Source organism: Nerophis lumbriciformis, linkage group LG23 (genome assembly GCF_033978685.3).
Source record: "Nerophis lumbriciformis linkage group LG23, RoL_Nlum_v2.1, whole genome shotgun sequence".
Taxonomy (NCBI): Eukaryota; Metazoa; Chordata; class Actinopteri; order Syngnathiformes; family Syngnathidae; genus Nerophis; species Nerophis lumbriciformis.
The window spans coordinates 8,915,809-9,059,987 of NC_084570.2; the positions used below are offsets into that span (position 1 = coordinate 8,915,809).

Sequence of the window (144,179 nt, forward strand, 5' to 3'; positions counted from 1 at the left end):
GCCGCATTGTGCTAAAAAAAAAGCATGTAAAGTAAAATATAAATAAATAATTAGAAATATATATATATATATATATATACATGTAATATTAATATAATGGATGTATAATTAATATAATGTGAGTGTGAATGTTGTCTGTCTATTTGTGTTGGCCCTGCGATGAGGTGGCGACTTGTTCAGGGTGTACCCCGCCTACCGCCCGAATGCAGCTGAGATAGGCTCCAGCGACCCCCCGCGACCCCAAAAGGGACAAGCGGTAGAAAATGGATGGATGGATAATTAAAATCCGCAAACAATGGGTCGTTGTAGACTAGAGTGTCTGTGCTGTCTGGGGATCAGCAGAGTAACCATGTAATACTCTTCCGTACCAGTAGGTGGCAGCAGGCAGCTCATTGCTTTGTAAGCCTACTTTGAGACAAGAGAATTAATGAAGTCATATCGAACAGTTGCGTCAAATATTTGATGAGAACGACTTTAAATTGTCAATATAGGCTATTCCTTCCGCCCGAATGCAGCTGAGATAGGCTCCAGCGACCCCGAAAGGGACGAGCGGTAGAAAAAATGGATGGATGTTTGGAGTTTCGTTTTTTACATTTTCTGCTCGGGGTGTCATGTATTGGTTACTCGGGTCACAGCACAACACCGGAACCATTGTAAGGGGAACTTAAGGGCGGGGGACACCGGATATGATGACATGTGTTGTGTGTTGGACACCTGGAAGTGAAAAAGTAAGAGCGGGAATAAAAGGCAGAAAAAGACAATAAAAGCTTATGGTGTATTATTAAGCTTAGATTGCTAATAAGGGACAAGTTTGGCACACAACAATGGCGACGAGGATGGGATAGTGTCCCCCTGGATTTTTTTCAATGAAAGAAATGTGCCTTGGCTTGAAAAAGGTTGAAAAACACCGCTCTACAGCAAACTCATTTTCATTGAGGGCCACATTGTAGTTATGGCTGCTCTCAGAGGGCCGCTTGTAACAACGAATGATATATGAATTTGCCTATGCATTTGATTATTATGACGGTATATATAATTTACGTACACTGTAATAAAAAATCTATTTTTTACAGTAAAAAAAACTAGCAACTCAATCACCAGAATTTTACAATAAAACGTACAGTGTTTTTTGCAACACACGGTAAATGGAAAAACGTTATTTTATTCTGGCAACTGCCAATTTTTTTACCGTTAAAAAAACGGTGATACTGTTTTACCATTGACATTAAAAAAAATAATGTAACCTATTTTTATGGGCTTTCCTTTTTGTGATGTTAAGTCCCTGTTATACGCTGTTATACAGTATATGCCTTGAGCTCTTATTTTGAAGGCGCTAACAGCGGAAGTGATGACACGTTGTAGTGGAACGGAGGTTTTGAAAGAAGCTAAATAAAGTGGTCCTCGTCTTTCTTTTGCGGGACCTCGATCCCACCGCTGCCACCAATGTAACCGAGGGTTTATAAATGTCGCCTATACTGTATAAACTACAAAATAACAAACACGGAGGCTCCAGTTTACACGAGGACCACTTTATTTACCTTCTTTCAAAAACCTCCGCTCCACTGCAACGTGTCATCACTTCCGCTCTTAGCGCCTTCAAAATAAGAGCTCAAGGCATATACTGTATAACAGCGTATAACAGGAACTTAACACCACAAAGAGGAAAGCCCATAAAAATAGGTTACAATAACAACCATAGATTTTACAGTAATAACACTGGCAGCCCAGTCGACAGAATTTCCCGTAAAAAAAAACTGGTAAAGTTTTTTCCATTTTACAGTAATATGCTGTAAAAAACATTGAACATTTTACAGTAAAATGTATTGTCATTTTTACAGTGTGCAATTTGATGGATAACTTATAAACCATAAGTCAAGCAGAAACAAAATTAAATGTTTGGAGAGTATGATAATATATATATTTTTGCTATATCGGATAATATTAAAGTTTAAAAGGTATGCAATGTCATGCGGTGCCTGCATTTTTTCCTGTTAAAAAGGAGGGAACAAATACATTTAGTGAGAAAAGATAAAGTACTTTATTGACGCGATATTATTTCCAGGCCTTTTGTGGGCCACATAAAATGACGTGGTGGGCCTTGAGTTTGACATCTCTTCTCTAAGGATCAATACAAAAAAATATTGTCCAGTTTGACCTTTAAATGCATGGATATCGGCAAACGTGAATAGTTCATAGGCTGCCGTGCCTCTGTATAGCCAGGTGGGGGCACTGTTCGGCAAGGAGCTGCATTTTTTTTTAAAATAATGCTGTCAACTAAACTAAATGAACTATAATACAGCTTAACCTTTCAATAATCAATGATTAAAAAGGTAAAACTGCATAATAATCTATACTACACACAGCCTGTGGTAAGCTTCTAGTACAATAATAATTCACCTGGCAACGCTGTTTTGTGGCACAACCTAATGCAAAGATGTCCAAAGTAGGGCCTGGAGGCCATTTTTTGTAAAAACTAATTTTATTTAATTAATCATATATATCCTTCAATATTACATTATATTGTATTGAACCTATTGGTGTCAAATTGTTATTCTTTAATCAGATTAATTACATTTTGGAATTTGGATTAATCATAGGTGACTACTCGCTTGCATAATACACATGGTCTTAAGAAAAGACCCCGATATTTGTACTCAAATACAATTTTATTGTCAGAGCATCATCCTGGGACACATTTAAACGGTTTATTTGAAGGCATGTCATTTATTTGCACAAAAACTTGGTAAGAGAGCTTTATTTGAAGTTCTTTCATGCTGTATTTTGGAGCGAAATTTGCAGGGAGAACACAAGTCGCAGTCGCCTCACTCCTTTTTGTACTGTTTTTAACAGTGACTGTATAGCGACTCGGGTAAAAGAACATATAAGGTCAAATTAAATTGCATGATTAACTTAAAAAGCGTGTTCATATTTAATGAAAAACATTTTTTTGTGATTATACACAGCTCATTTTGACAGCTCTAATGTAATCATGTTGAAGACATGTATTAATATGTTGATTATTGTGGTGTTTAAGTGGTTTTAGAATACTAAAATTCATGTTTTGCTATTGTGGGGGTACAAAGCATATTTTGGGGATGGTCCTGCAATCTGTACATTAACTGAATGAAGTAGTCCGAATGGATTGTACAAACCCCGTTTCCATATGAGTTGGGAAATTGTGTTAGATGTAAATATAAACGGAATACAATGATTTGCAAATCCCTTTCAACCCATATTCAGTTGAATGCACTACAAAGACAAGATATTTGATATTCAAACTCATAAACTTTTATTTATTTTTTTTGCAAATAATAATTAACTTAGAATTTTATGGCTGCAACACGTGCCAAAGTAGTTGGGAAAGGGCATGTTCACCACTGTGTTACATGGCCTTTCCTTTTAACAACACTCAGTAAACGTTTGGGAACTGAGGAGACACATTTTTTAATCTTCTCAGATGGAATTCTTTCCCATTCTTGCTTGATGTACAGCTTAAGTTGTTCAACAGTCCGGGGGTCTCTGTTGTGGTATTTTAGGCTTCATAATGCGCCACACATTTTCAATGGGAGACAGGTCTGGACTACAGGCAGGCCAGTCTAGTACCCGCACTCTTTTACTATGAAGCCACGTTGATGTAACACGTGGCTTGGCATTGTCTTGCTGAAATAAGCAGGGGCGTCCATGGTAACGTTGCTTGGATGGCAACATATGTTGCTCCAAAACCTGTATGTACCTTTCAGCATTAATGGCGCCTTCACAGATGTGTAAGTTACCCATGTCTTGGGCACTAATACACCCCCATACCATCACAGATGCTGGCTTTTCAACTTTGCGCCTATAACAATCCGGATGGTTCTTTTCTTCTTTGGTCCGGAGGACACGCCGTCCACAGTTTCCAAAAACAATTTGAAATGTGGACTCGTCAGACCACAGAACACTTTTCCACTTTGTATCAGTCCATCTTAGATGAGCTCAGGCCCAGCGAAGCCGACGGCGTTTCTGGGTGTTGTTGATAAACGGTTTTTCGCCTTGCATAGGAGAGTTTTAACTTGCACTTAGCGACCAACTGTAGTTACTGACAGTGGGTTTCTGAAGTGTTCCTGAGCCCATGTGGTGATATCCTTTACACACTGATGTCGCTTGTTGATGCAGCACAGCCTGAGGGATCGAAGGTCACGGGCTTAGCTGTTTACGTGCAGTGATTTCTCCAGATTTTCTGAACCCTTTGATGATCTAACGGACCGTAGATGGTGAAATCCCAAAATTCCTTGCAATAGCTGGTTGAGAAAGGCTTTTCTTAAACTGTTCAACAATTTGCTCACGCATTTGTTGACAAAGTGGTTACCCTCGCCCCATCCTCGTTTGTGAATGACTGAGCATTTCATGGAATCTACTTTTATACCCAATCATGGCACCCACCTGTTCCCAATTTGCCTGTTTACCTGTGGGATGTTCCAAATAAGTGTTTGATGAGCATTCCTCAACTTTATCAGTCTTTATTGCCACCTTTCCCAACTTATAAAGTTAATGGTTATTTGCAAAACAATTTTTTTTTATCAGTTTGAATATCAAATATGTTGTCTTTGTAGTATATTCAACTGAATATGGGTTGGAAATGATTTGCAAATCATTGTATTCCATTTATATTTACATCTAACATAATTTCCCAACTCATATGGAAACAGGGTTTGTATATTACCTTAAAATAATTGCATTTCAAGTCCACAGGTTGCACATCATAAATCCTTAGCGACACGAGTAACACAACTGTGTTACATAAACCTAACAAAGTTCAACAGAAAAACAAACGCGATCTATGTTCAAGCATCAGGTCGTAAACAAGGCGCTGAAATATTTATGTCATGCATCCGCGAATAAATAACGTCATTCACTCGGAAGCTTTGAGGTTATTCGCCTTCATCTGCCGATGAAGACGGGGAGATATACTGTCAAAATATTACAGTTCATATACTGTACCACCGGCTAGCAAATTCACATTTTAGTAGGCTACAACTGAAAAATGACTTTTAAACAGTCATTCATCCCGCATGTACATCAATATGATGTTCAGTCCATCATCTCGCACTGTAAACCCGGTAAATAATAAATTCCACTACCTCCCAATGACTGCCAGTTTAGTAACATTATTCTATGCATTTTTTTGTATGTACTGTAAATATAAAAACAAATAGCTAATCTTCTTCTTTTGAGATGATGCCTGAGTCCTTACATTTCTTTTTTCTATGAATTATTTGTGACCCCTCTCTTGTCTTGATTTCCTTCGGAGTCGCGAGAGGCAGGCGGATGCTCTTCAGCACCGTTTCAGACACCAGCAAAATGTCTTGTCCGCGTATGCCTAAGATAAGAAGCACCCGTGCTCAGTAGCGCCCCCTCTGACCGGTCCTGGACATAGTGAGGGGCAGCGACACGGAGGAGAGCGAGGAGACTTCCCAGTAGAGGGAACGAGACAGAAAGAGCTGGTAGAGGATCACCATGGCGATGGACTGACACAGAACTACTCCGATGGTGACCACCTGCATAAAAACACAAGAGAAGAACGTTGGGAGGACCGTAGCTTCTTGACACGAGTCACGCTGGAATGCTGCCCGACCTTGTCCCTCTGGTGCTCGTTGACGATGGCGGACGTGAGGACGAGGAGGGGATGACAGAGGAACCACAGGAAGCATCCCTGTGCAGAAAACATGTGTAAGAGGTAGAGCGGAGTCAATCTCTCCAATATGAGACGATTCGATACCTATCTGGATATATGGAGAACAATACGATTCAGAAGTGATGCATTTGAAGATGTGGTATAAATATATATTTTTAATATACAAACCCTGTTTCCATATGAGTTGCGAAATTGTGTTAGATGTAAATATAAACGGAATACAATGATTTGCAAATCATTTTCTACCCATATTCAGTTGAATATGCTACAAAGACAACATATTTGATGTTCAAACTGATAAACATTTTTTTTTTTGCAAATAATCATTAACTTTAGAATTTGATGCCAGCAACACGTGACAAAGAAGTTGGGAAAGGTGGCAATAAATACTGATAAAGTTGAGGAATGCTCATCAAACACTTATTTGGAACATCCCACAGGTGAACAGGCAAATTGGGAACAGGTGGGTGCCATGATTGGGTATAAAAGTAGATTCCATGAAATGCTCAGTCATTCACAAACGAGGATGGGGCGAGGGTCACCACTTTGTCAACAAATGCGTGAGCAAATTGTTGAACAGTTTAAGAAAAACCTTTCTCAACCAGCTATTGCAAGGAATTTAGGGATTTCACCATCTACGGTCCATAATATCATCAAAGGGGTCCTAGAATCTGGAGAAATCACTGCACGTAAGCAGCTAAGCCCGTGACCTTCGATCCTTCAGGCTGTACTGCATCAACAAGCGACATCAGTGTGTAAAGGACATCACCACATGGGCTCAGGAAGACTTCAGAAACCCGCTGTCAGTAACTACAGTTGGTCGCTACATCTGTAAGTGCAAGTTAAAACTCTCCTATGCAAGGCAAAAACCGTTTATCAACAGCACCCAGAAACGCTGTCGGCTTCGCTGGGCCTGAGCTCATCTAAGATGGACTGATACAAAGTGGAAACGTGGTCTGACGAGTCCACATTTCAAATTGTTTTTGGAAACTGTGGACGTCGTGTCTTCCGGACCAAAGAGAAAAAGAACCATCCGGATTGTTATAGGCGCAAAGTTGAAAAGCCAGCATGTGTGATGGTATGGGGGTGTATTAGTGCCCAAGACATGGGTAACTTACACATCTGTGAAGGCGCCATTAATGCTGAAAGGTACATACAGGTTTTGGAGCAACATATGTTGCCATCCAAGTAACGTTACCATGGACGCCCCTGCTTATTTCAACAAGACAATGCCAAGCCACGTGTTACATCAACGTGGCTTCATAGTAAAAAAGTGCGGGTATTAGACTAGCCTGCCTGTAGTCCAGACCAGTCCCCCATTGAAAATGTGTGGCGCATTATGAAGCCTAAAATACCACAACGGAGACCCCCGGACTGTTGAACAACTTAAGCTGTACATCAAGCAAGAATGGGAAAGAATTCCACCTGAGAAGCTTAAAAAAATGTGTCTCCTCAGTTCCCAAACGTTTACTGAGTGTTGTTAAAAGGAAAGGCCATGTAACACAGTGGTGAACATGCCCTTTCCCAACTACTTTGGCACGTGTTGCAGCCATGAAATTCCAAGTTGATTATTATTTGCAAAAAAAAAATATAAAGTTTTTGAATTTGAACATCAAATATGTTGTCTTTGTAGTGCATTCAATTGAATATGGGTTGAAAAGGATTTGCAAATCATTGTATTCCGTTTATATTTACATCTAACACAATTTCCTAACTCATATGGAAACGGGGTTTGTACATTTAAAAAAATAGAGCTGGTTATTAGGGATGTCCGATATTATCGGCCGATAAATGCTTTAAAATGTGACATCGGAAATTATCGGCATCGGTTTCATAATTATCGGTATCGGTTTCGAAAAGTAAAATGTATGACGTTTTGAAACGCCGCTGTGTACACGGACGTAGGGAGAGGTACACAGTGCCAAACAACTTTAAAGGCATTTCCTTTGCGTGCGTGCCGTCTGAGTCACATAATATCTACCGGCCGTTCTCATCACGAATTAATGCAAAGCATACTTGGTCAACAGCCATACAGGTCACACTGAGGGTGGCCATATAAACAACTTTAACACTGTTACAAATATGCGCCACGCTGTGAACCCACACCAAACAAGAATGACAAACACATTTCGGGAGAACATCCGCACCGTAACACAACATAAACACAACAGAACAAATACCCAGAATCCCTTGCAGTACTAACTCTTCCGGGACGCTACAATATACCCCCAAAAAAGAAAAAGTCACCAAAATAGAAGCGCAAGACAAGAACTAAAAGACAAGAGCTATAGTGATGCATGTTTGGTTATGGTTTGAAGTCATATCCAACAATTGCAACAACAACTTTTTACTGTCAACTGAGTTTAGTTTTTGAGTGATTTCTGCTGGTGGTGTGCCTCCGCATTTTTTCAACGCAAAAAAATGTGCCTTGGCTCAAAAAAAAGTTGAAGAACACTGGTCTAGATCACACTTCTATATCGCCTAAAAATGGTGGTACCTATCGTATGTGTGTGCTGCATGTCAACAACATGACGAAATTCCACAGGTTAGACCATATACCGTATTTTTCGGACTATAAGTCGCAGTTTTTTTCATAGTTTGCGAAAATAGGTGCGACTTATACTCAGGAGCGACTTATGTGTGAAATTATTAACACATTACCGTAAAATATCAAATAATATTATTTAGCTCATTCACGTAAGAGACTAGACGTATAAGATTTCATTGGATTTCGCGATTAGGAGTGACAGATTGTTTGGTAAACGTATAGCATGTTCTATATGTTATAGTTATTTGAATGACTCTTACCATAATATGTTACGTTAAAATACCAGGCACATTCTCAGTTGGTTATTTATGCCTCATATAACGTACACTTATTCAGCCTATTGTTCACTATTCTTTCTTTATTTTAAATTGCCTTTCAAATGTCTATTCTTGGTGTTGGGTTTTATCAAATAAATTTCCCCAAAAAATACTTAAACTCCAGTGCGACTTATATATGTTTTTTTCCTTCTTTATCATGCATTTTCGGCCGGAGCGACTTATAGGCCGAAAAATACGGTAGTGCCATAAATGTGGAGGAAAATTAGTGTATTCTTGGTGACAGCCGAAATGGACGCAAAAACCTCATTTAAATAGTGTAACAAACGCACCCAAGTTCTCCGGGTGTCTCTGCCACTACGCAAATTAAGGAGTCACGGGTGGGACCCGATATTCAGCTGGGAACAATTAAACGATAAATAAACACAAGACATGTATAACTATTAGCCACAAGACGATCAGGCTTATATTTAATATGCCACAAATGAATCCCGCATAACAAACACCTCCCCCCTCCCGTCCATATAACCTGCCAATATAAATCAAAAACCCGCACAACACACTCAATCCCACAGCCCAAAGTACCGTTCACCTCCCCAAAGTTCATACAGCACATATATTTCCCCAAAGTCCCCAAAGATACGTACGTGACATGCACATAGCGGCATGCTCGTACGGGCAAGCGATAAAATGTTTGGAAGCCGCAGCAGCGTACTCACGGTACCGCGTCTGCGCATCAAACTCAAAGTCCTCCTGGAAAAAGTTTCTGATGTCCTGGTTCTCCACAGGCCAATGGAAAGTCCACAAAAAAGGGCAAAAATTAGGATTCTTCCATGAAGTGGCTTCGTAGCAAAAACGCTGGGTCTGACAGGTGCTCCTAGGTGGTTTGTGACGTCAATTTCCGCTTCCGCCCGGTCTGATAGCACCGGATGCCTTTTATATCCCCACATATTATTAACATTTTTAATATTAGCATGATTTATAAAATGCGCCTGTAACAGTTCATAATAAGTAAATGGATGACATAATAAGTATATATACACTATATATATTTATTTTCCCCGCTGAGCACAAGTTAATTGTGACTGGCAATATTTATTATATATATACGCCTTGATGGACCCCTATGGCCATTACACCCCCCCCCCCCCAGCCAGCGGCTTATGGGGACCATAATAGGGTTTCATGTTTACCATATTAATAGTATCCACCTTAGACTTATCAGTCAACCAACGAATACTGTAATTTACAGGACCTAACTTCTTCTCTACCCGCACAGGCCCTAACCATCTGGGTGCAAGTTTGGCAGAGAATATACTTGAAGCTTTGGAAAGTGGGTGCGCCCTTATCCAGACCAGATCCCCAACTACAAAGTGTACATCTTTGCATCGTGCATTATAATATCTGGCTTGTCGAGTTTTGGACGCGCCTACATGTCTCTCCACTTCCTCCTTTAGGTATGTGTGGGTAAGTATGGTGTGATATGCAGATGTGTGTGGCGGTGGAGTTTTGTGCACCAGTCGTTCCAGGGGTCCCATCAGATTCCGCCCGAGAGTCAACCTGGCAGGGGTTGAACCGGTCGTCTCATGGACAGCGGTGTTAAGGGCAAACCGGAATTCAGGCAGCCACTTATCCCAGTCCTGATGATGGTTCCCAACGAAGGCAGCAATCATGGTCTTGAGGGTGCGATTGACTCATTCTGTCATGTTTGTTATGCGGGATTAATTTGTGGCATATTAAATATAAGCCTAATCGTCTTGTGGCTAATAGTTATACATGTCTTGTGTTTATTTAATGTATTAATCATTCCCAGCTGAATATCAGGTCCCACCCATGACTCCTTAATTGCGTAGTGGCAGAGACACCCGGAGAACTTGGGTGTGTTTGTTACAATAGGGCGGTCGGCACCACTTTTGCAAGTTTAATCAATTGTGCACGCAGTCTTAGTAGATCACACACAACATTACTAATACACGCGAATTTGTCTTTGCCTCTTCTACTTGTTTTTGTTAGTACGTGCACACACGGAGAGAGAGACAGCAGGCATGTGATTTGACCACAATGAAAAAGACTGAAAAAATTTCCGGGGGTCTGGGGGACGAAGGCCAGGTGCAGGGCCTGGGTGGGGGGACAAGGGGGGGGCGATGCCCCCCGAAGCTCCTGGTTTTTCACCAATTTAACATGCTAAAATTAACAAAGACAGCACCATTTGAAGACAATATTTTAGTGTTTAAAGACATGAAATAGAACATACATAACCCAATTATCCTAATGAATCACTGTATATGGTTCAGTCCCAACAGTATTTAGTCACTAATATTTACATCTTGTGTTCATTTCACATCCATAGGTGTCACATTGATCAGTGTTATTATCTACAGTTTATTTACAGTATTACCACATTACTTCAGTTCACTTCACACATTAGCTTTCTCGGAGAGCCCTAACATGAGCTTTCATTGCAAATTTCTGAGCAGCCTGCATTTTCCTTTTGGTCTCTGCTTTTGTAGCTTCTTACACAATATGGGTCATTCTCAAAATTTGCCTAGGTTTTGGTAATAAGCAGATTGCTCTAAAATAAAATTTCCTTTCATATTTGAAATCATTCTATCATTACTATTAGTCAGATATTGTATATATGGGGTAAAAAAAATTATCAGTGGTGTAACAGGTTTGCCAAGATTTATTATTATACAAAATATATTTTAAAGTTAAGACTATTACATGATATATGCTATCAGAAAGTAGCATTAATTGTAAAATACATAACCACTAATAACAATTCACAGTTTTAATGTATATGCCTAATTGCCTACAAGTTTAGTTATAAATATAACAAAATACTAGTGGTTAGAGTGTCCGCCCTGAGATCGGTAGGTTGTGGGTTCAAACCCCGGCCGAGTCATACCAAAGACTATAAAAATGGGACCCATTACCTCCCTGCTTGGCACTCAGTATCAAGGGTTGGAATTGGGGGTTAAATCACCAAAAATGATTCCCGGGCGCGGCCACCGCTGCTGCCCACTGCTCCCCTCACCTCCCAGGGGGTGATCAAGGGTGATGGGTTAAATGCAGAGAATAATTTCGCCACACCTAGTGTGTGTGTGTGACAATCATTGGTACTTTAACTTTTTAACTTTAAAATACCAAATGTAAACATTTCATTCTTTTCGCCAAAATAGGATATAAATTTATGAAAATAATTAAACATGTTTAGTATTGTTTACTCATATTTGAAAATAGAAGATAATAATAATGTGAGGACACTGACATATTGCATGAAACAAGTGTGAAAATATTTACCTTCAAGATTGTTACACCACTGACAATATTGTTTCAAGAGACTACATAAGAACTTAATATTACAAAATAGTATTATATGCAAATTTATTTCAAATAAATTGTTAACTGGAATCAATAATGCGACTCTTTGAATTTCTGTAATTTCATAATATATTTTCACGTGGCTTTTTATTTTTAGAAAAACCCATTTATATTTCGCAAAGCAATAGTTGGTTAATATTTAAAACAAACATGCGTATTTCGCAAGCAAATATTTTTTAGCTTACCTCATTATTAACAACCCTGTCTGCAACTGAAGTGGGTTTTTTGGGTGGATCTTTCCTCTCGATGTCTACGGCAGTTGTCGATGTAAACAAAGGATGAAGTCCGTAAGGTTTGCTCACTTTCGGTTGACATCCAAAAGTACCAGCTAGTGAAAAGTTCGTTTTCCTTGCTTCGAGTTGTTTCATATGTTTTTGGCGTTTCGCATGTACTTCCAAAGCCTTGAAACCTTGTGATCCATGGTCAATATTATCATGACACCACATGCACAAAACCTTTCCGGGACGATCGATTTTCCGAATAAAATCACCGAACAAAGTCGTAACTTCCTTCTTCCCAACAGTATCAGTGATTTCCCTTTCCATCCACTCCCATCGAAACTTGTTTTTGACATGTTTATCAATTTCTATTACTCGTAAAGCGTCCTTTCTCTCGAGAACCGACATCGTTTACATATGGAAAATGGCGGTAATAACCATTATGAATGATGACGTTATTAACGTCATCATTCATAACAGATGTCCTGATTGGTCACAAGGAACATATCGACCAATCAACTACGGCGTAATATAAACGACGTCTCGAATCTTGATTTAGGGTCGGGAAAAACAACGGAAAAACGGGAGATAATTATTATTTTTTCCCCGAGATTAAAAAAGACGGAAAAATCACATGCCTGGACAGAGAGCGCTGTAGACACACGGGGCTTCCAGCAGTTTCGCAGAGAGATCAAACCGATTCGGTTATTTGTTAGACCTACAAGAAGGAGCTGTTGGGACAGATTTTTGGTGAATTTGGCCGGTGCTAACCTTGGCAAAGCAGATGTAGAAGTCTCTCTTCAGGGTGCTCCTCTCAGTGGAGATGATCTGGTATAGAACGGAGGCCAGCAGGAGGGCCAGTGTCACCCTGAGGGCAATGAGGAGTATCCCTGCCAGACTCTGATGGCTGTGGTAGCTGTGGTGTTGGCTCCCGGATGCGGAGTACTGCTCCCAAAGCAGCAGCACACCCTAAAAGTAACACGGTGAGCATCTCGGCATCGGGCAAACATGGGCAATCGCGCCAAAAAGTAGAGCGTACCTGCGTAACGACTCCACCTACGGCAACAGCTGTGGACGCCGGAGACTGTTCCCACTGCAGAGGTCGGGACTGAGGTTTCCGGCCTCGACTTAGAGTCCAGCTCACACACAGACTTAGTAACGTGTACAGCACGGACACCTGAGCCACCATATCCCAAACTGCATGGAGACAACAAGCCAGAGAAGTCACTTGGTGTGTTTTTACAAATGGATTTAAAGATCATTTGTGAAGTTACGTACACTTAGCTAGGCTGTCCATCAGCGGAATACCAACGCCGTCTCTGGAATACCTGCAGAGCACAACAGTAAAGGTGTCAGTTGTGCATTTCTTATTATGTCACTACTGTTGTGCTGACCTTTGATTGATTGATTGATTGAAACTTTTATTAGTAGATTGCACAGTACAGTACATATTCCGTACAACTGACCACTAAATGGTAACACCCCAATAAGTTTTTCAACTTGTTTAAGTCGGGGTCCATTACGGTTGTATCGCGGTATTAGTATAGTACCGCGATCCTAATTAATAGGGTTGTCCGATAATATCGGACTGCCGATATTATCGGCCGAATAAATGCTTCAAAATGTAATATCGGAAATTATTGGTATCGGTTTCAAAATTATCGGTATCGATCTCAAAAAGTAAAATGTATGACTTTTTAAAACGCCGCTGTGTACACGGACGTAGGGAGAAGTACAGAGCGCCAATAAACCTTGAAGGCACTGCCTTTGCGTGCGGGCCCAGTCACATAATATCTACGGCTTTACACAATGCAAGGCATACTTTGTCAACAGCCTTACAGGTCACACTGAGGGTGGCCGTATAAACAACTTTAACACTGTTACAAATATGCGCCACACTGTGAACCCACACCAAACAAGAATGACAAACACATTTCGGGAGAACATCCGCACCGTAACACAACATAAACACAACAGAACAAATACCCAGAACCCCTTGCAGCACTAACTCTTCCGGGACGCTACAATATACACCCTCCGCACCCCTTAAGCCCCCTGCCCCCCTCAACCCCGACCCCCCCCCAACCTCCTTATGCTCTCTCATGGAGAGCATGTCCCAAATTCCAAGCTGCTGTTTTGAGGCATGATAAAAAAAATAATGCACTTTGTGACTTCAATAATAAATATGGCAGTGCCATGTTGGCATTTTTTTCCATAACTTGAGTTGATTTATTTTGGAAAACCTTGTTACATTGTTTAATGCATCCAGCCAGGCATCACAACAAAATTAGGCATAATAATGTGTTAATTCCACGACTGTATATATCGGTATCGGTTGATATCGGAATCAGTAATTAAGAGTTGGACAATATCGGAATATTGGATATAGGCAAAAAAGCCATTATCGGACATCTCTAAAAATTAATCATATTCGGTACTATACCGCTTCTGAAAAGTACCGGTCCGCCACCCCCCCGCGTCCCCTTCGTCGTCACGTCGTGTCATTGCTGGTTTGCATTTTGGCTTAAAAACTAACGATAAAGGTGAAGTTATAACACTGAAACGCCTTCAGGGAGAGGTGCTTTGACACATGGCTAGCTGGGCTTGCGGCTAAAGTCCAGCCCCAGTCTGCAGTGTTTTAGCTACTTCTAAATCACTAATCCTCGTCTCCATGGCGACAAATAAAGTATGTTTCTCACAAGTATCATCCCTGCAGGACGAGGAATAGCTAAACATGCTTCACTACACACCGTAGCTCACCGGCGTCAAAATGTAAACAAACGCCATTGGTGGATCTACACCTGACATCCACTGTAATGATACCAAGTACAGTAGCGTATCTAGTCGATACTACTACGATTACGTCGATATTTTTTGGCATCACAACATCTTCTTTAAAAAAATTTTAATTGTAAATTATGTTTATAAACTCAGGAAATATGTCCCTGGACACATGAGGACTTTGAAAATGACCAATGTATGATCCTGTAACGACTTGGTATCGGATTGATGCCCAAATTTGTGGTATCATCCAAAACTAACGTAAAGTATCAAACAACAGAAGAATAAGTGATTATTACATTTTAACAGAAGTGTAGATAGAACATGTTAAAAGAGAAAGTAAGCAGATATTAACAGTAAATGAAGAAGTAGATTAATAATTCATTTTCTACCACTTGTCCTTAATAATTTTGACAAAATAATAGAATGGAAAATGACACAATATGTTACTGCATATGTCAGCAGCTAAATTAGAAGCCTTTGTTGCTTACTTACTAATAAAAGACAAGTTGTCTTGTATGTTCACTATTTTATTTAAGGACAAACTTGCAAAAAGAAACATATGTTTAAAGTACCCTAAGATTTTTGTTAAAATAAAGCCAATAATGCAATTTTTTGTGGTCTCCTTTATTTAGAAAAGTACCGAAAAGTACCAAAATAATTTTGGTACCGGCACCAAAATTATATTGGTATCGGGACAGCACTACCTCCAACCCACAAAAAGGATTGCTCGTAGCTCCTTTAGCCACAGGCTTTATTTGCTTCTTGGGACTGGAGTAGTTGAGCTTTTTATTATCTATCATCTATAGAAGATTGTCTTCTCTTACCTTGCCATGTGAATGAAGTTGCAGAAGGCGGAGAAGCCCTGCAAGGCCAGAGCGGCGGTCAGCACCTTGAGGACCGTGTGCATGGGCCCGCCTTTCCTCAGAGCCTGGTACAGAGGCCTTACGTAGATACAGGAAGACACAAAGTATGCCAGCAGCAGGAGGAAGTAAAACGTTTGAAGACCTAAATGAGAGAATGCAAAACCCAAAAGAAACGTTTCACATGTGGGCTATACCAACCGATCGCTTGTTGTAGCTCTCTCAAAATAAACTTAAAAGGAGCCATGGCGTCTATATTAGGGATCAACTGAATATTGGCCCGGGCCGGTTATCGGCACCGATATTTGGCATTTTGTCATATATTGATATTGGCCTTCTTGTATCAGTATCGGCCGAAATGCAACATATGTAGCATTACAACAACTGCAATAAGGAGTAATGATAATAACTAGAGATGTCCGATCATGGCTTTTTTGCCGATATCCGATATTCCGATATTGTCCAACTCTTAATCACCGATTCCGATATCAACCGATACCGATATATACAGTCGTGGAATTAACACATTAGTGTGCCTAATTTTGTTGTGATGCCCCGCTGGATGCATTAAACAATGTAACAAGGATTTCCAAAATTAATCAACTCAAGTTATGGAAAAAAATGCCAACATGGCACTGCCATATTTATTATTGAAGTCACAAACATTATTTTTTTTAACATGCCTCAAAACAGCAGCTTGGAATTTGGGACATGCTCTCCCTGAGAGAGCATGAGGAGTTTGAGGTGGGCGGGGTTGGGTGGCGGGGTTGAGGTTGGGGGGGGGGTAGCGGGGGGTGTATATTGTAGCATCCCGGAAGAGTTAGTGCTGCAAGGGGTTCTGGGTATTTGTTCTGTTGTGTTTATGTTGTGTTACGGTGCGGATGTTCTCCCGAAATGTGTTTGTCATTCTTGTTTGGTGTGGGTTCACAGTGTGGCGCATATTTGTAACAGTGTTAAAGTTGTGTATACGGCCACCCTCAGTGTGACCTGTATGGCTGTTGATCAAGTCTGCCTTGCATCCATTTGCGTGTGTGAAAAGCCATAGATATTATGTGACTGGGCCGGCACGCAAAGGCAGTGCCTTTAAGGTTTATTGGCGCGCTGTACTTCTCCCTACGTCCGTGTACACAGCGGCGCTTTAAAAAGTCATAAATGTTCCTTTTTGAAACCGATACCGATAATTTTGAAACTGATACCGATCATTTCCGATATTACATTTTAAAGCATTTATCGGCCGATAATATCGGCAGTCCGATATTATTGGACATCTCTAATTATCAATAGTGCTATTTCTATTGGTATTTGTAGTGTAATAATGCTCATTGTCATTTCTGTATTATTAATATTTATTTCACTAACTGCTTCTTTGCTATCACTTTTACCATCATATTTGTACATATTCTATTTGCTGATGTTGTCCTGTTGTTGTTGTCGTTGTTGTGTTTGCTGCTGTTGTTGTTGTCTCTCCGTCTTATCCCCTTCTTGTCCCCGCAATTTCCCTGTCTTCCTTTTTTCCCACTTTCTATCCCCTCCTGCTCCGGCCCGGCTGCACCAAATAATAATATATATCCATTTAATATAGTCAAATACAAATAAGGCAACAAGAGATTACTTTTTTTTACTTTTGTAAAGTAAATTTGTACAGCCGATACGGGCATCTACATCACGACCGTATATGATTTGCCTGCGTAGCTGGAGAGGACAAGAACAAATAAAATTAAATTTAAAAAAAAGTAAATATATGCAGGCTGACCACTTCTTTACTTATATTTCTACAACCTGCAGCAATGCATTTGGCAGCAATATTTGATCATTATTTCAACTTCTGCACAAAAATATTGCGATTTTGTATGGAGATGCTACCAAAACAAATATTGCGCAATATAAAATTGTCTGCAGTCTTCTGTGGGTGATGTCACATTTTGGAGCTAAAAGTGGGCGTTCCAAAATGTGCTTACAAAACAAGCCCAAAATCAACACTGTGTCTAATTTTACCTGTAGACATCATTTTTAGGCTCACAACTATGAAAAAAGGGCCAACGTTGTCAGCATTAGAGAGGCCCTTTACATTCCGTGCATACTTGCCAACCCTCCCGGATTTTCCGGGAGACTCCCGAAATTCAGCGTCTCTCCCGAAAACCTCCCGGGACAAATTTTCTCCCGAAATTCAGGCGGACTCAGGTCCATACTCAGGTCCATTCGGACCTGAGTCCGCTTTCCCACAATATAAACAGCGTACCTGCCCAATCACGTTATAACTCTAGAATGATGGAGGGCGAGTTCTTGGTTTCTTATGTGGGTTTATTGTTAGGCAGTTTCATTAACGTCCTCCCAGGGCGGTAACAACACACAACAACAGCAGTCACGTTTTCGTCTACCGTAAAGCAATTCGTCTGCCGTAAACAGCAATGTTGTGACACTCTTAAACAGGACAATACTGCCATCTAGTGCATTTGATGAAAGCACTTTTGTGCGTGCCACACAGCAATGCATCATCAGAGAGGGTGTTCAGCATGGTTAGAAAAATAGTGACAGAGAATAGAACAAGGATGGACAATTCAACCCTTAACTCAACAATGAGTAGATGAGTGTTATGTGTGTGTATATGTGTAAATAAATGAACACTGAAATTCAAGTATTTATTTTATATATATATATATATATATATATATATATATAATAAAATAAATATATATTTATAGCTAGAATTCATTGAAAGTCAAGTATTTCTTGTATATATATATATATATGAAATACTTGACTTGGTGAATTCTAGCTGTAAATATACTCCTCCCCTCTTAACCACGCCCCCCGAAATCGGAGGTCTCAAAGTTGGCAAGTATGATTCCGTGCCTTTATACATGCTATTTCCAAAGGACGCCAATGGCACTGGTTTGGTAGAACGGCCCATGCTCCTTATTCTTGTAATATTCAGAACAGCACTTATTCACAACTTGACTGAACATTCAGGATGTCTGACCTGCTTCCTCCGCACTAAAGTGCTCCAGAGGGTTTCCTGCAGAATCGGCATTGAGCAGCAGGACAGTAAACGTGAGGTCGCCGTGAGAAGGAATCACGGCAGCGTCCTGTGGTGGAAAATGACAAATAGAAAGTGAAGATGACTCAATTTTAACTGTATTCAATCGGTCTTATCTTAAAATGGAATTTTGCTCATAATTCACAGTCCTTATGAGAGACAGCGCTAACGTTATGGACCTTCATTTAGCGGCGCATTGATCAATACCTTATTCTGCTGTATTTACATCATCATCTGCCGAACTGCTCACATTTATTTACTAGTTACAGTGCAAAAAAATAAGAACGTGTGCAAAATTCCCAAAAAAGTGCAGTTCCCCTTGAAGTTACCTGGCAGGTGTATCTATCTGCATACAGAGCCTTCCACACCGTAGGAGACGACTGACGAGGGATCGTCTGGTTGTGTTCTTCTTGACTGAGAGATACTGAAGCAAGAAGGAGGAACATCACACATTACCAGCCTTATTATGCATTGGCGCAAACGTCCTCTTACTGGTGAACTCGGCTCTAGTGAGTCTTTCAGAGCAGCTGAGGTTGACCCAGTCCTCGTCCACATTTGGATATAGCAGCAGTCTGGACTCCATCTCTGCAGCTAATGAGGGGTTGTCCAGCTGACAGACCACCAAACCTGCATCACCTGCACACCACACAAACAAAAGAGGGGAATACTTACATTTAAAATAGAAAATGGATGGATGGATGGAGTTCAACTTAACTATTAACTACTAGCGGTAGAAAAGAGATGGATGGAAAGCATACTTGCCAACCCTCCCGATTTTTCCGGGAGACTCCCGAATTTCAGTGCCCCTCCCGAAAATCCCCCGGGGCAACCATTCTCCCGAATTTCACCCGGACAACAATATTAAGGGCGTGCCGTGATGGCACTGCCTTTAGCGTCCTCTGCAACCTGTCGTCACGTCCGCTTTTTCACCATACAAACAGCATGCCGGCCGAGTCACATGTTGTATGCAGCTTCTGCAGACACACGTAAGTGACTGCAAGACATAGTTGATCAACAGCCATACAGGTCACACTGATGGTGGCCGTATAAACAACTTTAACACTGTTACAAATATGCGCCACACTGTGAACACACACCAAACAAGAATGACAAACACGTTTCGGGAGAACATCCGCACCGTGACACCACATAAACACAACAGAACAAATACCCAGAATCCCTTGCAGCCCTAACTCTTCCGGGCTACAATATACACCCCCGCTACCACCAATCCCCGGCCCCCAAAACTCAAACACCCCCTCCCCCTAATCTCCCGAATTCGGAGGTCTCAAGGTTGGAAAGTATAATGGAAAATGTAGCAAGATGAAAGAGCGACACACTCATCATGCTCATGTCGGATGACGTCGGTCAGTGTTACTGCTACAAAAGCAGAAGGTGCGCGTGTCAAACTCCCCTTTTCGCAAAATAAAGCGCAATACATGCTAATGTTCTCCCGTTAAAATCAGCGGATTTCCAACTGAAGTGACACAGCTTAGGCAGCAGCCGCCGAAGCTTAAGTTTTGGAAATATCATCTCAAGAAGGAAGTGATATCCAAAGAGGCCAAGCTGATTTTGATAGATGCTAATGCTAAGTATAGTATCCATCCATCTTCTTCCGCTTATCCGAGGTCGAGTCGCGGGGGCAGCAGCCTAAGCAAGGAAGCCCATACTTCTCTCTCCCCAGCCACTTCGTCCAGCTACTCCCGGGGGATCCCAAAGCGTTCCAAGGCCAGCCGGGAGACAGTCTTCCCAACGTGTCCTGGGTCTTCCCTGTGGCCTCCTAGGTGCCCGAAACACCTCATCTGGCTCTTCTCGATGTGGAGGAGCAGCGGCTTTACTTTGAGCTCCCCCCGAATGACAGAGCGTCTCACCCTATCTCTAAAGGACAGCCCCGCCACCCGGCGGAGGAAACTCATTTCGGCCGCTTGTACCCCTGATCTTGTCCTTTTTCGGTCATAACCCAAAGCTCATGACCATAGGTGAGGATGGGACAAAGATCGACCGGTAAATTGAGAGCTTTGCCTTCCGGTTCAGCTCCTTCTTCACCACAACGGATCGATACAGCGTCCGCATTACTGAAGACGCCGCACCAATTCGCCTGTCGATCTCACGATCCACTCTTCCTTCACTTGTGAACAAGACTCTGAGGTGCTAAACTCCTCCACTTGGGGCAGGGTCTCCTCACCAACCCGGAGATGATACTCCACCCTTTTCCGGGCAAGAACCACGGACTCGGACTTGGAGGTGCTGATTCCCATCCCAGTCGCTTCACACTCTGCTGCGAACCGATCCAGTGAGAGCTGAAGATCCTGGCCAGATGAAGCCATCAGGACCACCTCATCTGGCTCCTCTCGATGTGGAGGAGCAGCGGCTTTACTTTGAGCTCCTCCCGAATGACAGAGCATCTCACCCTATCTCTAAAGGAGAGCCCCGCCACCCGGCGGAGGAAGCTAATTTCGGCCGCTTGAACCCATGATCTTGTCCTTTTTCGGTCATAACCCAAAGCTCATGACCATAGGTGAGGATGGGAACGTAGATCGACTGGTAAATTGAGAGCTTTGCCTTCCGGCTCAGCTCCTTCTTCACCACAATGGATCGATACAGCGTCCGCATTACTGAAGACGCCGCACCGATTCGCCTGTCGATCTCACGATCCACTCTTCCTTCACTTGTGAACAAGACTCTGAGGTACTAAACTCCTCCACTTGGGGCAGGGTCTCCTCACCAACCCGGAGATGATACTCCACCCTTTTCCGGGCAAGAACCACGGACTCGGACTTGGAGGTGCTGATTCCCATCCCAGTCGCTTCACACTCGGCTGCGAACCGATCCAGTGAGAGCTGAAGATCCTGGCCAGATGAAGCCATCAGAACCACCTCATCTGGCTCCTCTCGATGTGGAGGAGCAACGGCTTTACTTTGAGCTCCTCCCGAATGACAGAGCGTCTCACCCTATCTCTAAAGGAGAGCCCCGCCACCCGGCGGAGGAAGCTAATTTCGGCCGCTTGAACCCATGATCTTGTCCTTTTTCGGTCATAACCCAAAGCTCATGACCATAGGTGAGGACGGGAACGTAGATCGACCGGTAAATTGAGAGCTTTGCCTTCCGGCTCAGCTCCTTCTTCACCACAACGGATCGATACAGCGTCTGCATTACTGAAGACGCCACACCGATTCGCTTGTCGATCTCACGATCCACTCTTCCTTCACTTGTGAACAAGACTGAGGTACTAAACTCCTCCACTTGGGGCAGGGTCTCCACACCAACCCGGAGATGATACTCCACCCTTTTCCGGGCAAGAACCACGGACTCGGACTTGGAGGTGCTGATTCCCATCCAGTCGCTTCACACTCGGCTGCGAACCGATCCAGTGAGAGCTGAAGATCCTGGCCAGATGAAGCCATCAGGACCACATCATCTGCAAAAAGCAGAGACCTAATCCTGCAGTCACCAAACCAGATCCCCTCAACGCCCTGACTGCGTTATATACTATATATATATACTATATATACTAAGTATAGTTAAACACACTTAAGAGTATGTGCAGCAACTTTCCAAAGCATCTCATGATCAACATTCACTTCATCCTTTAAATCTGCCAATAATGACCTCTTCCTCAATGGACAACGATAAAGATGCTAAGGTCAACACAATAACATAAACGAGATGAACGATGTAACGTACCAATCAATAACCTGTCCAGCACCACAAACAACCTCATCAGGGAGAAGTGGGGACTCCACCACTTGGTAATACTGCAAGTCCGTCAAGAGACTCCTTCACACGGAATGATGCAACTCCAAAAATGTATTTATCCATAACAAAAACCATTACACGGAAAAACGAAACAGAGGGAGTTGGACACACACCAAATAAGTGATTGACAACAAAGGCTGACATCCGTCGCCAGCGCAAGAAATGTGGAAAAACATGTTGGAGGCGCCGCTTGCCGCCAGAGACAACAACACTATTGACTTCACTTGGCTGCCGAGCAACCATGAGCGTGATGAGACGAAGTCGGCAGAGCAATAGAGGGTCGCCAGAAGTGAACCACGATTTAAGAGTGTTAACAGGAACTCTACAAAGCAATGTCAATGATGTACAAAAAGATGCCAATAACCTCCAAGAACAGATTATCAATGGTATCAACAAAGATGTTAAAAATCTCCAAAAGCAGATGGTCAGCGAGAGAAAAGAATCCATCCATCCATTTTCTACCGCTTGTCCCTTTCGGATTCGCGGAGGGTGCTGGAGCCTATCAGCTGGCAAGGCAGGGTACACCCTGGACAAGTCGCCACCTCATCGCAGGAGAGAAAAGAATATCGTGATGATATGATAGGAGCACCTCACTAATTTTATATATATATATATATATATATATTAGGGCTGCAACAACTAATCGATTAAATCGATTAAAATCGATTATAAAAATAGTTGCCGATTAATTTAGTCATCGATTCGTTGGATCTATGGTATGCGCATGCGCAGAGAGTACTTTTTTAATTGTTTTTATTTTTTTATAAACCTTTATTTATAAACTGCAACATTTACAAACAGCTGAGAAACAATAATCAAAATAAGTATGGTGCCAGTATGCTGTTTTTTTCTCAATAAAATACTGGAAAGGATCGAAATGTAGTTTGTCTCTTTTATCCGATTATTAATCGAAGTAATAATCGACAGATTAATCGATTATCAAATTAGTTGTTAGTTGCAGCCCTAATATATATGTATATATATATATATTAGGGCTGCAACAACTAATCGATTAAATCGATTAAAATCGATTATAAAAATAGTTGGTGATTAATTTAGTTATCGATTTGTTGGATCTATGCTATGCGCATGCGCAGAGGCATTTTTTATTTTTATTTTTTTAAATTAAAATTTTAAATTTTTTTTTTTTATTATAAACCTTTGTTTATAAACTGCAACATGTACAAACAGCTGAGAAACAATAATCAAAATAAGTATGGTGCCAGTATGCGGTTTTTTCAATAAAATACTGGAAAGGATAGAAATGTAGTTTGTCTCTTTCATCCGATTATTAATCGATTAATCGAAATAATAATCGACAGATTAATCGATTATCAAATTAATCGTTAGTTGCAGCCCTAATATATATATATATATATATATATATTTATTTATTTTTGGGGATGCGCTTGGGGCCTCGGGGGTCGGCGCCTCAGGTTACTGCATCCGGGCTGCGTGTCTGGAGCTCCTGGGTCCCATCGTCCATCCGTTCCGGGTGCCCGTCTTGGTTGGGGCCTGCTGGGTCTAGTCCCCGCATCTATTGTGGCAGCTTGGTGCACGGCAAGGTATTCTGCGGTGCTGCAAGTCGGCCAGCTGCTGGGGTAGTGACTTTGTGTGTCAGTGTGTCTGTGATCTTATTTTAATTTTTTTTTTTTTATACATAAATTCTTTTTTAAATTATTATTATTATTTGTACTTTATTTTTTAATCATTATTATTTGTATTTATTTTTTATTTTTCCCCTCCCTCAGGTGGAGGATTCGACAGGGCAGTTGCTGGTTGTTCCATCGCCATCGTTGGGGTCCCTGCAGGTGGGGTGGGTGGGTCTTGCGGTGGCATACTTGGGTGGGGTGGCCTGGGGCAGGCCCCGCCGTGCTCTCCGAGAGATGGGGGTTGGGCTCGTGGGGGCCCGGTTGCTGGTGGGGCGGGGGCAGTCTTCCAGCTCGGTTGCGGGGAGTCTCTGGGCCCCTCGGGCAGGGCGTCCCACTTTCTGCCCGCGTGGGGTGTGGTCTCTCGCTGGCTTGGGGGCTGGCTGTCCCCTGCTTCTCCCGTGCCTTGTCCTCTCCCGGGCGCGTCTGTCTACGACCTGCTGCTGGCTCTTCCGGGCGGCACGGTGGGCCGGGCTCTGGGGTTCCTGACGCTGGCCGGCCTGGCTGCGTGGGGCCGATGGTCCCTTGTTCCCTGGGCGCCACATTTGCCGTTTTGGGTTGGGCTCTCTGGGGCCGTACTCTGGCTCCCGCACATACTCTGAGTCAAATATATTGTACATACACACACACACATATATATATATATATATATATATATATATATATATCCACATGCACATTCACTGTACAAACATACGTATACACATACTGTACAAATACAAGTACATATACATACATACACTCATGCATATAATCACGTTTCATCAAACATCCCATTCCTAACCCATAGGGTTCAATATGATGTCGGCCCACTTTTTGCAGCTATTCAAACTTCTGGGAAGGCTGTCCACAATGTTGCGGAGTGTGTTTATAGGAAGTTATCATTACATAAATGTATCGTTGCATTTGAAACAATTGTATTGTTGATAATAGAGGTAATTATTGTTATTATTCATTATCAATAGTGCTGTTTCTATTGGTATTTGCATTGCTCCATTTGTAGTGTAATAATGTTCATTTCCATTTCTGTATTATTAATATTTATTTCACTAACTGCTTCTTTGCTATCACTTTTACCATCATATTTGTACATATCCTATTTGCTGATATTGTTCTGTTGTTGTTGTTATTGTTGTTGTCTTATCACTCTCTTGTCCCCGCAATTTCCCCCCTGTCTTCCTCTTTCTATCCCCTCCTGCTCCGGCCCGGCTGCACCAAATAATAATATAAATGCATTTAATAAAGTCAAATACAAATAAGGCAACAAGAGAAGTATCCCACACTTCTCTTTTGTAAAGTAAATCTGTACAGCCGATACGGGCATCTACATCAACTATATGATTTGCCTGAGTAGCTGGACAGGGCAACAAAAATAAATAAGTAAATAAAAATACTTTGTGACTACTGACATGTTTGTTTTTGCTGTTTCACACGCCGTTTACGAGTAGCGTGTTTTTACCCGTCTTTATCAAAATATAACTATTGTTGTCTCGGCTTTCAAACAAATAAGCCTAAAGGACGCCTCGGTACGAAATCAATTCATGGTAAGTCGGGGTCCACGTAAATCAATTCATGGTAACTAATACAACTAATGAAACATGTGTTGCTAGTGTATGCTATTTAAAGTAAACAAACAAGCTCAAAGCCGATGCATGCCTCAAATTGTTGGCTCAAACCCAAATCAATAAACAAAACGAAACAGCGTCATAGCTCACAGCGAGAGTACAATGCTTTGTACTGCCTTTTCATTTCAAAACCAAAGGTTCAATACCGAGCGGTTGAAAACTATTTCTGCCGGCGTCTCTTGTGTGCAGCTCGCGCACCTGTGTCAGATGGATTATCAAGGCTCGGGCCTGCATCGATCGCATCACCGCTCGAAACCAACAAAAATGCGTCATTTGTTAGGGTGCAACAGTACACACACATTTTGGTTCGGTACGTACCTCGGTTTCGAGGTCACGGTTCGGTTCATTTTCGGTACAGTAAGAAAACAACAAAATATACATTTTCTGGTTATTTATTTACCAAAATGTGTAAACAATGGCTTTATCCTTTTAACATTGCTTTAAAATAGCTGTGTGTGTGATGGATGTGAGCCACTACTAGGCTGATCAGTGCAACAGCAGGCAGTCATGAATGCTAAGCATAACAATAACATACATACAGTATACACACAGGGTCCATTGCCAGGGTTAATGCAGTCAACATATATCAAATAAAAACTAAATAAGATAAGGCTCAGAATTGGTTTCTTAACAAAACCTTTCTACATATAAAGTGCAACATTTCCACATATAAAGTGCGACATTAAACTGCTTCAAGTTGTTGCTCAGATTAAATAAAATGACAAAACCTTTCTTCTACATACAAAAAGTGCAACATTAAACAGTTTCAAGTCAACTCAGCCTCAGATTAACCCCCTTAACTTTTTGTGCACTTTTGTTTTGTTTTGTCACCATAGCAACCATTAGTTTTCACCTGTCATGTCACGCACCTGTCATGTCACGCACCTGTTAAGTTAATTGTTTTCAGTTTGTCGTTCTGACCACACCCCCATAATTATGCTTCTGCACACTCTCCACACCCTTATGATCCTTGCTGCTCTTTTTTCATGCCGGTTCCATGCCAAGTAAGTTTTTGTTTATTAAGCCACAGTTAGTGTTTTTTGTTGTTCATAGTTTTTGCCTTTGTGCAAGTGTTTGGTTCCATAGTTTGTTCTCCGCCATTGTGCGCGCCTTTTGTTTACTCCTTTTTTTGTGGTTCTAGTGTTTCAATAAAAAATGTACTTACATTCCCGTCTCGCCCGAGCCAACTTTCCGTTGCATCCCAGAAAAACTAAACCCCAGTACCAAATCTTGACAGTATGTCACCAGCAAAACAGTTTTTCTGCACTAAAGTTGGACAGTTTGGATGAGGCTTCTTGGGCGGTCCTGTGCGCGATGGAGGAGGAAACGCGGCGCTACTCCTCCATGGAGTATAGAGACTTCATTTGGTCCCAGGACGACGCTGCGTCACCTCAGCCACGGAAGCGCCGCCAAAGGCGAGGGACGCCAGGAAGAACTTCCTCGAGCCTGCAGGACACGCCGCTCCCACATGCCTCTCCCCCTCCGGGCGGAAGCAAGCAGCAGCCAGGCCGGCTTCGCCCTGATGACGTCAAAAACCAGGATTTTTTTTTCTGAATTCTTTTTCTTTTGATTCCCCGCCCCCCAGGACTCAAGCCACACCCAAGTCACAACATTTTTTTCCCCCCCTACAAAAACACAGGTACACAAAAAACATTTTGGACAATTTAAAGGGGAAGTTTCAGCCCCCCTCCTGACCACCCTCCGCCCATCCCTAGAGAGAGTTCCAGACCGCAGGAAGCGCATCTGGTATCCGCCCCTTGAGGGAGGGGGTTGGGGTCGGGAGCTGTGTTGGTGGGGTGGCTCAGCATCACCATGTCAAGCCACAGCCTCCAGCACGGCCGCCACCACCAGTCTTCCGACCTGCCAAGCCACAGCCTCCAGCACGGCCACCACCACCGGTCTTTCGCCATGCCAAGCCACAACCCCCAGCTAGGCCACCTCCACCTGCACCAAGGCTAGCACCAGTAGCAGCACCACGGCTAGAACCACGGCTAGTTGCTCCAAGGCTAGCTCCACGGCTAGCACCTGTCGCAGCTCCACGGCTAGCACCTGTCGCAGCACCACGGCTAGCACCTGTCGCTGCACCACGGCTAGCACCTGTCGCTGCACCACGGCTAGCACCTGCCGCCGCACCACGGCCAGCACCAGCTCCATGCCAAGACCCACGCCAAGACCAAGACCCATGCCAAGACCAAGACCCACGCCAAGACCAAGACCAAGACCCGCCATGCCAAGACCAAGACCAAGACCCGCCACGCCAAGACCAAGACCCACGCCAAGACCAAGACCCGCCATGCCAAGACCAAGACCAAGACCCACGCCAAGACCAAGACCAAGACCAAGACCCACGCCGAGCTTCGCCGCCTGACGCGCCACGCCGAGCTTCGCCGCCTGACTCACCACGCCAAGCCACGCCTGCCACGATGACGACGCGCCTGCCTCCCCGTCGGCTACGGATATGGCCGCTACCTGGTCGCCCGCCACGCAAAGTGCGCCCACCTCCCAGTCGGCCACGAATGTGGCCAATCCCTGGGCGCCCGCCTCGCCTGCTGCAGCGGCGTTCCACTCGCCGCCGCCACTTGACTTTGCCTCGGGGGATTCGGGGACACTTGGCCTGGCGACCCACCGCCATGTCCCCGTCCCGCCCTCCCATGACTCTTGGGAGGGCGGGACTCTTGGTGACTTTCACTCAATTTTCATGTTTTTTGCCAGAAAAATCAGTTTATCCACATTGTCTGCAGAAAGAGCAGACCTGCTTGCAGTTAAAATGTCTCCAGCTGGGCACGCAGATAGCAGGTACGGCGAGGTAGTGCCTGGCTAACTCGGCAGTACGAGGATAATGGGCTCATTGTTCTTCCACCATAGAAGTGGGTCAAAATCTAGTTTTTAATGCAATATGGTCTTAAATCTGCTGCTATAAAAACATTTGTTATCGCTTTAGCCCTGCCTGACTCGCCGAGGAGAAGCTGCTTGAATGCGGTGGGAGCTGTGTTTGTTCGTCTTTCTCTTCGTTGAAGCGATGTTATCCATTGTTGTATCGCACCGTGAAGCCGAAATGTTCCCAAACGGGAGATCTTAACGAGGCAGGAGGGTCTTCCAGCTCTGGCTTTTGCATGTTGTAGTAGCCCGGTCGTTGCTAGCATGCCGTGTGTTGTGCCTCAGTGTGCATTGTTTACACAACGTGCGGTGCGCTACTTAATATGTCCGTGTGGAAACTCGTTCGGTACACCTCCGAACCGAACCGAAACGGTTCAATACAAATACACGTACCGTTACACCCTTAATCATTTGTAGTTTCTCTTTAGATGGCTCCAACAACTATAGATGTTTGTGTGTATGCTTCACCGATGAGAGTATTTGGTGAACATCGTTTTGTCCTACTAATTTTGGCGGTTCTTGAACTCACCATAGTGTGGACTGTGATGCAACAGTTTGTTCACATGTAAAATCTTCCAGTCCCTTGTCTTATTTTGTCCACCAAAAGTTTCATGCTGTGCATGAATGCACAAAGGTGCGCTTTGTTGATGTTATTGACATATTTGGTCAGTGCATGACTGCAATCTAATCAATGCCAACATGCTATTTAGGCTAGCTGTATGTACATATTGCACCATTATGTTTGTAGGTATATTTGAGCTCATTTAATATCCTTTACGTTCAGCCTCTTTGAATATAATTTAGCTCTGCAGGTCTCATGACACATTATCTGTATGTAATATTGGCTGCATTTCAGATAGTTGTTCATGTGCCATGTTGTTCCAGACCACAGCAAACATTATCTAGCTTCCCAAAGATTGTGATAAATATATTAAAAGAAGAACTTGGACACACACATCTATACCTTTGGCCATTAAAAGCCAGTAATTTCCAGGAATTATCTCACCTTCTGAGTAGCCTCTGATTTACTGTTTTCTAATAGTGTAAAAAAGTGTAGAATAAATATTACATTTCAACATTTCTGTCAACGAAGATTTGCTTCAATCTGCAAGACATAGTCATTTTGATAGTAGGCTATTATACCTAATATAAATTATAAGACTTATATATGGCTTTTCATTTTTTGTGGCTCAAGACAGATTTATATTTTGTAGTTTTGGTCCAATGTTTGCCGACCCCTGGCAACCCTTACCCTAACCCCTTTATTGACGGTTTATTTAAAAAACATATTATTTATTATCAATTTAGTTGGAATTAATTTTATCTTAGCACTGCGAAATAATATGTACATTTATTTTTCATCAGTTTTCATGAGTACCGTCTTTTGTAGGAAATTTGATTAGTATTTATTTTCGTAACCAGTCTGACCTAAGCCTTGATAATAATCTTTGCGATTAACACATGCTTTCATAACATTTGACAAGGTTTATCCTGTTAAACTGTATGTAGGTTAGATGTAATTCTTGAATATAAGTAAAATCAAGAGTAGGATTTCTAATGCAGTGTTAATATTTGGGTGGGACCTCTGTAGTAGAAAACAAAGACGAAACGAGCGCGTCACTGGTGTGTGTCATCACGAGTTATTGTCTTCAGTAGCAATAAACACCGTGGGCCACTGACAATTTAATAAATTACTTTTAAGTGTCTCTAAACATTGGGCGCAGTTGTAATTAAGAACCGTTTTTTTAATTTCATCTCTAATTTCATGACGTCAGAGTTGGTACGGATGAAAAGTTCCTACAAGTCTTGGAAAAGATAAATCTGTAAGAGTTTAAGATTTTTTTTAGGATGGAAAGTTGATTAATTTGACAGTATGATATGTTAATGGTTGTTTCAAGATGCACAATAAGGAGGCACTTGAAGAAAAATGGGCTGCAGGGTCGAGTCGCCAGAAGAAAGCCATTTCTGCGCAAATGTCACAAAGTATCCCGCTTACATTACGCCAAACAGCACAGAGACAAGCCTCAAAACTTCTGGAACAAAGTAATTTGGAGTGATGAGACCAAAATTAAATTTTTTGGCCACTCGACCATGCAGCCCATTTTTCTTCAAGTGCCTCCTTATTGTGCATCTTGAAACAGCCACACCACAATTTTTCAAAGAGTCCTGTATTTCAGCTGAACTTATTTGTGGATTTTTCTTTGCATCTCGAACAATTTTCCTGACAGTTGTGGCTGAAATCTTTGCTGGTCTGCCTGTATTCCTCATTTTCCACTTCTTAATCAGCGTTTGAACACTGCTGATTAGCATTCTCAATTCCTTGGATACCTTTTTATACCCCTTTCCCGTTTTATGCAGTTCAATTACCTTTTCTCGCGGATCCTTTGACAATTATTTTGCCTTCCCCATGACTCAGAATCTAGAAACATCTGTGCAGCACTGGATGAAAGATGCAATGGTCTGTCAGAAGCCCAGAAACTCACTGGCCTTTTATACACACACATTAATTACAAACAAACATGTCACAGGTGAGGATTGGAACCTTGGTTAGTCATTCAAACCTGTTTGTCAACTTTTGTGCATGTTATGAGATCAAAGTCACTGGGGTATGTAAACTTTTGATCAGGGTCATTTGGGTACTTTCTTTTGTCATTTTGATTTAAAAAGAGTAAACACAGTTGTTTGCCAATAAACAGCTTCACACAACCATTAAGCATGAGTGGAAGAAAGGTTTTTGTGTTATCATTCATATTCTCTGAGGAATGGCCAAGAAATCATAAATTCTCCCAGGGTATGTAAACTTATGAGCACAACTGTAGGCTAAAGCAATGGTTCTCAAATTGAATTCACCAAATACAACTTCAGAAAAAACCGTGCTCTCCAAGTACCACCATAATGACCAACATTAAAACACAGTAGCGTAGTACGCCTAAGTATTCATTAAAACAAGGCAGGGGTACGACTTATTTTTCTCACATTTTTTTGGACTTCTTTGTACCTTGAAACTAAAACAAAAACACATGACAAAAACAGAACTATCATCTCTTGACGTAATATCAAAGTCACTTAAAGCTTCACACAATGAGACTCAAATGTTAACGTTTAAAATAAACCTCCACATCCTCTTTGCCGAGGGTGCAAAGGGCCGCCAAACATTATCTGTATCTCAACTGTGGTCCGAAGCGGTAGTCAGTTGTAATACACTTTTCTACCACTTGTGGCAAAAATGACAATCTTTTAAACAAACAAGAAGTCTAGAGCTTAAGTCTTAGAAGTTTTTTAAGCACAAAAAATATGACTAAAGAAGTTAAAACTGTATTTTCATTTGCACTTTAATTTTACTAACTGTTTATTTTTGGTAAACATATATTATTATTATTTATTATCATTTTAGTTAGAATTCAGGCAGCACGGTGAAACAGGGGTTTGTATGTGTCCCTCACAATAAGAAGGTCCTGGGTTCGATCCCCGGGCTCAGGGACTTTCTGTGTGACATGCGCCTGGGGATAGGCTGATTGGCAACACAAAATTGGCCCTAGTGTGTGAATGTGAGTGAATGTGTGTACCCAGCCTTCCGCCTGAATGCAGCTGGGATAGGCTCCAGCAACCCCCGCGACCTCGAGAGGGACAAGTGGTAGAAAATGGTTGGATGGATATTTAGAAATCATTTTATCTTAGCACTGCAAAGTTATATGTACATTTATTTTTAATCACTTTTTTGCGTCCCTTCTTTTGTAGTATATTTGATTAGTATTTATTTTCGTAATCAGTCTGACCTAAGCCTTGATAATCTTTGCGATGAACACAAGTTTTCATATCCTGTTAAACTGTACGTAGGTTAGATATAATTCTTGAATATAAGTAAAATCAAGAGTAGGATTTCTAATGCAGTGTTATTATTTGGGTGGGACCTCTGTAGTAGAAAACGAAGACGAAACGAGTGCGTCACTGGCGTGTGTCAACACGAGCTATTTTCTTCAGTAACAATGAACTCTTAAGGCCACTGACAATTTAATTAATTACTTTTAAGTATCCCTAAACATTGGGCACAGTTGTAATTAAGAACCGTTTTTTTAATTTCATGACGTCAGAGTTGGTACGGATGAAAAGTTCCTACAAGTCTTGGAAAAGATAAATCTGTAAGAGTTTAAGATTTTTTTTAGGATGGAAAGTTGATTAATTTGACAGTATGATATGTTAATGGTTGTTTCAAGATGCACAATAAGGAGGCACTTGAAGAAAAATGGGCTGCAGGGTCGAGTCGCCAGAAAAAAGCCATTTCTGCGCAAATGTCACAAAGTATCCCGCTTACATTACGCCAAACAGCACAGAGACAAGCCTCAAAACTTCTGGAACAAAGTAATTTGGAGTGATGAGACCAAAATTTAACTTTTTGGCCACTCGACCATGCAGCCCATTTTTCTTCAAGTGCCTCCTTATTGTGCATCTTGAAACAGCCACACCACAATTTTTCAAAGAGTCCTGTATTTCAGCTGAACTTATTTGTGGATTTTTCTTTGCATCTCGAACAATTTTCCTGACAGTTGTGGCTGAAATCTTTGCTGGTCTACCTGAATCCCTCATTTTCCACTTCTTAATCAGCGTTTGAACACTGCTGATTAGCATTCTCAATTCCTTGGATACCTTTTTATACCCCTTTCCCGTTTTATGCAGTTCAATTACCTTTTCTCGCGGATCCTTTGACAATTATTTTGCCTTCCCCATGACTCAGAATCTAGAAACATCTGTGCAGCACTGGATGAAAGATGCAATGGTCTGTCAGAAGCCCAGAAACTCACTGACCTTTTATACACACATATTAATTACAAACAAACAAGTCACAGGTGAGGATTGGAACCTTGGTTAGTCATTCAAACCTGTTTGTCAACTTTTGTGCATGTTATGAGATCAAAGTCACTGGGGTATGTAAACTTTTGATCAGGGTCATTTGGGTACTTTCTTTTGTCATTTTGATTTAAAAAGAGTAAACACAGTTGTTTGCCAATAAACAGCTTCACACAACCATTAAGCATGAGTGGAAGAAAGGTTTTTGTGTTATCATTCATATTCTCTGAGGAATGGCCAAGAAATCATAAATTCTCCCAGGGTATGTAAACTTATGAGCACAACTGTAGGCTAAAGCAATGGTTCTCAAATTTAATTCACCAAATACAACTTCAGAAAAAAACGTGCTCTCCAAGTACCACCATAATGACCAACATTAAAACACAGTAGCATAGTACACCTAAGTATTCATTAAAACAAGGCAGAGGTACGACTTATTTTTCTCACATTTTTTTGGACATCTTTGTACCTTGAAACTAAAACAAAAACACATGACAAAAACAGAACTATCGTCTCTTGACGTAATATCACAGTCACTTAAACTTCACACAATGAGACTCAAATGTTAACGTTTAAAATAAACCTCCACAACCTCTCTTTGCCGAGGGTGCAAAGGGCCGCCAAACAATATCTGTATCTCAACTGTGGTCCGGAGCGGTAGTCAGTTGTAATACACTTTTCTACCACTTGTGGCAAAAATGACAATCTTAAACAAACAAGAAGTTTGTAAAAGTTTGGAAGTTTGGTAAAATTGCAAACAGCTAAAATGATGTACAAAGCAAACTATAACCTTCTACCAAAGAATGTACAACAATTCTTCTCAACTTAAGAGGAAAAAAAATATCCTTAGAGGAAAAAATTATTTAAAACATTTAAATGCACGTACAACACTTAGAACCTTTAGCATATCAGTATGTGGAATTAAATTATGTAATGGATTAAGTAAAGAAGTTAAAAATGGTACTGATATGATCCAGTTTAAGAGGTTGTTCAAAATAATAGTGCTTACAAAGTACAAAGAAGAAGAATTATGAGAAATACTTTCAACCTTATTGAAAATAAGATATTCTTCATCTCAGTATGTTAATAATGACTGAATTAATTAATTACATATTACAAACCTGTTGTGTATACTAATTCACAGATGTTATTTTATTATATAAAAAGGTCAGTAAATGATTCTATATAATTGTAAACGCTCTGAAGTGGAAAAGTGGTAGGATTAAATAAGCTTTGCTTCTTCCTACTCCTTTTCGGGCATGATGTAAAATGAAATGATATGAAATTGTGTGATGTATTATGCTGTAAGTGTGTTCATGTTCGAAATAAACTAAAGAAAGAAAAGAAAGAAACTGTACGTAGGTTAGATATAATTCTTGAATATAAGTAAAATCAAGAGTAGCATTTCTAATTGAGTGTTATTATTTGAAAACAAAGACAAAAGGAATGTCCCTGGCGTGTGTCATCACAAATTATTTTCTTCATCAACTCGAGCCCGCCCGGGGAACATGAATACAAAGTGACAATCAGCTCCGTCTGCCACTTAAAACATACGGTAAAAAAAAAAAGAAGTGTGTGCCAATGGCAATTTAATTAATTACCTTAAAGTGTCTCTTAATGAATTGATTCACAGGAGTCTAACCATTGGGCACGGCTCTAAATAAAAACTGTTTTTTGAATTTCATCTCTCTTTCATGAAGTCAGAGTTGGTACGGATGAAAAGCAGACAAGTTGCGTTTGTTCCTACAAGCCTTGGAAAAGATAAATCTGTAAGTGTTTAATCAACTTTCCATCCTAAAAAAAAAATCTTAATTTGACAATATGATATGTTAATGAAATGATGATTTGTATGCACTTTTTTACTTTTCTAGTTTTAATGAAGGTTTTGATGACTTATTGGCATTTATTTTCAACATCAAAATAATTTGAACACCCAGAAGTATTTAGAATTTCTGCTAATATTTGCATATTAGCAGAAAAGACAATGCCAAGGCAAGTGTTACATCATTCAAAGTATTTTGGATTACATTACAGCACAGATGTCAAACTCAAGGCCCGGAGGCCAAATCTGGCCCGCCACATTATTTTATGTGGAATAATACGGTTAATAAAATGCTCAATCTTTTCTCACTAAATATATTTGTTCTTTCCCTTTTGACATAAAAAAAAAATCATGTATTGCATGCAATTGCATATATTCTAAAATTCAATATTATCAAAATATTATAACCATGTATTCCAAAAAATGTGTTTTGTTAAAAAAAAAAAAGATAAATAATGCAATTAAATATCTGCTTGACGTATGATTTCAAAACAAATTATCAATCAAATTGTAGACTGTAAAATTGACAATAGATTTTACGGTTAAATTCCGCCGACTGAGTTTTTTTTTACCGTATAATCAACTTTGGTACTGTTTTTTTTCCATATACAGTAAGACACTAAAACATTAAAAAACAAAAAAAAATTAAAACAAGATTTTATGGTAGAAAAAAAAACAAAACCTGGCAGCTCTGTTGCTTGAATTTTACCATTAAAAACAGTGGTATTGTTTTTCCATTTATTCAAGTTTTTTATATGCAGTAAGAAAAACAAACACTACTTTTACATTACAATTCTGAAGACTGAGCTGCCAGTTTTTAGGTAAAATTTAAAGATTTTTTTTTGCAGCTTAGGTAAAAAAATATATTGTTAATGTATTTATATATATATATACATATATATATATATATATATATATATATATATATATATATATATATATATATATATATATATATATATATAGGGCAGCACGGTGGAAGAGGGGTTAGTGCATCTGCCTCACAATACGAAGGTCCTGAGTAGTCTTGGGTTCAATCCCGGGCTCGGGATCTTTCTGTGTGGAGTTTGCATGTCCTCCCCGTGACTGCGTGGGTTCCCTCCGGGTACTCCGGCTTCCTCCCACTTCCAAAGACATGCACCTGGGGATAGGTTGATTGGCAACACTAAATTGGCCCTAGTGTGTGAATGTGAGTGTGAATGTTGTCTGTCTATCTGTGTTGGCCCTGCGATGAGGTGGCGACTTGTCCAGGGTGTACCCCGCCTTCCGCCCGATTGTAGCTGAGATAGGCTCCAACGCCCCTGCGACCCCAAAAGGGAATAAGCGGTAGAAAATGGATGGATGGATGGATGGATGGATATATATATATATATATATATATATATATATATATATATAAACACACACACACACACACACATGTATATTCATGTATAGTTAAAAGCGGCCCTCTCAGGGCAACCATAACTGCGATGTGGCCCTCAATGAAAACGTATGTTTGAATAACATAGCTTTATGTTTTTATGTTGTGTGCATTTCAGTTTTACACGGACAAAAAACAACTAAAGAAAAAGCTAAGAAAATAATTTCTATAAATTGAAAATATCCAACGTGCTGCGTTGAAATTTTAATTATGTTGTTTTACACCCAGGTAGCCCAATTTACTGTATTTTTAAGGCTGTTTTGCGAGACCTGTGTCAAACTCGACACCTTATTTGGCTGGTTCTGAGACAGGATCGATTACTTCTATAAAGGGAAACGAGTCTTGCTTTTTGAAGCAGAATTTTTTTTCAGCACTGAATTTTTTTGCAATTAATTTTTTTTACACTGATTTTTTTACATTGCATTTTTAAAACCAAGTTTTTTTTTACAATGAATTTTAAAACACAGATTTTTTTTTCTCAATGAAATTGTCAGCATAATTTGAAAACAAATTCAGTTCGCGAAATTCTAATGAAAAAAAAATCAGTTACATAAATTCAGTGTCAAAAAAAAAGCTTTTGTAATACACAAATTAACCTCCCTAGTTAGCTGCCTGCCAGGTTGTATGACATCAACACATACATTGAGGGCAAAACAATGACGTAGGGATGACTTCAATGAATGGCAAACAAATAAAGATGGAACTACAGTACCTTGATACATGAAATTAGTGATGAATTGGCCTTTCTGCAGTCTCGCGACTTCGCTCTTAAAAAGTCCAGTTACAGTTTTCCCAAAGGCCTGCGAACAGAGGAGTGCTGTAGCCATTAGAGCGGACAGTAAATACGACATTTTAAAACACACTAATCTTGGCGTTTTAAGTTAATATATGTTAGCTCATCACTTCAACGAGCCACGAAACCAAGAGAAAGCCCTGCTGCATAAAGTTACACAAGCAAGAGGGAAATAAAGCGGAAGTTGACAGATTATAACACAAAACCCTCAAAATGGTTTGGTTGGGGATTTAGTGACACAACACAATTGGTTTGAATTAATATTAAAGTAAATTTATAAACATGAATATGGTATTAACCGACTGGTAGGTAACGTCAAACATTGTCAAATGGCATTCGGGCTTTTATGTTGGCAGATATTTCCGGAAGCCACATTGCTTCCTCGTTACACCAGGGAGCTTTGTTGAGTTACTTGGCCCAATAGGCGCCGTGGTTAACTTGATCGACATACAATCCACGCAATCAAAACGTATTGACGTCATTGCTACAATTTGTTAGCCAATCAGAGTGACGAGCGGCATATTTGCTCCAATATATGTCCCGCCTATTTTCTACGTGTCAACACTACCGTAAACAGTCAGCTACTGTCGCACCGGCCACAAAACCAAACATTGCGACAGGACCAAGAAGTTAAACATCCAACATAATTATAAGATTATATACATACATCGGTTAAAACATCTGAAAACCATCCATCCATTTTCTACCGCGTGTCCCTTTCGGTGTCGCGGGGGATCTGAAAACCATGGTTTTAATTAAAATGTGCCCCGGTAGACCGATGGAATTCGACAGAACTGTTTTGGTGACTGGAGGATCTGGATTCATGTGAGTTCCCCTCGTATACATTTTTAAAATAATGACAAAATGTCGTATCTTTTTTTAACGTGACACTGTTATGTTCTCCTGTCCCAACAGTGGCTCCCACCTTGTGTGTGCACTGGTCCAAAGGCACCCTGACTGGAGAATTATTAACTTTGACATTGTACGTTTGCATAATAAAATAAAGTACCTGTGAAATGTAACAACAGCTGTATCACATTTAGCTTAAAATTTGCTTCAAGAGTATTGAATAGTATTTATTTTTCCCCCCAGTTGGACTACTGCTGCAGCCCCAGGAGTCTGGAGAGCGTTGAAAACAGAGCCAACTACACTTTTATCAAGGTAATACCTCGGGTATCAGAGCAGTGGTGGCAAATGAGCTAAAAGCCTTAATTGCCAGTCATATAACTTGGTGTTTAAAACATGCCAACTGTATGCATGTTTACAAACCCCGTTTCCATATGAGTTGGGAAATTGTGTTAGATGTAAATATAAACGGAATACAATGATTTGCAAATCCTTTTCAACCCATATTCAATTAAATGCACAACAAAGACAAGATATTTAATGTTCAAACTCATAAACTATTTTTTTTTGCAAATAATAATTAACGTAGAATTTCATGGCTGCAACACGTGCCAAAGTAGTTGGGAAAGGGCATGTTCACCACTGTGTTGCATCACCTTTTCTTTTAACAACACTCAAACTATTGGGAACTGAGGAAACTAATTGTTGAAGCTTTGAAAGTGTAAATCTTTCCCATTCTTGTTTTATGTCAAGCTTCAGTCGTTCAACTCGTATTTTACGCTTCATAATGCGCCACACATTTTCGATGGGAGACAGGTCTGGACTGCAGGCGAGCCAGGAAAGTACCCGCACTCTTTTTTTTACGAAGCCACGCTGTTGTAATACGTGCTGAATGTGGCTTGGCATTGTCTTGCTGAAATAAGCAGGGGCTTCCATGAAAAAGACGGCGCTTAGATAGCAGCATATGTTGTTCCAAAACCTGTATGTACCTTTCAGCATTAATGGTGCCTTCACAGATGTGTAAGTTACCCACGCCTTGGGCACTAATGCACCCCCATACCATCACAGATGCTGGCTTTTGAACTTTGCGTCGATAACAGGCTGGATGGTTCGCTTCCCCTATGGTCCGGATGACACAATGTCGAATATTTCCAAAAACAATTTGAAATGTGGACTCGTCAGAGCACAGAACACTTTTCCACTTTGCATGAGTCCATCTTAGATGATCTCGGGCTCAGAGAAGCCGGCGGCGTTTCTGGGTGTTGTTGATAAATGGCTTTTGCTTTGCATAGTAGAGCTTTAACTTGCACTTACAGATGTAGCGACAAACTGTATTTAGTGACAGTGGTTTTCTGAAGTGTTCCTGAGCCCATGTGGTGATATCCTTTAGAGATTGATGTCGGTTTTTGATACGGTGCCGTCTGAGGGATCGAAGGTCACGGTCATTCAATGTTGGTTTCCGGCCATGCCGCTTACGTGGAGTGATTTCTCCAGATTCTCTGAACCTTTTGATGATATTATGGACCGTAGATGTTGAAATCCCTACATTTCTTGCAATTGCACTTTGAGAAACGTTGTTCTTAAACTGTTTGACTATTTGCTCACGCAGTTGTGGACAAAGGGGTGTACCTCGCCCCATCCTTTCTTGTGAAAGACTGAGCATTTTTTGGGAAGCTGTTTTTATACCCCATCATGGCACCCACCTGTTCCCAATTAGCCTGCACACCTGTGGGATGTTCCAAATAAGTGTTTGATGAGCATTCCTCAACTTTATCAGTATTTATTGCCACCTTTCCCAACTTCTTTGTCACGTGTTGCTGGCATCAAATTCTAAAGTTAATGATTATTTGAAAAAAAAAAAAAAGTTTATCAGTTTGAACATCAAATACATTTTGACGCCGGTGAGCTACGGTGTGTAGTGAAGCATGTTTAGCTATTCCTTGTCCTGCAGTGATAATTATACTTGCAAGAAACGTACTTTATTTGTCACCATGAAGACTAGGATTAGTGATTTAGAAGTAGCTAAAACACTGCCGACTGGACGTTAGCTAGCTAGCCATGTCTTAAAGCACCTCTTCCTGAGGGCGTTTCAGTGTTATAACTTCACCTTTATTGTTAGTTTTTAAGCCAAAATGCGTCCGTTCTCCCTTTTCTGTCTACACACTGTCTGCTTGTTAGTACTCTGTGATTGTGTGCCGCCGAACATGCTCGTCTGCTCGTAAACCAGCAACCTCACGTTGTGAATACTTTCGCGGTACTATACTAATATCGGTATACCATACAACCCTACTACAGTCATATAGCTTAGTATGTGACACTTGTTAACTGTCAGCGTGTTAAGGTTAGCATTTCAACATTAAAGTTCTCACTTTTTTTGCTAAATGTATTCATTTTTCTGTAATTCCCCAGCCATACACCTTAGAGTCCTATAACGTAGTATGTGACACGAGCTAACTATTATCATGCTCACGTTAGCTTGCTAGCATGCTAACTTTTTGAGCTAGTTTTGCAATGGTTTACCCCAGAGTCATATTACTTGGTATGTGACACTTGTTAACTTTTAGCATGCAAACGATAGCATACTCGCTAGCTAACTTAAGCATGCTGACTTTTTCATCCAATTTTACACTTTTCTTTCTCTATTTCCCAAGCCATACACCTTACAGCCTTGTTAATTGATACCATGAATTGATTTACAGGGACCCCGACTTAAACAAGTTGAAAAACTTATTGGGGTGTTACGATTTAGTGGTCAATTGTACGGAATATGTACTGTACTGTGCAATCTACTAATAAAAGTTTCAATCAATCAAAAAGTGAGACATGCTAACTGTTAGCATGCCATCGTTAGCACACATGCTAAGTGTAAGCATTATTATGTGCGCATGCTGACATTTTAGGCTAGCTCTGTTGCTCATTTTGTACAGGACACTCGGCACCATTTTATAAGCACGGCGGCTTCCGGTGACCCCCTGGCCAGAGGTTCAGGGCACAGATAGCAGGCCCACCATTTCCGCGGGAATTTTCTGGTTGCCAGTATACTCACACACAGCTAGCATGTGTTACACTCACCCCCCTGAAACTCTTGCTCTTTTTTTCTACATTTGTAAACCCTTCCTTGTAGTCCACATAACCTGTAATAATGGGTCTTCCGTCAAAATGTTGCATAGATGATGTTATACAGACCGTCTTCAAGCTCTCCTGGACTGTCTTATTTACAGTACATCTTTGTTGTAGTTTTTAGCGCTTCCATAGCAAGTTTACTGACAGATTAAGTTTAAACTATCCACTACTTTTTAATCGAAATAGCAACAGCGGAGGATGGATGTTGTTGCATGCGACCAGTCTTCCTCTCAGGGAATAAAACACACTGATCAATCCCAAGTTCTTTTGGATGACATATATGTCGAGTAAGAAGGACCACCAAGACAGAATAGTACCCGTATTTTTCGGACTATAAGTCGCAGTTTTTTTTCATAGTTTGTACCGGGGGTGCGACTTATACTCAGGAGCGACTTGTGTGAAATTATTAACACATTACCGTAAAATATCAAATACCGTATTTTCCGCACTATAAGCCGCCCCGGGTTATTAGCCGCACCTTCAATGAATGGCATATTTCAAAACTTTGTTCACCTATAAGCCGCCCCGGGTTATAAGCCGCGCCTACGCTGCGCTAAAGGGAATGTCAAAAAAACAGTCAGATAGGTCAGTCAAACTTTAATAATATATTACAAACCAGCGTTCTAACAACTCTGTTCACCCCCAAAATGTAATGTGCAAATGTGCAATCACAAAAATAGTAACACTCAAATTAGTGCAGAGCAATAGTAACATCAATAACTCAACGTTGCTCGAACGTTAATGTCACACAACACACAAAATAAAGATTTAAAGCTCACTTTCTGAAATTATTCCTCATCCATAAATCCCTTGAATTCTTCTTCAGTGTCTGAATTAAAAAGTTGGGCGAATACGGCATCCAAAATGGCCGGCTCCGTCTCGTCGAAGTCATCAGAGTCAATGTCGCTGTTGTTGTCCAGCAGTTCCGTGAATCCTGCCTTCTGGAAAGCTCGGACCACAGTTGAGACCGATATATCCGCCAGGCATTTACAATCCACTGGCAGATGTTGGCGTATGCCGTCCGGCGCTGTCTCCCTGTCTTAGTGGCGCAGGTCATCTTGTTGCTTCCTCTACCTACGCACCATTGATTCATTTATGTTCAATTCTCTCGCTGCTGCTCTATTTCCGTGTTCTACTGCGTGACTTATTGCCTTGAGTTTGAATTCTGCGTTGTACGCGTGTCTCTTAATAGGAGCCATTTTGTGGTCTTTACAGATGTAAACACACAAATGAAATGAAACGCAATATCCGGGGGCTTCTTCTTCTACGGGGGCGGGTGGTTGCTTACAGTAGAAGAAGAAGCGCTTCCTCTTCTATGGGGGCGGGTGCTTACCTTGGCGGTTGCTTACCATAGAAGAAGAAGCGCTTCCTCTTCTACGGGGAAAAAAGATGGCGGCTGTTTACCGTAGTTGCGAGACCTAAACTTTATGAAAATGAATATTAATCCATATATAAGGCGCACCGGGTTATAAGCCGCACTGTCAGCTTTTGAGAAAATTTGTGGTTTTTAGGCGCAGCTTATAGTGCGGAAAATACGGTAATATTATTTAGCTCATTCACGTAAGAGACTAGACGTATACGATTTCATGGGATTTAGCGATTAGGAGTGACAAATTGTTTGGTAAACGTATAGCATGTTCTATATGTTATAGTTATTTGAATGACACTTACCATAATAAGTTACATTAACATACCAGGCACGTTCTCACTTGGTTATTTATGCCTCATAACGTACACTTATTCAGCCTGTTGTTCACTATTCTTTATTTATTTTAAATTGCCTTTCAAATGTCTATTCTTGGTGTTGGGTTTTATCAAATAAATTTCCTCAAAAAATGCGACTTATACTCCAGTGTGACTTATATATGTTTTTTTCCTTCTTTATTATGCATTTTCGGCCGGTGCGACTTATACTCCGGAGCGACTTATACTCCGAAAAATACGGTACCTGGCCAAGTTTTACTAAAGCTTTAGGAGACCAGCCCTTACAATGCGATAATAGCAGCATCAAGAAGCGGTCCAAACTCAAACGAAAATAGTCAGCTTATTTAGTGCAAGAACAGCTACTCCCGCCCAGAAAGAAATACAGTTTTTGTTCTAAACAGATAAGGCTTTCTCCACAAAAAGGAGTACCGTATTTTTCGGACTATAAGTTGCAGTTTTTTTCATAGTTTGGCCGGGGGTGCGACTTATACTCGGGAGCGACTTATGTGTGAAATTATTAACACATTACCGTAAAATATCAAATAATATTATTTAGCTCATTAACAGGAGAGACTAGACGTATAAGATTTCATGGGATTTAGCGATTAGGAGTGACAGATTGTTTGGTAAACGTATAGCATGTTCTATATGTTATAGTTATTTGAATGACTCTTACCATAATATGTTACGTTAACATACCAGGCACGTTCTCAGTTGGTTATTTATGCCTCATATAACGTACACTTATTCAGCCTGTTGTTCACTATTCTTTATTTATTTTAAATTGCCTTTCAAATGTCTATTCTTGGTGTTGGGTTTTTATCAAATAAATTTCCCCCAAAAATGCGACTTATACTCCAGTGCGACTTATATATGTTTTCTTTTCTTCTTTATTATGCGTTTTCGGCAGGTGCGACTTATACTCCGAAAAATGCGGTACATTACACTCCCAGTAGACATTCCAGGCCTTCAAGGTAAAACACAGTTTACTAACGAACATAAGGAATAAACACAAAGTGTACACATGGGAAAATATTAGCTGATTTAAACATGACTATGGATAAAGAAAGAACACTTAAAGATATATGCATTCTCCACAATGTGCATGTACGAGCCAATCTGCAAATAACAATGTGCTAATTGACAATAGCACAGACTACAATGGCGGACTCGCGCAATGCACTTTGGGTACATTTATACCATATATGGAAAATCCGCTGACGTCACCGATTGGGGAAAAACGTTACCATGTGGGCAAATTCCAAATGGCTCGTTTGGAGGAAGTATGAAGGAAGGCAAGATTGTTTTATAAATGTCTCCGCAAATACACAACAGAGGGTACATATGGGTGAGAAAAGTAGTTTTTCATAATGATAATATTACTTAAATAATTCTTCACCCAAAAATAATGTCTACGGGTCTAGTGATTTTAGGCTTTCTTTCTAACGAGTTTCAGCCCACTTTTAGCTCCAAAAATGTGCCGTGAGATACAGTCTGGTGTGCCGTGGGAGATTATGTAATTTCTCCTATTAAAAATATTTTTTGCAAACCAGTAATTATGGTTTGCAAATGATGTGTTGTTGAGTGTCGGTGCTGTCTAGAGCTCGGCAGAGTAACTGTGTAATACTCTTCCATATCAGTAGGTGACAGCCGGTAGCTAATTGCTTTGTAGATGTCGGAAACAGCGGGAGGCAGCGTGGAGGTAAAAAGGTGTCTAATGCTTAAACCAAAAATAAACAAAAGGTGAGTGCCCCTAAGAAAAGGCATTGAAGCTTAGGGAAGGCTATGCAGAACAAAACTAAAACTGAACCGGCTACAAAGTCAACAAAAACAGAATGCTGGACGACAGCAAAGACTTACCGTGGAGCAAAGACGGCGTCCACAATGTACATCCGAACATGACATGACAATCAACAATGTCCACACAAAGAAGGATAAAAAAAACAACTGAAATATTCTTGATTGCTAAAACAAAGTAGATGCAGGAAATATCGCTCAAAGGAAGACATGAAACTGCTACAAGAAAAAAAAAAAGAGAAAAAGACACCAAAATAGGAGCGTAAGACAAGAACTAAAACACTACACACAGGAAAACAGCAAAAAACTCCAAATATGTAAGTCAGATGTGACAGGTCATGACAGTACACCTACTTTGAGACAAGAGCTATATTGATGCATGCTTGGTTATGGTTTAAAGTCATTTCCAACAATTGCGACAACGACTTTTTACTGTAAACTGAGTTGGGTTTTTTTTTATGATTTCTGCTGGTGGTGTGCCCCAGGATTTTTTTTCAACGCAAAAAATGTGCCTTGGCTCAAAAAATGTTGAAAAACACTGAGCTAAGACACTCCTTGCAACAAGAACATACACAAAGGAGAACTAGGAGTGCTGGCAACTTAAAAAATGTGTCTGTGAATCATTGGGCACAACACGATAGTAACTAATAACCAAATTAACTGGGAGGGACCAGTCACGGCAGTAAGTTTGTTAATATGCGATATTGGTGAAAAACAATGCGATTGACTGGTGGGGAAAAAAATTGGTGAACATTTTTGCGTCAATGGCACCATCGCGTTATATAGAACGTTGCATTATATTAGACCGCGTTATATTGAACTTTGAGTGTACTTTTAGTGGCGCATTGATCACAGAACGGTAACTAGCTTAGGCTGCTGTATTGACATATTGAACCGGTGAGCTGCAGCATTGCCTGTGAGCTTGTGAAAGTTGTGAGCATTTTTTTTTTAACACTTTGTTTTTTATTTAAACGGGTGATATGAACATCCCATCAGTCGCCATCCCAATGAGCGCAGACATTGTGCAGTAAGTGTTTTTTTGTGTTCGTTGTCTCTCATGTCTGTCATTAATTGTAGTAGTTGTAGAAAGGAAGAAGGAAAGGCTGTGATGCGTTTGTGAAATTAATGTGTCACCGTGCTAACATGTACAGTCGTGGTGAAAAGTTGACATACACTTGTAAAGAACATAATGTCATGGCGGTCTTGAGTTTCCAGTAATTTCTACAACTCTTATTTTTTTGTGATGGAGTGATTGGAGCACATACTTGTTGGTCACAAAAAACATTCATGAAGTTTGGTTTTTCTATGAATTTATTATGGGTCTACTGAAAATGTGACCAAATCTGCTGGGTCAAAAGTATACATACAGCAATGTTAATATTTGGTTACATGTCCCTTGGCAAGTTTCACTGTAATAAGGCGCTTTTGGTAGCCATCCACAAGCTTTTGGCAAGCTTCTGGTTGAATTTTTGACCACTCCTCTTGACAAAATTGGTGCAGTTCAGCTAAATTTGTTGGTTCTCTGACATAGACTTATTTCTTCAGCATTATCCACAAAGTCAGGACTTTGGGAAGGCCATTCTAAAAAAAAAAACTTAATTCTAGCCTGATTTAGCCATTCCTTTACCACTTTTGACGTGTGTTTGGGGTCAGTGTCCTGTCGGAACACCCAACTGCGCCCAAGACCCAACCTCCGGGCTGATGATTTTAGGTTGTCCTGAAGAATTTGGAGGTAATCCTCTTTTTTCATTGTCCCATTTACTCTCTGTAAAGCCCCAGTTCTATTGGCAGCAAAACAGGCACAGAGCATAATACTACCAACACCTCACATTCCTACACAGCGCCACCCAAGGTCAAAGCGTGTCCTCAAGGGCACCTGGATAAAGTGTTAATACGTCTTTATGATAATGACACGACAGGTTATGCAGTGACACATCAAAGGTTCAAATAGTATTTGCTTCAACTCTTAGTATTTCTGGCAGTATTCACTTCTGACATTATGCTTCTATCTCATGACAAGTTAACACAATATATAGAAAATAACCACGCTGTTTGAGTGGTGATCTTCATAAAAAACACACATTCGAAATGTTACCAGTCATATAAATAAAACACTTGTTAAAGTGTTTTTTATCATCGTGCTCTATTATAAAGCTGAGCACTGAATTTGGTCTGGTTTAGGTTGAGCAGGACATACTTCTGTTAAAAAACATTTTTCTTATTCTGTCAAGTCTAAATATTTCTAGGCAAAACCCTTTAAATCCTGAACCACTAAATAATTGACAGAAAATTCCATTGATTTGAAACGTTTTGCTTTTTTCAGCACTTCTGAAAAAATATATTTTGTTTGTACAAAAAAAAAAAAAAAATTCCATAAATAATTTTCGATTGGTATCATATTTTATACAGCCGGTCACAAAATATATTTTTTTGTAACAAAACAGAACTATCTATCATGTTAGTTCAAAAACATAAAAAGGACAATTGTCATCATCTTCCTCCAGCTGCTCCAGATCACATTTTTAATCACTTTCACAGCAACTTTAAGGTTGTAATTATTTGTCATCTAAATTTTTTTTTACAAAAAGTCAACATTATGTATGTATTTTTTTAATGTGATCTATTTTTCTCTCCTATAAAAATCAGAAAGCTCTAATTTATTATTGCAACACACACCAAGTGATCGCCACAAAATAATACAGCAAATGAAATATTTATAATGTACCCCTAAATAAACCTTATTGTGTACTGCAAAAATTATATTTGTTTATTTGAAAAATCTAAATACTGTTGCTTGATGGTGTTTATCCTTTGTCCACTTTCTACAGCTTGTCCCTCTTGGGGTAGCTAGCGTGATGCATAAAATGCCATTTGACTAATTTAGAATTACATTGCCTATATACCTGCTGTTTCAAATTTAAAACACACAAAGTTCACCTTATAAATCAGTCGGGATGTAATGGTATCAAAATTGTTTGGTACGATATAATGGTATTAAGCCCTCAATATATTATTTTGGTATATGATAAAAAAAAAAGAATGCTCAACTATTCGAATCATATTTATTACTACAGACTTATACATATATAAATTATATATATGTATGTAAAAAAACATTTTTTTTTACCCAAATATACTTTCAGTTAAGTGTCTTTAAAGTGACAATATAAACTTCCAGTGTAACAAAAAGTTAACTGAAAGTTTATCGTTTAATAATGTAAATATCTCACAAATGAATGCTTGGCCTCGCTGGCATCAAATATATTTTCCGGGTGATGATTTATCATACAGCTTTTCATGTTACTTGTGTTGCTCGCAGTGCAGTCACCAAAACTTTTATTTTTAATGTGTACTGCCGCCTGGTGCATTTCCTACTTTAAACATGGAGTTTATTCGATGTTGTTGGAAAAAAATGTGGGTTAATACATTCTTATTTTCTGATCGTCTTATGTGTTGTCCTGGAAACACTCCAGACGTAGGCGGCGGCGGCGGCTTTGCCTTGCAGTACAAAGAGGTTGCGTTTTCGCCAGGGTGTGTTTGTCTGTCCGTGAACAACATAGCTCAACAAGTTATGGAGAGATTTTAATGACAACTTAAGGAAATGTCAGAAAAAAACTATCCTTTCTCTCCTCTTTACGACCTCCCACACACAGATCTAGCACACTCGTATTTTGGAGGACTTAGTTTACTTTCAGACCGGCCATTTTAAAAGTGCCAGACAAAAACTATACTGACAGAGTTTTAATTTTATTCCGTCACATCACGGCATTGTTGTGATGAGTCTGATACTGAAATATCGCGGTATTTATAATACCGTTACATCCCTATAAATCAGGCGTTTCTCAATTCTTCTTTTTGGCAATCTTGCAGGATCACTGGACAGCCATCTAATAAATAAATTACTGCCCTCATGTAGATTATATGTTTTAACGCATGCATCTGATCTGATATGTCTGGCTTTTTAGGAACGAAAGTTACACGAATGATGTAGAGGGCTCAAAAACATATGTATCACTTATGATACATATGGCGTTAAAGAAGTATTTTAATGGGTTAATCATTGAGCAATTAGTTTCCCGTGTATTCGTATTAATCTGAAACCTGTGCATTTATTTGAATTGTGCTTGCAGTCAAATATTATAATGATGTGTGTGTAGATTGTCAGTCATCAGGTCATTTAAATCACAAAGGTTGGAAGCAATTCTAAACCTCTTCAACAAAGTCCAGTTGCCTGCATTCAGCCTTTGTGGATAGTATAAAAACTCCTTTCACACAAAATAAAAAAAAGGCCCAAGGAAATTAGGTCGACAGAGCCCTGCAAGGTGTCCCGTTTTTTTTCTTCTTCAGTGAGTTGGCAACCCTAACACAGCCACACAAGCTGGCATCCATGAAATGAGATCGGTTTTCTTTCCTTGTGTTTAAAACATACAGTAGTGCTATCTACTCATAACTACAATGTCCGCAGTCTGGAAGTATTTCCAGATTTGGCCTTTGGTATAGGTCGGGGGTTGGCAACCCAGGCTCGAGAGCCACATGTGGCTCTTTAGCACCACCCTATTGGTTCCCAGGAGCTTTTTCAAAAATGTATAAAAATGAAAAAAACAATTTTTTTGTTTTAATACGGTTTCTGTAGGAAGACAAACGTGACACAAACCTTCCTAATTGTTAGACATCCCACTGTTTATATTAAACATGCTTCACTGATGAGTATTTGGGAGCACCGTTTTGTCCTACTGTGTTGATAAATTATCCATGTGTACCCAAATGTATCAGACGGGATGGGTACTTTTTACATGCAAATTGATACTGGTAGTCAACGGTACACATTTTTCGTACTTTAGTGTAGTGTTTTTCAGCCTTTTTTGAGCCAAGGCACATTTTTTTCATACAAAAAAAACAGTCTCACAACCAGCTGAAAACGTTAAAAAATTAAACCCCAGCAGGTTGCCGTGCTTTATTTTGAGTTTGTTGTTTTCCTGTGTGTATTGTTTTAGTTCCTGTCTTGTGCTGTTATTTTGGTGGCCCTTCCTGTTTTGTTGGCATTTTCCCGTAGCAGCTTTCTATTGGCAAACCTGCTTTCTATTGGCAAACAAGACTATTTCAGTTGTGCGGACGCTTTCCTTCTTTGTGGGGACATTGTTGATTGTCATGTCATGTACGGACACACACTGTAAGTCTTTGCTGTCGTCCAGCATTCTGTTTTTGTTTACTTTGTAGCCAGTTCAGTTTTACTTTCGTTTTGCATAGCCATCCCTATGCTTCAGTGCCTTTTCCTTTCCGTTTTGTTCATTTTTGGTTTAAGCGTTTAGATGCCTTTTTACCTGCACGCCGTCTCCCGCTGTGCTCTGCATATTGGGATCACGACAAACCATCCTTGACGCGTTCCGACTTCTACAAAGCAATGCTGCCACCTACTGACATGGAGTTTTACATGGTTACCCTGCCGAGCTCTATACAGCACAGACAATCGACAACGGCACATTATTTGCAGATTATAATTGTTGATTTGCAAATAATATTTTTGGGACCAATTAGGTGAAGTTGCATAATTTCCCACAGCACACTAGTGGTTGAAAAACACTGCTTTAGTGTGTGTTCATGTGTAAATAAATGTTATTTTGTTCAATATTAAAATCTCAATGGTTACATTTACCACTTAAAAGTGTAATGCATAACAAAATGATTCATGTGTTTGTGTGACAGGGGGATCTGTGTAACTCCCAGCAGATGAAGCACATCTTCAACACGGAAAACATCGATGTCGTCTTTAACTTGGCCGCCAAAACGCACGTCGGTGAGCGTCAGGGAGCTTTGACTCTACATGCTTTAGTAGCCGCAACAATTCTGTGCAACTGTCTCGCGTTTCCCCCCCCCCCCTCCCCAGACACATCCTTCCAAAGCCCGTCCTCCTTCCACCAAGTGAACACCGTCGGAACCAGGGTCTTGCTGGCCGCCGCCCATGAGGCCCGCCATACGCTTCAGCGCTTCATCCACGCCAGCACCGATGAAGTATACGGATCAAGTCAGGATGAGGTTGGTTACGTTTAAGGCTTTTTTTTTCTTTCTTTTTTTTTGTCCAAGTTGGGTTATGAAGTGAGTGTGGACTGTTTGTGTCCTGCAGGTGTTTGATGAGAGCAGCCCATTGAGTCCTTCCAACCCTTATTCTGCCACAAAGGCAGCTGCAGATTACCTGGTCAGATCCTACTGGGACAAATATAAGGTACTTACAGGAGGTAGAAGCCTTCAGGTCAAAGTATAAAAGCCTCTTCTTAATGCAGTTTCTTTGCTTTCTTCAGTTTCCTGTCATCATCACCAGGAGCAACAACATCTATGGACCACGGCAATACATTGAGAAGGTAAACATTTGACATTTTCCTAAAAAACAAAAAACAGGCATTACATCAGGGATTTGTAACCTTTTGGACCTCTGGGCCCAACTTTTCCACTCAATTATTAACACTGAATTAGTAATCTTACTTTTGATTTTAATCATATTCAGTAGTTATGTCCAACTTACACAGTTTTACAGGATATACCTTGTCAAATTTCATGAAAGCATGTGTTAATCGCAAAGATTATTATCTAGGCTTGTGTCCGGCTGATTACAAAAATAAATAATCAAACATACTGCAAAAGAAGGGACTCATTAAAACTTGTGAAAAATATGTTTACATACAATTAAAGTGCTAAAATAAACTCAAACTAATGATAGTACATATATTATGATAAATGTATTTATAATTAATGTGTTAAGTGCAAATGAAAATACAACTTCACCACTTTAGTCATATTTTTTGCACTTAATAAACTTCTCAATGGCCTTGTTAACACGGTAGGTCAGTTCTACATTTTTTGCCTGTATGCGATTTGTATCAGTTTTTCATGTCAATGTGAACAGCGCAATTCCAAATTTTTAATACCCAACCCAGGAGAGAGATATATATATATATATATATGTATTTACTTGCACACTTTCTTCTTAATGTTCTTGACGCAATAATTCAATTCAGAAAATGTCGCTTGAAATTGCCACAAATGTGCCAAGACTGAGATCAAACTGGAGTTGAAGCCATGTTTACTTCCGTAAACACTGCGGCACGTGTGACGTCATGTCTGCATCCGTGTCAGATTGCGTTCACAGTAGACATTGCATTTTTTTTTGCAATGTAAACGACTACGTAAAAAGATCGGTTTTGACAGGGAAAAAAATCTAATCTGTTTGACGTCCTTGCCTGCAGTGTGAACGTAGCCTATGACTTTAACCCCAGACTTCTTCTGTTTGAGATGGTCATTACTGCCACAAGTGGTGGAAAAGTGCATTACAACTAAGTACTGCCAAACAGATATTTTTGGGCGGCCCTCTAGTGGGAGTTCGCGGCCCAACAATTGGATTAACACTGATTTACAGTGCATCGGGAAAGTATTCACAGTGCTTCACTTTTTCCTCATTTTGCTGTTACAGCTTTGTTCCAAAATGGAATACATTCATTTTTGTCCTCACAATTCTATACACAATACCCCATAATGACAATGTGAAAATGTTTACTTTTAATTTTGCAAATGTATTAAAAATAAAATCCCATGTACTGTACGCTATTTTTCACAACATGTTTTCTATACTTTGTGATGCACCTTTGGCAGCAATTACAGCCTCAAGTTGTTTCTAAATACAATGCCACAAGCTTGGCACACCGATTCTTTGGACATTTTCGCCCTTTCCTCTTTGCAGCACCTCTCAAACTCTCATCAGGTTGGATGAGAAGCGTTGGTTTTCATCCAGGATGTCTCCGCATAATTTTGATAACAAAAACGAATGTATTCCACTTTGTAATAAGGCTGTAAAATAAAATGTGGAAAACGTGAAGTGCTGTTAACACTTTCTGGATGCACTGTACATGACAGTCTTGCATTTTCTCCTGTTTTACAGGTCATTCCCAGGTTTGTCACCCTTTTGGTGAACGACAAGAAATGGTAGGTATTTTATTTTGAAAGGTTATGCTGAACAGTGCCTTTGTCTTATAGCTTGATGTTTCTTTTGTGCCGCAGCACCATTGAGGGAACCATCCCGAAGTCCCGCCATTTCCTGTACGTCGACGATGTGGTTAACGCCTTCCTGCTGCTTATGGAGAAAGGCGTGGAGGGAGAAGTCTACAACGTAGGGGGAAGTACGGAGATTGGCATAGTGCAACTGGCCAAGGAGCTTATTAAGATGGTGAGTTAATGGCATTAACGCCACATGGCAGATGAATAAAACAGCAGTGTGTGTGTTTTTAAAGGTGAGGAACGTGCCAGATGTGGAGGTGAACGACTGGCTTGAGTATGTGCCGGACAGGTGAGGGTGGATTTACTCATCCATTTATTCGCATTTACACGTCTTTCGGAACACCTAAAAAAAAAAAGAAAAAAAAAAGAAAAAAAAAGTACTGCTGTCGATTGATTGCATTTTAATTTGGATTAATTAATTACAGGTTACAACTCACTTTAATCATTTAAATTAACTTAAACAAAAAAGACCTCATTACCAGGAAACAAATGCAATTTTATCATCAGATTGTCATGCTGGGAAAAAAAATGTCATGTTAGTCCTATTCCAAAAGGGAATACATTCATTTTTGTTCTCAAAATTTTCTACACAATATCTTCACAGCAAAAATGAAATCTAAGTAAGATTAAATATCTCAAATAAGGGTAATATTTGCTTATTTTCTGTCTGATAAGATAATTCTTCTCACTAGGTATGTCCGATAATGGCTTTTTGCCGATATCCGATATTTTCCAACTCTTTAATTACCGATACCGATATCAACCGATATATACAGTCGTGGAATTAACACATTATTACCGGTATGCCTAATTTGGACAACCAGGTATGGTGAAGATAAGGTACTTTCAAAAAATAATTAATCAAATAAAATAAGATAAATAAATTAAAAACATTTTCTTGAATAAAAAAAAAAAAGTAAAACAATATATAACAGTTACATTGAAACTAGTAATTAATGAAAATTAGTACAATTAACTGTTAAAGGTTAGTACTATTAGTGGACCAGCAGCACGCACAATCATGTGTGCTTACGGACTGTATCCCTTGCAGACTGTATTGATATATAATGTAGGAACCAGAATTTTAATAACCCTTTTGTGTGAATGAGTGTAAATGGGGAAGGAAGGTTTTTTGGGTTGGTGCACTAATTGTAAGTGTATCTTGTATTTTTTATGTTGATTTAATATAAAAAAAAAATATTTTTTTTAAAAACAATACCGATAATAAAAAAAACAACGATACCGATAATTTTAGATATTACATTTTAACGCATTTATCGGCCGATATTATCGGACATCTCTACTTCTCACTAAGCAAATTTTATATTAGAGTGATTTACTTGTTTTAAATGTTTTGGTCCTAAATGATCTCAGTAAGATATTACAGCTTGTTGGTGAGATTTGATGACCTATATTGAGTATAACATGTTCGAAACTAGAATATCAACTGTTGCAAAGCTGTGTCATCAACACTCACAAGTATAAAACTACTTTTTTAAATTAATAATTTCTTATTCAAGCATGAAAAAAAAATCATGACTTCGACACAATTTTGTCTCATAATTAAAACAGATGGCAGCCAAATGGACTTTGCTGTCTTATTTTCAATGAAACAATAGAAAATACGTACTCATATAGTAGTACAGTTGGCACAGTACAGTAAACTGACAGTTCATATTTAAACATTTAACATTTCTAACAATTTTGAACAGAAATAGTTCATGCACATTCAGATGAATTCTTCAAAATTACAATTAAACAACTTTTGGCCGGGGGCCGGGCTGTATGTATGCGCACTAATTGACTGAAAGAGCACGCACTTGGCGCGATGATGTCTATGGAAAAATGTTTTTTTAAGACAATATGATTTGCCTGAGCCGCTAGGAGACCCCGAGAGTAACAAGCCCTTGTTGCCTTTTCCATTAAGAACAATAAATTAGTTTTTAGTATAAGTTTGCTGGTTCCAAGAAATGTAATGCCGAGCGCATATCATTATGTCAAGATAATGGCACTAGCATTTACTTCATTTAAGAATATTTTTCAACATATTGAGCAAAAAGGTCTCTTTTCTTTCTACCAAGAAAAGTGCACTTGTTATTAGTGAGAATATACTTATTTTAAGGTATTTTTGGGTTCATTGAAGTTAGCTGATTTTACTTGTTTTGGAAAGTCTTGACAAGCCAAATTTTCTTGTTCTATTGGCAGATAATGTTGCTTAGTTCAAATAAAATACCCCTCATTTTTGTATTTTTTTCACTTGTTTTTGAACACTGACTTTTTGCAGTGTTGTAATGACAATGTAAAAAAGGGTTCTCTTTTTATATTGCAAATGTAATAATTAAAAATCACATGTAAAGAAGTATTTCCAGCTCCTTTGCTCAATACTTTGTTGATGCACCTTTGGCAGCAATTACAGCCTCAAGTCTTTTTGAATAAGATTCCACAAGCTTGGCATACCTATCTTTGGGCAGTTTCACTCATTCCACTTTGCAGCACCTCTCAAGTTCCATCAAATTGGATGGGAAGTGTTGGTTTTCATCCAGGATGACTCTGCACATTGTGGCATTCATCTTAAGTCTAGTCAGGGAGGTGACCAAGAACCCGATGGTCACTCTGTCAAAGCTACAGCATTCCTCTGCGGAGAGAAGAGAACCTTCCAGAAGGACAACCATGTCTGCAGCAATCCACCAATCAGGCCTGTATGGTATAGATGGAAGCCATTTTTTAGTAAGAAGTTTGCCAAAATGCACCTAAAAGACTGTCAAACCATGAGAAACAAAATTCACTGGTCTGATGAGACAAAGATTGAACTCTTTGTTGTGAATGCCAGGCATCATGTTTGGAGGATACCAGGCACCGCTCATCACCAGGCCAATACCATCCCTACAGTGAAGCATGGTGGCGGCAGCATCATGCTGTGGGGATGTTCTTCAGCGGCAGGAACTGGGAGACTAGTCAGGATAGAGGGAAAGATGAATGCAGCAATGTACAGAAACATCCTAGATGATAAACACTACTTCCAATCCAACCTGATGGAGCTTGAGAGATACTGCAAACAGGAATGGGCGGAACTGCCCAAAAATAGGTGTGCAAAACTTGTGGCATCCTATTTAGAAAGACTTGAGGCTGTAATTGCGGCCAAAGGTGCATCAACAACGTATTGAGCAAAAGCTGTTAAAACTTATGTATATGGGATTTTTTTAGTTTCTTATCTTTAATGAACTATTCACATGTTCATTATGAGGTATTGTCTATAGAATTTTGAGGACAAGAATGAACATATTCAATTTTGGAAAAAGGCTGTAACATAAAATGTAGAACAAGTAAAGTGACGTGAATACTTCCCGGATGCACTGTATGTGTGCACATGCCTGCTGTAATTAATACTTAATACTGCCTCATTCTAAAATGACTGTCGGAGAAGTGCAACAGCGTTAAAGCACATGAAGTCACATTTTGGCCTTTTGTTATTGTTCTCAATAAAACCGAAATTGGTAACTGTCATATTTGTAAGTTTCGCCGGTTTGGCCTTTGCATCCCTTGATTATGGACGGACTTCAATATTTCAGACTTGTCCATTGATCGATTTAGATCAGCAGCAGTTCGGCAAAGTCAGCAATTTATTTGGTGCGTCATACAATTGTCAGAATTCCATATTCACTAAGTAGGTGAACATTATTGGCTTGTTCGTAGTTTTGCAGTTCTTTAAAAATAATTGTACCTTTTAATTAACAGCAAAAAAATAGGATTTTCGGCACTAAAGCATCATATTACTATCCAATGCTCTGCAGACCCAGTGTGGACATCCGCTACCCCATCAGTTGTGAGAAGCTGCAGCGGTTAGGTTGGCGAGAAAACGTGTCGTGGTCTGATGGCATCAGACAAACTGGTACAACACACACACACACATATATGTTGAGCACACAAAGACCTACACAACCAGGTCACTAATATTTGCCTGTCTGGTGTGTGTTATTTTAGTCATATGGTACCAGGGCCACCAGGACTTCTGGCCAAACGCAGCAGAGGACAAGCCTTACAATTAGAGGACTCATCTTTCCCTTCCAGCAGTCTTTCTCAAAGGGCGGGAGCGTGTGTAACCTCGGGGAACATTTTTTTTTTTACGTACTTTGCTTCACTGTGACTATGGGAAAAGACTGGTGTGTTTTCTTTAATGTTAAAAAGGATACACTGTTATACAGAGGTGTACTTATAGTCATTTTATAGACTACTATTTTTATATATTGAGGTGAAGAATGAGGGGAGACGTGCCAGCTGGGAAAGCACTTAATGTACAGTAGGCACAGTTTACACAGTACTGTACAATCACCTGACCAAAGCGATGTAAACATGACTGCACTTTAACTCCAGCTCAGGTTCCAAACTTAACAGATTTTAATGTATTTCACTGCAAATGAAGTAAAGCCCTTCAATGTCTGAGTGTTTCTGTTGAAATTAAAAAGGATGCGGGATAGTTTTGCAAATCCAAACCTTTAATTGTGGTAAAATCACAACGGATGCACAATATTGTTTTTGTTTTTTTCTCCTCAGTGTAGTGCTCCTCTTCGTGCACAACTGCTAAACTAATACATAAAGCAAATACTAACTAGCAGGCTGGTGGCGCTGTGTGTCCACGCTGAACTGTCTGGCCAGTCACTGAAGGCGACAACAGGCTTCATGCGACATAGTTTCGCAAACGCCACAAATTTAAAAAAAAGAAAAGAAAAAAAGGGCGAGATAACACCAAAAAGTATTTGTTGTCGCCACTTCACCTCTGTCTGCTTGTTGTAGCTATTTGTGTTTCTCTCCAAATTGCCTCTTACAAACAACTTAAAGAGCCAGCATGTTTGCAAACATTTGGAGTACAAAAGGCTGCAAAGGGAGACTTCTCCCCGACATATCACTGATGTGTTGCGCTGTGGCCGCATTGCATTCTGGGCCGCAGCGACAGAAGAGCTACAACGGTAAAAAAAACCGGCAAACGAGACAATTTGACTGTCGTTTGCCAATTTTTAATTTTTTTTTCTTCTGACTGGCCGGACGCTCAGCTGTGAGCGCTGTGCCTGAAAATATGCAGATCACAACAACATAGCAATAGAACCACAGGTAACTCTGTGTTATAGACTTTGAACATCCCCACTTGCTAATAGACAATCACACAAAGGGTAGTAATAGGAAGGAAAAGTGTCAAAACAAATGAACAACAACAAAAAAACTGACTTGGAGCGAATCTGGACACTTTTTTTTTTTCTTTTCTTACTGCATGTTTGTTTGTTTTTTTACAAAATGGTTTTTGATTCTTACAATTTAATCCAAACCTTGGCATATTTGGTGGAATTATCTCAAATTATTATTGTTTTGGCCAATTGCAAATGGCTGCTAACAGTGTATTATTATATTATTATATCATATGATTGGTATCTGAACCTGTTTACAAACAGGTCTGTGGATCTGATAAGAGTCCAATGAGACTTTCAAGGTAATCGGCCTCTCTCCATATGTCACATCAGCTGATGCCGAGTCTGTAACAGTTTGTGATATGACATAGTCAGAGAAACCCTCTTACACGGTTATTAAAAAGCTCACACTACCCCAGAAAAATAGAAATTTCCACTCACACCGATGACATTCAACATTCATGTGCCAGTGTTTTTGTTCACTGTCTTTTGGTCAAGTCACTTGTAATTTTTTTTTCTTTTTTTTCTTTAAACATTTGAACTAGGCTTATAAAAATAAATATTTCTCAAAAATGTCTGATAAATTACACAAACTAGCAGCGCGATAGTAGACTCGAGAACTCTGGGTGCAAACAGCTGGATCTTGCCATTGTTAATTAACTACAACTCAAACCGGTGGGCGACTCGCATCCTTTCACACACACACTTCACTATGAAAGAGTCGTCCTTTCACGACTAAAACATTCACTCATACGCACCTCTTCAGAGGCGTTGAAGGAACTGTGCTACAGGATTTGTTGGAAGTTTTTTCTTTTTCTTCTTTCCGGTAAAACTAAGTAGGATTCTCAGTCTCTACAAACAGAAGGCCTGCGGGCCGCAGCAAAGGGAGCTTAGCACCATTAAATCGTTCCTCGTTACCACAGAAGCGTTGGGTTCTCTGCCTCGGTGGTGCCAGACACAACCAACGTCATGGTTCCACTGTATAAAGTGCAACCACTACCACTTGTATTAGATCCCTCTTGAATTTAAGGCATCAAAAGGTTGAGAACAAACTGAGGCATATCATGAATTGCAATGGACCACACTCTTACCACCAAATGGCGATTACAGACACGGGGGGGGATAAAACAACAACAGAGCCAGCGACTGTGCAATTGGCACGTCCGTAAGTGCTCGGAGCGAAATGCTAACAATAGCAGGCTGACCTGCAAGGAAGGAACAGTGTGGAAGTTGCAGGTTCTGAGACATCAAACCAGCAGCTGAAGCAATCCAAAAAGGAACAACTGTGTGAAATGAAAAACGCAGCCTTTACAACACACACACACACACACACACACACACACACACTTCAGTCTCTACGGAGTCATCGCAAGGCACCGAGGAGTTTGTGATGGCAAAGTGCAAGCAAGCCACAAAAAGGGTCTCTGTTGGAACGAGCTCTGTATGAGGGAAGGCGGGGTTTCGGGGTACGGAAACTGACGGGTGCGTCGGCCTTAAAATGTGAAGGTGTACCCAAAAATGTGGGAAAAGTGCAATCGATCAAACAAAGATTGAAGTCCTCGACAAACAGATTGTCATTTGCATCATCTACTTCGTGTCGAGCGTTCAGCATTATCCAAACCCAACACAGTTCCGGTCACCATTGTTCGTTTCATCTGCATCAAACCGCGAGGACAAAAAGAAAGAGTTTCCTGTGAAAAAAAAACTAACACCACACAGATGGAGAGTGTCCATCATTTTGTTTGCAGTTACATGACCAGCTCATACAGCTCCTACCTTTAAACAACCGCCGCTTTGTACTCGTTTTTAAATGTTCACAAATCTTCCAACAAACTACTCAACTCATTCTCCTAGTGAAATGCACTTTTTTTTTTTTTTTTTAAATACACAGGGGACGAGGGAGCGAAACTAAAACCTGCTCGAGAATCGCGATACTTGCTTTGCATTTCTAAAAGAATTGCTTGACCAAAAAAAAACAACAACACTTGCATATGCCCTATTGTCTTGGTCCACAGCCTGGCTCTTCCAATCAAAGCCAGCGGGCAATTTTTTGAGAACGTTAGGAATCAAATGTCTGGTCCGAAAGTGATTTAGCATGTTTCACCTCCTCTTCTTCTTATCTTTGTATCTTAAATAGAGCTCTACTATTTACATATCACCTACATGATCATTCGCTTAAGATCTTTAGATGACTTTACGCTCGGAATGCACGGGGACTTGGCCAGGGTCCACAGCAGGACTAGAACGTCGTCATGGTGTGGTTGGAAAGAAACCACGGTCCGTGCCAATCTCAAACCTCCAAATGTAAACAATCTTTTTTGGCCTGCTGGGAAGCACTTAGGCTCGACGTGTGCCTTCATCCCCGACCAAGACGGACCCAAAACACCCAAAGCAATACTGGAATGACTTTGTTTTCTGAAGAGAAAACTCTTTATGTGACTCTCCAGGATAGAGTGAGCAAGGAATTATAGATCTCTTTGAGTCTTTTAGGTTGTGTTTCTCCTTGAAAGATTTGTTTGGCCGACAAGGGTTTCCATGTTTGTGTGTGGAGGAGGAGTCAGGTTCCCGACAAACGCAGGCACTGATGGACGGAATTGAACAACACAGCAGCGGCAAGGTCAGATTTGCACTGCTAAGCCCGACTCCCCCTCAGTGGCCCGGTTCGCGAAAACCCAACTTTTTGGCAACGATGCGAGGAACCTGACTCCAAGCTCACAGCAGAGCTGCAGGACTGACAACCCAACAGGTTTCTAAAAGCACAAATCCTGCAGCAGGAGGTTTTATGCTTTTGGGAACTGGATCAAGGAGTTTCTTCAGCGCAGTTTTAGGTTTTTTGTTGTTTTTTTTTCTTTTAAGTTTAGTTTTGCCAAGGTTTGATTTAGCTCAAGTCTAGCTTGTTTCCTTCCAAAGAGAACTCAAGAGAACATGTTGAAACCGATATGTGACGTTAAATATAGGTTTTAGTTGCAGAACAGAATGAAATCTTGAAGGCACAGTGCAGAAACAAATTATCTTTTTTTTTTTTATATCACCCTAAGTCCTATCATTCGGTTTGCTAACATTTTCAAGTGATGGGCAAAAAATGCTTGCTTGGTTACTAAATTCCATCTCAAGAGTTTATTGGGTCTTAGACATCATTCTAAGACATCTGTACATCTGCACTTTTAAAAAAAGAAATTAAAAAAAAGTTTAAAAAAAATGGTAGATTATCTTCCAGATGGTGGCCTTAGCCAGTTCCTAGGCCTGACTTAGTTTCATGTCTCCATGCTGTGGTTTCTACTCGCAAGGTGGCCATGCACGTAACACAAAGATGGCTGCTGCGGAGCCACAAGAAGCCTCCGTGCCTTTGAGTTAAAGGCAGAACTAAAACATGATGACGCCAAAACTCTAATATGAATAGTGCCACAAGGAAAAGTTTCCCCCTTAGGGGGAATGTAGCCAAATGAAATGGAAGAATCCTTTTGCTATGTAGTCTGTTGTGAGATTTACCATGAAATTAATTTAGATTACATCGTCCAGAAATGGAAGGGTGTATGTGGTGGTGGGGGGGGGGCTATATCATGAGTATAAATACTTTAAGAGCATGCACATAGGTTCTAAATGTTGATGGAGGGGACAGATGGAGTGAAGAAGACAGAGCTGAGAAAGGAAGAAAGTTGAGTGGGGAGGTGAGAGAGAGAGAGAGAGAGAGAGAGAGAGAGAGAGAGAGAGAGAGAGAGAGAGAGAGAGAGAGAGAGAGGGAGAGAGAGAGAGAGAGAACCACCTAGTTGCCCCACCAGTCAACTTGAGAGTGCGAGTAGTTGCCGCCATAGCCATCGCTGGTGTAGAAGGTTCCGAAGCCACCTGCAGGATAGACAGAGGTGATGTTGATCCGCTAAAAACCAGACTAATAGGAATATTATTTTGGAGGTGTTCAGATAAGTGTTTGATGCTGCCGATTCCAATCACGTGTTGGAATAAATTATAATAGACACATTTCAAAACAGGCCAGAGGGTACAAAAGCTAACTAGGGATGTCACAGTATCAAAATCTCACTTTACGATATCGCCACAGTAGGGGTGTAACGGTACGTGTATTTGTATTGAACCGTTTCGGTACGGGGGTGCCGGTTCGGTTCGGAGGTGTACCGAACGAGTTTCCACACGGACATATTAAGTAGCGTAGCGCACGTTGTGTAAACAATGCACACGTACGACAACATATAAAAGCCAGAGCTGGAAGACCCTCCTGCCTCGTTAAGATCTCCTGTTTGGGAACACTTCGGCTGCGCGGTGCGGAGGACGGAGGTTTGCAGACATTATTCAGCAGCGGTAAGGCATGCTTCTGCCAACACGTCAAACATGCTAACCAATTTTATTTAATCTGAGCAACAACTTGAGGCAGTTTAATGTTGACTAACGTGGACCCCGACTTAAACAAGTTGAAAAACTTATTGGGGTGTTACCATTTAGGGGTCAATTGTACGGAATATGTACTGTACTGTGCCATCTACTAATAAAAGTCTCAATCAATCAATCAATCAAAAAAAGCACTTTATATGTAGAAAAGTTTTGTTAAGAAACCATTCTGAGCCTTATCTTATTTAGTTTTTATTTTATATATGTTGACCACATAACCCTGGCAATGGACCCTGTGTGATGTATGTTATGCCATTGTTTACAAATTTGGTAAATAAATAACCAAAAATTTATATTTTGTTGTTTTCTTACTGTACCGAAAATTAACCGAACCGTGACCTCTAAACCGAGGTACGTACCGAACCGACATTTTTGTGTACCGTTACACCCCTACACCACAATGTAGATTGAATTCACTCCATGACTTTGAACGGAAGTAAACAAAGTGGTGGGCCACCAAACCAACATGGCTGCTGTGCATTATCAGAGTACGCAAGGGGCCTAGATCTTTCTGCAAAAAGCAGTCAAACTATGCAATAGAATCTATTCCTATACATTATAAGAAAATCACATTTTTCTAGTCATCTCAAGGATTATCAGTTGGTCGTGTTCCCAGACATGTCGAAGTATTGTGCTCCAGACGTCATTCTACAGGACAAAACAGATAGAAACTTGGAAAGGCATGGAGGTCTACAACTTCTTTGTGTGTGACTGGGTCAAGGAAATAGGTATGAAAACTCTCTCGGATAAATCATGCCTCATTTTTGCTCGGGTAAGGTTGCATTTCATGATTTAACTTTGTGTCTGCCATGTTTGTTGCCTAGTTGTTGCACACGTTGTTTACGAGTAGCATGTTTCCCCGTCTTTACCAAACTACATATAAATATACGTCTATGTTGTGTATGTGCTGCAAGCTTCATTTATGATTGTTGCCTTTGGTAAAATCTTAACTCTTTTTCGGTTTTTCTCACATTTGATTTCTTTTTAGACTTGCCGAGTTGGTGCTTTGCGGAACACTTGTAGAAAAAAAATCTGTTTTAAGTAATACAAAAAATATCAAGATAATACTTAAATGGGAAACACAAAACGTTAAAAGTATATCAAACAAACCTTTAACAGAGTGGTCACTGCAAACTTGTGCGTTCTGCGGCTCTGCTCCCTTGCTCTGGAGCGTGTGGTACGTATGTCGTCTTTTAAAAAATATATATAATCTTGGCACTCTTCAGCCATTCTTGATTACCTCTCAAGGAACTCTGAAGAAACGTTTATCTTTTTTGCGCTTTAAACGGCTAGATAGCCGAAAACAAAGCAAGCATAGGGCATTTTCTTTCAAAAAGGCTAAATCACATACTTTTTCACGGAAATCAGCCGATACTGATCGCATGTCTAAAAATGACACCTGTACCTCCTGCAAAGTTGCGAGCTCCTACGTGTCCCGCCTGGTTGCGAACGCCTCGGCCTCCAAAGCCTCCTGGGTTGCTCCCAGCAGCCGTCTGACGGTAGTCACGCGCTCCAAAACCACCAGCAAACCTGCAGACGCCATCGTTACACAAACAAGACAACCAAAGCAAAAATGGAAATCTTTCAACGTCACAGAATTTTTAACAAAAAGTGTGTTTGCGGACCTTTTAGAGCGTCCACGGTTGGTGCTCTTATGCTGATGCTCGTAAGCCAGGCTCTCGAGCCATGAGGGAACTTCCTGTTTGGCTTCCACCAGGATGTCCAGCAGGTCTTTAGTGATGTTCCCGTTCTTATCATTAAAGAAGGATGTGGCCAGTCCTGAAGAAAAGAAAGGCCGTATTTGTACTGTTGGGGGTGTGGTCATTTGTTCACAACAAACAGCGACTGAACGGCCAAAATTACCCAGGTTTCCCACTCGTCCTGTGCGTCCAATGCGATGGACATACTCTTCTATGTCGCTTGGTAGGTCAAAGTTAATGACGTGTTTCACGTTGGAGATATCAAGACCACGGGCTGCAACCTAAGTGTTAAGAACAGAACTTTAAAAAAAAAAAACACTGCAAAAACTGAAATCTAAGTAAGACTAAAAATCTCATATAAGGGTGATATTTGCTTATTTTCTGTCTGATAAGATAATTCTTCTCACTAAGCAGATTTTATGTTAGAGTGTTTTACTTGTTTTTAAGGGTTTTGGTCCTAAATGATCTCAGTAAGATATTACAGCTTGTTGCTGAGATTTTATTACCTATATTGAGTAAAACAAAAACATGCTTGAAACTAGAATATCAACTGATGCAAAGCTGTGTCATCAACACTCACAAGTATAAAACAAATTTTTAGAACTAATAATTTCTTACTTCAAGCATGAAAAAAAAAATCATGATGCCAAGCGCATATCATTATGTCAAGATAATGGCACTAGCATTTACTTAATTTAAGAATATTTTTTAACATATTGAGCAACAAGGTCTCTCTTTTTTCTACCAAGAAAAGTGCACTTGTTATTAGTGAGAATATACTTATTTTAAGGTATTTTTGGGTTCATTGAGGTTAGCTAATTTTACTTGTTTTGGAAAGTCTTGACAAGCCAAATTTTTTTGTTCTATTGGCAGATAATTTTGCTTAGTTCAAATAAAATACCCCTAATTTTTGTCTTGTTTTTGAACACTGACTTTTTGCAGTGCATGCACAATAATTTTTCTGTGGCGTCTTTTGCAAAATCAAAATGTCACTGACCGCTGTGGCCACCAAGATGGGGCATTTCCCAGATCGGAACTGGCTTAGGGCCTCCTCTCGGTCCCTCTGGGAGCGGTCACCGTGGATACTGGTGCAGGCGTAGCCCTCCCGGTATAGGAAGTCTTCCAAGGCGTCAGCTCCTTTTTTGGTCTCCACAAAAACCAGAGTCAGCGAGTCCTTTCCTAGTCGGCCAAAAGAGGACACAAACGACACACCTGACCATTACATGCAAAGAATTTCACTGCCATGGGAGCATTGAAATTTAACTGAAAACTGAGATGCCAGAATGTATTCAGTGTTTCCCACGGGACCGGAATGTATCGGTTGTGGTTTGGTGGGACGTGAATGACGCTATCACCCTGTTTGTATAATTGGCCATGACGCAAAACTCACGTTTCTGTGTGGACGGATAAAACTGAGCATTTTGTTTTGTACCATAAGAAATGTGCGACATTATCTGATGTTTTTAAATCTTTTTTAACCAAAGAAGTTAAATTAAGAAAAAATAATTTTAACGATTTTATTTCCTGGGTTCCATGTTAGTGTGCACTGATTAAAGAGATAGTATGTCATATCACTATATTTAAAAACAGATCAAGTCAGCTTTGGTATGTTATATGCAGACTTCTGATGCCATCTACTGTACAGAGTTGGAACGACAAGCGGCACGGACGGTCCCGTTATCATGTGTTCTATGACAAATTTGAAAAAAATGTTAGTGCCGCTCCAAATTTAGTTGTGGTGGGCCATCACTAAGGAATTTATGGGAAACACTGGTATTCTTTTGGAAGGCTATGTTCAAAAATTCTAACTGCTCATGTGATGGCAAATTAAATTAAAAAAAAAACATGCAATGAAAAACATTGAAATGCACCACATCACGGAGCAGCAAAGTGTGGAGATAAATACAAGCATAAACAGACATAATAATAATAATAATAATATGAATAGGAATAATAATGGTGATCGCGGATTAAAAGCAACATGTTGCAGAGATGACTTTTGTAAAAACAAATAAATTAGACAAAATAAGATAAAAATGTAGCTGACATGTTGGAGAGATCCCATTCATGCCAGGATGCAAAGATTCTCCACATTAAGATGAGTATCGCAGGCAAGTAGACACTTTTGTTTACGAGGGGAAAAAATGGTGGCTGCGAGGTTCTCTAGTGATGATCTTACCAGGCTTCTCCATGTTGTCTCCAGGATTGTCCTGCACTTCACTGGGGATGACTTGAGATAAAACCACACCGTCAACACGAACTCTAAACTTTCCCTCTCACAAAATGTATGGTGTGTATCTAATGTGTGTGTGTGTGTGTGTGTGTGTGTGTGTGTGTGTAAAGTGGAAGACCATTTGACCATCTCACCTGTCGCACTCAGCAGGTCAAGGAGGAAAGACCTCTTGTCGCTCTCTTCCACCCACACCACCTTTTGAGTGATGTTCTCAGAGGTGGAGCCCACTCTGCCCACCGCTAGGAAGATGTAGTCGTCTAGGAAATCTCTGGCCAGAATCTGCATGGTGGAACCAGGAGTTTAAGACTTGCCTCTGGGCTAAGAACTACGGAGCAGTGGCCCAGAGTACGCGGCTGACACACACCTGGATCTCTTTGGGAAAGGTCGCGCTGAACATCATGGTCTGCCGGGTGCCTTTAGGAGGCATGGTGTCCTGTTCAACGATGCGCCGTATCTGAGGCTCAAAGCCCATGTCCAACATTCGATCGGCTTCATCAAGAACAAGGTATCTTCAGAAAACACAAACAGTGAGTTGGTTTCTGGAAATGCTTTCATAGACAAGTGCAGCATATTCCACCTGACATTCTCAAAAGCAAGGTTTCCCGAGATTTCCACTATATGCGTGGCAGTGGGGGCGTGGTCAATATGAAATCATCATATACATGACGTGATCATTTTGATTTGCAATTGCATGGATGAATTTTGCCAAGTGTCAACTCGTTTAGGTGCACGACCAGCTGCAGTTTTTGTTTTTCCAAAATAAAGCAATGAAGAAGGTTTTTATGATATTTGAGCTATTTTCAAACTTATTATAGTATGTAAATAATTGACTTTATGCGTTATATCCATTCATACAACATATCACTTAATTTTTTTGAAGGTAAAAAAAGAAAGTGTTTTCATTAGGGATGTCCAATAATATCGGGCGATAAATGCTTTAAAATGTAATATCGGAAATGATCGGTATCGGTTTCAAAATTATCGGTATCAAAAAGTAAAATGTATGGCTTTTTAAAACGCCGCTGTGTACACGGATGTAGGGAGAAGTACAGAGCGCCAATAAACCTTAAAGGCACTGCCTTTGCCTGCCTGCCCAGTCACATAATATCTACGGCTTTTCACACACACAAGTAAATGCAAGCATACTTGGTCAACAGCCATACAGGTCACACTGAGGGTGGACGTATGAACAACTTTAACACTGTTACAAATATGCGCCACACTGCGAACCCACACCAAACAAGAATGACAAACACATTTCGGGAGAACATCCGCACCGTAACACAACAGAATAAATACCCAGAACCCCTTGCAGCACTAACTCTTCCGGGACGCTACAATATACACCCCCCGCTACTCCCCCCCTCCCTCAACCCCGCCCACCTCATGCTCTCTCAGGGAGAGCATGTCCCAAATTACAAGCTGCTGTTTTGAGGCATGTTAAAAAAAAATTATGCACTTTCTTACTTCAATAATAAATATAGCAGTGCCATGTTGGCATTTTTTTTCCATAACTTGAGTTGATTTATTTTGGAAAACCTTGTTACATTGATTAATGAATCCAGCGGGGCACCACAACAAAATTAGGCATAATAATGTGTTAATTCCACTACTGTATATATCGGTATCGGTTGATATCGGAATCGATAATTAAGAGTTGGACAATATCGGAATATCGGCAAATAAGCCATTATCGGACATCTCTAGTTTTCATGTTAAAAAAAAGGAGAAAGAAAAAACCTCTAGAAGGTGTGTAATCTTGCTGTGCCGTTGCGCGATCGTTTACATATAGGGGAAACCCTGAAAAGGTTTATAATATATAATATCAGTATATTTTAGAAAGCGATATATATTTGAGACAATACCACCATAGAGGTATCTTTTTATGTGACCTTGTTACAGCTGTTTGCGGCCAAGCAGGCACCGTAGCTGAGGGAGGGTCCGGCACGCGTCCAGATTCGCTAGCGTGCATTGCCGATACGACACCCTGCCACATTCGCCTTCGCGCACAGTGATGTGCCCGCACCGTAGCTCTGCAGCTGGTGGGGGCTGGTGGCGGCTCCGCTTTAATAACCAGAGGTAACAAGCCGGTTAAAAGATTCAACAGGACAGCCATCAGAGCTGACAAACTGCCGCTGCTAACTGCCAAAGCTAACTAATATAGTTGATCTGAAACCCTCAGACGTCACAGGGTGCTTTACAACAGATATCACCTTTTAAAAAAGGCACACGCACGCACGGACACACTCTCATAAACTTCTCTCAACTGCATATGACATATTTAAAGCTTTTTTTTTCCATATAAGTAACGCATTAAATACTTTCCCTAGTAATTAATTACATTTACTAATGAGTACTTCCATTAGAAACAAAAAAAAGTTATGGTTAAGTAAAAAGTAACTAAATATTACTTTTTAGAATTAATTTTCAGAACAGTGTTAGTAACAGTAATGTGATGTTGAGTTAAAACTAAACACTTTGCACGTTTTGTTGAAAATACCGATATATATTGGAGATCACCATTCGGTCTAAAAATACCCAGTTTTGGTCCACATCGCCCAGCCCTACCTGAGCCGATATTGATTTTGGATATCGGTCAGATATCAGATACCAGCTTGCTATTAAAATCACAGTTATAAGCACTCCAATGAATGCAGTTCTGCAGTGCGTTACTTGTGCATAGCTCAACAGCCAGTTAACCGCTAAATGTCCTCCAACAAGCACTTAAGGTAGTTTTTTTCTTGTATTTTTTTTTTTTATATACTAAGTGTACTAAAAAGGCTTGCAGCTACACAACAGCACACAAGCTAGCCATACTTATAAGTGTACCTAATTCATTCCTTCTCAAATAGTGGGGTTGGCCCCCCTGGGGTGATGCGCATATGACCCCGGGGAACATGCTTTTTTTGCCGTACTCGTTATATGACGAAGCGTATGTAGCACTTGGCTTCACTGTAGGCAAGGCAAGGCAAGGCAGCTTTATTTGTATAGCACTTTTCATACACAAGGCAGACTCAAAGTGCTTCACAGACAACAAAGTGAAATGAAAGAAAATAAAAGCTAAATTAAAATGCAGACAATAAAAATAAAAACAGTGCGGACATTAAAAGATTAAAAGATTTAGCTGAAAGCTAAGGTGAACATAAAAATTTTCAGTCTAGTTTTAAAAGTAGTCAGAGTTGGGGAACGTCTGACATCTTCAGGAAGTTTATTCCAGCTATTTGTTGCATAGTGACTGAATGATGCTCTCCCTTGATTTGAGTTCACTCTGGGAACCGCTAACAGATTGGTCTCCGAAGATCTTAGTGATCTAGAGGGCTTATATAGTTGGAGCATATCAGTGATATACTTCGGCCCTCGACCATGTAGTGATTTATATGTGAGCAGGAGGATTTTGAAATCAATTCTCTGATGTACAGGGAGCCAATGTACGGATTTAAGAATTGGTGTAATGTGCTCACATTTTTTGGTCTTTGTTAGAACTCTAGCAGCAGCGTTCTGAACAAGCTGTAGCTGCCTGACAGTTTTTTTGGGAAGACCTGCAAGGAGACCATTATAATAGTCTAGCCTACTGGTAATAAAGGCATGCACAAGTTTTTCTAAGTCTTGAGCTGACATGAGCCCTCTAAGTCTTGTTACATTTTTGAGGCGATAGTAGGCCGATTTTGTTACTGATTTGATGTGACTGTCGAAATGTAAATCAGGATCTAAAATAACCCCAAGATTTCTGGCTTTATTTGAGGTTTTCAGGGACAGTGATTGAAGGTGTTGGATGACTTTAAACCTTTCTTTTTTAGCACCAAAAACAATTATCTCAGTTTAACAGTGGGAGACAAGAAAAGACTGGTGTGTTTCTTTTAATGGAAATAAGCACACAATGTTATGCAGTGGTATAGTTATAACAATTTTAGATAAAACGTATATTATTTATAGTCAAGGTGGAGAGTGAAGGGGGGCCGCAAAATATTTTCTTCTTCATAGGGAGGGCGTAACAGAAAATAATTGAGACGCACTGCCCTAATTTAACACTATTGCAATCTAAAAACACCCCATTTATCAATATAAACAAGTATCAAATAATTATAGTTGCATATTACTTACAGATACGATGTCTCCAAGCAGAAAGTATCCAGTAAAAAAATCATTTAATTTACTGCATCGTGAGCTTAAAGGGGTCATATTATGATTTTTTTTCTACATTTAAAACACTTCCTTGTGGTATACATAACAGGTAATGATGGTTCTTTGGTCAAAATTTTGCATTGATTATGTTTTACACACAGACCACGTTCAAGCCGCCTCTTGACTGTCTCGTCACAGTGCGTCGTTTTGTGGACGGCCTTATTTACGTGGCTCCACTTCGCCCGTGTATGCTTTTAAAACCGCTAATGGTAACATAAGGGGACAATGTTTTTTTGTTATTTTTTTTTGCTTTGAAAAATGAAACTGAGCAAATTGCAAACAGCACCTTTAACTTACTGTTATTGTTCACCTGTCTGAATTGGAAAGGGATGCCTAAAAAGGATTTTGTTCATGTACAAAGAAACCCCTGATAGGTACTCATCACGGTGGGGCGGCATAGCTTGGTTGGTAGAGTGGCTGTGCCAGCAACTTGAGGGTTCCAGGTTCGATTCCCGCTTCCGCTATCCTAGTCACTGCCGTTGTGTCCTTGGGCAAGACACTTTACCCACCTGCTCCCAGTGCCACCCACACTGGTTTAAATGTAACTTAGATATTGGGTTTCACTATGTAAAGCGCTTTGAGTCACTAGAGAAAAGCGCTATACAAATATAATTCACTTCACATTTCACTTCATGATGTCAACTTTAAGAAAAGTATTAGTCTGGTAATGCTACCAAAAAAAAGTCCTAGAACTATATTTCTACATCCATGCCACAATTTGAGATTTTATGTCTGTGTTCCGTTCCATACAGAGCCATTGAGTTTTCTAACAATGTTTAAACATACACCTACTAAGCATCAATAAAAACAATGCCTTTCTTTTCTATTGTTTATGTCTTACTTGCAGTAGTCCAGTCCAATCTTGCCCCTCTCCATCATGTCTACCAGCCTCCCAGGCGTCGCGACCAGCAGATGACACCCCCTCTCCAGTTCTCGGATCTGCTGGCCGATATCTGCTCCTCCGTACACGACGCAGGGACGCACTTTGGATCGGTAGGAAAACTAGGAGACGAAAGTGAACACAACTTCATAGTTTGCAATCTCTGTGGGGTTTTAGATCTGAATGCCAACATACCTTCCGGGCCTCATCGTATATCTGCAGGGCCAGCTCTCGAGTTGGGGCCAGGACCAGAGAAATGGGGTACTGCTTGCGACGGCCATACTTTCCGTTTTCCTGCAACATGAGGAATAATTACAAGATGAAAATAAAATAGTTAATATAATACTCGACATTAAAAAATACAAATTTGAGGATTTAAAGTTAAAGAAGGGTGTCTGATGAAGACACCAAACCTACCGCTAACACATTTATAGCAGTAGCATACCAAACTGCATTTACAACAATGTCATTTTCGAAACTTTTTTGATGAACAGTTTGTTCATTTATTACATATGTTTTGATTAATTCAGTTTTAAAGATTTGTTTGCCATGTTTTCATTTCTTCAATACATCTCACTGATAAGTGTTTAGCATCATGGGTAAGCCTACACTCTAGTCTAGACTAATCTGTCACTCAATCACAGATACCAGAGACAACCATAGGGATGTCAAAGTACCAATGATTGTCACACACACACTAGGTGTGGTGAAATTTGTCCTCTGCATTTGACCCATTCCCTTGTTCACCCCCTGGTAGGTGAGGGGAGCAGTGAGCAGCAGCAGTGCCGCGCCCGGGAATAATTTTTTTTGGTGATTTAACCCCCAATTCCAACCGTTGATGCTGAGTGCCAAGCAGGGAGGTAATGGGTCCCATTTTTATAGTCTTTGGTATGACTCGGCCGGGGTTTGAACTCACAACCTACCGATCTCAGGGCGGACACTCTAACCACTAGGCCACTGAGTAGGTTTGAACAATTTGCTTGAAACAGTGGATGTCCTTGCACAATACCGGTACATGTTTATAGTATGATTAGAACATTTAAGCATTATGTTTCAATTACAGTAAGTGTGTTTATCCTAAACATTCCTGCTGCTTAATTTTACACACTTTAGCAATATTAAGTCTTTATTTGGACATATGCCACAATAATATCAGACTGTGGCGTTAAATGGGAACTGCAATTTTTTTGGGAATTCTGCCTATCTTTCACAATCATTATGACAGACAAGAACTTACATGTCTTTAAAAAAAAAGTTTATTTAAAGATAAAAAACGCTTGAAAGATGCAGCTAATGGAAGTCACCGTTGTAACCTTCAAAGCCCTCTAAAAACAACTTCAAAACCCTCCAGCAACATTTTCTATAGACACTGCAAATATGTATATATATATATATATATATATATATATATATATATATATATATGTATAAAATGTTGTAACAGACACGTTCATAACAATATGTGATATGTTCAATATTTACCGTATTTTGATCATTGTAATCATTTCCGGGACTGATTTATTACACACATTCATTTCTGTTTCCATTGCAGCGCACATCTGATTTCTGGCACCCAAAATGTGTTCCTACTTCCGGAATCAAACACGAGTGTGTTTTCTAATCATGGCAGACTTGGTAACAGACAACAAAGATTACTATTTTTGCACTAATGAGGATTTACAACCTTATACTTTTGAAGCTGAATATACTGCTGCTTATAGAAGCGAGCACGAAGGAAGAGTAAGACGTTGCAGCGGACGGAAGCTGGAAGAGGGGGCTGAAAACGATTTTGACGCTATAAATATGAAACTGGAAGCCAAGCTATTTCGACTTAAATTGACTGCTTACCCAAAATCAACAGGAAGGCCAGCTGGACCAGAAGAACAACTGTCCATCAAGTGAGTCACTTTAATATTGATCATGACACACAGAGCCCGTCATTTGTTTTCATACAACTACAGTACATACGCAGTCTGGCTACCTCAGCTGTGTACGAACAACACATGAAATGTGGGCTAATGCTTTACAGATACTGTAATATGATTGTTCATGTTTTTCAGTCAGTACAGGTTGGTGTTGTATCTCAGTGTTGTGCATTACACATGCAAACACGTTTTGTGTTGTTATAGATCTCTTGCTTAGTTAGCTTTTATGGCTATTTCAGTCTGGGTTTAAACCCCTCCATAGTACCGAATCGGCAAAAGGGTTTTTAATGACATCCTTGGAGCAACGGATTTAGGTGATGATGTGATTTTAGTTTTATTCAATCTAACAGCAGCATTTCATACGGATATCTTAATAAGCCGCCTACAGCATCAAGTAGGCATTTGTGGTACTGCTTTGAGTTGGCTGAAGTCATATTTGACAAACGGAACCTTCTCTGTAAATGTTGCTGGTTCTGAATCCTCTGTTGCTCCCTTGACATGTGGGGTCCCACAGGGCTCAGTTTTAGGACCACTGCTGTTTTCTATGTATTTACTTCCCCTGGGCTCAATCCTAAGAAAGCATGATATTTATTTTCATTATTATGCCGACTACACACATTTATTTTCCGTTAAAGAGAAAGCATGACTCTTCAATGCAGCCACTACTTGCTTGTCGTGATGATATCAAGACCTGGATGGCCCTAAATATCTTAAATTTCAATGAAAAGAAGACTGAAGTAATAGTGTTTGGACCTAGTGGTACCTGTGAGCTCCCCCCTGTTGACATTGGGCCCCTTGGCTTTGCACGTTAAGCCCATGGTCACCAACCTGGGCTTTCGTATTGATAGTGATTTTAAATTGGACTGTCAGATTGGCACAGTGGCGAAAGCCAGCTTTTTTCATTTACATCAGCTGGCCAAGGTTAAAAACCTTCTTTCCAGGCAACAATTTGAGACAGTAATCCACACCTTTATCACATCTTGGCTAGATTACTGTAACTCTTTGTATTTTGGAATTAGTCAATCCTCCCTCTCACGTCTGCAGCTGGTCCAAAATGCAGCTGCCCGACTTTTAACAAGCACAAGAAAAAGAGAGCACATTACTCCTGTTTTAGCCTCACTTCAGTGGCTGCCTGTGTCTTTTAGAGCCCATTTTTAAATTATTTTATTTGTTTTTAAATCCTTACATGATCTTTCCCCACCTTACCTCTCTGAACTGCTCCAGCTCTATGCCCCCACCCGGTCCCTCAGGTCAGCTAATCAGATGCTCCTGGAGGTACCCAAATCAAAGCGCAAGCTTAGAGGGGACAGGGCCATCTCTGTTGCGGGTCCCAAACTCTGGAACGATCTCCCTCTCCATGTGAGACGGGCCCCTTCTTAGGCTACTTTTAAGACCCTTCTTTAAAACCCATTTTTACTCACTGGCTTTTAACCCAGCATGAGACTTAGAACTGTTTACACTGTTTTTAAATGTTTGACTCCTTTTTTTTTTTTACAAATTGCTCTTAAGATCATTTGTGTATATATATATACATATATATATATAACCTCTGTTTTATATGTTATTTTTTAGTCTGTCCTTTGCCTGTATTTTTTTGTGGTGTACAGCCCTTTGTTCTTCAACCGTGGTTGTTTTTAAAAGGGCTTTATAAATAAAGTTGGTATGGTTAATACCGAAAACCGTATTAGGTGTGCCTTTTTTTATGAAAATAGGCCTGAATAGACGCGCTCCTTGACAGTGCGCTTTATAATCCGATGCGCTCTATAGTCCGAAAAATATTGTAAATCATTTAGTTTTTGCTCCTTTGCCTGTTTCCAGTGATGTATTCCCCGAGTTAGTAAACATGAACAAAAAAAGTATTAATAATACCGATTCTTCTAGTATCGGTCATATACTGATACTACCTTTGGTATCAACGCCACTAACTTATGGTTCGAACCTGCCTCTAACGTGTTGTGAACTGACTGCAACAATGCAGACACACCAACAGTTGCTGTTATGTTATCCTCTCTCTCGACACTTCTTAATCTACTTGTTCATTCCCTGTTATCTGCATACTTTCTGCTGTAACGCGCTTCCATCTACACTGCTTAAACTTTACTAAGCCCCTATTTCTAAAGCTAGTTTAGCGGTTAGCTTAGCTTTTAGCATGCCTGCTCCTGGTTTGATCTTACATGGTGTGCAACATGTTTAGCATTTTCCTCCAGTGATAATATTACATGATAATGATAATGAAGATACTAAGACATTTAGTTTATTTGCTGTAATGGGGGTGATTGTTGTTATTAGCTTTGAGGAGCAGCTCCACACTGTGTATGGACATACAGTACATAATTAGCAGCTAGCCGATCATCAGCCGCGGGACTAAAAATAAATACAGTGTCAGCCAGAGGGGATCGGCGTTAAAAGACATTAATCAAATGTGGCGATCACATTCTTTTTCACAAAAATTGCCCGATTCTGGTCAGTGGCAGAATAATCGGCACATCCCAATCATTCATACTCACATCATTACTGAGTGGGAAGTGAGAACCAAACCGTGCCAGCCATGAAAACCACTACACTACAAGCAATCAGTGTCTTTTCTTGAATACATATTTTCAATAAATGAAAAATATGCATATTGTATTTGTTTTGTAAATTAAATATATAGAAATTTCCCCCGCATGTTTTGAACTTTTAGTATGCAGCCCTATGTGGATAAAGTTGAGACACTCCTGCTGCTCTGAGGCTGTTTGTTCTTGTAACGCCGCCATCTACCGGATTTAGCGAGTCACTACTCCACAAACCCTTACAACGCCAATACCTGAAAATAAATTCCTCACCTGCCCGGAGGCTTTAGCTGCATTAAGAGCATCTCCTGGTCCTTCAGCGTAGATCTGGCTAAGAATTGGTAGGAGGAATGCTGCGGTTTTCCCAGAACCTACACGCATGACACGGAAAATCAACAGCTTTGTTCTGGTTATGCACAGAAGAAGTCCAATTCACACACGTCCTACCAGTCTGTGCGCAGGCCATGAGGTCTCTCTTGGACTTTACAATAGGAATGGCATATTTCTGGACAGGAGTAGGTCGGGTGTAGCGGCTCAGCCCAATGTTGCCCATGACAATCTCGCCCATGTCTATATCCTGGAACTGCACGCAGAAGGATATTGGTCACACTAACTTACAAACTGCACATGAAAAAAATGGTCGTTGTTCTTACACTTTCAATGTGATGAGGGCAGTTCTGTCCAGTGGCTTCAACAGGAATGTCATCGTATTTCTCAAAATTAATCCCAGTGTTGCTTGCAGAGAACAGCTCACTAAAAGGGCAGAGAGAAAACCACAGACTCAATGATTAGTTTCCAACCATGTTTGACTCCTTTGCAACCAGTCATTGGACACTTCAATAGGAACATATGCACACAACACAAATACAAAGACTGAACAGTCAAGTTTCGGCCAGAGCGAAATTTAATAAGTCAATTAACCAAGCGATATATGAAAATGAAGTCGGTCATTTTTCCAGGGTCGATAACGGCTGTTTACATTTGGGTTTACGGGCTTCAAGAGCATTCATTCTTTGCATCGGTTTCAGCAGCTGCGCGTGTGTGTGCCATAGGAAATGAAAAGAAAGTTGCGGAGCCTCTTGTCATTCATTAAGTGTCTGTGAGCGGAGAGGCGGGGTCACTAGCATCACACAGTGCAACAAGTTAGCCCGTGACAAACACAGCAAGCAATAGTAGAAACACGGAGAACAAAATGATTGCAAAACCAAATACCACCAGTGTGGGAATATTTCGATTTTAGGCCAGTGGAATAAGGTGAGACGAGGAAACAATTTGTTGAATTTGCGCCAGAATGGTGCCAACAAAAAAATCTAACGCGACAAACTTGCATGCCCACTTGAAATCCAACCACCCCACTCAGTATTTCCAACTGGTAAAAGATGTGCACATGAAGACAGTCCAAACTCAAACTGAGGTGTTTGGTGAACAAGGTAAGTGCAAACGAAACAGCACAAAATAGTGTGCGCTCAGAGAAAGTGTGGTTAACTACGTCGCCAAAGACATGCTGCCCTTTAATACTGTTGAAAAACTAGCATTTCCAAAAACGCTCCAAACGTTTGACCGACATTTGTCATGTTGCCATGTCATGTTAGTGTTCTTTACTCGGAATCTACCAGACTTGAATTTTTTTGTAGCAATGTGAAATGTCTTAAATATCACCATTTCATTATTAACACTCAAACAAGGTTCACATGTGCACTCATACATATAGACACAAGGCAATCATAAGGCCTACTGTAACGCACAATTTAAAAAAGAGAACATCCCTAAACTGTGCTAGAACTGTCGCTAACAAAAGTGTAGATCTGGGCAATATAGATCAAAACTCATATCCCGATATACAGTATAATGGCCCATGAATGGAAATATCCGTTGACGTAACAAAGTATTTCGACCATGTCTTGTTTTTACATTTTCGGGACAATTAGGGGATCCCAAATACACAAAAACAGTTACCAAAAAGTAAGAAAAGTAGGTTTTGCATTATAGGATCCCAACTTAAGAGGTGTTTTGAGATAATAAAGAAAAGGCCTTGAAAATAATATAAGAAAAGTCAAATATAATTTCCAGTCTTCTTTAAAAAAAACATTTAGCTATGCTCAATCCTTCAGCTAACAAAAACACAAAAGAACAAAATGTGAAATAAAGTGCCCTGGATTCAGAGGACATGTTTTAACGTCAGCAGCAACATGAACATTTTTTACCTTTAACAATGGTGTTTTTATAGGTAAATATTATTATAGGACATGCACACAAATATTTTAGCCAGGAACACCAACCTGCCAACTGCTTCATGATGCTGTGTGACAGGCTAGTTACTTCTTACTTTACCGAAAAAGTAATTTAATTACTAACGGAATTACTCTTTAATAGATGTAATTGATTACTAGGAAAAGTAATTAATGTGTTACTTAAAAAAATTACTTCAAATATCAGGCATAATGCAGTTGAAATAGGTTTAATTTATATATATATATATATATATATATATATATATATATATATGACAGCAGTTTGTGCGTCTGAATGTGTGCCTTTTAAAAGGCGGTGCCTGTTGCTTAGTGACGTGTGACGTCAGCGAGTCTGCGCAGTTATCTTGAGCAGTTTTTTGCAGGCTCGCAGCAGCTGTTTGTCTGCTCTAACGGCAGCTTTTTTTAATCTTTCACTGGTTTGTGTTACCTCTGCTTAATAATTAGATTGAAAGTGCTTTCATGGCTGTATGTTCCTGTCAACAAGCGGGGTATTTTTTGAATGGAAATTCAAGTATTTCTTACACGCACGCGCACACACGCGCACACACGCGCACACACGCGCACACACACGCACACACACACACACACACACACACACACACACACACACACACACACGCGCACACACGCGCACACACGCGCACACACACACACACACACACACACACACACACAAACAAACAAACAAACAAACAAACAAACAAATAAAATAAATACTTGAATCTTAAAATACGGGACAACTCCGTATTATAAGGGACGGGTGGCAACCCTTTCACTATTTGAGTAGCCTTTGTTCTGCCATTTGCGTACTGGCGAGCGATCTCTGAATCAAGTATGCATACAGCTGAAATAGGCTCTAGCACCCCCCGCGACCCCGAAAGGGACAAGCGGTAGCAAATAGATAGATGGACAACATTTTGATCAAAATAAAGTAAATAGTGCAAAATACTATACATAAAACATCTACTTTTGGTTTTTGCCCTTTAAGTCCTCCTGTGCCCAATTTATTTCCTGAGTTTGTAAACTAACAAAAATGAACAAAAAAACCCAAACTTTGTGATGGTTAAAAAATAAAAACAAAATAAATTAGATCACTGCAGTTTTGACCATTTACTGATACTTTATTCCCGACATGGAGGCCAGGATTAGTTAGCCGCTCGCGAGGACGCTATATTGCGTTAAGGATATGGCCGACGCCTCAGGCTACTGCATCCGAACTGCGTGTCTGGAGCTCCTGGGTCCCGCTGTCCATCCCTTCCGGGTGCCCGTCTTGGTTGGGGCCTGTTGGGCCTAGTCCCTGCGTCTATTGTGGTAGCTTGGTGCTGCAGGGTATTCTGAGGTGCTGCGAGTCGGCCAGTTGCTGGGGTAGTGACCTTGTTTGTCAGCATGTCTGTGATCTTCTTTTAATTCTTTTTTTTTAAATTAATTAATTAATTAATTTATTTTTTAATATATTTTATTAATATTATTTTTAAATTTTTCCCCTCCCTCAGGGGGGGGGCTCGGCGGGGCGGTTGCTGGTTGTTCCATCTCCATCGTTGGGGTCCCTGCGGGTGGGGTGGGTGGTTCCCGTGGCCCTGTGCCTGGGTGGTCCTGCGGCGGCCGATTTGGGTGGGGTGGCTGGCCTCGCCGCGCTCTCCGGGGGTGGGGGGTGGGCTCGTGGGGGCCCGGTTGCCGGTGGGGCGGGGGCGGTCTTCCCGTTCGGTTGCGGGGAGTCTCTGGGTCCCTCAGGCGGGGCGTCTCGCCTTTCTGCCCGTGTGGGGTGTGGTCTCTCGCTGGCTTGGGGTCTGGCTGTCCCCTGCTTTTCTCGTGCCCTGTCCTCTGCCGGGTGCGTCTGTCTGCGGCCTGCTGCTGGCCCTTGTGGGCGGTACGGTGGGTCGGGCTCTGGGGTTCCTGTCGCTGGCCGGCTTGGCTGCGTGGGGGCGGTGGTCCCTGGTTCCCTGGGCACCACGCCTCCTGTTTGTGGGTTGGGCTCTCGGGGGTGATGGGGCCGTGCTCTGGCTCCCACGCACTCTGGGAGTCGAATGTATTGTACATGCAAATTCACATATGCTCACATACGTGCATAGGTACCTACGCTCCCACATACATACACAAATACAGTACATATTTACCTACCTAATGTTCGTACATCCACACGCACATTCAATATTCAAACATACACATACACATACTGTACATATACATTCACTGTACAAACACATATACACATTCTGTACATATACATTCATTGTACAAACACATATACACATTCTGTACATATACAAGTACATATGCATACTTACACTCATGCACATAATCACGTTTCATCAAACATATATTAACGTTGTTGCCCTAGGGTAAACTGGGTGTAACACATGGCACACTGACAAAGCTTAACCTATTGTGACTATAACAATCTACAAGGTTAATGTAGGTTGCTTCTCTTTCTCCCCCTCCATTTTTCTGCATTCTTTCGTATCTCAAGTTATCATTACGTATATGTATTGTTGCATTTAAACAACTGTATTGTTGATAATAAAGGTAAATTATTGGTATTGTTCATTATCAATAGCGCTATTTCTATTGGTATTTGTATTGATCCATTTGTAGTGTAATAATGCTCATTGTCATTTCTGTATTATTTTTTATTTTTCGCTAACTGCTTATTTGCTATTACTTTTACCATCATATTTGTACATGTCATATTTGCTGATGTTGCTCTATTGTTGTTGTTGTTGTTGTTGTTTGCTGTTGTTGTTTTTGTCTCTCTGTCTAATCCCCCTCTTGTCCCCACAATTTCCCCCTCTGTCTTCTTTTTTTTTTCTCTTTCTATCCCCTCCTGCTCCGGCCCGGCTGCACTAAATGATAATATAAATACATTTAATAAAGTCAAATACAAATAAGGCAACAAGAGAAGTATCCTACACTTCTCTTTTGTAAAGTAAATCTGAACAGCCGACATGGGCATCTACATCAACTATATGATTTGCCTGAGAAGCTGGACAGGACACACAAAAAAAAAAAAAAAAAAGGATATGGCCGTTCGATTGTCGCCATCAAATTTGCGTGATGTGTCATCAACATGCATTATCACGATAAGACAATGGTATTAAACGCGCTGTTGTCTGCTAAATTGATACCATTTATCTCATATATCCTGCAACCCTTGAACACAGTCACTATTTATGCAACCCATCGAGGCGATTCTCTTTGCATGCCTGCTTGTGTGTGGTTTGGTTCTCTGTGTGGTGTGCAAAAAAAACATACAGTAGAGTGAAAATGTCATTATTCTTCAGATATTATAATTAGTATAACTTACAATTACAAATAAAAGTTAGCGCTTATATCAGATCTCATTGGGTTGCGCTAGGGTACCCAATCTTGTGGGCCACGAGTGTAAAATGCAAGGTTATTTTTTCCCCTAATAAAATATACAGTGCATCTTCACTTTTTCCACATGTTATGTTACAGACTTATTACAAAATGGAATACGTTTATTTCATCCTCAAAACACGGACAGCGAAAAGTTTTTTTTTTTTTTTCCAAGTGTATTAGAATAAAAAAAAATCGCATAAGTATTTACAGCCTTTGCTCAATACTTTGTTGATGAACCTTTGGCAGCAATTACAGCCTCAAGTATTTCTGAACACGATGCCACAAGTTGGGCACACCTATCTTTAGACAGTTTTGGCAATTTCCTTTTGCAGCACCTCTCAAGCGCCATCAGGTTGGATGAGAAGCATTGATTTCATCCAGGATGTCTCTGTACATTGTTGCATTCATCTTTCCCTCTATCCTGACTAGACTCCCAGTTCCTGCTGCTGAAAAACATCCCCACAGCATGATGCTGCCACCACCATGCTTTACTGTAGGGATGGTATTGGCCCGGTGATGAGCAGTGCCCGGTTTCCTCCAAACATGACACCTGGCATTCACAACAAAGAGTTCAATCTTTGTCCCATCAGATCAAATATTTTGTTCTTATGGTCAGAGTCTTTCAGGTGCATTTCGGTAAACTTTTTACTAAGAAATCGCTTCAGTCTGGCCACTATAGCATACAGGCCTGATTGGTGAATTGCTGCAGAGATGGTTGTCCTTCTGGAAGGTTATCCCCTCTCCACAGAGGAATGCTGTAGCTCTGAAAGAATGACTATTGGGTTCTTGGTCACCTCTCTGACTAGCCTAAGATGAATGCAGCAATGTATAGAGACATCCTGGATGAAAACCAACGCTTCCCATCCAACCTGATAGAGCTTGAGACGTGCTGCAAAGAGGAATGGGCGAAACTGCCCAAAGATAGGTGTGCCAAGCTTGTGGCATCATATTCAAAAAGACTTGAGGCTGTAATTGCTGCCAAAGGTGCATCAACAAAGTATTGAGCAAAAGCTGTAGATACTTATGTACATGTGATTTTTTAGTTCATTATTTTTAATATATATGGAAAAATATCTTTAAAAAAAAAACCCTAAACTTATTCACAGTCATTATGGAGCTTGTCTGTAGAATTTTGAGAACAATAATTGATTTACTAAATTTTGAAGTAAAGCTGTAACATAGCAAAATGTGGAAAAAGTGAAGCGCTGTAAATACTTTTCAGATGCACTATATGACTTACTGCTCAAGGCGTTCATTGAGTGGCGTTGGTTTGGACCAGTCTCCGTCATCTCTGACCTCCTCCACCCAGCGGCTGTTTCCACCTCCGCCACCACTATACCCACCGTGGTCGAACCTGAACCAAAGAAGAAAACCATGATGTATAACATATGTGTGCCTGCAGTCGTCCGGATGATCTTTTTGTAAGTACCAACAATCAAAAAGGAGAACATGATCATCTCACCGTCCACGATTAGCATTGCTTCGGTCATTGAAAAATGCAGACTTTCCTCTGTTGTTTCCAAAGCTGCTATAGGCGTCCTTGGCGGTGTTCCACCCACCAGCATCTGACAAAGTCATAGGACAGAAATGAGGAGTCAAGTTCCTCACCACAGCCGCTCAAGGTTTGCACACAGTCAAAGAGGATTGCCACCTTTGTTTTCGTACAACCCGAAAGCAATCGGCTGAGCAGTGTTGATGGGATTGAAGGCTCCGCCCCTGTTGCCACGGTAGCCGCCTCCAGCCAAGCCCCCTCGGCCCCGCTCCATGCGAGGTGGGCCACGGTTATATGTGTTGCCGCCAGTCATGCGGTTGTCATGGAAGCCGTTGACAAAGTTGCCACGGCTTGCATCCCAACCGACTGCAAGCGGGACAAAAGTGACCAAACCGATTACTATAAGTAAGACAAGCCACTACGGAGCACACATTCAACTTTAGAGAAGGCCCACTTACAGGCGGCGGCAGGAGCGATGGTGTAACCGCCCTGTCGAGCAGCAACAAACGCATTTCCTGCTAAAACAAAAACAGTATTTCATCAGTGCCCTCGTTGATTATAACTTTTTTAACAATCACAAAATTATATTGTGGCGACCTTTGAGTGCTTGTAATCGCAAATGAAAGCCGTAGAAAGTGGCAAGCTACTTTTAGACAATTTAGCAGGCTTTGTTGGGAGCATGAATGAGCACTGAATCGATGCGTCTCACCATTTTTGGGACCATCGTTGTTCCGTAAATGGGGAGGAATGTATCGTCCTGCAGACACAGAAAGACATGAGCATCATTCTCATAAATGCTACATGGAGCAATTAGGTGCGAACCAAAACCCAAACAACTGCTGCTTAAGGCAACAGATGTGGCAGTGCTTTGCAATATTCACAGTGCCCCTTCATGCACCCACGTGGCTCTCTCTATGTTTTTATGGCATCACACGGCCAATCAGCTAGGTTTGCGATTACCAACTGCTCTTACAGATAAGACTGAGGAGGAAGCGCTTACTGTTGGTGCCGCCACCTTGTCCGTCCGCTGCAGTCAAGTCTAGGACAGCAAGCTGAGGAGGTAAACACAAATTCAACAGTCAAGTTTGGCCAAAGGTGTAAATAAACAAAAGTTGTCAGGAGCGGGGATGTGAATGCAGATATATCTGTATTTAGCTCCTTAATAATAAATAATAATAATAATTAATTAGGATGGATGGATTTATATACTGTAGCGCTTTTCTAGACACTCAAAGCACTTCACAGAGAAGTGAGAACCCATCATTCTTTCACTCCACATCCACACCTTGATGGCGGTAGGCTACATTTGTAGCCAAAGCTGCCTTGGGGTAGTTTTTAAATTAGTTTGATTCCACCAGGCGGTAAACAACAAATGTTTTACTTTTACACACACAAACTTGTGGGAATTATGACTACCTTGTCTGTCGTATATTTGTAGTTGCTGAAAGCATTGGTATACATTTTTCCAAAGAGAAGATAGTACTATTTCTATATGTTTCATAGAGGAAAAAGGGGCACTAATGTTCTTACGCCCCTTCTCAAATGGTGGTATCAAAAATGTTACAGATTAAGGACCTCTTGTGCGTTCCATGTCAAATTATAAATATTCAGCTCCTTATTAGTTGTTAATTAGGTTGTTGCGCTAAGGGAACACAAAGTCTTAAATCGCTATTAGCTAGCGAACTAGTTTGACGCTAGCAGGAATATCTATTGGTCACATTTTCATACAAGTGGAACCTCAATTTAGGAACCCCTCATTATACGACCTTTTCAATTTACGAACCACAGATTGAATAGAATTATGCTTTGTTGTGCAACCCTTATCTACGTGTTGTACAAACGTTTAATCTATTAAAAGCCATTTTGTGTCGGGCAGCACATGCAGCGTGGGCGGGCTTATCGATCTCCAGTGCTCATTCAGTCAGTAGAGCAGTGCTGTCGTTAGCTACTGTGCTAATTGGTACTTTGTGAGCTTTTTATAGCCTTTTTACAGCATTTTTTTTTTGCTTAGCACTCAGCATGAAGCGTTGGAATTGGGGGTTAAATTACCAAAATGATTCCAGAGCGTGACCCCTGCTGCTGCTCACTGCTCACCTCACCTCCCAGGGGGTGGAACAAGGGGATGGGTCAAATGCAGAGAGTAATTTCAAAACACCTAGTGTGTGTGTGACTATCAGTGGTACGTTAACTAACTTCTAGATAAGTGAAGTTGGTTTGAAATATTCAGGAAATATCCACAGCGTTGTTGACAGTTCCACCCCCCACCCTTTCTTTCACTGCATGGAAAAAATATTAACCGACAAAGTAAAGTGGATTCTATTTTCTATTCCTAAGCACTGTAGCAACCTGGCTGCTAAAGTTAAGGAGTTGTGTGATTTTAATCTGTGAGTGCACCACAGGGCTAGTGACAGTGTGTGTGTGGGTGTTTGTGAAAGCAGGGCGTGCAAAAAAATAAAGTTCAGCTGTTTTGGCTTTGTTTATAAAAAGAAAGTTGATACATCACCCCCTTCTTAAATCAGTTTGATACACAGTACTGTATCGCACTTTACATTGTGTTCAAAGTCTACAAACCTTTACTAAAATATGGACTTTTGTCAAGGCTGGAACTCATTATGTTTACACAGTTTTATGGAGAAATTTGCTTCAATATATGAACCCTGTTCAGGCACAAATTGAGTTTGTAGTACTTATATAGTAGGCTGGCTATAAGATGTGTTTCCTGTTTGTGTACCTTGCTCATCGTGTTAAAATTAGGGCTGTAACAGTTTTGTAGATACCGCAGTATTACGGGTTCGAAATCCTCACAATAACGCTGAGATGTGTGATGGTATCAAACAGAAACTTGGTGAGTGTAGTTTTTTTTCTACCGCTTTTGCGTTGGCCGGTTTGAACATAAACTTTATCTACCAAAAAGCCTGCGGAAGAAGTGTGTTCGTAGTAAATAAGAGGATTTTTTTCTGCACATTTCCAGGAAATGTCATCAAAATCCCTCCATAAAGTTTTGAGTTAAGTTGCGAACAAACATAAACCCAGATAAAAAAAATTATCTCTTTTGCGGAGGTAATACAAGTCAGGGTACTGCAAAACAAAGCACATCACTATCGTCTCGAGCGTTTCAAAGCCTACTGGCGAAAGACATCGTAATATGAGAAGCTACTTGAGAAATGATTACCCGGAAATTATATTTAAAGCCAGCAAGGCTATGCATCAGTTAGTGAGATATTTAAATGATTAAAAGTAAAATTGTCAGTTCACTTTTCTGAGGAACAGCATTTTCAAAAATAATATTAATAAAAGTCCACTGCTTCTCAGAAATTAAAAGTTGTACGACACTAAACTGAACATTACTGTTTTACACTTATTACACTTGATGTTTACATTGTCACTTTAAAAGACACTCAACTCCTAAGTTTTTTTTTATATTTGCTCAAAACAGTGGATGTTCCCACACAACTATTTGCACTTAAAATATATTGTGTTCAATTACAGTAAGTGTGTTTATTCTGAACGTTTCTGCTACTTTATTTTACACACTATAAAATTTTTATCTTACATTTTTTAGGACAATACCACAATGTTATTACCGTGGCCTTAAATTAATATCCTGACAATCGTTACATCCCTACTTAAAAAACGCACTAGGTTTTGTATTTGTCAACCCATTTAAACTTCCAAATTTTGTTTTGCAGTGTTGCCATATTTTTTAAATGATACTACGCCTGGGTCGATAAGACCATAAAAATATGTATCGCGATAGACACGAAGTTGATAGCAATAAAAATGTGTTTGATAAAATGTTCTATATACCGGTATATATATTTTTTTATGGTCAAAAGAAACCGGAAAGAATGAAGACTGGTTGGTTGCATAAACAAAGGCACTCACGGTCTGGTAAACTAGCAAAACAGGAAGTTATCTGTGAGCAATGGAAGAGACACGCTAAACAGCCAATCGCACAACAGTATCAACTATCAAGTTTGGTTGTGCCAACTTGCTGTCTTCGCTGTTGATTCTCTGCATGGAGTGAGAAGTGAAACTAAAAATGAGTGCTGCAGAGAGCGAAGAAATTGTCGATTAAACAGTTAAAGTCAGTATGGCAATTTTTGGGATTTTTTTCAAACGGACTGTGTAGTAACACCGTAAATCTCGCTCTAGAGGTCAACCCTCGGAGTATACCTTCTCAACAGACCTACATGTCACACTAAAGGTGGCCGTATGAACAACGCCAACACTGTCATAAATATGTGCCACATAGTGAGACCACACTAAAAAACAATGACAAACACACTTCGGGAGAATATTTGCACTGCAACACAACAGAACACATTCCCAGAATTCCTTGCAGCACCAACTCTTCCGGGACGCTACAGTCATTTTCCCTTGCTTCCCTCCATGTGTTTAAGAACGCACTGCTGTTAGATGGAGACAGGTGTGGACAATATTGGATACACTTGTCCCCATACTAAAAGTATACAGCGAAGGAGAAAAACTATATGATGTTGCTTTCATTTTGACAATACAGCTGCTGTGACAGAGTTAATGAGGTGAGGAAACACGCTGTCACTCCTGTTTTTTTGTTGTTGTTGGCCAAACTGTTGTACTGAACTACAAGGGGGCGTTAGAGAAGAACACATCTTGTTTATTAGACTTTATCTTTATTAGCCAAACTGCTTTGTGTTTTATTTTGATATCAAAAAGTAAACGCCATGTTTTTTGTATAAAAAAAATTCATGTCACAAAAGGTATTACTTTAAAAATCATTTAACACATAATTTTGTTAATGTTTTATTGTGTGTAGTTAATTCCTATACGACATATGTCTGCTCAAACTCTTAATGGATCTGTCCCGATACAGCACCTACATGTACATAACTTAAAAAAATAATAATAATAAATACTTCCCTCTCTCAAAAGGTAAACAGAGATAAAGGCATCATGAAATGACAAAAAGCTGACAAGTTTATATTAATAATGAATTTTAAAAAACTATGTATGCATGCATGCTTTGGAGCCCCTGCCTGGAAAGAAAATAATGTTTGCCTTGGTGCCCTTTTAACTTGCCTCGGTGCCCTAAAACAGTATGTTTCAACCACTGTGCCGCGGCACACTAGTGTGCCGTGAGATATTGTCTGGTGTGCTGTGGGAATTTATGCAACTTCACCTAATTGGTCCAAAAAATATTTTTTGCTCATCAATAATTATAACAATGTGCCATTGTCTAGTGCTGTGTAGAGCTTAGCAGGGTAACCACGTAATACTCCATATCAGTAGATGGCAGCAGGTAGTTCATTGCTTTGTAGAAGTCGGAACGCGTCGAGAATGTTTTGTCGTCATCCCAATATGCAGAGCACAGCGTGCAGGTAAAAATGTATGGGACGCTTAAACCAAAAATTAACAAAAGGCAAGTCCCGCTAGGAAAAGGCACTGAAGCATAGGGATGGCTATGCAAAACAAAAATAAAACTGAACTGGCTACAAAGTAAACAAAAACAGAATGCTGGACGACAGCAAAAACTTACAGCGTGTGGAGCAGAGACAGCGTCCACAAAGTACATCTGTACGTGACATGACAATCAACAATGTCCCCACAAAGAAGGATAGCGTATGCACAACTTAAATAGTCTTGAGTGCGAAAATAAAGCAGGTGCGGGCAATAGCACTCAAAGGAAGGCGTGAAGCTGCTACAGGAGAACACCAACAAAACAGGAAGGGTCACCAAAATAACAGCGCAAGACAGGAACTAAAGCACTACACACAGGAAACAACAAACTCAAAATAAGGCACGACAATCTGGTGGCGTTTTATTTTTTAAACTCTTCTGCTGGTGGTGTGCCTCTGAATTTTTTTATGAAAAACTTTGCCTTGACTCAAAAAAGGTTTAAAAACACTGCCCTAAAATATGAGCCCTCCTTTAAGGCAACACTTGCCTTTACCTTAAAAAGTTCAAATTTGAGGCCGAATGAACAGCAACAAAAAGTGCAGATTCGTGGTTTGCTTAATTGATTTAGAGATATCCAAGCAATGAGGAACCTCAAATTTGGTACATTTAGTCATTTTCAGCCTCCAAACTGGTGTGCTACGTCGCGAGTGACGCAGGGCAGTAAAAACAGTAAAAGTCAATATGGCAGTTTTGGGATTTTTTCAAACAGATCGTAGTCCTTCGCCGCACTCATGTTTTCTTTTCAACCCCTGTCCGTTTCCTATTCAGATGTGTGGAAACAGGTAGGAACTAAAGTGCAAGACTGTATAAATAAAGTAAATAACAAAATATAACAAATATGCTACTTTAAAATAATAATCTGGTTCAATAATTACTACAGAACATAAATTAATTCCCATACTTGTATAAGAATAATACCAAAGTGAATGGTACACAAAACCACGTTACTTCCTGGCAGTAAACCCGCAAAAAATTGTCCTCAGGTTTCTCTATGTTTACATTTTCACACTATTTTGTTATACTTTATTTAGCATTTCTTACATATTCCTTATTTTTGCACCTTCATTTTAAGAAGTTATTGTTAAGTGTTCATTGTGATTTTTTTTTTTTACATTGTTTTCCATGGTTGTTGACATTTCCTTTCATTTTTGCCCTGATAACTGAGGGGATTTTAATCAGAGAACGGTTACATTTGAAATAAAAATGTTGACATGTAATATATTTATCCCCTGGACCATAAATTTCACAGGTCTAAAAAAAAATACCAATAATTATCGATACCGATCAATATAAAAACTGACATTGTGATACAGCTTTCAGCCACATTGCGGTTTATTTAATTGATTTAGCTTTCAGCCACATTGCGGTTTATTTAATTAATTTAGAGATATCCAAGCAATGAGGAAACTAAATTTTGGTACATTTAGTCACGGTGGAACAGGGGTTAGTGTGTGTGCCTGAGTTTAATTCCGGGCTCGGGATCTTTCTGTGTGAAGTTTGCATGTTCTCCCCGTGACTGCATGGGTTCCCTCCGGGTTCCTACCACCTCCAAAGACATGCACCTGGGGATTGGTTAATTGGCAACACTAAATTGGCCCTAGTGTGTGAATGTGAGTGTAAATGTTGTCTGTCTATCTGTGTTGGCCCTGTGATGAGGCGGCGACTTGTCCAGGGTGTACCCCGCCTACCGCCCGAATGTAGCTGAGATAGGCTCCAGCGACCCCCCGCTACCTCAAAAAGGGACAAGCGGTAGAAAAAGGATGGATGGAAACTGTGTGCTGGTTAAGCAGACACAGCGGGATGGCTACGTCAGTGTTTTTCAACCTTTTTTGAGCCAAGGCACATTTTTTCCATTGAAAGAATGCGGAGGCACACCACCAGCAAAAATCATTAAAAAACAAAACTCAGTTGACAGTAAAAAGTCATTGTTGCAATTGTTGGATACAACTTTAAACCATAACCAACCATGCATCACTGTAGCTCTTGTCTCAAAGTACTAGGTGTACTGTCACGACCTGTCACATCACGCATCACTTATTTTGAGTTTTTTGCTGTTTTCCTGTGTGCAGTGTTTTAGTTCTTCTTTTGAACTCCTATAATGGTGGCTTTTCCTGTTGTGTTGGTGTTTTCCTGTTGCAGTTTCATGTCTTCCTTAAACGCTATTCCCCGCACCTGCTTTGTTTTAGCAATCAAGACTATTCGAGTTGTTGCTATCCTTCTTTGTGGGGACATTGTTGCTTGTCATGTCATGTTCGGATGTATTTTGTGGACGCCTTCTCTGCTCCACACGCTGCAAGTCTTTCACCTGACTCTCACCAGATCCTTGTAGTTCGCTGAACTCCACACAAGGATCTGGGATCGAGGGCAATGCAAACTCCTTCAAGAAAGCAAAAAATAATGAACCAGGATCGCAGGGCGGGATTTCATAGATGTGACGTAGCGCAGAAGCGACTGTTTGATTCAAACAACAATGGCGGCACGCAGCGAGGAGTCGTATGCTGACATTGATTCTGCTATTGCAACAGTTTTGTCGAATCCATCAAATATTTAATATAATATATTTAATAGGGCTGGACGATATATCGAAAATAGTCGATATATCGCGGGTTTGTCTCTGTGCGATATAGAAAATGACTATATCGTGATATTCGAGTATACGTTTTCACGCAGTTGCTTTTAGCTGCGGGCATTACACTACAGGCGTTTCTCACTCTTTCTTATCTCTCCTTCTCACAGAGAGATAAAACAAGCACACCTTGTTACATACGTCACATACTGTCGCGCGTGCAACGTCATACGCCCTCGCGGAGCAGAGAGGTAGAGACATGGCTAACGTGAGCTGTGGTGCTAGCGGAGTGGTGCGAGTGGTAGTACGAGAGAGAGGTGTGAATCTGGTAACAAATGGAGGAAGAATTAATTCCCAAGAAAAACAGCACTGGGTCCACTGTCTGGCGGTGGTTTGGCTTCAAGCTGGAAGATGTTGAACAGACAACAGTAATATGTCAAGTATGCGGCAAAAGCGTTGCTACAAAAAGAAGCAGCACTGCTTATTTGTAGCATCATTTGAAAAGTCACCCGCTAGAAAATGAAGAGTGCTTGAAACTCCGCATGTCAACATTTCCGGCCGGTGCCACACCCACAAAATGCCAAAGCAACCATTTCCAGATCAACACCGTAAGAAAAAAATAGTCAACAACAGAAGGAGATAACGTCCACAGGAACCTACCACATAGTGAAGGACATTTACTATTTGATTTCCTATTATGCATTTGGGTGGATGGATGAAGTATCTTGTGTGACATCATGCACAAAAGTGCACTTTATTTGTTTTAAACTATTGTAGTGGCGTTCTGTACAAAAAGTGCACTTTAATTTAGTGTTGTTTTGATATGTTATCTTAATATCATCATGCACATAAGTGCACTCATAGCTTGTTTTAAAATGTCTGACAATCTTGCACTTTCTGTTTTGGAAATGACATGAATGTTTGTGCCACTGCTTAATAAATACAGTTTTGGTAAATTGACTTAGTTGTGATTTCCCTCTCTGCATGAAAGTTTAAAATGAGCATATATTAATGCAGTATGAACAAGAATATTTTAATGTAGAAACATAGAATCATCATACTGCTGTGATTATCTGCATCAAGTGTTCATTCAAGGCTAAGGCAAAATATCGAGATATATATCGTGTATCGCGATATGGCCTAAAAATATCGAGATATTAAAAAAAAGGCCATATTGCCCAGACCTATGTTTAATACAGATTTGATTAATTTATGATGGCTCAGGTGTGATTCACTACAATTTTGGATTCCAGTTAATTGAAATACCACAACACTATGTACCTCGTCTTCCGCCCGAATGCAGCTGAGATAGGCTCCAGCACCCCCTGCGACCCCAAAGGGGACAAGCGGTAGAAAATGGATGGATGGATATTGTTCAGATAAGTTAAATTTAAGAACTTGCACACAAAGCAACACTAGAGGCGACTATGACGTGCGCATTTTCCACGCATGTGTACTAGGTCGCGTTGTGCCGGCGGACGGAGGGGGCCTTAAACGGTGGCATTGTTGTGTGTGGACACGGATATGGTTAGGTGTGATTTACCCTGGATAACGGCTTCGTGTAAACGGGGGCCTTAGATACCTTTTTACCTGCACGCTGCCTCCCGCTGTGCTCTGCATATTGGGATCACGACAAAGCAATTAGCTACCTGTTGCCACCTACTGATATGGAAGAATATGACATGGTTACTCTGCCGAGCTCTTGACCAGTGTTTTTCAACCTTTTTTGAGCCAAGGCACATTTTTTGCGTTGAAAAAATGCGGAGGCACACAACCAGCAGAAATCGTTAAAAAACTAAACTCAATTGACAGTAAAAAGTCGTTTTCACAATTGTTGGATATGACTTTAAAGTATAACCAAGCATGCATCACTATAGCTCTTGTCTCAAAGTAGGTGTACTGTCACCACCTGTCACATCACGCCGTGACTTATTTGGAGTTTTTTTGCTGTTTTCCTGTGTGTAGTGTTTTAGTTCTTGTCTTGCGCTCCTATTTTGGTAGCTTTTTCTCTTTTTTTGGTGTTTTCCTGTAGCAGTTTCATGTCTTCCTTTGAGCGATATTTCCCGCATCTACTTTGTTTTTATCCTTCTTCGTGGAGACTGTCGATTCTCATGTCATGTTCGGATGTACATTGTGGACGCCATCTTTGCTCCACAGTAAGTCTTTGCTGTCGTCCAGCATTCTGTTTTTGTTTACTTTGTAGCCAGTTCAGTTTTAGTTTTGTTCCGCGTAGCCTTCCCTAAGTTTCAATGCCTTTTCTTAGGGGCACTTACCTTTTGTTTATTTTTTGTTTAAGCATTAAATACCTTTTTACCTGCACACTAGTGATGGGTCCGGCAACACCGATGCATCGGCGCATGCGTCGAGCTCATAGAGCAAAACCCTGTGTCGGTGTGCGTACCGCTTTTAAAAAGTCACATGACCGATCATGAGCTGTTTTGGTCACGTGACCGATACGCGAACTGTGTTGCACTGACGCCTCCTCTGTGCCCTGTGAACGGGTCTTTTCTACAGCCGGAGAAATAATAACTAAGAAGAGAAATCGTCTGAAATGTAATACGTTGGAAAAACTGTTTTTTTTTTTAAATAAAAGTGTAAAAAAAATAAAATAAAATTCCCAGTCCACAAGCATTCTCATTCACAACACGTTCTGTTAGATTTCCATGTTATGATACATGTTCACATTATTTATTGACTGTATCTAAAAAAGATAAAAATATATTTTTATTTAAATGAAGATACGAAATAATCCTAAATTAAATACAATGACTTGGTTTATATTATTGTATCCACTAGGTCATAAAATCAGTGTCAGTTGAGTCGGTCCATAGGTTGCCTGTAGGGATTTTTAAAGTTAAAGTACCAATGATTGTCAAACACACACTAGGTGTGGCGAAATTATTCTCTGCATTTGACCAATCACCCTTGATCACCCCCTGGGAGGTGAGGGAAGCAGTGGGCAGCAGCGGTGTCTGCGCCCGGGAATCATTTTTGGTGATTTAACCCCCAATTTCAACCCTTGATGCTGAGTGCCAAGCAGGGAGGTAATGGGTCCCATTTTTATAGTCTTTGGTATGACTCGGCCGGGGTTTGAACTCACAACCTACCGATCTCAGGGCGGACACTCTAACCACTAAGCCACTGAGTTTTAATGTCCAGCAGATGTCAGTATTTAGTGACACAGTATCAATACAGTTTTGCAATGTGTCGAAACGCTTCATGAAGCCTCATCAACCCATCACTACTGCACACTGCCTCCTGCTGTTTCCGACATCTACATAGCAATTAGCTACCTGCTGCCACCTACTGATATGGAAGAGTATTACACGGTTACTCTGCCAAGCTCTAGACAGCACCGACACTCAACCACAACACATAATTTGCAGACTATAATTACTGGTTTGCAACAAATATTTTTAACCCAAATAGGTGAAATTAGATCATCTTCCACAGCACACAAGACTGTATCCCCCAGCACCTCCAAAACCCTCAAATCTAAACTCCAAACATCCCAGAACAAGCTAGTCATATTACTTCTAGACCTCCACCCCAGATCCCACCTCACTCCTACCCACTTCTCCAAAGTGGGCTGGCTCAGGGTGGAGGACAGAGTAAAACAACTTGCACTGAGCCTAGTCTATAAAATCCGCTACACCTCCCTGATACCGAAGTACATGTCAAACTACTTCCTTAACGTAAATGACCGCCATAACCACAACACCAGGGGGAGCTCCACTAACCACGTTAAACCCAGATTCCGAGCTAACAAAGGTCTTAACTCATTCTCTTTCTATGCCACATCAATGTGGAATGCGCTCCCAACAGGTGTAAAAGAAAGGGCATCTCTATCCTCCTTCAAAACCGCAATAAAAGTACACCTCCAGGCAGCTACAACCCTAAACTAACGCCCTGCCCGGATTGTTAATAATCAAATGTAAACAATCAAATGCAGATACTTTTTCTTATGCCTTCTGATCTCTCTCTCTCTCTCTCTCTCTCTCTCTCTCTCTCTCTCTCTCTCTCTCTCTCTCTCTCTCTCTCTCTCTCTCTCTCTCTCTCTCTCTCTCTCTCTCTCTCTCTCTCTCTCTCTCTCTCTCTCTCTCTCTCTCTCTCTCTCTCTCTCTCTCTCTCTCTCTCTCTCTCTCTCTCTCTCTCTCTCTCTCTCTCTCTCTCTGACTGATGATAACAACCAAACCTAACCCTCCCCTCCTCCACACCCCGGATTGTAAATAATGTAAATAATTCAATGTGATTATCAAGTGGAGGAGTTCAAGTACCTCGGAGTCTTGTTCACGAGTGAGGGAAGAGTGGATCGTGAGATCGACAGGCGGATCGGTGCGGCGTCTTCAGTAATGCGGACGCTGTATCGATCCGTTGTGGTGAAGAAGGAGCTGAGCCGGAAGGCAAAGCTCTCAATTTACCGGTCGATCTACGTTCCCATCCTCACCTATGGTCATGAGCTTTGGGTTATGACCGAAAGGACAAGATCACGGGTACAAGCGGCCGAAATGAGTTTCCTCCGCCTGGTGGCGGGGCTCTCCCTTAGAGATAGGGTGAGAAGCTCTGTCATCCGGGGGGAGCTCAAAGTAAAGCCGCTGCTCCTCCGCATCGAGAGGAGCCAGATGAGGTGGTTCGGGCATCTGGTCAGGATGCCACCTGAGCGCCTCCCTAAGGAGGTGTTTAGGGCATGTCCGACCGGTAGGAGGCCACGGGGAAGACCCAGGACACGTTGGGAAGACTATGTCTCCCGGCTGGCCTGGGAACGCCTCGGGATCCCCCGGGAGGAGCTGGACGAAGTGGCTGGGGAGAGGGAAGTCTGGGCTTCCCTGCTTAGGCTGCTGCCCCCGCGACCCGACCTCGGATAAGCGGAAGAAGATGGATGGATGGATGGATGGATGATTATCTTGTGTGATGACTGCATTATGATGATAGTATATATCTGATAGTATATATCTGTATCATGAATCAATTTAAGTGGACCCAGACTTAAATAAGTTGAAAAACTTATTCGGGTGTTAACATTTAGTGGTCAATTGTACGGAATATGTACTTCACTGTGCAACCTACTGATAAAAGTCTCAATCAATCAATCAAAACACTACGCGGCACAGTGGTTGAAAAACACTGCTCTAGACAGCACAGACACTCAACAACGGCACATTATTTGCAGATTATAATTACTGGTTTGCAAAACAATATTTTTTAACCCACATAGGTGAAATGACATCATCTCCCACGCCGCGGCACAGTGGTTGAAAAACACTGGGCTACGTCGCTAGTGACGCAGGGCATTTTTTTTTTTTAAATTCAGGTCACAACACGTACAGGCCACGAAATAAAGAGTGTAAAAAAGCGGCGTACAGTCGTCCGAGGAGACATTTTTAACGATGTCAACTCCACGAGCTGCGCCTCCATTTTATGTTGGCGTCGAGCTGCGAGACAAACGCAGTGGAGATAACAGCGGATGGGGTGCGTTTCATTTGCTGACCGGGCAGAGCCGCGGGAGGCCGAGGTTTTTTGTTTTTTTCAGCCGCGCTGAACAAATGCCACATTTTCCGAGCTGGATAATGTTCACAACACGGGATGCTTAAGTGGAGTGTGTTAAAATATGACATTTAAAGTGGGAAATAACAATGTCGTTCACCCAAGTCAGGCGAGTGAACGATTGAAGCGCACCCATAGCTAGCACGTTAGCATCCTGCTAGCGGTCCTTTATTGGCTAGCCGGTGTGCTAACAGCGTTATAAGACTTTTCCCCCCCTGAATGACGCCATAAGCAACTAAGAAAACGAGCCACTTACCTGCTGTTCTAGACCGTGGACATTCTCGACGGACACATGACTCATCACTAAGGAATATGGGGGAAAAATGTTGACGTTGAGAAAAGGACCTCTTTGTTTGCCGGGGGTTCGATGTGATGTTATTGCTCCTTTGTCGCCTGCCTGGCCACGACAAAAGAGACACTCTGCAGGTTTTTTTTTTTTTGGTTTTTTTAAATATCCAACACTTTGCACAACGCACTTTTTGTCCCCCCCCGTTGGCTAAAAAAAAATGACACGATGTTTTGGCCACCAAGGTGGTACTTGATGCAAACCCCCCAGCTGATGGCGAGTTCTTCTACAGCTGGGAATGAAGCTGGCCCGATAAAGCACGCGCGAATAAAATAGAGGAAAACATCCGGTGATGGTGGAGAAAATAAAGGTCCAAATAAAAGCCGCGAAGAAAATAAAAAATAAATTTGAAAAGTGAACACAAAATAACTATTAGATTTTGTATATGTTTTATGGTGGTGGTATTTTTTATTTTTTTGATTGATTGATTGAAACTTTTATTAGTAGATTGCACAGTATAGTACATATTCCATACAATTGACCACTAAATGGTAAAACCCAAATGCGTTTTTAAACTTGTTTAAGTCGGGGTCCAAGTAAATCAATTCATGGTACAAATATATACTATCATCATAATACAGTCATCACACAAGTTAATCATCAGAGTATATACATTGAATTATTTACATTATTTACAATCCGGGGGTGGGATGTGGAGGGGGGGGGGGGTGTTGATATCAGCCATCACAGTCAACAATTGCATCATCAGAGAAATGGACATTGAAACAGTGTAGGTCTGACTTGGTAGGATATGTACAGCGAGCAGTGAACATAATGAGTTCAGAAAGCATAAGAACAAGTATATAGAAACCTCGTTTCCATATGAGTTGGGAAATTGTGTTAGATGTAATTATAAACGGAATACAATGATTTGCAAATCCCTTTCAACCCGTATTCAATTGAATGCACTACAAAGACAAGATATTTGATGTTCAAACTCATAAACTTTATTTTTTTTTTTGCAAATAATAATTAACTTAGAATTTCATGGCTGCAACACGTGCCAAAGTAGTTGGGAAAGGGCGTGTTCACCACTGTGTTACATCACCTTTTCTTTTAACAACACGCAATAATTAGGGCGGTATAGCTCGGTTGGTAGAGCGGCCGTGCCAGCAACTTGAGGGTTCCAGGTTCGATCCCCGCTTCCGCCATCCTAGTCCCTGCTGTTGTGTCCTTGGGCAAGACACTTTACCCACCTGCTCCCAGTGCCACCCACACTGGTTTAAATGTAACTTAGATATTGTGTTTCACTATGTAAAGCGCTTTGAGTCACGAGAGAAAAGCGCTATCTAAATATAATTCAATTCACTTCACTTCACTTCAATAAACGATTGGGAACTGAGGAAACTAATTGTTGTACCTTTGAAGTGGAATTATTTACCATTCTTGTTTTATGTCGAGCTTCAGTCGTTCAACAGTCCGGGGTCTCCGCTGTCGTATTTTACGCTTCATAATGCGCCACACATTTTCGATGGGAGACAGGTCTGGACTGCAGGCGGGCCAGGAAAGTACCCGCACTCTTTTTTTACGAAGCCACGCTGTTGTAACACGAGCTGAATGTGGTTTGGCATTGTCTTGCTGAAATAAGCAGGGGCGTCCATGAAAAGGACGGCGCTTGGATGCCAGCATATGTTGTTCCAAAACCTGTATGTACCTTTCAGCATTAATGGTGCCTTCACAGATGTGTAAGTTACCCATGTCTTGGGCACTAATACACCCTCATACCATCAGAGATGCTGGCTTTTGAACTTTGCGTCAATAACAGTCTGGATGGTTCGCTTCCCCTTTGGTCCGGATGACACGATGTCGAATATTTCCAAAAACAATTTGAAATGTGGACTCGTCAGACCACAGAACACTTTTCCACTTTGCATGAGTCCATCTTAGATGATCTCGGGCCCAGAGAAGCCGGCGGCGTTTCTGGATGTTGTTGATAAATGGCTTTCGCTTTGCATAGTAGAGCTTTAACTTGCACTTACAGATGTAGCGACAAACTGTATTTAGTGACAGTGGTTTTCTGAAGTGTTCCTGAGCCCATGTGGTGATATCCTTCAGAGATTGATAACAGTTTTTGATACAGTGCCGTCTGAGGGATCGAAGGTCACGGTCATTCAATGTTGGTTTCCGGCCATGCCGCTTACGTGGAGTGATTTCTCCAGATTCTCTGAACCTTTTGATGATATTATGGACCATAGATGTTGAAATCCCTACATTTCTTGCAATTGCACTTTGAGAAACGTTGTTCTTAAACTGTTTGACTATTTGCTCACGCAGTTGTGGACAAAGGGGTGTACCACGCCCCATCCTTTCTTGTGAAAGACTGAGCATTTTTTGGGAAGCTGTTTTTATACCCCATCATGGCACCCACCTGTTCCCAATTAGCCTGCACACCTGTGGGATGTTCCAAATAAGTGTTTGATGAGCATTCCTCAACTTTATCAGTATTTATTGCCACCTTTCCCAACTTCTTTGTCACGTGTTGCTGCCATCAAATTCTAAAGTTAATGATTATTTGCCACAAAAAAAAAAGTTTATCAGTTAGAACATCAAATATGTTGTCTTTGTAGCATATTCAACCAGAATATCGGTTGAAAAAGATGTGCAAATCTTTGTATTCCTTTTTTATTTACATCTAACACAATTTCCCAACTCATATGGAAACGGGGTTTGTACATTTGATTATTTACATTTGATTATTTACAATCCGGGTAGGTGGGATGTGGAGGGGGGAGGGTGTTAGTCAAGGGTTGAAGTTGCCTGGAGGTGTTCTTTTATTGCGGTTTTGAAGGAGGATAGAGATGCCCTTTCTTTTACACCTTTTGGGAGTGCATTCCACATTGATGTGGCATAGAAGGAGAATGCGTTAAGACCTTTGTTAGATCGGAATCTGGGTTTAACGTGGTTTGTGGAGCTTCCCCTGGTGTTGTGGTTAACAAATATGGTTGTTTGTAACAAATATATATGGTAAATGGGTTATACTTGTAGAGCGCTTTTCTACCTTCAAGGTGCGGGGTATTGTCTGTGCAATTTTGAGGACAAAATTGTCTTTGCGCAAGTACAACGAAACTTTGTTTTCAGCACAAGATTAGACAAACAAACAGTGTAAAGGGTTACAGAACAGAAGCGCTGATGGGTCGCCAAAAAGCGCCCCGTAAAAGATGGGGAAAAGGTCAACGCTGGGGAAGGATGAGTCAAAAAATACAATCTAGACTGGGCTCCTAAGGGGGCCCAGTCTGGAGTGGGGAAAAAAACCTCCATAGCAAAGCACATATACATATTACAAACCCCGTTTCCATATGAGTTGGGAAGTTGTGTTAGATGTAAATATAAACGGAATACAATGATTTGCAAATCATTTTCAACCCATATTCAATTGAATACACTACAAAGACAAGATATTTGATGTTTTTTTGCAAATAATCATTAACTTAGAATTTCATGGCTGCAGCACGTGCCAAAGTAGTTGGGAAAGGGCATGTTCACCACTGTGTTACATGGCCTTTCCTTTTAACAACACTCAGTAAATGTTTGGGAACTGAGGAGACACATTTTTTAAGCTTCTCAGGTGGAATTCTTTTCCATTCTTGCTTGATGTACAGCTTAAGTTGTTCAACAGTCCGGGGGTCTCCGTTGTGGTATTTTAGGCTTCATAATGCACCACACATTTTCAATGGGAGACAGGTCTGGACTACAGGCAGGCCAGTCTAGTACCCACACTCTTTTACTATGAAGCCACGTTGATGTAACACGTGGCTTGGCATTGTCTTGCTGAAATAAGCAGGGGCGTTCATGGTAACGTTGCTTGGATGGCAACATATGTTGCTCCAAAACCTGTATGTACCTTTCAGCATTAATGGCGCCTTCACAGATGTGTAAGTTACCAATTTCTTGGGCACTAATACACCCCCATACCATCACAGATGCTGGCTTTTCAACTTTGCGCCTATAACAATCCGGATGGTTCTTTTCCTCTTTGGTCCGGAGGACACGACGTCCACAGTTTCCAAAAACAATTTGAAATGTGGACTCGTCAAACCACAGAACACTTTTCCACTTTGTATCAGTTCATCTTAGATGAGCTCAGGCCTAGCGAAGCCGACGGCGTTTCTGGGTGTTGTTGATAAACGGTGTCCGCCTTGCATAGGAGAGTTTTAACTTGCACTTACAGATGTAGCGACCAACTGTAGTTACTGACAGTGGGTTTCTGAAGTGTTCCTGAGCCCATGTGGTGATATCCTTTACACACTGATGTCGCTTGTTGATGCAGTACAGCCTGAGGGATCGAAGGTCACGGGCTTAGCTGCTTACGTGCAGTGATTTCTCCAGATTCTCTGAACCCTTTGATGATATTACGGACCATAGATGGTAAAATCCCTAAATTCCTTGCAATAGCTGGTTGAGAAAGGTTTTTCTTAAACTGTTCAACAATTTGCTCACGCATTTGTTGACAAAGTGGTGACCCTCGCCCCATCCTTGTTTGTGAATGACTGAGCATTTCATGGAATCTACTTTTATACCCAATCATGGCACCCACCTGTTCCCAATTTGCCTGTTCACCTGTGGGATGTTCCAAATAAGTGTTAGATGAGCATTCCTCAACTTTATCAGTCTTTATTGCCACCTTTCCCAACTTCTTTGTCACGTGTTGCTGGCATCAAATTCTAAAGTTAATGATTATTTGCAAAAAAAAAAAAATGTATCAGTTTGAACAGAAAATATGTTGTCTTTGTAGCATATTCAACTGAATATGGGTTAAAGTGATTTGCAAATCATTGTATTCCATTTATATTTACATCTAACACAATTTCCCAACTCATATGGAAACGGGGTTTGTATATCGCCCTCACAATGTTCCTGTTGAGGGCTGGTCCTCCCGTGGCGTGCGCATACTAGTGATGTGTGAACCGATATATAAACTATCGATATTGCCGATAAAAGATCTTTATGTTATAATATCAATTCTCAAATCAAAATATCAATACATTTCATCCATCCATCCATTTTCTACCGCTTGTCCCTTTTGGGGTCACGGGGGGGGTGCTGGAGCCTATCTCAGCTGCATTCGGGCGGAAGGCGGTGTACACCCTGGACAAGTTGCCACCTCATCACAGGGCCAACACAGATAGACAGACAACATTCACACTCACATTCACACACTAGGGCCAATTTTTAGTGTTGCCAATCAACCTATCCCCAGGTGCATGTCTTTGGAGGTGGGAGGAAGCCGGAGTACCCGGAGGGAACCCACGCAGTCACGGGGAGAACATGCAAACTCCACACAGAAAGATCCCGAGCCCGGGATTGAACCCAGGACTTCTCAGGACCTTCGTATTGTGAGGCACATGCACTAGGTCCAGGTCCAGGACCTGTTCTCCTCCAGGACCAGGAGGCGTGTGGGTCAGATCACAGCTGACTCTTCTCACCCTGGACACAAACTATTCTCCCCTCTCCCCTCAGGCAGGAGACTACGGTCCATCCAGACCCACACCTCCCGCCACCTGAACAGTTTTTCCCCTCGGCCATCAGACACATGAACAATAACAAGATCTGATAGCTCAGTTACAGCTAATTTTTATTACCTATTCTGTTTAGGGATGTCCGATAATGGCTTTTTGCCGATATCCGATATTCCAATATTGTCCAACCCTTTAATTACCGATACCGATATCAACCGATATATACAGTCATGGAATTAACACATTATTATGCCTAATTTGGACAACCAGGTATGGTGAAGATAAGGTTCTTTTTAAAAAAAAATTCATAAAATAAGATAAATAAATTAAAAACAATTTCTTGAATAAAAAAGAAAGTAAAACAATATAAAAACAGTTACGTAAAAACTAGTAATTAATGAAAATGAGTCAAATTAACCTTTAAAGGTTAGTACTATTAGTGGACCAGCAGCACGCACAATCATGTGTGCTGACGGACTGTATCCCTTGCAGACTGTATTGATATATATTGATATATAATGTAGGAACCAGAATATTAATAACAGAAAGAAACAACCCTTTTGTGTGAATGAGTGTGAATGAGTGTAAATGGGGGAGGGAGGTTTTTTGGGTTGTAAGTGTATCTTGTGTTTTTTATGTTGATTTAATAAAAAAACAAAACAAAACAAAAAAAAAACCGATACCGATAATAAAAAAAAAAACGATACCGATAATTTCCGATATTACATATAGGCCGATATTATCGGACATCTATAATTCTGTTATATGTGTTTCATGTTGTACGATTGTACCAAGAAAAATTCCTAGTTTGTGAACCCGTTCTCAAACAATGGCAATAAAACTATTCTGATTCTGATTCTGAGTCTGATTCTACCTGGCACCACAACGTGCTAAAAGAAACATGTATCGCAGGATGACGCAAATCTTCTTTATAATAACATTTTTAATATTTATTCTGCACATTTTTACAGCATTGGAAAACATTAACAAGGTTTGTGTCATGTTTGTCCTCCTACAGAGCCGACCCCTGCTCTAGGGGGTGGTCAAAAAGGTGCGCCTGTAAAATACTGTACAGTCATCCCTCGTTTATCACTGTTAATTGGTTTTGGACATGACCGCGATTAAATTATTTCCGCCACGTACGAATCATTAATTATGAAGCAAATATTTTCATTGCTAGAGCATAACAACCTTTTTACGACCTTCTAAATATCTTTTTCAACAATATGAGAGCCATTTTGTTTTTCACTTTTCTCTTTTGTTTGTCTTGTTTGCCGTGTATTGCAGGTCCAAGATGCTTCTGAATGCTATGAATTACACAACATCAACATCATGGATGCGAAGAATGTTTATGCAGTTTTTGTTCTTGTTGGTTTGATCTTAAATTCAGTGCGTTTAGATCAGGGGATGGCGTGGTGAGTTTTTTTCGTCAAGTACATGATGGTACTGTACAGTTGTGCTCTTAAGTTTACATACCCTGGGAGAATTTATGATTTCTTGGTCATTCTTCAGAGAATATGAATGATAACACAAAAACCTTTCTTCCACTCATGCTTAATGGTTGTGTGAAGCTATTTATTGGCAAACAACTGTGTTTATCCATCCATCCATTTTCTACCGGTTGTCCCTTTTGGGGTTGCGGGGGGTCGCTGGAGCCTATCTCAGCTACAATCGGGCGGAAGGCGGGGTACACCCTGGACAAGTCGCCCCCTCATCGCAGCAACTGTGTTTACTCTTTTTAAATCAAAATGACAAAAGAAAGTACCCAAATGACCCTGATCAAAAGTTTACACACCCCAGTGACTTTGATCTGATAACATGCACAAAAGTTGACACAAACAGGTTTGAATGGCTATTTAAGGTTCAAATCCTCACCTGTGACCTGTTTGTTTGTAATTAATGTGTGTGTATAAAAAGTCAGTGAGTTTCTGGGCTTCTGACAGACCATTGCATCTTTCATCCAGTGCTGCACAGATGTTTCTGGATTCTGAGTCATGGGGAAGGCAAAATAATTGTCAAAGGATCTGCGAGAAAAGGTAATTGAACTGCATAAAACAGGAAAGGGGTATAAAAAGATATCCAAGGAATTGAGAATGTCAATCAGCAGTGTTCAAACGCTGATTAAGAAGTAGAAAATGAGGGATTCAGGTAGACCAGCAAAGATTTCAGCCACAACTGCCAGGAAAATTGTTCGAGATGCAAAGAAAAATCCGCAAATAACTTTAGCTGAAGTACAGGACTCTCTGAAAAATTGTGGTGTGGCTGTTTCAAGATGCACAATAAGGAGGCACTTGAAGAAAAATGGGCTGCATGGTCGAGTCGCCAGAAGAAAGCCATTTCTGCGCAAATGTCACAAAGTATCCCGCTTACATTACGCCAAACAGCACAGAGACAAGCCTCGAAACTTCTGGAACAAAGTAATTTGGAGTTATGAGACCGAAATTTTACCTTTTGGCCACTCGACCATGCAGCCCATTTTTCTTCAAGTGCCTCCTTATTGTGAATCTTGAAACAGCCACACCACAATTTTTCGCTACTGTATATGTTCACCTATCCCTTGGAGCTCCTATTTAATTCAATCTGAGAGTCAGGTAGGGTTGATGATGTTTTAACTATAATACATTATGAAAACAATTGATGTCTTTATATGCTATGTCTAAGATGTAATTCTGTATTTTACCCCTGTTTTCCATGCAAGGGGATAGGAACAATAATCCTTTTGCACGCCAATTCCAGGCCATCTTTCACCGACTGATGGTTACTGTAGTGTCTCACCAAGATAACTGTGTCTTTCTCTGCAGTAGAGATGTCCTTTGCTGAAACTGCAGAAGAACACCCATCCCCATTTGTCAACATTTCGGCTGAAGTATGCATGACCACAGTTATTTTCCCACTTGGTTTGTTGGTCTGATGGAAACTGCTCTGGTCTACATAGCAGGATCTGTAGTCTGGCGGATATTACGGAAGCTGTCCTGAGATGTGTGCCGTGCAAGCCCGGTCAGCAGGCCCGGCCCTCACCAATCTGGCGCCCTAGGCAAGATTTTAGGTGGCGCCCCCCCACATCGGCAGTGAAGTGTATATACTCACAAGAAACTGAATAGCTTTGTCTTTGACCTTTTTTTTTTTTTTACTTACAACTATACCTAATATATAAATGGGTGGAAAAGTGACTATTACCTGCAGGCCAAACATTAGCTAACCAGAAGGCAAAAACAATGTAAACAAAAAACACCTGCTTAAAAGATCTAATACAAATGTCCCTGAGGAATGTAAGGTGGGAGTACTGTTGTAACAAATAATATTTCTATTAAATAGGCTTTACTTTGCATTTTAATTAACGTGGGATTATTTTTTGTATTTAGAAATAATAGTACCAACTTTTTTTTTTTTTTTTTTTTCTCCAACATTTGTGGCACTGGCGTGGCGCCCCCTGATGGACGGCGCCCTTAGCATTTGCCTATACGGCCTATGCCACGGGCCGGCCCTGCCGGTCAGAGATGGTGTAGCGTCATTCTGTGATAAGAGCTACCACATTCTAGGCCTGAAAAACAACAGCCTGGAGATTCCATCACAAGACACAGTGAAGGTTTGAGTCCACCATCATGTTTGTTTTTTAATCCTTGTATATTCAATTAGTTTTTTTCTTATTTTTTCTGTTTTGTAAAATGTCTTTTGGCAGTGTCGAGAGCGTTAAATAAAGTGTAATTCATTATTAAAAGATGCTGAGAGTTAATAATTATTTGCAAAAAAAATTAAGTTTCTTTGTTTGAACATTAAATATGTTGTCTTTGCAGTCTATTCAATTGAATATGAATTGAAAAAGATTTGCAAATCATTGTATTCTGTTTTTATTTACGAATTACAAAACATGCCAACTTCACTGATTTTGGTATTTTGCATATACAAATACAAAATGTTGTTGTACCACAATAATATGTAAATAATGATAAAGAAATGGGTCTAAATAGAGTAGGCTAATAGGTTACATAGAATAGTGTTTATATATAATGTACGTTTAAAGTGTTTGCAAAATACCTACTATCAACAGTCTAGTCAGAATACTGTATTATTGTTAATCCCTCTGTGGATATTAAAATTGGGACAATTCATTGGCTCTGCATCATAGATAAATGGCATTAAAAATCAGTTCAGTATTTAAAAAGTTAAGTATCAGACAAGGACAAGTAACAGGTGGAGAAAATTCTCATTGCTGAACTCTGTAGAACTTGCACCTGGCTCGCTGACAACAAGCTATCCATACACTTGGGTAAAACGGAATCCATCCTTTTTGGGTCCCACATCAACCTTAACAAAGCCAGTGACTTCACTATAAAAGTGGGTGACATTGTTATCACCAGGAAAGATGAGGTCACCTACCTAGGTTCCATTCTAGAGGCTAATCTTTCCTGTGATAAAATGGCAACCAAGGTAATCAAAAAGGTCAACCAACGAACGAGATTTCTCTATAGAATCTCCTCTCTGGTCAACAAAAGCACCATGAGGATTCTAGCAGGAACTCTCATTCAACCCTTTTTCGATTACGCATGCACCTCCTGGTACCCCAGCACCTCCAAAACCCTCAAATCTAAACTCCAAACATCCCAGAACAAGCTAGTCAGATTACTTCTAGACCTCCACCCCAGATCCCACCTCACTCCTACCCACTTCTCCAAAGTGGGCTGGCTCAGGGTGGAGGACAGAGTAAAACAACTTGCACTGAGCCTAGTCTATAAAATCCGCTACACCTCCCTGATACCGAAGTACATGTCAAACTACTTCCTTAACGTAAATGACCGCCATAACCACAACACCAGGGGGAGCTCCACTAACCACGTTAAACCCAGATTCCGATCTAACAAAGGTCTTAACTCATTCTCTTTCTATGCCACATCAATGTGGAATGCGCTCCCAACAGGTGTAAAAGAAAGGGCATCTCTATCCTCCTTCAAAACCGCAATAAAAGTACACCTCCAGGCAACTTCAACCCTAAACTAACATCCTCCCCGGATTGTTAATAATCAAATGTAAACAATCAAATGTAGATACTTTTTCTTATGCCTTCTGATCTCTCTCTCTCTCTCTATGTCCACTACTTGCTGTACATATCCTACCAAGTCAGACCTACACTGTTTCAATGTCCATTTCTCTGTTCTCAATTGTTGATGACTGAAGTGATGATAACAACCAAACCTAACATTGAATTAATGTAAATAATTCAATGTATATACCCTGCTGATTATCTTGTGTGATGACTGTATTATGATGATAGTATATATGATAGTATATATCTGTATCATGAATCAATTTAAGTGGACCCCGACTTAAACAAGTTGAACAACTTATTTGGGTGTTACCATCAGTGTTGGGACTACGCCGTTAGTTTCGGCGGTAACTAGTAATCTAACGCGTTATTTTTTATATTCAGTAACTCAGTTACCGTTACTACATGATGCGTTACTGCGTTATTTTTTTATGTAGTATCGGCTAGAAACTGAGGATCTGAGTGTGTTTTATTGCAGCGTAGCAGAGACGTGCTTCTGATTCTTCCTCTGCGCTCTCTGTGTGTGTGTGTGTGTGTGGGTGTGGGAAGGGGAGGGGAGGGGGGTGCGCAATACAACGTAAACCGTTGGCCAACAAAAAAGTAACCACAGAACACTATACGACTATACGGTATAGTGTTCTGTGGTTACTTTTTGGTTGGCCAAGCGGACGTGACGACAGGCTGTCCTCACTCAGATCTGCACGGACCTGGAGGGGGCGTGCCTTAAGTCCGGCTGGAAATCGGGAGAAATTTGGAGAATGGTTGTCCCAGGGAGAGGCACTGAAATTCCGGAGGGTTAGCAAGTATGAGATATTCTCACTTCTTTTCTTTTGTCGAGCACAAAGAAAAGAACATTTTAGTTAAATGTAAGTTGTGTCTTGGATCAAAGATCCCGTCTCCTGCCCAAAACAACAATTCAAATCTGCCTGGTTAGGCTCTGTGTATGTCACGTGTGCCTTCCTTAGGTGAAGCCAGGTTTACAGCTATGTTGTTGATTGATTGATTGATTGAAACTTTTATTAGTAGATTCCGTACAATTGACCACTAAATGGTGACACCCAAATAAGTTTTTTAACTTGTTTAAGTCGGGTAATTGATTCATGATACAGATATATACTATCAAATATATACTAACATCATAATACAGTCATCACACAAGATAATCATCAGGGTATATACATTGAATTATTTACATTATTTACAATACGGGGTGTGGGATATGGAGGGGGGTGGGAGGGGGTTAGGTTTGGTTGGTATCAACACTTCAGTCATCAACAATCGCATCATCAGAGAAATGGACATTGAAACAGTGTAGGACTGACTTGGTAGGATATGTATAGCAAGTATTGGACACAGAGAGAGAGATCAGAAAGTATAAGAAAAAGTGTCTACATTTGATTATTTACAATCCGAAGAGGTATTATGTGGAAGGGAGGGTGTTAGTTTAGGGTTGAAGTTGCCTGGAGGTGTTCTTTTAGTGCGGTTTTGAAGGAGGATAGAGATGCCCTTTCTTTTACACCTTTTGGGAGTGCATTCCACATTGATGTGGCATAGAAAGAGAATGAGTTAAGACCTTTGTTAGTTCGGAATCTGGGTTTAACGTGGTTAGTGTTAGTGTTATTATGCTGTTTGTTACTTAGGTATGTTATGTTGCAGCTATTTAAAATAGTTTTGTCAATTTGTTATGGCCTGAAATAAATTGGCCCTTTGAAACATATCTTTGTCTTTGTGTGTTGTATGTAGAGCACATTGCTTAGCAGAGTTCAGTGATGCAAATGTATGTCAAGTTGATCAACAGATTGTATTATTCTCCACTACAATAACAGTACTGAAATGAAGGCTAAAAGGGCATTAATGGGAGCTTTAAAAAAAAAAAAGTAGAAGAAGTAACTAAATAGTTACTTTTCACAGTAACGCATTACTTTTTGGTGTAAGTAACTGAGTTAGTAACTGAGTTACTTTTGAAATAAAGTAACTAGTAACTGTAACTAGTTACTGGTTTTCAGTAACTAACCCAACACTGGTTACCATTTAGTGGTCAATTGTACGGAATATGTACTTCACTGTGCAACCTACTAATAAAAGTCTCAATCAATCAATCAATAAAACGATGGCTTAAATGCGCTGACACATAATTGTGTTGCAGTTCATATGTAAGCCACTAAATGGCAGTCAATGATCAGGTATATATATGTGACCCATACTAGTGCAAGACAGAAGAAAAACTAGAAACAAAAAGAAGTTCTGTGTCAACAAAAGATTATTTTTCATGAAAAACTACACCTATTCCTACTTAAGTAGAGACTTTTTTGCTTAAATGAGAGGGACAAATGCTGGAAAACGATGGATGGCTTCTCTCTATTTGGGTTGCAATGCCAGCAATGAGACGCTAGATGGCAGCATAGTTCTTCAAAACAAAGTCCTCTGTTCATACACACACTCCTTTTTTGCTATCAGCTTTTAACACAGGCAACAGATCATATCTGAAAAAACAACAACAATTAAATAGTTTCACAGCGTGTTGCGATTGTGGAATAGTTGCAGTTTGCTCTGACAGTTGGCGCAAATTGCGGCCTGTTGACGGTGCCGATAACCAGATATCACAGCAAGTCTTGGCCTGCAAAGTGACATCCATGTGATGTCAAATAGTGGAATCTTCTCTACGAGTCAGGAGATAGTAAGTCTGATGTGAGTGCGCAGTGGATAAAGGCCGTGAAGGTCAGTGATCGGTTTTGCCGCCATGTTGGATTTTGTTACCAAGCTGCTGTATAGGACACACACACACACACACACACACACACTTTAGCGTGGACCAGAAGGAGGCCACCATTCTGCAAACAGACTCACTGATGGTGGCAGATGGTGGAAGGCATGAAAGGCAGATGGAAAAATCACTTCCAACATGTTTATCATTGTCAAGTGTGTGTTTGGACGGGCGCTGGTTCCCTCGGGTTCATGGAGAACATGAAGGGAATTTAGTGGAACTTGACACCTTGATAATTAAGTTCCTGTCAAGCCGATCCGCGATTGTCCGTTTGGTCTTCGGACGAGATTGTTCAACAACTTTTTTTCGCGCAGCGACACGACGGTATTTGTTTGGGTTAAACATATACAGTTATACGTGCAGCTGTTGCTATGGTAACACGTGCGTCAGTGCAGAGCGGGGAAGAAAATGGTACGTGTGCAAACCTTTGGGTGTGTGGGAGCGTCTGCAAATGAGTGACAGTTAGAACACAAAGTGGCTGAGAAACCAGAGAAACACACACGGCTTTGTGACCTCAGCAAACACTTGGCTGTCAGACTGAAGCAGACTTTGTGTGTAATTGTGTGTCTATGTGTGTGTGTGTGTCAGTCGGACAGAGGAAGGGGAGGTGGTTTTGCTGCTACTGTATGAGAAAACAATCTGAGACCTCAAACGTGCGTGCAAACAAAAGGATGCATACACACATTGAAAGATGCTGACACCGTATGCTGACTCAGCTTTTCTCAGACAGAGAACTTGACGGACACACAAGTAGGGAGGGAACGCAGCCAGGAATTTAATGTGGGGGGGGACTGGTAGGACATTTTTTTTAAAAGACAGTTTGGGTCTGTTTTTAATCACCCCAAAAACAATGTTAGGCTGACTTCAATGGAGGCAGGTCAGACACTGGGACCAAGCGGAAAATCGAGGCCTGCATCCCTTTAGACTGGCTGCTAACGCGTGATTGTCACAACATGTGCTTGTAAACAAGTTTTAAACTTGTCTTCCTAATTGGCCAGGAGTCTTATTCATCTTCCACTGCCCACGTGTCCTTTGGGGTCAGGAATCAGGTCGCTAACCATCCCTTGAAAAACGGAATTGTCCTGTACCTAAAAACAAAAGTACTCATCGAGTATTTCGCTAAAAACTTTGTCCCGTTATAATCAAAAATAGTCTCTGTAATGCTATCTTAAGTTATCTGCCAATTTTCTGGTCTCTCAAAACATTTTTTTATTTTTTTTACAGCAGTGACATTTTTTCCTGAAAAAACAAAAATAAAGCATTGGGGTTTGAGTTTGAGTTTGAGTTTATTTGGAACATGCAAGCATACAACATGATACATCACAATCTCCAGTTTCTCTTTTCAACATGTTCGAAAAGGAGTAGGAAGAAGCAAAGCTTATTTAATCCTACCCCTTTTCTTTTACATGACAGTTGCTAAAACTTTTGTTCACTTCCTGTTCTCAATTTATTCACAATATACTCCATAAGTAATACAATAAAATAAGTAAATAAATAATAATTGGTGAAGTAAGTTACATTTCGTATGTTGAGATAAGTAAGATTATTTTGTGAGTGAAAGAATGAAAGAATGGATGAGTTAAATAAATTCAGAATGTTTATCATGGTTCTTCTTCTTTGTACTTTGTAAACACTTTAAGTTTGAAGAGTTTCTTGAAGTGGATCATATTAGTACATTGTTTGATTGCTTTGCTTAATCCATTCCATAATTTAATTCCACATACTGATATACTGAAGGTCTTAAGTGTTGTACGTGCATACAAATGTTTTAAATTACATTTCTCTCTAAGATTATATTTCTCCTCTTTTTTTGAGAAGAATTGTTGTATATTCTTGGGTAGCAGGTTATAGTTTGCTTTGTGTATAATTTTAGCTGTTTGCAAATTCACTATGTCGTAGAATTTCAGAATCTTTGATTCAATAAATAAAGGATTTGTGTGTTCTCTATATCCAACATTATGTATTATTCTAACTGATCTTTTTTGTAACACCGTTAATGAATGAAGTGTACTTTTGTAATTATTTCCCCATATTTCTGCACAATAACTCAGATATGGTAACACTAGTGAGCAGTAGAGAATATGAAGTGATTTTTTGTCTAGAACATGTTTTGCTTTATTCATTATTGACGTGTTTCTTGCTACTTTATGTTGTATATTTTTTACGTGAGATTTCCAGTTCAATTTATCATCAATCATTATACCTAGAAATTTGGTTTCATTTACTCTTTCAATTTCTATTCCGTCTATTTGTATTTGTGTTTGATTTTCTCTTCTACTGTTACCAAATAGCATTATTTTAGTTTTACTGAGATTCAACGATAGTCTATTTTTGTCAAACCATCTTTTTAATTTGTTAATTTCTTCTGTTATTATTTGTAGTATCTTCTGTGTATTCTCTCCTGAACAAAACGCTGTTGTATCATCCGCAAATAATACTAACTTTAAATCTTTTGTAACTTTACAAATGTCATTTATATATAGATTGAATAATTTAGGTCCTAGTATTGATCCCTGAGGTACACCACAGGATATATTTAGCGTTGTAGAGGTGTGTTCGCCTACCTTCACGTATTGTTTCCTGTTCATTAGATAACTTCTTATCCAGTTTAAGCCTAACCCTCTGATGCCATATCGTTCTAGTTTTTTGATTAAAATATTGTGATTAATTGTGTCAAATGCTTTAGTTAGATCCATAAAAACTGCTGCCGCACATTTTTTATTATCTATAGCATTGGTAATTTCTTCTGTAATTTCAATTAAAGCCATCGAAGTTGAAACATTAGCTCTGTATCCATATTGATTTTCTTCGCGTATTCTATTTTTATTTATGAAACTCTCTAATCTGTTATTGAACAGTTTTTCAATGATTTTAGAAAATTGTGGAAGTAAGGAAACAGGTCTATAGTTTGTAAATTGATGTTTGTCGCCAGTCTTGTAAATTGGTGCAACTTTAGCTATTTTCATTTTGTTTGGAAATGTACCTGTTTGAAATGATAGGTTACTAATATACATTAATGGTCCTGAGATCTCTTCAATAACCTTTTTTATCGTTTCCATATCAATTTCATTACAATCAGTTGAAGTCTTGGATTTACATTTTTTCACGATTGTAACTATTTCCTCCTGTGTCACATTACTGAGGAACATGGAGTTGGGATTTCGCTCTATGGTATCATTATAGTCCTCAATTGAAACTGGGTCTGGAATCCTTTCTTCCAATTTTGGTCCAATATTTACAAAATAATTATTGAAGCTTTCAACTACTTCCTTTATGTTGTCATTTTTTTTATTTCCGTCTAAGAAGTATTGAGGGTAGTCCCTCTTAGTGCCATTTTTAATAATGCTATTGAGGATGCCCCATGTTGCTCTCATATTAGTTTTGTTCTTGTCCAATAATTCACTGTAATATTCTTTTCTACATAATCGTAGTATGTATGTTAACTTGTTTTTATACTTTTTGTACTTAATTTCTGCCTCTGTAGTTCTTTGTGCTATAAATTTCCTATATAGTGTATTCTTCTTCTTACAAGCATTTTTTAATCCTTTTGTCATCCATGGTTGATTATTCTTTCTCTGCTTATTACTGAGTTGTATCCATGGACAATGTTTGTTATAAAGTATTATGAACTTGTTTAAGAAATGTTCATATGCTTCATCAACCTCATTTTCATTGTACACATTGTCCCAATCTTGCTTTTGTAGCTCAATTTTGAAAGCAATCATCCTCTTCTCTGTGCACAGTCTTCGAAATGTCCTTTTGTCTTCCATATTCTTCTTGTAGTTTCCATCATATATTATAAAAACTGGCAGATGATCACTAACATCGGTTATAAGTAGACCACTTGTAGTGTTATTATCAAAATCATTGGTAAAAATATTATCAATAAGCGTGGCACAGTGTCCTGTAATTCTGCTTGGCTTTGTGATTTTAGGATATAAACTGATGCTGTACATTGTATCAATGAAGTCATCAATAGACTTTTGCTTGTTAGGGTTCAATAAGTCAATATTAAAGTCACCACATAGGAAAATTATTCTTTGCCCATTGTCCATGTAAGTAGCCTTGATCCATTCTTCAAATGTTTCTATACTTGACTTAGGTGATCTATATATACAACTGATGAATATGTTTTTGCTTTTTTCCTGACATATTTCAATTGTTATACATTCATTAGTTTGGAGCTTGTTTTTGTCGAACGGGATCGCTACAAGTGGCTATTAGGTCTACGTCATTTAAAGGAGAACATTATCACCAGACCTATGTAAGCGTCAATATATACCTTGATGTTGCAGAAAAAAGACCATATTTTTTTTTAACCGATTTCCGAACTCTAAATGGGTGAATTTTGGCGAATTAAACGCCTTTCTATTATTCGCTCTCGGACGTCACATCGGGAAGCAATCCGCCATTTTCTCACTTTCGTCGGTGTGTTGTCGGAGGGTGTAACAACACGAACAGGGACGGATTCAAGTTGCACCAGTGGCCCAAAGATGCGAAAGTGGCAAGAAATTGGACGAAATTTGTTCAAAATACGAGGCTGTGGGGAAAGCCGACGAATTGGTCAGTCGTTTGTTCCGCACACTTTACCGACGAAAGCTATGCTACGACAGAGATGGCAAGAATGTGTGGATATCCTGCGACACTCAAAGCAGATGCATTTCCAACGATAAAGTCAAAGAAATCTGCCGCCAGACCCCCATTGAATCTGCCGGAGTGTGTGAGCTATTCAGGGACAAAGGAGCTTTCAGGAAAAGAGAGCGGATGAGGGTATGTCTACAGAATATATTCATTGATGAAAACTTTATTCATTACTCGCGGTTTTACGTAAATTATTATACATAAACTGTGTTTACCAATAATTTAGCTTAAAAACATTTATTTTTTTCAATCATTCGAGTACATTCGGGTAGTCTTGTGTAATGCAGTATTTTGTGTCTATTTAGGTATGGTTAACCTGAGTGCTGAAATCATGGAAAAATATATGTTCTTAGCGCGCCTGGAATGGGCTGTCTGCACTCTCAAAGTGCATGTTGTTGCCAAATGTATTTCATATGATGTAAACCTAGTTCATAGTTGTTAGTTTCCTTTAATGCCAAACAAACACATACCAATCGTTGGTTAGAAGGCGATCGCCGAATTCGTCCTCGCTTTCTCCCGTGTCGCTGGCTGTCGTGTCGTTTTCGTCGGTTTCGCTTGCATACGGTTCAAACCGATATGGCTCAATAGCTTCAGTTTCTTCTTCAATTTCGTTTTCGCTACCTGCCTCCACACTACAACCATCCGTTTCAATACATGCGTAATCTGTTGAATCGCTTAAACCGCTGAAATCCGAGTCTGAATCCGAGCTAATGTCGCTATAGCTTGCTGTTCTATGCGCCATGTTTGTTTGTATTGGCATCACTATGTGACGTCACAGGAAAATGGACGGGTGTTTATAACGATGGTTAAAATCAGGCACTTTGAAGCTTTTTTTAGGGATATTGCGTGATGGGTAAAATTTTGAAAAAAACCTTCGAAAAATATTATAAGCCACTGGGAACGGATTTTTAATGGTTTTAACCCTTCTGAAATTGTGATAATGTTCCCCTTTAACAACTTTGCTCTCTTGTTGTACAAAACCCAAAACCAGTGAAGTTGGCACGTTGTGTGAATGGTAAATAAAAACAGAATACAATGATTTGCAAATCCTTTTCAACCTATATTTAATTGAATAGACTGCAAAGACAAGATACTTAACGTTCAAACTGGTAAACTTTTTGCAAATATTAGCTCATTTGGAATTTAAATGCCTGCGACGTGTTTCAAAAAAGTAGGCACAAGTCGCAAAAAAGACTGAGAAAGTTGAGGAATGCTCATCAAACACTTTTATCCCACAGGTGAACAGGCAAATTGGGAACAGGTTGGTCCCATGATTGGGTATAAAAGCAGCTTCCATGAAATGCGCAGTCATTCACAAACAAGGATGGGGCGAGGGTCACCACTTTGTCAACAAATGCGTGAGCAAATTGTCCAACAGTTTAAGAACAACATTTCTCAACCAGCTATTGCAAGGAATTTAGGGATTTCACCATCGATGATCCGTAATATCATCAAAAGGTTCAGAGAATCTGGAGAACTCACTGCACATAAGCGATGATATTACGGACCTATGATCCCTCAGGAGGTACGACATCAAAAAGCTACATCAGTGTGTAAAGGATATCACCACATGGGCTCAGGAACACTTCAGAAAACCACTGTTAGTAACTACAGTTTGTCGCTACATCTGTAAGTGCAAGTTAAAACTCTACTATGCAAGGCGAAAGCCATTTATCAACAACACCTAGAAACGCTGCCGGCTTCGCTGGGCCTGAGCTCATCTAAGATGGACTGATGCAAAGTAGAACAGTGTTCTGTCGTCTGACGAGTCCACATTTCAAATTGTTTTTGGAAACTGTGGATGTCGTATCCTCCGGAACAAAGAGGAAAAGAACCATCCGGATTGCTCTAGGCACAAAGTTCAAAAGCCAGCATCTGTGATGGTTAGGGGGTGTATTACTGCCCAAGGCATGGGTAACTTACACATCTGTGAAAGCACCATTAATGCTGAAAGGTACATACAGGTTTTGGAGCAACATATGTTGCCATCCAAGCAACGTTATCATGGACGCCCCTGCTTATTTCAGCAAGACAATGCCAAGCCACGTGTTACAACAGCGTGGCCTCATAGTAAACCGCAATTGTGACTCAATTGTTTATTTAACATACTATCATAAAGCTGGACACTGATTGTATACTGTTATAAGTTTAGCAAAGCAGAGGTCAGTTAAAGAACATATTTATTTTGAGTAAAATTTGTGTTTAGTGTTGTTAATTTGCGCAAAAAAAAATTCTGTTTCCCATGTATTTGTATTGCTCTAACCCATGCATGTAATTAACCTTTGTGCGTCCCAGACATTACATTTGTTGGATCTTAATTGTCATTGCACTTAAAAAGTAAAACTAAATGTGTTTTCAGCAGAACCCTTCCAAGAACAGGCATACAGGGAGAGACAGAACAACAAAGGTATGTGATGTGGGGAGTGGGGTACGTGTATGTGTGGAGTGTATTTACAAGATGCGTGTGTGTGTGTGTGTGTGTACAAAAGACTGAAGAGTTTGACCTTGGTGCTCTCGTAAAGTGTTTTCGCGATAACACAGCGAGGCAGTCCAACAAAAGTCAACAAACAACAGGTGTAAGTCCATGAAAAAAAAGGGGAGGAATTTTTAGCTTTCGCTGCAATGACCTTGTTTAGCCATTCCAGCGGGAAGAAGGAATCCAGATTAGAATGTTTCTGTTTGAGCAAGTAAAAACAAATTTAAACATTTCACTCTAATTGTCCATTTTTGGTCCTCAAATTGATCATTAATTTGCTTTGCGGAGCAGACAGCTTCTCCAAGATGTTATTTAGTTTGTGATTTAATTCAGAAATCCATACAGTCTGAGTGCCCACAGCTCTGCCTATCCATCAATCATTTGTGGAGGTTTTAGGGTACGTTGAACAGCTGCTAGCCTCTCGTATTTGTCGATACACCAGGGGAACGCTTACTCCAATCAGCAGATGTCCTGTTGTCATGATTCCGAATATGTAGATGTATTTAACATCCTCGACTGAAAGAATCGCCCGTCACACGACCCTTTACTTTTCCAAAGAGTTCATCGTGTATCCAGCAACAAACACTCCGTCAGGACAGACATGTTCCCCAGAATCCGATCTTCTCCCTTAGAAGACCTTTTTGATTTCGTTGAGAGGAAAGATACCAAATTTTTCGGACTATAAGTCGCAGTTTTTTTTCATAGTTTGGCCGGGCTCCAGTGCGATTTATATATGTTTTTTTCCTTCTTTATTATGCATTTTCGGCAGGTGCGACTTATACTCCGGTGCGACTTATACTCCCAAAAATACGGTAATCATTTCCATTGTTTAAATTTTTGAGAGCAGTGCAAAAAGAGGCTCCAAGAAAGTTAAGACAAAACAAAGAAGAGAAAGCAGGAACGATAAAGGAGAGGGGAGGTAAGCGTTCGCCCTCGTTGAGAGCCAGAGAGCAGTGGTAGGTATGGAAGTGGCTTTTGTGATATGACTGTTCAGTTTAGAGGTTAGCGGTCTGAGTTTTTCACAGTTAAATTAAAAAAAAAATCTAATTACATTTTGTTTTTGATTGCAACGTTGTTAGAATAGGATGCAAACTAAGTGTACACAATTTCTCTTCAGAACTCTTTCAGCCGCATTAACTCCCATTTACTCACTACTTTTTAATAGACTGTAATCCTGGTATATTACTATGCTTTTCAATGAAAACCTGATGAATCTCCTTTCTAATTGAAAAACAAGAAAATCCTGTTTTGCCACCCTTACTCAACCAGATAGTGCCAGAAAATCATCGAGCAGAATTCTCACAGCTTTGATGAGCGTAATTTAGTTAAAACTAGCATTAAACTGCTGAAATTCAATAAAAAGTGATATTGGGCAGTTATTTATATGTATACACACACATATACACACACACATTCATACATACATACATACATACATACATACATACATACATACATACATACATACATACATACATACATACATACATACATACATACATACATACATACATACATACATATATATATATATATATGTATATATATATATATATATATATATATATATATATATATATATATATATATATATATATATATATATATGCCACCCTTACTCAACCAGATAGTGCCAGAAAATCATTGAGCATAATTCTCAGAGCTTTGATGAGTGCAATTGAGTTAAATCTACCATTAACTGCTGAAATTCAATAAAAGTGATATTGGGCAGTTATTTATAACATGAGATATAATATAAGATGTATATGTATATGTATATATATATATATATATATATATATATATATATATATATATATATATATATATATATATATATATATATAAATCAATTTATATATATATATATATATATAAATCAATTGATTTATATATATATATATATATATATATATATATATAAACACAAGATATAACATAAGATATCATATTTACATATATATTTATACATCTACACACACATATATATATATGTGTGTGTATATATATATATGTATGTATATATATATGTGTGTGTGTATATATATATATATATGTATGTATGTATATATATTCACCTTAGCTTTCAGCTAAATCTTTTAATCTTTTTAACTTTTAACGTTTGCACTGTTTTTATTTTTATTGTCTGCATTTTAATTTTGCTTTTATTTTCTTTCATTTCACTTTGTTGTCTGTGAAGCACTTTGAGTCTGCCTTGTTTATGAAAAGTGCTATACAAATAAAGCTGCCTTGCCTTGCCTAGTCTCGAAAATACGGTAATCCAAGCAACAGAATATAAAAAAGTGTTTTTCTTATTCGATAAAACGGTTTAATCGATTATTTGTTGCAACCCTATTAAGGTTCTAGTCAAATAACATAAAAAATGGTCTCACACGGAAAAAGACAATTGGGTCGACCTGCCCTGCAAACAGGGTGCCCCTCATTAATTTTTCATGGATTTGGCAACCTCCAGTCAAGACAGTTAAACTAAAAGTCTTCTATTAATGTCTGGACACCGTAGAGCTGTTGGCAGGGATGAATAAAACCCTGCTGTACCACACACTGTGGAAAAATGAACTTTAATTGGAAATATGTCTGCAGGCAGTACTCGTCCAATTGTAGGGAATATGACCCAAGAGAAGACGAAGCAGCCAAGACGAGGAGAACATGAGAGCAAAATGGAGTTAGGTATATTTTACATCTTCGGATGTGGACAACCCAGGAGGTAAAGTCTTTCTTTCACACTACACATAATGCATTTCCCCTTTCTCTCATTCTAAGTGTACACGGAACAACAGTTATGTTGTTTATCCCCAAACTAAACTATTCTCTATCACTTGTAAATCACTTAAATGTGGGATTAAAGGCCTACTGAAATGCGATTTTCTTATTTAAACGGGGATAGCAGGTCCATTCTATGTGTCATACTTGATCATTTCTCGATATTGCCATATTTTTGCTGAACGGATTTAGTAGAGAACATTGACGATAAAGTTCGCAACTTTTGGTCACTGATAAAAAAGCCTTGCCTGTACCGGAATGTAGCAGACGAGTAGCGTGACGTCACAGGTTGTGGAGCTCCTCATATCCGCACATTGTTTACAATCATTGCTACCAGCAGCGAGAGCGATTCGGACTGAGAAAGCGACGATTTCCCCATTAATTTGAGCGAGGATGATAGATTCGTGGATGAGGAAAGTGAGAGTGAAGGACTAGAGGGCAGTGGGAGCGATTCAGATAGGGAAGATGCTGTGAGAGGCGAGTGGGACCTGATATTCAGCTGGGAATGACTAAAACAGTAAATAAACACAAGACATATACTCTATTAGCCACAACACAACCAGGCTTATATTTAATATGCAACAAATTAATCCCGCATAACAAACACCTCCCCCCTCCCGTCCATATAACCCGCCAATACAACTCAAAAACCTGCACAACACACTCAATCCCAAAGCCCAAAGTACCGTTCACCTCCCCAAAGTTCATACAGCACATATATTTCCCCAAAGTCCCCAAAGTTACATACGTGACATGCACATAGCGGCACGCACGTACGGGCAAGCGATCAAATGTTTGGAAGCCGCAGCTGCATGCGTACTCACGGTACCGTGTCTGCGCATCCAACTCAAAGTCCTCCTGGTAAGAGTCTCTGTTGTCCCAGTTCTCCACAGGCCAATGGTAAAGCTTGACTGTCATCTTCCAGGAATGTAAACAATGAAACACCTGCTGTGTTTGTGTTGCTGAAGTCGGCCGCAATACACCGTTTCCCACCTACAGCTTTCTTCTTTGCTGTCTCCATTGTTCATTGAACAAATTGCAAAAGATTCACCAACACAGATGTCCAGAATACTGTGGAATTTTGCGATGAAAACAGACGACTTAATAGCTGGCCACCATGCTGTCCCAGAAATGTCCTCTACAATCCGTGACGTCACGCGCTGACGTCATCATACCGAGACGTTTTCAGCAGGATATTTCGCGCAAAATTTAAAATTGCACTTTAGTAAGCTAACCCGGCCGTATTGGCATGTGTTGCAATGTTAAGATTTCATCATTGATGTATAAACTATCAGACTGTGTGGTCGGTAGTAGTGGGCTTCAGTAGGCCTTTAAGCGAAAAGTTGAGAATTTTTTTAGCACTGCCAAGACAGTTGTTGATAGTTGGCGGCATTATGCATAATATCCTTATTAGTATATAAAATGATTGCCGATAGTGACAGCCGTCTCCACCTTCCCTTTAGAAGTCTGCAGGTTGAAGCTACAGAAATAAACCTTTCATCATCTGACAAGTGCTTGCACTTCAAAAGTTATTTCTTGGTTGGAAAGATATGGAAGTCAGATGGTTGGGAGAGTAAGGGGGGTGATGAACCCTGCTTCCATCTGGGTAACATGCGAGTTGTGAAATGGGGCGTTGACTTGCAAGAGGGGGGCCCCCCTTTTGGCAGCATGCCACATTTTCTTGGTTGCAGTGGTGAAGCCACGCTTTGACCATAGTCTGTTGAAGATGTTCACCTGTTTTTGTTTGACCTTTGGCTGAAAGAGCCTGGAAGTTTTGCCTCATTCCTGTGCTCCGATCCCCATCTGATCAGATTCAGAGTCCAGAACCTTTGACAATAGATTATAGAACTGAAAATGTTTAATAGCAAGTAACTCAAGTAAACACAATAACACATATTATTGAATTTAGAATGTCCTAATATTGTTTTAAATCACATGATGTATCGAATGCTACATCCAATTTTTTTGAACAAAATAAAGTGTCTAATGCACAATAACTAAACAAAATCAAAAACTACTATTGGCTCCTATTAAATCATTCGGGTTTTGCCTTAAGAAAAGTCTTCCTTACTCCTTGAGAATACACTGACTTGGATGAATGACAACATCCATAGACATCCCTTAGTTTGTAAACAAACACAAAAAGAAGATGTAGTAATAATAGGAACAAGAAAAGAAAAAAAATAATTGACCTAACCACTTAGTAGCTGTCATCTTAGTTGTAGTTTTGATTATTGAATTTAAAGGTTTCACTGCAAAAAGTCAGTGTTCAAAAACAAGAAAAACAAAATACAAAAATGAGGGGTATTTTATTTGAACTAAGCAAAATGATCTGCCAATAGAACAAGAAAATTTGGCTTGTCAAGACTTTCCAAAACAAGTCAAATTAGCTAACCTCAATGAACCCAAAAATACCTTAAAATAAGTATATTCTCACTAATAACAAGTGCACTTTTCTTGGTAGAAAAAAAAAGAGACCTTTTTGCTCAATATGTTGAAAAATATTCTTAAATTAAGTAAATGCTAGTGCCATTATCTTGACATAAGGATATGCGCTCGGCATTACATTTCTTGAAACCAGCAAACTTATACTAAAAACTAGTTAATTGTTCTTAATGGAAACAACAAGGCAACCGCTTGTTACTCTCGGGGTCTCCTAGCCGCTCAGGCAAATCATATGGTCTAAAAATGCATTTTTCCATCGATAACATGACATCATCGCGCCAAGTGCGTGCTCTTTCAGTCAAACCGGCGTGGCGCAGTGGAAGAGTGGCCGTGCGCGACCCGAGGGTCCCTGGTTCAATCCCCACCTAGTACCAACCTCGTCATGTCCGTTGTGTCCTGAGCAAGACACTTCACCCTTGCTCCTGATGGGTGCTGGTAGCGCCTTGCATGGCAGCTCCCTCCATCAGTGTGTGAATGTGTGTGTGAATGGGTAAATGTGGAAGTAGTGTCAAAGCGCTTTGAGTACCTTGAAGGTAGAAAAGCGCTATACAAGTACAACCCATTTATCATTTATTTATTAATTAGTGCGCATATATACAGCCCGGCCCCCGGCTCCCGGCCAAATTTTTTTTTATTGTAATTTTGAAGAATTTATCTGAATGTGCATGAACTATTTCTGTTCAAAATTGTTTAAAATGTCACATGTTAAATGTTTCAATATTAACTGTCAGTTTACTGTACTGTCCCAACTGTACTACTATATGAGTACGTATTTTCTATTGTTATAATAAAACAGCAAAGTCCATTTGGCTGCCATCTGTTTTAATTATGAGACACAATTGTGTCAAAATCATGATTTTTTTTTTTCACGCTTGAAGTAAGAAATTATTACCTTAAAAAAGTAGTTTTATACTTGTGAGTGTTGATGACACAGCTTTGCAACAGTTGATATTCTAGTTTCAAGCATGTTTTACTCAGTATAGGTCATCAAATCTCAGCAACAATATCTTACTGAGATGATTTAGGACCAAAACCCTTAAAACAAGTAAAACACTCTAACATAAAATCTGCGCAGTGAGAAGAATTAGCTTATCAGACAGAAAATAAGCAAATATCACCCTTATTTATGATATTTAATCCTACTTAGATTTCAGTTTATGCAGTGTTTGAACTTGCCATGTAAAATCGCATATGCAAATTAGTAGCATGCATATGGCAAATCCAATGCAAATTACCTCGGAGTATGTTAAGGTAACGTGCGGAGTTCCCCAGGGTTCGGTTCTTGGCCCTGCACTCTTCAGCATCTACATGCTGCCGCTAGGTGACATCATACGCAAATACGGTGTTAGCTTTCACTGCGGATGACACCCAACTCTACATGGCCCTAAAGCTGACCAACACACCAGATTGTAGTCACCTAGAGGCGTGTCTTAATGAAATTAAACAATGGATGTCCGCTAACTTTTTGCAACTCAACGCCAAGAAAACAAAAATGCTGATTATCGGTCTTGCTGGACACCGACAACCTATTTAATAATACTACCTTAACATTTGACAACCAAACAATTACCCAAGGCGACTCGGTAAAGAATCTGGGTATTATCTTCGACCCAACTCTCTCGTTTGAGTCACACATTAAGAGTGTTACTAAAACGGCCTTCTTTCATCTCTGTAATATCGCTAAAATGCATCCCATTTTGTCCACCAGCGACGCTGAGATCATTATTCATGCGTTCGTTACGTCTCGTCTCGATTACTGTAACGTATTATTTTCAGGTCTCCCTATGTCTAGCATTAAAAGATTACAGTTGGTACAAAATACGGCTGCTAGACTTTTGACAAGAACAATAAAGTTTGATCATATTACGCCTATACTGTATATACCTTTTTATACCTACACATATACCTATATATATACCTATACTGGCTCACCTGCACTGGCTTCCTGTGCACTTAAGATGTGACTTTAAAGTTTTACTACTTACGTATAAAATACTACACGGTCTAGTTCCATCTTATCTTGCCGGTTGTATTGTACCATATGTCCCGGCAAGAAATCTGCGTTCAAGAACTCTGGCTTATTAGTGATTCCCAGAGCCCAAAAACAGTTTGTGAAGCGTTTTCTATTCGGGCTCCAGTACTATGGAATGCCCTCCCGGTAACAGTTAGAGATGCTACCTCAATAGAAGCATCTTAAAACTCATTTGTATACGCTAGCCTTTAAATAGATCCCCCTTTTAAACCAGTTGATCTGCCGTTTCTTTTCTGCTCAGCCCCCCTCGCCTGCATGGAGAGGTTATTAGGTGACCACAGATGAAACGCTAGCTGTTCAAAGTCGAGACCAGGGGTGGACCACTCATCTGTGCATCAGTTGGGGACGTCTTGGCGCTGCTGACTTGTCTCCACTCAAAATGATCCCCTGCTGGCCCCACTATGGACTGGACTCTCACATTATTAACTAGATCCACTCCACGTCCATTGCACCGGTCGCACAGGGGGGGTCCCCACATTTGCGGTCCTCTCCAAGGTTTCTCATTGTATCCCATTGGGTTGAGTTTTTTCTTGCCCTGATGTGGGATCTGAACCGAGGATGTCGTTGTGGCTTGTGCAGCCCTTTGAAACACTTGTGATTAAGGGCTATATAAATAAACTTTGATTGATTGATTGAAATTAGCGCTTTTATTTTAATGCATTTCTTTTATGTTCAAAATGTCACAGAGAAGTTATTTTGTATCTTCATTTTGTAAGTTATAGTCACAATTTATTTCTGTCAGTTCAGTTTTGAAGTTTTTAAAAGCTCTCGAATGGAGAGCTAAGATAGCAAGAGGAGACGTTAGCAGGGGCAGAAGAGATTGCTTGTATCGGAGTTCGTATATTGGACGTTTTAGATCAGTGGTTCTTAACCTTGTTGGAGGTACCGAACCCCACCAGTTTCATATGCGCATTCACCAAACCCTTCTTTAGTGAAAAATAAATTCAAGACAAAGTTATACATTTTTGGTAACACTTTAGTATGGGGAACATATTCTAAGTAACAAATACTTAATTTACAGTTATTTGGACACTAGGGGAACATATTCTAAGTAATAAAGACTTAATTTAGAGTTATTTGGTTAGGGTTAGGGTCAGGGTTAGAGGGTTAGGGTTAGAATAAGACCATGCCGAATAAAACATTAATACGTACTTAATAATGACTAGTTAAGAGCCAATATGTTACTAATGTGCATGTTAATAGATGATTATTAACATGCAAATTAGTAACATGAATATGTTCCCCATACTAAAGTGTTACCATGTTTTTTTACTGGTGCATAAAATGAACCGTGCATGAACATCACCTTGTTCAAAGAACAAAACCAACACAGTGCATAAACTCACAACAAATTACACACCTGCAAATCAGTCTGACTTCTGCTGTTGCCGTATCCGTAATTAAAGTTAAGTTAAAGTTAAAGTACCAATGATTGTCACACACACACTAGGTGTGGCGAGATTATTCTCTGCATTTGACCCATCACCCTTGATCACCCCCTGGGAGGTGAGGGGAGCAGTGGGCAGCAGCGGTGGCCGCGCCCGGGAATCATTTTGGCGATACGGCGATAGGGAGAAGTTTGTATTTACACGACGAGTCGGGTGTGTTTTGACCTCCGCCGAACCCCTGAGCCTGACTCACCGAACCCCTAGGGTTCTTTCTATCGAACCCAGGTTAAGAACCACTGTTTTAAATGCAAGCCAATATATCCGACATCCCAACCTTTTTATCACCAAACATGTATTTACATTAATTTCTCCTTTTCTGTTATTAATGGAGTATTTTAAGACGGACGGGCTTCAGTGAGAAGAAAATTCCTTCCTGCAGAGTGTGCATAATACTTCATATCAGTCGACTGTTCCTTTGTGTTTTGTTTTGTACTCTAATTTCCCACTGCTTCTTGACTTGTTTGCTTCTGCAGCCTGTCACCGCCCAATCAACTGCTCATGTAGAACATTACTTGGGCAAAGTGCTCAAAATCCTTTGAGTTTCAGGGATTTTAAGTCATTCTGCGCAGCAGATGGGTTAATTAAGTCAAATATTTAAAGTCAGATTTATAATGAGGATTAATTCATACACATTAAAGCGTTGATTTTGACAACCGTTTGTACATGATAGAATGATCCCTCAATTTCAAGTTAATGTAAACAAAATAGTTTCTAGCGGTCCAGACCGAGCTGCAAACATCATCCAAGGGGCGAGAAAACTAACATGCCGCCTTCATCTTGTGTCCATGAATCACAACCAGAGTAGGACAGACATTACGGAGTCTGGCGGCTGACTTTTATTTGTCCTCCTGCTTTAAGTTTATGCATGAGCCATTTGAATGCATATGGTTTATTTTTGCTGCAAGTTTATACACGGTGTGTAATGGAATATAGTTTTTTACGAGCCAGTTGGGGATGGTTCTTGATGTCGACGTGTTCCCTGCTCGGCGCTGCCCCCGCTCTTGGGGTTTATGTGACCGTGAAATACTGTGATTGATGGCGCAATGGACACATTAACACACAAAACATTGTGCCGGACTCTCAAGATGACTTGACCCACATTTTGGCTGAGTCATTTCGTACAAACACGGCAGGGTGGGGTCCCGCAAGGTTACGCATCCCATTTCACTGAGTGTTGATCCGCAAAGCATAAACGCCATTGTCCTACGTCCCGTACACTCGTACCGCTCATCCAATGCAAGCTTATACATCGTACTTATTATTATGTTCGACTAGCTAAGATGTATGACGGAATATCTGTATTGTGTGATCGGTGCCAACAGTCTCCAGCTAATTTAATACATATGTTATGGCTCTGCCCAGCCATGAATGGACATTTTTAACACTTTGTCTATGGTCACTGGCAAAAGGATTGAACCAAATCCTCTCTGTGGACTATTTGGGGTAGCACCTCTGTCATCTACCCTTAGGAAATCTAAAAAGAATCTTGTAGCATTCACTACTATGTTGGCTAGAAGACTCATAGTGTTAAATTGGAGGGGAACAGTGCCCCCTTGGATTAAAGATGTTCTATATTTTCTCAAACTGGAGAAGATTAGGCTGACATTGAATGGTTGTTCTGCAAAGTTTCAAAAACTGTGGGGTGCTTTTCAGAGACATATAGGAGAAACTGATCGCCAAAATTAACCCTGATTGAAACACAACTGGGATGTGGGTGGTTGATGAGCCTTTTGTGTGTGTTGGTTGTTATATATCTCTAAGGCAATTCAGGATTGCAGCAGTCAGTGGTTTTATGTTGACATCTGTCTGTGGTTCCTTTTTTCTTAAATTTCTTCCTTAATTTATTTATTTATTATTAATGTTTTTACAATTTTTTCTCTTTATTAGTATCGTTATTATTTTGTATATAAATATATATTATTTATGTACATATATATGTATGTACTATATATAATTTGTGTAAACACAAATGTGAAAGAAAATGTTAGGGTTTTTTTTAGCAAAGAGTTTGTGCACCAGCAACATCATAATATAACATCTCACAGCAGGGAAATAGTTGATCAACACCTGCTTTTTAGGTCTTGAACAAGATGTTGTGTCATTATCTTGAACATTCATTACAATTACATTCAGTATATCCATCCATCCATTTCATACCGCTTGTTCCTTATAATAACATTTAAAGTAATAGTAATAATACAATAAAGTAGAATAATATTAATGTATGGTATTCATTATTATTCACATACCTTAAACATGATATCTCATATCAAATATATAATATAAATCAATACAATCTATTAGCCGGATAGTCGAACTTTGGATTTAGGAGGAGCAGTGTGGTTTTTGTCCTGGTCGTGGCCCTGTGGACCAGCTCTATACTCTCGGCAGGGTCCTCAAGGTTTCAAGGAGGTTGCCTAACCAGTCTACATGTTCTTTGTGGACTTGTAGAAGGCATTTGACCGTGTCCCTCAGAGAGTATGGGGTATTGAACCGCCTGATGGTGGCAGTCCGTTCCCTCCATGATCGGTGAGCTTGGTCCGCATTGCAAGCTGTAAGTCGGACCCGTCCCCAGTGAGGGTTGGACTCTGTCAGGGCTGTTCATAACTTTTATGGACATAATTCCTAGGTGCAGTCAGGGCGTTAAGGGGTTCTTGTCACGTGGGGGTCGCAGCTTGCTGCGGGGTTGTTCTTCCAACGCAAGAACGGCTCCGGACGACAGCGTAAAGGTAGGAAGTGATTTATTTCTCATAAAACACTCACTACCACAAAACACAAAAATACAACCAAAAAAGGCAAGTGTGCCTAAAACATAAAAAGCTGCTAATTAACAAAAACTAGGACATGGACATGGAAACTTACTTTGTCAAAACGAGACCTGAACCGGAGTGACATAACGACAATGCAGGCAGGACGAGTGATGAACAAGGTATGCTTAAATAACAGTGACATGATTGGTGACAGGTGTGTGTGAGTCAAAACGTGAAACAGGTGCGTGACGTGACAGGTGAAAACTAATGGTTGCTATGGTGACCAGACAAGGGAGTGAAAAGACAGAAACTAAACAAAACATGACTTAAAACAAAACATGATAATACAGACATGACAGAATCCCCCCCTTACGGACAGATCCCAGATGTCCAAAAACAGAAAATATCAACAAGAGTCATGGGAGGGCGGGAGGGGGACATGGCGGTGGGTCGCCAGGCCACGTGTCCCCGTATCCACCGGGGCAGAGTTAGGTGGCGGCGGCGAGTGGAACGCCGCTGCAGCAGGCGAGGCGGGCGCCCAGGGAATGGCCACATTCGTGGCCGACTGGGAGGTGGGCGCACTTGGCGTGGCGGGCGACCAGGTAGCGGCCATATCCATGGCCGACGAGGAGGCAGGCGCGTCGTCATCGTGGCAGGCGTGGCTTGGTGTGGTGAGTCAGGCGGCGAAGCTCGGCGTGGCGCGTCAGGCGACGAAGCTCGGCGTGGCGCGTCAGGCGGCGAAGCTCGGCGTGGGTCTTGGTATAGGTCTTGGTCTTGGCGTGGGTCTTGGTCTTGGCATGGCAGGTCTTGGTCTTGGCATGGCGGGTCTTGGTCTTGGCATGGCGGGTCTTGGTCTTGGCATGGCGGGTCTTGGTCTTGGCATGGCGGGTCTTGGTCTTGGTCTAGGTCTTGGCATGGCGGGTCTTGGTCTTGGTCTTGGTCTAGGTCTTGGCATGGCGGGTCTTGGTCTTGGCCTTGGTCTTGGCATGGCGGGTCTTGGTCTTGGCGTGGAGGGTCTTGGTCTTGGACTTGTTGAGCTGGTACCGGAGCTTGGCGTCGTGGAGCTGGTACCGGAGCTTGGCGTCGTGGAGCTGGTACCGGAGCTTGGCGTCGTTGAGCTGGTACCGGAGCTTGGCGTCGTGGAGCTGGTACCGGAGCTTGGCGTCGTTGAGCTGGTACCGGAGCTTGGCGTCGTGGAGCTGGTACCGGAGCTTGGCGTCGTGGAGCTGGTACCGGAGCTTGGCGTCGTGGAGCTACTGGTGCAGGTGGAGGTGGTCTAGCTGGGGGTTGCGGCTTGGCATGGTAAAAGACTGGTGGTGGCGGCCGTGAGGGAGGCTGTGGCTTGACATGGTGAAGCTGAGTCACCCCACCAGTGCAGTTCCCAGCCCTAGCCCCCCCCTCAAGGAGCGGATACCAGACGCGCTCCCTGCGGTCTGGAACTCTCTTTAAGGGTGGGTGGGGGGAGGTATGGAGGGGGGCAGAATCCCCCCCATTAAATTGTCCAGAAAATCTATTCACCACCCCCACTTTAGACTGGGTCTGAAAAAATCTAAATTTAGAAAAAAAATTCTCAAAAGGATTATTTTTTTAAACGAAGTCCTTGGTGGGCGGCTGACAGAGGGTGTAAATAGACTCAAAAAAAAAATCTTGGTTTCTGACGTCATCACCAGTGGGCGGGATGACGTCATCAGCACGGGTCTCCTGCGGCGGGAAGGGAGAATGGGCTGGTTGTGGAATCTTGTTGTCCGGATGAAGATTTTGGGGGAAGAACGCGTTATGCTGGCGAGAAAAAGCCTTTCTGGCTGGCTTCCATTTTTGCCAGTGCGTCTCCATCACCTCCTCGTGGCCGGTCTGCGGAAGAACGTATGCTGCCTGCATTCTGTCACGTGGGGGTCGCAGCTTGCTGCGGGGTTGTTCTTCCAACGCAAGAACGCCTCCGGACGACAGCGTAAAGGTAGGAAGTGATTTATTTCTCATAAAACACTCACTACCACAAAACACAAAAATACAACCAAAAAAGGCAAGTGTGCCTAAAACATAAAAAGCTGCTAATTAACAAAAACTAGGACATGGACATGGAAACTTACTTTGTCAAAACGAGACCTGAACCGGAGTGACATAACGACAATGCAGGTAGGACGAGTGATGAACAAGGTATGCTTAAATAACAGTGACATGATTGGTGACAGGTGTGTGTGAGTCAAAACGTGAAACAGGTGCGTGACGTGACAGGTGAAAACTAATGGTTGCTATGGTGACCAGACAAGGGAGTGAAAAGACAGAAACTAAACAAAACATGACTTAAAACAAAACATGATAATACAGACATGACAGTTCTGGTTTGGTGGCTGCAGGATTAGGTCCCTGCCTTTTGCATATGATGTGGTCTTGCTGGCTTCATCTGACCAGGATCTTCAGCTCTCGCTGGATCAGTTTTCAGCTGAGTGTAAAGTGACTGGGATGAGAATCAACACCTCCAAGTCTGAGTTCATGGTTCTCGTCCGGAAAAGAGGGGAGTGTCATCTCCGGGTTGGGGAGGATATCCTTCCCCAAGTGGAAAAGTACAAGTACCTTAGAGTCCTGTTCACGAGGAAGGGAAGAGTGGATTGTGAGATCGACAGGCGGATCGGGGCGGCGTCTGCAGTAATGCGGACCCTGTATCAATCTGTCATGGTGAAGAAAGAGCTGAACCGGGAATGCAAAGCTCTCAGTTTACCGCTTGATCAATGTTCCTATCCATACCTATGGTCAGTAGCTTTTGGTTGTGACCGAAAGGAAAAGATCACTAGTACAAGCGGCCGAAATGAGTTTCCTCCGTCAGGTGGCGGGGCTCTCCCTTAGAGATAGGGTGAGGAGCTCTGTCATTCCTGAGGAGCTCAGAGTAAAGCCGCTGCTCTTCCTCATCGAGAGGAACCAGATGAGGTGGTTTGCCCGACCGGCAGGAGGTCACCAGGAAAACCCAGGACACATTGGAGGGACTATGTCTCCTGGTTGGCCTGGGAACACCTTGGAATCCCTGGGAGGAGCTGGACAAAGTGGCAGGGAGAAGGAAGCGTGGGCTTCTCTGGTTAGGCTGTTGCCACCGCGTCCCAATCTTGCATAAGTGGAAGAAGATGGATAGATGGATGGACAATCAATTAGCATATTAGGAGGAGTGAAATTTGTATGTGTTTTTATGTTATATTATTTAAAATGTTCACTTTTTTGAGTGGATTACTATCGGCCTGTGGATTACTGGATCGCTTAGAGCAGTGGTCCCCAACCTTTTTTGCACCACGGACCGGTTTAACGTAGGCAATTTTTTAAGGGACCAGCTTTCCACTTGTGCCAGATAAATACAGCAAAAATAAGTGCATGAAAAATAGAACTCACTCAAACACTGAATTAGTGGGAGCCCTGGGCTTGCTTCTTTGCAATGAGACCCAGATGGAAATCAGCCTTTGGCTACAATATGTCACCTTTATATTTTACATGTTCATTAATGTGCATTGTATCATGTCACAAAGTTATAACAAATACAACAAATGGCAACTTCCTATGAGGAGTTGTATTGTACATCTATAAACAAGCGTATTGGTATGTCTCGTGGGACAGGTGAAAGTTAAAGGTCTACTGAAATGCGATTTTCTTATTTAAACGGGGATAGCAGGTCCATTCTATGTGTCATACTTGATCATTTCGCGATATTGCCATATTTTTGCTGAACGGATTTAGTAGAGAACACCGACGATAAAGTTCGCAACTTTTGGTCGCTGATAAAAAAGCCTTGCCTGTACCGGAAGTAGCAGACGATATGCGCGTGACGTCACAGGTTGTGGAGCTCCTCACATCTGCACATTGTTTACAATCATGGCCACCAGCAGCGAGAGCGATTCGGACCGAGAAAGCGACGATTTCCTTATTAATTTGAGCGAGGATGAAAGATTTGTGGATGAGGAAAGTGAGAGTGAAGGACTAGAGGGCAGTGGGAGCGATTCAGATAGGGAAGATGCTGTGAGAGGCGGGTGGGACCTGATATTCAGCTGGGAATGACTAAACAGTAAATAAACACAAGACATATATATACTCTATTAGCCACAACACAACCAGGCTTATATTTAATATGCCACAAATTAATCCCGCATAACAAACACCTCCCCCCTCCCGTCCATATAACCCGCCAATACAACTCAAACACCTGCACAACTGCTCCGGCCCGGCTGCACTAAATGATAATATAAATACATTTAATAAAGTAAAATACAAATAAGGCAACAAGAGAAGTATCCTACACTTCTCTTTTGTAAAGTAAATCTGAACAGCCGATATGGGCATCTACATCAACTATATGATTTGCCTGAGAAGCTGGACAGGACACAAAAAAAACAAAAAAAAAACAAAAAAAAAACACCTGCACAACACACTCCATCTCACAGCCCAAAGTACCGTTCACCTCCCCAAAGTTCATACAGCACATATATTTCCCCAAAGTCCCCAAAGTTACGTAAGTGACATGCACATAGCGGCACGCACGTACGGGCAAGCGATCAAATGTTTGGAAGCCACAGCTGCATGCGTACTCACTGCACTATGTCTGCGTATCCAACTCAAAGTCCTCCTGGTAAGAGTCCCTGTTGTCCCAGTTCTCCACAGGCCAATGGTAAAGCTTGACTGTCATCTTTCGGGAATGTAAACAATGAAACACTGGCTGTGTTATCCGGCAAAACAGTCAGGGGGTGCATTCTACGGCGGGGGTGCGTTATCCAGCACAACACCTGCCGCAATACACCGCTTCCCACCTACAGCTTTCTTCTTTGCTGTCTCCATTGTTCATTGAACAAATTGCAAAAGATTCACCAACACAGATGTCCAGAAAACTGTGGAATTTTGCGATGAAAACAGACGACTTAATAGCTGGCCACCATGCTGTCCCAAAATGTCCGCTACAATCCGTGACGTCACGCGCTGACGTCATCATACCGAGACGTTTTCAGCAGGATATTTCGCGCAAAATTTAAAATTGCACTTTAGTAAGCTAACCCGGCCGTATTGGCATGTGTTGCAATGTTAAGATTTCATCATTGACATATAAACTATCAGACTGTGTGGTCGGTAGTAGTGGGTTTCAGTAGGCCTTTAAGTCGGAGAAAATACAGTTGTGTATAAATTATTTAATATTTCTCTGCGGCCCAGTAGCAAATGCGTCACAGACCGGTACCGGTCCTCGGAACGGTGGTTGGGAACCACTGGCTTAGAGAACTGTCAGGTTGATGAAGCGCCCCATAGTGGCGGTCGTGAGTTGAGTGGCATTTACATCAAACTGACCTTAACTCTTAACTTTGGGCACGAGGAAGAAATATTGTTGCGTTACAAACTTTTGCGTGGTGTTGCTTCCTTATTCGTGATCATTCCAAACTGATTATCATCTACCCGTGCGTAGTAGCGGCACTTAAAGTGAATGTTACAGCGTGTTATAATTACGACGATTAGCTGGATAACAAAAATACCGATAGCAGTATCATTAGTCCAGAATCTTAAGGACTGACCCAATTAGGGACAGATACCAAAAAAATAATGACTATTCTATACCATGCACATATCATCCATATTCCAGCACATTCAAAAGTCAGTGCAGTCTATAGGCAGCTGTGGTAAACAACCACTGTCTTTGGCACAAAGTGGGGGTGTGTTGGGGGGGTTGGGTGTATGTGTGTGTGTGTGTGGGGGGGTGTTATTTTTTATTTTTTTTGTTTTTGTCATAAAGAAATACAATCATGTGTGCTTACGGACTGTATCCCTGCAGACTGTATTGATCTATATTGATATATAATTTAGGAACTAGAAATATTAATAACAGAAAGAAACAACCCTTTTGTGCGAATAAGTGTGAATGAGTGTAAATGGGGGAGGAAGGTTTTTGGGGTTGGTGCACTAATTGTAAGTGTATCTTCTGTTTTTTATGTTGATTTAATAAAAAAAAAATAAAAAAAAATATTTTTTGTGCGGCCCGGTACCAATCGATCCACGAACCGGTGGTTGGGGACCACTGATGTAGACCACAAGGAAGGGTTTTAAATGTAGAACAAAAATCATAAAATGACTCCTTTAAGACTAATTGAGGCACGGCATCTATTAGAAAAGTGTCGGCTATTTTGAGCGAAAAATGACTTTAAACGTCAAACTCCACAGAGTTTGTACAATTTGGGAATTGACCAAAGTTGCCCAAAAAGCAAGAAGATGTCATACGAGTCAACGCATCACGTTTTCGATTAATAGCCGACAATGAAAATGAAGCATGCTGGACTGCTTGACTTTTGAAATTCCACTGAAGTAGCATTAGTTGCATAACCATTGACAATAAACTTTGAAAAAAAGCTACGCAACACTGTAATGCACATCTGGATGAAGATGTGGAATGTGGAATTTATTTTCACTTTCATGTAGTGCGTCAGACAGGTTTAGGATAGTGGACAAAAATAGACTATCGTTGAATCTCAGTAAAACTAAAATAATGCTATTTGGTAACAGTAGAAGAGAAAGTCAAACACAAATACAAATAGACGGAATAGAAATTGAAAGAGTAAATGAAACCAAATTTCTAGGTATAATGATTGATGATAAATTGAATTGGAAATCTCACGTAAAAAATATACAACATAAAGTAGCAAGAAACACGTCAATAATGAATAAAGCAAAACATGTTCTAGACAAAAAATCCCTTCATATTCTCTACTGCTCACTAGTGTTACCATATCTGAGTTACTGTGTAGAAATATGGGGAAATAATTACAAAAGTACACTTCATTCATTAACGGTGTTACAAAAGATCAGTTAGAATAATACATAATGTTGGATATAGAGAACATTCAAATCCTTTATTTATTGAATCAAAGATACTAAAATTCTACGACAGTGAATTTGCAAACAGCTAAAATTATACACAAAGCAAACTATAACCTGCTACCCAAGAATATACAACAATTCTTCTCAAAAAAAGAGGAGAAATATAATCTTAGAGAGAAATGTAATTTAAAACATTTGTATGCACGTACAACGCTTAAGACCTTCAGTATATCAGTATGTGGAATTAAATTATGGAATGGACTAAGCAAAGCAATCAAACAATGTACTAATATGATCCACTTCAAGAAACTCTTCAAACTTAAAGTGTTTACAAAGTACAAAGAAGAAGAACCATGATAAACATTCTGAATTTATTTAACTCATCCATTCTTTCATTCTTTCACTCTCAAAATAATCTTACTTATCTCAACATATGAAATGTAACTTACTTCACCAATTATTAATTATTTACTTATTTTTATTGTGATTACTTATGGAGTATATTGTGAATAAATTGAGAGCAGGAAGTGAACAAAAGTTTTAACAACTGTTATGTAAAAGAAAAGGGGTAGAATTAAATAAGCTCTGCTTCTTCCTACTCCTTTTCGAACATGTTGAAAAGAGAAACTGGAGATTGTGATGTATCATGTTGTATGCTTGCATGTTCCAAATAAACTCAAACTCAACTGTACTCAAACGTACAGTCGATGCCTATTATTGGTACATTTGAGGGCATTGGGTTGACTCGTCGCCTAATTAATATCTAGTCTGACACCGTCTATTCTCAGCTGCAGATATGCTGCAGTGAGACGTTTGCACAGACAGGTCAGGTTGGCTTTTATGGGCATGTTTACAATCCGGTGAATAGAAATTGGACACCAAGCGGTTGCTTGCTGCCTTCATTATTGCCCTTGATTTCTAGCACAGCGGTTCAGGCCAGTTGCACACACACATTTGTTTAAGTTACAGTTGCACCATTCTGCAAAGTCACTGGGAAGTGGAGCTCTGCAGACAGCTGCGACGCAGTTCGAGTGACTTTCCTTATCCCGTTGCGCTTTAACGCTTTCCTTATGGAGCATTAGCTGACATTCCTGCAGTCTAATGTGGAATTAGAGCCTGTATGTCAATAAGCGCTGTTGGTGATTAGCGTCACGTTTGCGATTCCCAGAGCTTTGATCTCACTCATTTTGACTGACTTGAAAAGGGGAAGGGTTCATTTGTGACAATTCGACATCCCACATACCCAATCATCGCATTCGACTGACTCATTCTTTCGTCCTGCTGACAAGAGAGGGAGAGAGATGTCAGTCAAGCACGGTGACGACGAGATGTCATAGTCAAGCATCAAGAGTATTAATACCCATCTGGAAGATGAGGTAAACAGTATTTGCAGCCTGTGTGCAAAGCAGTTGCTACAGGCTGCTCTTTCAGCGATCTGTGAGCTGGCGGCAAGCCATCAAGCTAGACTCATATTCACTCCAGCAGTTATTTGTGTGCACGCGTATACATGACACACCAAGTAAGGACGAGCGTGTGTGTTCTTGTATTTCTACCCTTCTTGAGACATCAATAAGCAAAAGTACCTTCCATATGAGGAGCGGTGAACAAGCTAGGACATAAATCATGGTCCCAATACGGAAAAAACATTACTTCTAATAGAGAATGTCTCATTTGCACCCCTGGTGGTGAAATCTATCAAAAAAGGAGGGATTTTTCAAATTGACTGTGTGTCGGTTTTAAAATCGCTCCCCTTCTGGTCCATCCATCCATCCATCCATATTCTTCCGCTTATCCGAGGTCGGGTCGCGGGGGCAGCAGCCTAAGCAGGGAAGCCCAGACTTCCCTCTCCCCCATACTTGCCAACCTTGAGACCTCCGATTTCGGGAGGTGGGGGGTGGGGGGTGGGGGTGGAGGGGCGTGGTCGGGGTGGGCGGGGGCGTGTTTGTGGGCGTGGCTAAGAGGGGAGGAGTATATTTACAGCTAGAATTCACCAAGTCAAGTATTTCATATATATATATATATATATACATATATATATATATATATATATACATATATATACATATACATATATATATATATATATATATATATATATATATATACACATATATATATACACATATATATATACACATATATATATATATATATATATATATATATATATATATATACACACTGTATATGTATATATATGTATATATATATATATATATATAATAAAATAAATAAATATATGTATATATATATAGCTAGAATTAACTGAAAGTGAAGTATTTTCTATATATATATATATATATATATATATATATATATATATATATATATATATATATATATACATCAATCTATCTATCTATCAAGAGGGACAGAGACAGCGCACAGTGCATGTGGGTCACATGTTACCATGGCGAGAAAACATGGAGAGACTGCCAGTTATCTAGTCTCCACCAGTTACAGAAAATGTGCCATCAGTACAACTGGACAGTGCTGTTTCAGTTCCATCATCAGGACCATCAGTGAGTCAGACACAAACTAGTCTCATCATTGAACCAGATTCAAGGGCTGCTGAGTTGCCATCATCAGAACCCAGATCACCCACAACAAAAACCCCACCAGTGATCCGCAGGTACCCAGAAAGGTTTCGAGTACCACCAAAAAACTGAATCTCTGAAGACAGTATAAAAATCTGTGTTAAAGATGTACAAATACTGTTTGTCTAATAAGCATGTTATTGTTTACAAATGAGGGTTAAGAGTTCAGTACTAAAAAAAAAAGAAAGAATGTGGCTTAAGTACAGTTTTTTAATTGAGCTGCTGCATTTTTTAGTTGGGTTGTTTATTTCTTTTGAGTAACTTCTACAATTCTAAAAGGGGAGGAATGAAATAGAGTGATCTATGTTTGTCTGTTGCCATCTCCTGGTGAATGTTGGCTATAGCGTACTGGGGTTACTTTTTGGTTGGCCAACGATTTACGTGGGGTTGCGCACCTGACGTCAAGTGTGTGAGTCTGTTCTGAAGCCTACAGTAAAGAGACGTACTTCATCCCCTCGCCTGTTTATTGCCTCCAACTCAATATATTACAACAACATTGCTCCATGCAAACCCTCCAGGTCCGCATGGAGCTGGAGGGGGCGTGGCCTCCAGGTCCGCCTGAATTTCGGGAGATTTTCGGGAAAAAATTTGTCCCGGGAGGTTTTCGGGAGAGGCGCTGAATTTCAGGAGTCTCCCGGAAAATCCGGGAGGGTTGGCAAGTATGCTCTCCCCAGCCACTTCGTCCAGCTCCTCTCGGGGGATTCCGAGGCGTTCCCAGGCCAGCTGGGAGACATAGTCTTCCCAACGTGTCCTGGGTCTTCCTCGTGGCCCCCTACCGGTCGGACATGCCCGAAACACGTTCCTAGGGAGGCGTTCGGGTGGCATCCTGACCAGATGTCCGAACCACCTCATCTGGCTCCTCTCGATGTGGAGGAGCAGCGGCTTTACTTTGAGCTCCTCCCGGATGACGGAGCTTCTCACCCTATCTCTAAGGGAGAGCCCCGCCAGCCGGCGGAGGTAACTCATTTCGGCCGCCTGTACCCGTGATCTTGTCCTTTCGGTCATAACCCAAAGCTCATGACCATAGGTGAGGATGGGAACGTAGATCGACCGGTAAATCGAGAGCTTTGCTCCTTCTTCACCACAACGGATCGATACAAAAACTGTGTTGGAGAGTTTTGGCTGGTTTTTAGAGCTTTATATGTGAAATAGATTAATCCCATTACCTGCATTGTTAGCCGCCTCTTACGAGCAGTTTTAAAAACGAATCTAGAACGCACAGAAAAGGCAAATATGTGTGTTCTTGGCTCACTTAAGAATTGTGAATAATGGGCAAAATTTCTAAAAAAAGTGCAGTTAAAAGAGGAAAATGCGACACAACAAGCAAGAAAGAGCAGGATACAAGAAGCAATGCTAAGCTATCTTTAATGTAAAGTAGTGAATGAAGCAAGAATAAGCAATATCAAGTAGATTAAAACATCTAGAAAAAAATCTACAGGAACTAATGAAACGACGCAACACATTACAGCATATGTCAGCAGCCGAAGGAGGAGAAACCTATGGGTTTTGAAATGATACTATTACAATTCTATCGGCCAAATAATATACAGTATTATGATATTGCAGTGACGCAATCCCTATTTTCAATAAATCCTGAGCAAAAAATTGGAGGGGCACTTTTTTGCGCAAATTGAAATCTTAAATTCTGTATAACCCCAAAAAGGAACACACACACGCACACACACACACACACACACACACACACACACACACACACACACACACACACACACACACACACACACACACACACGTGTTGGCGGACACATTCAGAAGAAGAATTTGCTGCAGAGTGCAATACAGTGGGCGCTCACACGTGAGGTCTCTCCTTGCTTGCACAGGTGTTGTTTTTAATAGAAATGATTTGCTTTGCTGGCCTCAAAGATTTGGAAGCCCGGAGCAGGATTAGAGTAGAAACAACAACTACACAGCGTTGATGCAACAAACTGTGGCTGGCAATCCAGAAACATGATATGTGTTAATGGTGCCGTCTTTTCATTGGTTGTGGGTCAAACACATATTGTACGCCACACTGTCAATTCTAAAAGCGAATATGGATATGTTTTGCCTTGACGAACTTAATGTTCAGTTTTACTTCAGAAATATTCTGTAGTATTCAACATACATTCATTTATTTGTGGTGGTCCACCATTAATACATTTGGACTGCCACAAATAGATTTGTTTCGCTCATAAACACAACATAACTGTCCCCTCTAAGGTGCGCACCTGTGCAATTGCGCACTGCTCAAGCGTCCTCTGCGCACGGCAAATCTATGCCACGCACAAAATCAAATAAAAAAATAAGCGCATAATTTTCGACACGACACGGACACGACAGAGAAAACAGCTTTCGTCATCATTGCTCAAATATTGTAACAAGGGGGCGTAGGTTCCTAATTTGATTCAAACAACCTTATTACTAATAGAATGGGTTTTATCTTAACTTTTATGACGTCGCATTTTATGACTGACAGATTTAAATGAAAGAAAAAAATATTTACCAAAATCCCAGGGCATGATCTTGTGGACCCCCTAGTGGTTGACATTAAAACAACATTGAGAACTTGTTGAATTAGGTTCTGACGTTGAGCAACTCAAACACATACTTGCCAACCCTCCCGGATTTTCCGGGAGACTCCCGAAATTCAACGCCTCTCCCGAAAACCTCCCGGGACAAATTTTCTCCCGAAAATCTCCCGAAATTCAGGCGGAGCTGGAGGCCACGCCCCCTCCAGCTTCATGCGGACCTGAGTCCGCTTTCCCACAATATAAAGAACGTCTACAGTAAAGCAGTCCGTCTGCCGTAAACAGCAATGTTGTGACACTCTTAAACAGGACAATACTGCCATCTAGTGCATTTGATGAAAGCACTTTTGTGCGTGCCACACAGCAATGCATAATCAGAGAGGGTGTTCAGCATGGGGCCCTGCGATGAGGTGGCGACTTGTCCAGGGTGTACCCCGCCGTTGTTGATTGTAGCTGAGATAGGCTCCAGCGCCCCCGCGACCCCAAAAGGGAATAAGCGGTAGAAAATGGATGGATGGATGGATGTTCAGCATGGTTAGAAAGATAGTGACAGAGAATAGAACAAGGATGGACAATTCAACCCTTAACTCAACAATGAGTAGATAAGTGTTATGTGTGTGTATATGTGTAAATAAATGAACACTGAAATTCAAGTATTTCTTTTATTTATATATATATATATATATATATATATATATATATATATATATATATACATCCATCCATCCATTTTCTACCGCTTATTCCCTTCGGGGTCGCGGGGATATATATATATATATATATATATATGAAATACTTGACTTGGTGAATTTTAGCTGTAAATATACTCCTCCCCTCTTAACCACGCCCCCGCCCCAACCACGCCCCCCGCACCCACCCCCCACCTCCCGAAATTGGAGGTCTCATGGTTGGCAAGTATGCTCAAACATAACGTTGAAACATCATGGTTTTTGACGAAGTTTATTCAATGTTGGGTTCTGACGTTGATTTGACCATTGAATTTTGGTCATTTTCCAACCAATATTTTACAACACAAATAAAACGTTGAAACAACATAGTTTTTGACCACATTTATTCAATGTCAGGTTGTGATGTCAATTTGACCATTAAAATTTGGTCGTTTCCCAACCAACAACGTGGATCCAAAGTTAGATATCGTTAACGTTGTGTCAACTTACAAACACAACTATTTTTAAATGATGTTTAGAAGTCAGTTTTAAAAAACATATGTGTATATTAGGGGTGTAACGATACGTGCATTTGTATTGAACCGTTTCGGTACGGGGGTTCCGGTTCGGTTCGGTTCGGTGCGGAGGTGTACCGAACGAGTTTCCACACGGACATATTAAGTAGCGTAACGCACGTTGTGTAAACAAAGCATACCGAGGCATAACACACGAATGCTGCTGCGCGCACAATTTGTTTTGTTTTTAACCTCTTCTTAACACTGAACGTCCATTGAAAATTCACGCAACCCTAACTCAAAATGCCGGACATTTGAGGCACTTAAGAAACTCCGCCCTGACAGCTCCGCAAAAGATGTCCGGTGAAAAGAGGACAGCCCGTTAGCTGCTAGCATGTTGCTAACGGGCTACAATAGACTGACCATACGTCCTCTTTTCACCGGACATGTCCTCTTTTGCGGAGCTGTCAGGGCAGAGTTTCTTAAATGCCTCAAATGTCCGGCATTTTGAGTTAGGGTTGCGTGTATTTTCAATGTACGTTCAGGGTTAAGAAGGGGTTGAAAACAAAACAAATTGTGCGTGCAGCAGCATTCGTGAGGGAGGGGCAGAGACAGAGAGAGAGAGAGAGTTATGATAAACGCGCATGCGTCGCCAGGCTCTGCTTTTTATCCACAGATTTATCAGATTTAATTTTTTATTATCTATAGCAGGGGTGTCAAAAGTGTGCCCCGGAGGCCATTTGCGGCCCACAGCTAATGTTTTAAAGGCCCGCGGCACATTCTAAAAATACTATTAAAATAAACAAAAACATAACAAAAGTGAAATAAAAAAGCTTAAAGGTTGAATGTAATTTAGAAAAAGTTGCAATGTTGACTAATAAAACAAAGCTGTTTTTTTTCTTTCAAACTGTCATTGCTCAAAACATAATATTGAATCAAAATCAATGTTATTATGAATAATTGACCTACCCAAGGTTCCGATTACTTCACATCAAATATTCCACTAAGAAAAATATTTTTAGTGGAAGATTTTGCAAATTTGGTCAATAAATAACCCAAAAATGTATATTTTGTTGTTTTCTTACTGTACCGAAAATGAACCAAACCGTGACCTCTATATTGAAGTACGCACCGAACCAAAATTTTTGTGTACCGTTACACCCCGAGTGTATAATCAACGTTGTATCAATGTCTCGTGCCTGCTGGGTGTGGCCCTAAACCACGGCGTGGAGTGTGCAGTACTCTGGAAAACACTACACTGTATATACTCCTGAACAAAATCTTCAGCCTGGAGGAAAATGTACAAGTTTTGTGCGTCGGTGGATTGTAACCTGATTGTAAGAAGAGCATCAAAACACAAGACAAAAATAGGAGCAAGATCCAACGTTCTGTCTTTGAACGTGCACAGGATTGTTGAACTGCACAGGTATCACGCTGAGGTGGGACACAGTAAAGACCGTGAATGTGTAATTTTTCAAAAGATCCTGAGGGTTACGAAACAAAAAGTGAACTGGTAGACCTAAAATAGTGGAAGGATCTGACAGGCTTTGAAGACACATGGCCCATATGAAGGAACACAGCCCACTCAGCATAAGATGGCATACAGTACACTATGTTTAAAGATGCAGCTTCAGGTTGTATCAGCTGGTGTCTGCGTGATTATGTGCAGATGTTGCAGGAATTAATGCAAAAGGATTTTATACAATGCAAATTGTTTGCCACTTGCCAAGATTTAACATTTGATTTCTAGAAGCTATTCATTAATTTTAGTCATTGACTGTACATCATAATCTTAATTTTAGAATGAGCAAATGACATGTTGTATTATCTAGTTTAAAAATTTAGAAAATATCTATTTAAATAAGACATTTTGCTTTTCCCGACATATAAAATCTTTTTTAAAGGTTCTGCAACATCCCCAGGATTCTTCTTTTAAGAATTGCAATTTGAATAATGCTTATTTGCAGAATAAAATAGTTATTTCTACCTAAAAAAAACTGCTATTTCTAGCTATACAAATCTTCATTTCGGACAGCGACTCTCAAACTGTGGTACGTGTACCTGTAGTGGTACACAGGCTTCATCTAGTGCA

The 144,179-nt window shown here is 40.5% G+C and overlaps 3 protein-coding genes across 10 annotated transcripts; 1 reads left to right on the plus strand and 2 right to left on the minus strand.

Moving 5' to 3' along the window:
- Positions 1 to 3,735: 3,735 nt before the first annotated feature.
- On the minus strand, positions 3,736 to 51,874 carry gpr180 (G protein-coupled receptor 180). 2 transcript variants are annotated; one of them, XM_061985209.1, is made up of 11 exons: positions 51,266 to 51,874; positions 37,487 to 37,574; positions 19,270 to 19,413; positions 19,107 to 19,201; positions 18,721 to 18,826; positions 15,705 to 15,885; positions 13,375 to 13,424; positions 13,136 to 13,293; positions 12,868 to 13,065; positions 5,612 to 5,689; positions 3,736 to 5,534 (listed from the first exon to the last, which is right to left on the minus strand). In XM_061985209.1, the coding sequence occupies exons 2-11, from the start codon at positions 37,494 to 37,496 to the stop codon at positions 5,379 to 5,381; spliced, it is 1,176 nt and encodes a 391-aa protein (XP_061841193.1). In that variant the 5' UTR covers positions 37,497 to 37,574; positions 51,266 to 51,874; the 3' UTR covers positions 3,736 to 5,378. The 2 variants fall into 2 exon arrangements, with proteins under 2 accessions (XP_061841193.1, XP_061841192.1); XM_061985208.1 differs by lacking the exon at positions 51,266 to 51,874 and having other exon boundaries at positions 37,487 to 37,725.
- Positions 35,169 to 57,517, plus strand: LOC133622448 (dTDP-D-glucose 4,6-dehydratase-like). Of its 2 annotated transcripts, XM_061985211.2 has the most exons (13): positions 35,169 to 35,298; positions 38,342 to 38,392; positions 38,483 to 38,549; positions 38,660 to 38,728; positions 50,741 to 50,831; positions 50,922 to 51,070; positions 51,159 to 51,257; positions 51,334 to 51,393; positions 52,965 to 53,008; positions 53,084 to 53,249; positions 53,314 to 53,369; positions 56,872 to 56,969; positions 57,062 to 57,517. In XM_061985211.2, the coding sequence occupies exons 2-13, from the start codon at positions 38,346 to 38,348 to the stop codon at positions 57,124 to 57,126; spliced, it is 1,011 nt and encodes a 336-aa protein (XP_061841195.1). In that variant the 5' UTR covers positions 35,169 to 35,298; positions 38,342 to 38,345; the 3' UTR covers positions 57,127 to 57,517. The 2 variants fall into 2 exon arrangements, with proteins under 2 accessions (XP_061841195.1, XP_061841194.1); XM_061985210.1 differs by lacking the exon at positions 35,169 to 35,298 and having other exon boundaries at positions 38,138 to 38,392.
- A 35-nt stretch (positions 57,518 to 57,552) lies between these two features.
- Positions 57,553 to 97,391, minus strand: LOC133622446 (ATP-dependent RNA helicase DDX3X-like). 6 transcript variants are annotated; one of them, XM_061985203.1, is made up of 20 exons: positions 97,034 to 97,391; positions 84,229 to 84,280; positions 83,938 to 83,985; positions 83,687 to 83,743; positions 83,388 to 83,594; positions 83,199 to 83,301; positions 82,977 to 83,090; positions 76,781 to 76,880; positions 76,575 to 76,710; positions 76,401 to 76,498; positions 71,846 to 71,944; positions 71,612 to 71,772; positions 66,953 to 67,097; positions 66,723 to 66,867; positions 66,535 to 66,585; positions 65,353 to 65,534; positions 64,519 to 64,636; positions 64,281 to 64,434; positions 64,061 to 64,185; positions 57,553 to 62,100 (listed from the first exon to the last, which is right to left on the minus strand). In XM_061985203.1, exons 1-20 carry the CDS (start codon positions 97,076 to 97,078, stop codon positions 62,021 to 62,023), a joined length of 2,220 nt encoding a protein of 739 aa, XP_061841187.1. In that variant the 5' UTR covers positions 97,079 to 97,391; the 3' UTR covers positions 57,553 to 62,020. The 6 variants fall into 6 exon arrangements, with proteins under 6 accessions (XP_061841187.1, XP_061841186.1, XP_061841191.1 ...); XM_061985202.1 differs by having other exon boundaries at positions 83,687 to 83,746; XM_061985207.1 differs by lacking the exon at positions 83,938 to 83,985.
- Between the last annotated feature and the right edge of the window lie 46,788 nt (positions 97,392 to 144,179).

Coding starts and splice junctions, on each gene's coding strand:
- gpr180 (XM_061985208.1), bottom strand. CDS start 37,625: ATGTCGTATTTACTGTCCGCTCTAATGGCTACAGCACTCCTCTGTTCG. Junction 13,425..15,704: donor AACTTCATTCACATGGCAAG/GTAAGAGAAGAC, acceptor TGTGCTCTGCAG/GTATTCCAGAGACGGCGTTG. Junction 5,535..5,611: donor ACGAGCACCAGAGGGACAAG/GTCGGGCAGCAT, acceptor GTTTTTATGCAG/GTGGTCACCATCGGAGTAGT.
- LOC133622448 (XM_061985210.1), top strand. CDS start 38,313: ATGGTTTTAATTAAAATGTGCCCCGGTAGACCGATGGAATTCGACAGA. Junction 38,550..38,659: donor GAATTATTAACTTTGACATT/GTACGTTTGCAT, acceptor TTTTCCCCCCAG/TTGGACTACTGCTGCAGCCC. Junction 51,258..51,333: donor CCTACTGGGACAAATATAAG/GTACTTACAGGA, acceptor TGCTTTCTTCAG/TTTCCTGTCATCATCACCAG.
- LOC133622446 (XM_061985202.1), bottom strand. CDS start 97,078: ATGAGTCATGTGTCCGTCGAGAATGTCCACGGTCTAGAACAGCAG. Junction 76,499..76,574: donor CATGGCCTGCGCACAGACTG/GTAGGACGTGTG, acceptor TCATGCGTGTAG/GTTCTGGGAAAACCGCAGCA. Junction 66,586..66,722: donor TGACCTGCTGAGTGCGACAG/GTGAGATGGTCA, acceptor TTTTATCTCAAG/TCATCCCCAGTGAAGTGCAG.